Source organism: Onychomys torridus, chromosome X (assembly GCF_903995425.1).
Source record: "Onychomys torridus chromosome X, mOncTor1.1, whole genome shotgun sequence".
Lineage (NCBI taxonomy): Eukaryota > Metazoa > Chordata > Mammalia > Rodentia > Cricetidae > Onychomys > Onychomys torridus.
The window spans coordinates 92,166,442-92,288,337 of NC_050466.1; the positions used below are offsets into that span (position 1 = coordinate 92,166,442).

A 121,896-nucleotide genomic window follows, 5' to 3' on the forward strand; every position below is an offset into this window, starting at 1 on the left:
CCTTTTGCCCCCCCCCCCCCTGCATTGTGTTCCAAATTCCTCAAGTTTTCTTGAGGGTGCCTTTCAAGGCTGTGCCTTTCAGGGCTCAGCATGTGCTCCACTGCTCTGGAGCTGAAGGCAGAGCCAGTGGCTTGCTTTTCTCCGAATGATACCCCAGCTTTACAGGGTGTGACAGGGAGTCATAACCTGGCTTCCTAAATAATCATGTCCCCCTCAGACGTCTTGTTCCATGGAACTGTTTTTACTCCTGTAGTATTTTTTAATTTTCAGTGTTTGATGACATTCCTTAGCTTTGTGACTGGCGAGGAGTGTGTCTCATCTGCTTGATCTATTACGTCTTAGTCTTAGGAGTTTTTGTCATTTTTGTTCTTGTGCGTGTTAACACAGATCTCAGCTGACTAGCCACTTCACTTGATGTCCTAGAGAAGAGGGGATCAGGTCCCCTGGAACTGGAGTTACAGACAGTTGTGAGCTGTCTTGTGGGTGCTGGGAATGAACTCAGGTCCTCTGGAAGAGCAGCCATCTCTTCACCCCTAATTATCTATTTATTATTTACAATCTCTCCACTTTTCCCCCCTTTGTTACAGGGTCTTACGTAATCCAGAATAACCTTAAACCTGATCCTCCTGCCTCCACTTCCCTAATGCTTCCTGTATTATATGATGCTAAGCTTACTTTCTTTTAGCCATTCCTATGAGGAGCTTGGATACTTTTGTGTTGAAAAATTGATTTAGAAGGTAAAGTGTGAGTATTTGTCCTTTAGCTGGTGAGTCGTCAATGCTTCTGGACTGTCTAAGCAGTGAGCTAGAAAATATGTGTATATAGTAATTCTGGTTTCTGTTTAGTTATCTCACTATGTGGCTATGTGTGTTAGCTATTAAAGTAAGCATGAGTGCACAGAAGTATCTCTAATTCTAGTCTGAGATGGAGGTCGTAGCTGATTTTCAAACTTTGCTCTGACAATAGGAAAACTGGTCCCGGCATCTCTAATCACTTCTGAGTTTTACTCTCTGTGTAAAGTGGTTTTAAGGCTGCAGATGCTCCGGGGAAGCCCAGGTGTATCGACTAGCGTTAGGACTGTCCCTTCAAAGCCACCTCTAAACAATGCACATGTTTTCTTTTCTTTTGTACCATGGAATCTAGGATTTACTTGAATGAACATTTGTACGAGGAGTGAGGTATTGGGTCGTTGTTGTTGTTTTAATGTGTTCAATTGTTTCATCATCTTTTTTGTTTGTTTGTTTTTGTTTTGTTTTGTTTTTGTTTGAGACAGGATTTCTTTGTGTAGCCCTGGCTGTCCTGGAACTCACTCTGTAGACCAGGCTGGCCTCGAACTCACAGCTTGTTTCAGCATCTTTTGCTAAAAGATCACCCTTTCCCAGTTGTATGATGGTTGCATCCCTCTGCAAATAATTTCTCAAACCGTGCTTGGTGACACTTGCCTGTAAGCATAGCAGGAGGTAGAGACATGAGGATCAGAAGTTGAAGGTCATACTCACCTACCCATGGAGTATAAGACTACCTTGAAGCCAGGCGTCGGTGGCGTACGCCTTTAATCACAGCACTCAAGAAGCAGAGGCAGGTGGATCTCTGTGAGTTCTGGTCTACAGAGCAAGATCCAGGACAGGTACCAAAACTGCACAGAGAAACCGTCCCCCCCCAAAAAAAAAAACAAAAACAGACTACCTTGAGCTACATGATATCCTGTGTCAAGAGACAGGGCAGAAAGAAAGAGGAGAGAGAGAAAACAGATTATACATTTATTTTTTATTTTTTTAGCTTGTGGGATTTCTATGGCGTGTGTGAGACTGTGCGCGCGCGCGCGCACACACACACACACACACACACACACACACACACACACACACGAGGGGAATGGAGACTTTCGGGATTCTGTCTTGTCATTCACCTTGTCTGGTTTGATGTAGGACCTCCAACCAGCCGACACCTCCTATAGTCTGCCTAGTCTAGTTTGCAGAAGAGCAGATAGCTCATGGCTCCTAGTTCAAGGTCTTAGGGCCAGGCCAGGGAGATAGATGGATCAGTGGGTCAAAGCTCTTGCGGTGCAAGTCTGATAACCCGAGTTTGGTTCCTGGAACCAACAACAATAACAAAAGCTGCAGGCAGTGGCACACATCTGGAATCCCAGTGCTCCTCCAGTGAGATGGGAGGCAGAGACAGGAGGTCAGCCAGAAGCTTGCTGCTCAGTTAGGCTGGAGAAGGCAGCACAGTGGCAGAACTGACTCCTGTACCTTGTGATCCTCTGGCTTCCACATGCACTCCATGACATCATACTTCAACACTTGATGGGGGTACCTTAGCTCCCTTTCAGTCTGGGAGAATGATCCCAAGCCCCCAACCCCCAGTGAGGATACTTTCCATTACTCCATTTCCTCTCCCTTAACATTACCATCTGTGTATTTGAACAGGGCTTCTTCTTTAGTGGCACCTTGATCTGTGTCTGTTCATCAACCAGACCGGAACTTCACCCTGATAAACTTACGCCTCCAACACAACTGTTGCTACCAATAACCAAAGCTTCCTGTCTCCTTTGCCTGGTTGTATATAGGATAAAAGACACATAACTGATTCTTACCCTTTTGTTATCATAATAGGGTAATGGCAGGTGTTGGCACAGGTCTCAGTGTATCCTTTGAGAACTATCATTCCTTATCCAAGACAGACAAGAAATCCTTGATGAAGGTTCTCAAGGTCTAACAAGAATCTAGGATTGAGAGTGGAGGGTTAACGCAGAGGCTAAGAGCACTTGCTGCTTTTCCAGAGAATCTAGGTTTGGTTCCTTGCTAGACGCCAGCTTTGGTGGGGGAGTAGGGGTAAGAATTCTGGTCCCACACCAGTTCCTAGCACCCGCAACTGCCTGTAACTCTTTTTTTTTTCTTCTAGAGCTGAGGACCGAACCCAGGGCCTTGTGCTTGCTAGGCAAGCGCTCTACCACTGAGCTAAATCCCCAACCCTGTAACTCTTATTTCTGAGAGCTCTAAGGGGTCCAACACACTCTTCTGGCCTCTGCAGGCACCAGACACTCATGTGGTACATATTCATACGTGTAGGCAAAACACATTCACGTAAGATAAATATATATTTTTTTTAAAAAGTCTAATATCAGGTAGGGGTTGATTCCTTGGCAAGGGTGACTCTCCAAAACAGAAGAGGCCTAAATCACTTAAGAACAGAAAAGGGGGCTTTGACTCTTTTTTTGTTTGTTTGTTCTTTGGGTTTTTTTTTTTTTTTTTTTTTTTTTTGTTGTTTTTTTTGTTTTGTTTTGTTTTTTTTTGAGACAGGGTTTCTCTGTGTAGCTTTGCGCCTTTCCTGGAACTCACTTTGTAGCCCAGGCTGGCCTCGAACTCAGAGATCTGCCTGCCTCTGCCTCCCGAGTGCTGGGATTAAAGGCGTACGCCACCACTGCCCGGCCGGCTTTGACTCTTTGGGGGAAGGCAGTACTGCTTTTCTATAAATCATTCTGGCTGGGGCAGGCTGTAGCAACAAAGCTGACTGTATTTCAAACACTGCAAGTGGTTATCAGAATTCTGGAACAAATGGTTTCAGAAGTCACCCTGAGTGACTGTCTTATACCAGCTGTCCGATAACCATTTTGATTTTTATATCCATAGGTCCTCTTCTAGTCCCTCTGCTATCCAGACTTACCCAAAACCACCGGGTAACACATGAGCACTAGCCTCCTGACGTGTGAATTCAGACACCAGCCTCTGATTCAAAGACTGCCATCGGATAATGATGTCAGCAGCCACCTAGCCTCCACCTCCACCTCCTTTTATATAAAATTGTCCCTCCGTTCCTTTACATAGATAAAAAGGCTGAAAATATGTCACGTTAAGTGAGGAGTGTGTCCATCTCAGAAATGGGCCTTTCTGGGTAGCAAAGCCCTAAACAAAAAGAGCTGTGGGCAAGGCTACACTCAGCTTCTCTGGCACTCAGGGCCTAGAAGCTGCTGGGCACTGGTACACTGCATAAGTCATACATTCACTAGGCTTGCTGCCCTACAGAATTTTCCAGATGCTTTTTTATCCTGAGATGTGCTTAAGACTTTTCAAGCACCTGGCCCAGGCCAAACTACCAAGTTTACAGTGCCCTTTAACCCAATTTGGTAATGTCAATCAACTTGAGGCTTTCTTGGGGCACATTTCTCCCTCACTACAGGACCTTAAGACAACACCCATTGCTTTCCCTGGGTGGCCTAAAGCACTGCCACAGACCACCATACTGTGCCATTGGTTTGAATAAACCCTTTGCCTCAAAGTCGTTGCGAATCTGTGCCTTTGACCCACAGTGATGGGGTAGCCAAGCATTTGTTGAAATAAAGCAATATAGTTTACCACATCAGCTGACTCCCCCTCTCACGAAAACCTTTCTCTGCAGCATGCTCTCTGTGAACTTCAATTGCAGTTTGTGTCTTCATCCACGTCTACTGTGCTATCAACTAAGTGAATGTAATAGTTTACATTCTTTGTCATAAATAATGTTTACAGTGTCTTCACCAGGTATAAAAGCCGTCTCAAGCAACCTGTTCTTTTTCTTATAAGAAAGCAAACTCCTCATCCATTAAAGTTTTGTTCATGAGATTGCAGCAATTCTGGAATATCTCTTTAAGATTTATTTATTTATTTATTTTTCTCTGTGTGTGTGTGTGTGTGTGTGTGTGTGTGTGTGTGACATGTATGCATGTGCATGTGTGTGAGCATATGCTTGCAGAAGCTGGAAAAGGGTCTCAGGTCCCCTGGACCTGGAGTTACAGGCTGTGGAGCTGCCATGTGGTCGCCGGGAAGCAAACCTGTGCCTTCTGTTAGAGCTGCTGGTGCGCTTACCTGCTGAGCCAACTCTCTACTTGCAATAATTCAGCAACATCTTTACACTCCTTTCTTAACTCCACTTTTGATACTTTTACTACATCTGAGGTTACTTCCTCTACTAAAATCTTGACTCCACTGAGGCTGGAATCAACTTTTTCCAAACTCCTGTTAATTTTGTTTGTTTTTTTTTACTGTTTTTCTTTTTTTTCCCCCCAGTATCAGAGATTTATTAGGAGGGGGGAGGGGAGAGGGGGGACAAAAGAACCAGGCCTGGGGAGAAGCACATGCAGAGAGGAGAGAGAGAGAGAGAGAGAGAGAGAGAGAGAGAGAGAGAGAGCGAGCGCGAGCGAGCAGAGAAGAGATAGTGGGGGAGGGGGGAACAGACTAGACAGGAGTGATTTTTTTCTATGCAAAAGTGAATGGAACACTCTATACAAGTGCTCTGTCGCTACATCACTGCCCTAAAGCCCCAGCGTTGCTATTTCAGCCACCTCTCCCATGGATCACAATGAAGTGTAACACACACTGCCATTGTTTGTAATTCAGTGGCAAAGTGTTTTACCAGCATGAATGAGGTCTTAGGTTCAATCCCCAGTAGTGGCAAAAAGAAGAAAAAAGAGAGATGTAATTCATAATTAAACTTGATAGTAAAATTTCTCCTTCATTGAAGCATGGGCCGAGAGATGGATACTGTGTTATGAGGTGGCATGAAAATACCAATCTCGTTGCACATCAATCTCATAGCTTTTGGGTGATCAGACACAGCCTCGGAAAGTCAGGTTTATGTGGCAGGCACCTTTCCCCACTGAGCCATCTCACCGGTTCCTGTATAGACCTTTTAACCTTGTCTTTCTGAACTCCTTTGTTTTTATTACTGGTCTTCATGATAATATTGTTTTCTCTAAAATATGTTTTATCGGCCAAAAGGACCAGAGCAGAAGGGCACTTGAAGAATAAATTGAGGATTGTTAATAGCTAAATTCAGGCTGTACAATTGAGAAATAAGAGTTGCAGTAATTTTTTGTTTGTTTTAAGAGACAAGGTTTCTCGCTTCAGCGCTGGTTGTCTTGGAACTCTGTAGACCAGGCTGGCCTGGAACTCAGAGGTCTACTGGCCTCTGCCTCCTGAGTGCTGGGATCAAAGGCTTGCACCACTATGCCTGGCTGCAGTAATTTTTTAATACTAACGTCCTTGAATATACATTGAAATATATGTTTAAAATAAAAAGTTTCATGATAACATATACCACAAACAATTCAGAAGAAACCTAACTTGCTTTGCATATAAACAACAAAGCCTTAGTAATTATGGTCTTAAAGAGTTAACAGGAAAAACAGGCAAAAGACATGACTAGCTAAAAATTAGTACAGAAAAAGGATAGGAAGGGAAGGCAAGATATAGTAGTGCAGCATCTCATCTCTTGGACTGAGATAAAATTCAGCACGGAAGGGAGGCAGTGACAGGAAAAGGCACTTTCGTGTGGTGCTAATGGAGTGGTGAATCACCGCTTTGGCTTCCTGCAGGCAGCCCTCCCCCCCAAACTCCCCTTTGTGCTTGTTTGGCTACATTTCTTGCCAGGGCTTCCCTGTAGTAGCTTTGATTTCTTGGTTTTTGGTGCCCAAGAAATTTCTTCTCTACTCTTTGATGCTTCTCCTCTGTTTTTCGTGTGTTCTTGTTTGTACAGTATTTCTCTTTGAGTGGGTTTGCTTAAGCTCACCATAATGACTAATTCGAAATATTAAGGAAATAAGCCAACTTTATCACATATAAAACAAACTCATTCATGAAATTAGCATCCATTAGCTCTTTTCCTTGTTGTTGCTGCTGCTGCTGCTGTAGCTGCTGCTGTTGTTTTCTGAGAGGAAGCTGGCCTCAAATTTGCATTCCCACTGTAGAGGAGGATGACCTGGAACTTTTAATCCTCTTGACTTCCAAGTGCTGAGATGACAGGCATAAATCCCTACAGCCTGGCAAACTGTCATTTACTATTCACATTACTTCATATATAGTAACTGAAAGGACCAAGCATAACAGGCTGCTCAGTGTTCTCTCAGAGATCAGGCCTCAATTTCAGTTTCCTGAAACTTGAGCAAGCAGTTTCTGGGAGGGCCATGAACAAAAGACATGGTCCTGGCAGTCGCTCCCTGTCTGCACGTACTCTGACCGCTCAAGGTTCAGCCAGGTGTTTACTGACAGCCCAGACCACTGAGCCAGCCCCCACAGGCAGTACATGCTAGGCCAGCCAGCCCCCATGGCAGCTCAAGAACAAAGCCTGGGACTTGTCCCGGACAGCCCCCAAAATGATAAATGTGACCCCCAACCAAAAAATTCAAAGGTTACATAACCTCACCCAATTAAAAGGGAACAGAGATAAAAATAAACCAACCCCAGTATCACCCAAGCCAACCCCCCAACTGCTCTGAAGGGCTTGCAGTTTTAGCCTTTAAATAGCTAGCCACACAAAGAAAGAGCACCTCCTCCCTGCCTCACTGTATTGGGCATAGGAATGGGTTCCCTGTCTAGACTTGTAAACTTAAACAATAAACCTTGATGTTGCATTCTGGACATCCACAGTCTTTGGTGGTCTCTTTGGGGTCATGATCTGGGCATAACAATAACAACATAATAAATATATTATTATACCTCCCTATTCATGAAGTCTTTGAAACTAACTTTTTAAATTAGCAAACAAAGCAATGGGTTTCATTTGCGGGGGGGGGGGGGCTGTTTGAGACAGGGGTCTCTCTACATAACCTTGGCTGTCCTGGATCTTGCTTTGTAGACCAGGCTGGCTTCAAAAATCACAAAGATCCAGCCAGCCTCTGCCTCCTGAGTGCTGGGATTAAATGTGTGTGCCTAGCTTAATAGTGCTATTTTTAACCTTTTCAGAACTCTGACTTCCATAGTGGTTGTACCAGTCATACTTGACATCAACAGTGGATAAAGGTTTTTCTTCCTCCACATCCTTGTTGACTTCATTTATTTGTTTAATAAAAGTCACACTCACTGGGGTGACCCTGAATATCAAGATCGTTCTAATTTGCATTTCCCAGATGGTTTAGGATGATGGACACATTTTCAAATATTGACCATTTGCATTTGTGTGTGTGTGTTTGGTTCACTTACAGGCTGGATGATTTGTGGGAATTTCAGGGGGTTAGTTTTTAAAGGTTTTTTTTTGTTTTGTTTTTTTGTTTTTTGTTTTGTTGTTTTTTTTTTTTTGTTGTTGTTGTTTTTGTTTTGTTTTTTCGAGACAGGGTTTCTCTGTAGCTTTGGAGCCTGTCCTGGAACTTGCTTTGTAGACCAGGCTGGCCTCGAACTCACAAAGATCCGCCTGCCTCTGCCTCCTGTGTGCTGGGATTAAAGGTGTGCGCCACCACCGCCCAGCTCAGTTTTTGAAGTTCTTTATGAAGAACTTGTTGATCCCTCGTTGATGTTAATTCTCTGTCTAATGGACAGTTGGAAAAGGCTTTTGTGTTAACCCCATTTTGGGGACTGTTCCATCGTGCTCATGCCAGTATTTTTTAAATGTTTTAGATATTATTCTTTGTTATTTTTAAATTTATTATTAATGGGTGTGTCTGGGTGCGGGTATGCATGTATTGCTATGGCATGTGTATGGAGTCAGAGGACAACTTTGTGGAGTCAGTTCTCTCCTCTTAGCTTTATGAGTTCAAGGGTGGCATGTACCTTCTTTTCCTGCAGGGCCATCTCTCTAACCCCTCATATTGTTCTTACTATAACATCATGGGCCTTCAAAAACATTGATTTCACCCATTACAAACTGCAGAGAAAGGCCATATGTAATGGAGTAGGGATGTCATTGTAATGATGGAAGAGTTCTCTCTGCTTTTCCGTGACTGTGCTTGTTACATGTGGTAACACGCAATGTCAATGTGGCTTGGGTACTGTTCTTCATTTATTGGAAATATAATTCCCTGCAGAAACCCGGGTGATGTGTGCAAGCTGGCTATATTGTCTTTGTCTCATACTAATAATTTTCTAGCACACCATGTAAAAGTGGAAATAATCAAGGTAAAAGGAAACAGTCAGAATATAGGAGAGTGAATATAGGAAAGTAGTAGTGGGTAAATAATCAGAAGAAAACAATGGGAAACTGTGTGAAGATTAGTAGGGATTGGGGATTTAGCTCAGTGGTAGAATGCTTGCTAGCCAGGCTGTGGGTTCTGTCCTCAGGTCCAGGGTGGGGGGCAGGGATGGCAACAAAATAACAAGAAGATTAGTAAAGGAAACTCACTACAAAATGGGGCCCACTGCCTGGGGGTGATTCCACTTTTTTGGATAAAACAAAGAACAGAACTTATCGTAAATGGAACAAACACTGAACTGAATGGAACAATTGTTCCAACATTTTATGTGATTTATGTGAAGACAACAACTCTAGTTACCCATTATTAATTAAAACAAATAATTTGCCAAATAGGAAGATGAGGGCACAGAATAAAAGATTATAACATGTTGGTACACAGAAGTTAAGTCCACATTCTGATACAAAGGAGAACAGAACCATAGAGGCATGTATTAACAAAGTTTTCACATGAATATTTCAAAGACAAAACTTAAAATGACTACAGTGATTTATGAAGGTGCATATAAGAGATTCAAACTGTTACTTCAAAATTTCAATATCAGAAGAGGGAATGGGGTAATATGTGGAAAAGTTCCTATCAAAATTAAGCTTTTTAGCATCTTAAAATAGAGTATTGCAACTTTAAGTTGTTTTAAGGATACTTCATGGAACTCACCAACACAAGCTAAAGTAAGTAATCAAAAACAAAAAGGAGACAAACACGGTGGTTGGAAGAAAGGGAGAAGGAAGGCGGTCAAAATATTGACACCAATCTTCAAATTATACAACAAAAGAGAAGAAAGAGCCAGGCATAATGGTGCCTGCCTATAATCCCATCACTTGGGAGGTAGAGACCAGAGAACCACAGCAAGTTCAACGCCAGCCTGGTAGATATGGTGAGCTCCAGACTAGCCAGAGCTACATAGTGAGACCCTATCTCAAAAAACAAGAGAAAGAAAGAAAGGAGGAGGGAGGGGAACAGAGAGAAAGAGAGGAGGGGAGGGGAGGGGAGGAGAGGCAAGGGGAGAAGAGCAGAGGAGAGGGGAGGCGAGGAGAGGGGAGGGGAGGAGAGGGGAGGGGAGGGGAGGAGAGAGGAGGGGAGGGGAGGAGAGGGAAGGGAAGGAGAGGAGAGAGGAGGGGAGGAAAGGGGAGGGGAGGAGAGTGGAGAGGAGGAGAGGAGAGGGGAGTGGAGGAGAGCAGAGGAGAGGGGAGTGGAGGAGAGCAGAGGAGAGGGGAGGAGAGGAGAGGGGAGGCGAGGAGAGGGGAGAAGAGGGGAGGAGAGGAGAGGGGAGTGGAGGAGAGGAGGGGAGGAGAGGAGAGGCAAGGGGAGGAGAGGGGAGGGGAGGAGAGGGGAGGGGAGGAGAGGGGAGGGGAGGAGAGGAGACGCGAGGGGAGAAGAGCAGAGGAGAGGGGAGGCGAGGAGAGGTGAGGAGAGGGGAGGAGAGGAGAGGGGAGGGGAGGGGAGGAGAGGGAAGGGAAGGAGAGGAGAGGGGAGGAGAGGAGAGGGGAGGAGAGAGGAGGAGAGGAGAGGGGAGGAGAGGGGAGGGGAGGAGAGGTGAGGGAAGGAGAGGAGGAGAGGAGAGGGGAGGGGAGAAGAGCAGAGGAGAGGCGAGGGGAGGGGAGGAGAGGACAGGGGAGGGGAGGATAGTGGAGAGGAGGAGAGGAGAGGAGAGGGGAGGGGAGGAGAGGGGAGGGGAGGGGAGGAGAGCAGAGGAGAGGGGAGGCAAGGGGAGAAGAGGAGAGGGGAGGAGAGGAGAGGGGAGGCGAGGAGAGGGGAGAAGAGGAGAGGAGAGGGGAGGGGAGGAGAGCAGAGGAGGGGAGGGGAGGAGAGGCAAGGGGAGGAGAGGGGAGAAGAGAGGAGAGCAGAGGGGAGGAGAGGAGAGGGGAGGGGAGGAGAGGAGGGGAGGGGAGGAGAGGCAAGGGGAGGAGAGGGGAGAAGAGGAGAGGGGATGGGAGGGGAGGAGAGGGGAGGGAAGGAGAGGAGAGGGGAGAAGAGGAGAGGGGAGGAGAGGGGAGGAGAGGAGAGTCCAGGGGAGGGGAGAGCAGGAGAGGGGAGGGGAGGGGAGGAGAGCAAAGGAGAGGGGAGGGGAGGGGAGGAGAGGAGAGGAGAGGAGAGGGGAAGGGAGGAGAGCAGAGGAGAGGGGATGGGAGGGGAGGAGAGGGGAGGGGAGGAGAGGAGAGGGGAGGAGAGGAGGAGAATGTAATCCTTCCAAAAATCATTCTATGTTAAGCAACATTACTGTTACCTTACTGTTACTTTTTCTGGAGGTATGGAAACAAACATCTATTTACCCCAGTCAGGGCAACAACAGCCCATCTGAAACAAACAAAAAAAAAGGATTCCATTTGAGTTCAGTTTAGTGAACCACTGAGTTTACAAAGCTAATTTACAGGAGCATTGATGAGGGGTTGTTTACAGGAGTGTAGTGACTCTGAAGCATCTCTATTACCGAAAAGTCCCATCCCAACATATATGATAACCTATTGAAAGCTGCATGGATAGAGGTCCCCATTCAGCCCAACTTCTATAGCACTGGAAACCACGGGCAGCTGGCAGGATTCCAAGCAGTTTAGGGCATGATGCTGGAGAGAAGTGAACGCAGAGGTTCAATGACTCCCCCCCACTCCTTCAATGAAGGAATGCCTCCTTGTTGATAATCACAGCTGCTCTGATTCAGGAAGGCGATGGCCACATCATGGTGGAGGACAGTGTGGTCCCCAACAGGTATCCAAACCAACAACCCTGCAAGCTAACATCCTTATTGAACACAACAGTCCTCAGTGAAATATAGTAGCCGTATCCAACAACATTAACAAGGCTATTTATTCAGCACAGTTAAGTAAGAGTGATCTCAGAGATGCAATGATGCTTCAACATAAAGTAGTTAGTGACCATTATGAAGGGCAAAATTTTCCATGAGTAGAAGGATAAGCTCTCCTAACAAACAGGTATAGAATGATTGCACAACATATTAAAGGCCACATCTAACAATCCTACAGCTGACACTAATTAATAGTGACTGGGGGGAGCTTTCTAAGGTCTGGAAGTAGACAAACACTCCAACTTCCACCACATTTATTCAGCAGAAATACTAACCAGAGCAGTTAGGCAAGGAAAAGTAATGACTGGCACCCAACTGGAAGACAGGATGTGTTGTTACTACTGCTTGCAGAGGACATAACATTACCTGGCAAACCCCAAAGACTCCACTTAGAAACTATTAGAACTCACAAATTCAGCCAAGCTGCATGATACAGAATCTGCACAAAATGTCATTTGTGGGAAGTCTTTGCTGCTGTCTGTGGTGGCTTCCGCTGACCACGTTGGCTGCAGCCTGGCCTGCAGGCACTGCAGATGGATCCTGTGCTGTCCTTGCTCAACACTTTCACCATCCTCAGCCTGCTGGTGGCTGGCTGCAGTCAGACATTTGATTTGGTGGAGGAGGGATGGCTCCTAGTCAGATGGCTGCCAGAGTCCCGTGGACTCTTTTGCAGATGCATCAACCTGGCCACCAGTTTCGTCCTCTCTTTCTCTGTCCACTGTGGCCCCCAAATGATTGTTTTCCTGAGAGTGATTGGAGGCCACCTGGCTCTGGTGGCTGCTGTGCTCCAGATCATCTCCTTGATCATCTCCACTGTGAAGGACGCACAGACCTTCAGCTTTTTTTCCTATTTTGGTAAGAGGTTATTAATGCCATTAAAGGACAGGGCAGCATGGCAGGGGCTCTCCGGAATGATAAAGCCCACGTGGCAGAGGGTCCCCTCTTATCATTTTAGAGGAAAGGAGAAGTCCTATACCACGTGACTGATGGACATACTTGCTGTCTCATCCTGGCTGGCAGTGGAGAAGGGAGCCTGTTAGCCTGGGGCCTATAAGGTGAATCAGATATGAGGGTGGAGAGAGCAAGAATCCAGAAAAACAAGTTGGAAGAATGTTGCAAAATAGCATGGCCCTGGCTAACATTCCTGACTTTGGTTTCTCTCAGATAGGTGTTGGAATACCATAGGATGGTTCATTTTCAAACGTTTATCAAAAAAAAAGTTCATCAAGCTTTACATCCAGCTACAAATGAGCAGAAAACACTAGTCCTTGCTAGAACTAGCTATTCCCTATCCCCAAACTCTGCTAAACTACACACACCACCACCACCTAGAAATGGAGAGAATTAAATTACTCAGAGCCAAACTTGCTTACAAGGTTATGCATCTTATAAGCTTTCAAATAAACAAGATGTAAAATGGAGAGATGAACCCATGCACAGCTTGTTTTGTTTTGTTTTGTTTTGTTTCTTTTTGAGACAGGGTTTCTCTGTGTAGCTTTGATGCCTGTCCTGGATCTCACTCTGTAGACCAGGTTGGCCTCGAACTCAGAGTTCTGCCTGGCTCTGCCTCCTGAGTGCTGGGATTAAAGGTGTGTGCCACCACCACCCAGCCATGCATAGCTTTTTGGTTTTTTTTTGAGCTGAGGATTGAACCCAGGGCCTTGCCCTTGCTAGGCAAGGGCTCTACCACTGAGCTAAATCCACAACCCCCCCCCTTTTTTTTTGAGCTGAGGATCGAACCCAGGGTCTTAAATCCCCAACTCCCCATCCTCCCCCTTTTTTTTGGAAACATAGAGACATAGCTTTTTTTTGTTGAGGAAAAAAATAAATGCAATATGGGGAAAGATAGTACCTAGATGAAGTGTAAAGAATGTGCCCTCCAGAGGATAGGTCATGTGTGGGGTGTATAAATTTCTCAGTGCACTCAGTCAGCCCGCCTGCCATTCCAGATTGATGCAAAGTCATAAACTGCTTGATTTTCACTGCTCTGAGTCTCCAACACTCTTCTCTCTCTCTCTCTCTCTCTCTCTCTCTCTCTCTCTTTGTTTTTTGTTTTTGTTTTTTCGAGACAGGGTTTCTCTGTGTAGTTTTGGTGCCTGTCCTGGATCTCACTCTGTAGACCAGGCTGGCCTCGAACTCACAGAGATCGACTGGCTCTGCCTCCCGAGTGCTGGGGTTAAAGGCGTGCGCCAGCACCGCCCGGCTCCCTTATTTTATATTAGTTCTTTTCTACAACATATTTTGATCATATTCACCCCCTAGGCCCACTCCTTTTAGATTGTTCCTCCGATCCTACCCACTCAACTTCGTTCTTGTAAAACCCTCCAGTACTGTTATTATAAAATGAGTACCTTTAATTCTCACAACAGGTGATGGGATGGGCACTCTTTTCTCTAGGCAAAAGTGGCATCTTCATCAATGGGACCTTGTGTGTGTGTGTGTGTGTGTGTGTGTGTGTGTGTGTGTGTGTGTGTATGGGGGAGGGTTTCAAGACAAGGTTACACTGTGTAGCCCTGGCTGTCCTGGAACTCACTCTGTAGACCAGGCTGGCCTTGAACTCAGAGATCTGCCTGCCTCGGCCCCGTGGGGGTTGGGGGTGGGGCGGGGAACAACTGTGTGACACCACTACCTGACCAGTCTCAGAAATTTTGAGGAGGAAGATTCTGTGGGAGAGAGGTCCTTCCTCAATAGCCTCCAAGCCTGCTAACATCTAGCTAGCTAGCTAATATTTTCCCCTTAAGAGTTGAGACTCTAAAGTTATTTAGAATATCAAGTCAATCTAGCTGCTTCCAGCTGACAGTGGGATTGTAAAGGGGTTTAGGGTCTCCACTCCTGCTGACTTCAAGGCATTGGAGGATGATCGAGGAAACCAGATGGATGGAACTGGATTGTTGTAGGACCATCTGAGTGTGAGACAACTATAAATAAGAAGAGATAAAGCAGGGCGGTGAGCAGGGCGGTGAGCCGGGCGGTGGTGGGTGGTGCACGCCTTTAATCCCAGCACTCTGGAGGCAGAGCTAGGCGGATCTCCGTGAGTTCGAGGCCAGCCTGGTCTCCAAAGAGAGTTCCAGGTAATCCCAGCACTTGGGAGGCAGAGGCAGGTGGATCTCTGTGAGTTCGAGGCCAGCCTGGGCTGTAGACTGAGCCAGGACAGGCGCAAGCTACACAGAGAAATCCTGTCTCAGAAGAAAAAAAAAAAAAAAAAAAAAGCCGGGCGGCGGTGGTGCACACCTTTAGTCTACAGAGAGAGATCCGGTACAGGCACTAAAAACCCTGCCTCGAAAACAAAGAAGAAAAGAAAAAGTAAAAATGCTTCTTAAATAGTGTTATAATTTCATATTCTGAATGCTTTGTGGCGTTAAAAAGACTTATTTTTGTTTGCTAGTTGTGATATGCTATTACTTCCTTACATAAAATCTACATTTATATTGCATTTAAAAAATATGAACATGAGTTTTAATAACGTACCCAAATATGTTATTTAAAGGAAGAGACTGGTTTCCTAAATATGTATCAGTTGTGAACATTTCTGGGTAGTATTCTGAACAATTGCTATTTTGCAAATTTCGTGTTGACTCGCTAGGACTTGCAGGAAAGTATTCTAACATCGTCAAAGCAAGTTGCAGCAGTAAGTAGTAAGTCCCTGGTGAGATGCTAATGTCAGTTTTCCTTTTAACTTTGCCTAGAAAGTGAGGACGTGGGAAGCTGATCTTTGCCCCCCTCCGTGTATTTTGTATTTCTATGGACTAGGTGAGAATCCCTACTGAGGGATGTGCTGAAGCTCTTCAGGAAGCTGGTAGTAGACTGCTTACTGTGAAAAACCATCCATTTTGCGAGGGGCTTAAACTCTTTAAACTCCGGAAGCAAACAGCTAACTCAATTGTCCTTTTCACTGGGGGGCTGGGAGCTGCTGAACTCTGAAAACACAGGCATACTTTGTTTTCTTTTGATTTAGCTTGTACTTTCCAAATACTTACTTGTTTTGAGTTGACTACTTGTCAGCGCTCTGCACCAGCCAGGCAAGCCTCACCTGGTGGCACTCTATTTCTGTCACTGGGTTAACTTCTTTTCTTTGCATCTGTGCCTCAATTCTCATGGTATTGAAAACGTTCTCCTGTCTGCCTAGATGCTCGAAGTTCAGTTATTTTTGAAGTTACATTGTGATAGTTTTTCAGTACCTCCAACTCTGTGTATGAAGTTAATAAATGGATATGTGGCTGATTGAAGTGTTGATCAGCGAGTCCCACATCTGCCCGTTTTTCGGGCTTACCTATTTGTTCCCTGATACACAGCAATATTAAAGGAGGCTAATTTGTAGCCTTCCAGCAGCCCCTGTGTTCAAGTGAAAAGAAGAGACATGTATCTTTAAACTAAAAGCAAGAAGTGATTAGGATTAGTGGGGAAGCCATGTCAAAATCTGTGATAGGAGGCTCTCTATGAATTCGAGGACAGCCTGGTCTCCAAAGTGAGTTCCAGGACAGCCAGGGCTACACAGAGAAACCCTGTCTCAAAAAAGAAAAAAAAAATCTGAGATAGGGGATGGAGGGATGGCTCAGCTAATAAAGTGCTTGCCAGGCAAGCTTGAGAACCCGAGTTGCTGGGCGGTGGTGGCGCACACCTTTAATCCCAGCCCTCGGGAGGCAGACGCAGGTGGATCTCTGTGAGTTCGAGGCCAGCATGGTCTACAAACAGAGGAGACTGCTGTCTGGAATTTCTTCCTCAGATGAGACCCCACTCCCCGCTCCAGCTTGCTCAACCTCCATTACATGCCATGCTGTCTATAGACAAGACCATGCAATAGCTTCTCCCTACCTTATCCTTGTTTGTCAAGTCCCTGTTGGGTCACCCAGTTCGTTGTGACAAACTTTTCCTGGGGGGAATGCAACACACACTTACCTACTTAACCCAGAAACGGTACACAAGACAGAGCAAAGTAAGACTGTACCAAAGCCCAACTTGGGGAACCAGTTCTGAGCTTTAATTGGGGTTTCTGACAGGAGTATGGGTGAGTGGCTAGTTATATGGGTGAGTGGTTAGTTACCGGTACTAACCAAACCTGCAAGAGCTCATCTAGCCTCTAGACAGCTGGGCTAGTCAGTCTCCTCCAACAGTTGTTTACTGCTTCTGTGAAGCTGGGGAGTAGCCTTTAGGAAATTGCTACAAAACATAGGAGCAAGTGGGAGTGCGGTCCGGATAATGCACGTGTGATTGTAAATAATCTTCATGTCTTTCAATCGGACACAGAACACCCTTAAGGGCTGCGCATTTACTTGTAGCGCGGCCCATTTAAGCATACATTGTTGGATAACCAGAATGCTGGCCTTTTGTGCTGGCTGTCACCACAAAGGCCACGGAGCAGAGACAGGAACTGACTCTTCAAGATGTGCTTTACACAAAGCGCCCGCCCGCAGTCTGAGAAGGTCAATCTTAAAAACAAAGGTTCAAAACAAAAGGGCTCACCTCCTCATCTCTCCAGAGCACATGCTACAGGAAGGAGGCTGGTAGGGAAAGAGGGAAATCAGTCATTCCAGAGCCATTAACATATCCATGCAGATTCCTTCCTATAATCTAAAGTACCATGCACCCTTACAATATAGAATGTAAAGTGTCCCCATCAATCCCTCCTGGCTACTATCATTTATGTTGGCTTTGCTTCCTTTAACACTTCTCTATACTTCCTTGTCTGCCCCCAAATAAGCCCCAAACTACCTCGAAACAATTTTCCTCCCTACTTTATGGTACTGTGTAATGGATGCAACCCTCCACAAGTGGCACATACCTTTAGTCTCAGGAATTCAAGGCTAGCTTCAGCTACATAATGAGCTCAAGGCTAGCCCAGGCTATATGACACCCTCTGAGGAAACCCCCCCCAAAAAAAACAAAAAAACAAAAAAAAAACAAAAACAAAAAGTGTAGCCTTTATCGAAAATGATCCATGCCAGAAAATTGGTGACAACCACGCTAATTAAGCCAAATAAGAATATGAGTCCTGAGGCTGAAGAGGCGGCTCATCAGTTAAGAGCACTGACTGCTCTTCCAGAGGATGCAGGTTCAATTCCTACCACCAACATGGTGACTCACAACTGTCTGTGACTCCAGTTCCAGGAGACCCTTACCTTTACACAGGCATACACACAGACAAAACATCAGTGCATATATATGTATGTATATATACATACATATACATACATATATATGCATATACATATATATAATCTCCATCCTTTAATAGTAACCAGACCAAGACTAAGCTAACACCTCCAAAATGTTTCTTGGTGCCAAAGCTTAGGTGTACAGTGTTTTTAAAGACAAAACCCACAATTACATCAGTGTTCGGGTGGAGGGGGTGGGGTTGGAGTAACCTTGTAACCTCTGTCCTTTTGCAGAACTTAGCAGTATTTTTTAGACACAATATTTTTTATTCAAAATTCCTCTAGTTATATTGGTTTTATCTCACATAAGCATTAATTATTTTGGTTAATACATCTGGACCATGGTCAGAGTCCCAAAATGCTGCCAGGGGGAATGTGGCTGTGCCGTGGTGGGGGTAGAGTGCTGTTTAAGCAGACATAAAATGGAGTCAGGATAAGATGGCATCACCTTAGTCACTTCATATCATCATTCAGGCGATAAATCTACAGATGACTGCCATTGAAAAAGCAATTCAGGGTGCTTGGTAGTGGTCCAATGTTTTAATCCCAGCACTCAGGAGGCAGATGCAGGCTGATCTCTGTGAGTTCAGTTCAAGGCCAGCTTGGTCTGTAGAGCAAGTTCCAGGATAGTCAAGGCTACACAGAGAAACCCTGGTTTTTTGTTTGTTTGTTTGTTTTTTGTTTGTTTTTAATTTTAAGCAAGGGCAAGCAGCTCAAACCCACTTAGTGGGTGGCCTTTAATGCACCAAGGAGACAAAGGCAGGCAGATCTCTCTCCCTCATTGGTCCTGACCACCTTCAGTTAGCAAATTGTAAGGGATCCATTTCCTTGGAGGAGGAGGAGAGCAAGGAACAGTTCCTCCTTAAGGAACCAGTTCCTGTTTTCCATTTTGGCCCAACTACCCCTGACCCTCCTCCACCCAGAACCCACATTAAAAAAAAAAAAGTCAAGCTGTGTTTGCACACACCTTTAATCCCATCACTTGGGAGGCAGAGGCAGGTGGATCTCTGAGTTCAAGGCCAGCCTGGTCTACAGAGCAAGTTCCAGGACAACCAGAGCTACACAGAGAAACCTCATCTCAAAAAACCACAACAAAACCAAAACAAACAAACAAAAAAACCCCGAACAAACAAACAACAACAACAACAAAACAAAATAAAAAAACCCTACAACAACAAAAATGTACGTTTGCATTCCCAGCACCCCAGAAGTTGGAGATAAGCAGGTAGCCAGCCAAACAACGTAAGCAATGAGCACTAGGACAATGAGAGACCCCTAGCTCACAAAACAAGGGAACATTAGCCTATAGTCAAGGCCTGGAACTGGCTTATTATTATGTGGTGATACATCGGTTGCTGCTTCCATAAGTGGTGGGGTTTGTATTACTAGATTGAAGGCATGGAGCCTCACCTTTTGCCTGATCTGAATTAAATTGCAGGTTGTTTGATTTGGTTCTTCAAATTAAAACAAACCAGTGAAAGTATCCAAACCGGCTTTGAATCCAAGTATGTGATTTTTTGAAAATTTAGTTCTATTTAATGGATGCATGAATATAATTTAACATGTACTAGTATTAAAATGCTGTGTACCTGTAATGATTTAACGTTCCCGTTTGTCTTCTCTCATGGCTTGCTTACAGAATGGTAAGTAATCTGGAAGAGGACTATGTTCCCTACATGTGGTATTTACTTAGTAATTAAAGTCCAGAATTCTTTATTTTCATTTTTGTTTTTTGTTTTTTTGTTTTTGTTTTTTCTTGTTTTTTTTTGAGACAGGGTTTTTCTTTGTAGCTTTGTGCCTTTCCTGGAACTCACTTGTTAGCCAGGCTGGCCTCGAACTCACAAAGATCCGCCTGCCTCTGCCTCCCGAGTGCTGGGATTAAAGGCATGCGCCACTACCGCCTGGCTTTAATCTGTTTTTTTTTTTTTTTAAATATATATATATATAAAATGTACATTTGGGTTTTGCCTGCATGTATGTCTGTGTAAGGATGTCAGATTCCCTGGAACTGGAGTTACAGACAATTGTGAGCTGCCATGTGGGTGCTGGGCATTGAACCTGGGTCCTTTGGAAGAGTGGCCAGTGCCCTTAGCTGCTAAGCCATGTCTCCAGCCCCCAGAATTCCCTTTTTGCCCTTGGACATGAGGCCACCAGGATTTTTTTCTTTTGCTATTATTTCCTTTTGGTTCATAGGTACTGTTAAGTTGTTTGTGTGGCTCCCATCCTCCACACTCCTGACTTTTACCCTCAAAGTTGCAGGTTTTCCACTGTGGCCTGTGAGGACTTTTATCTCCCTAGTGAAGGAGACACTCCTAATTTGCCAGGCTGAAAATTGCAGCCTCATGTACCGCCTCACCAAGTTAGTGGGTGGTCAGAATGTGAGTCCCTCTCTCGCAATCTGCCAGTCCTTATACCTGCCCAGTATCTACCTGCGAGCTCTTCACTGGAACTTCCCCTTCCCCTTCTGTCTCTCTCGAACAAACCATTGGAGCACAGACCGACCCTTGAGACTAGACTCAATTTGACTGGACTAGCAGCTCTGTTTCAAAATGACCAATAGTACCACGTGGACACCCTCATTGCGATAGGAACACTGGAAATCCTTGGGTTCTGGGAAGAATTCAGACCTTTTCAGACCCCTCCAGTTTAGCTGGAGAGTGGATAAGATTTGACCACACAGCACAGCAGCAACTCAGACACATGAGCAAACTCCAGAACCTTCCCATCTGGTCTCAGCCAGGAGGGAGGACCAGTTGTAAGCCAAAATGAGTCTGAGCATATCTTGTGCCTCTCAAACCAGAGGCATACACCTCCATGATAGGACAAGGATTTATTTTCCTCTAACTTGAACCTGAAATGTCTCCTTGGAGCCTGGCTTTGATGGAGCTGCAGAATTTGTGGCTGTGGAAGATACCCTTATGACCCTTTTTTTTGGCGGGGGGAGGGGTTTCGAGACAGGGTTTCTCTGTGTAGCTTTGGAGCCTGTCCTGGATCTCACTCTGTAGCCAGGCTGGCCTCGAACTCACAGAGATCCACCTGGCTCTGCCTCCGAAGTGCTAGGATTAAAGGTGCACCACCAATGCCTGGTGGTTTTTTGTTTTTTGTTTTTTTGTTTTTTTGTTTTTTTGGTTTTGTTTGTTTGTTTGTTTGTTTTGTTTTTTTGGTTTTTTTGTTTTTTTGTTTTTTTTTGTTTTTTGTTTTTTGAGATAGGGTTTCCCTGTGTAGCTTTGGATCTTGTTCTGTTCTGGAACTGACTCTGCAGCCCAGCTGACCTTGAACTGACAGAGATCCGCTGGGACTGAAGGTGTGCACCCTTATGACTCTTGACTGACTTGGCTTCACTTTATTTTTCCCAGGATTGCCATTACCTACAAAGGCTTTTACAGAACTTTTCTCTGTAGTGTGCCAGTCCACCATGAGCCGGAGGAGGCAGTACAAAAACAAACACAGAGACACATGCATCAAGAACCAGAATCAGTTTGTATTACTTCAAATTTAAGAGAAAAGCCAGCAACCGCAGGCCAAGGGCACTGGCCTCTATGATACACACTCACCTGCTCAAGCAGTGGGCAGGGAAAAAGACAAAACAACTAGAATAGAGAAAAACCCAAAGAGCAAAAACAACTAGGGCAGCATCGGTGCCAACACTCTGTGGGGCCATGCTGTAACTAAGAGGTCCTTCGCGCAGCCTGTCTGTACAGGGGATGCCAGCTATGGGGGTCTTCTCGTGAGCCAAGTGCTTGTGAGCTGCCCCACAGAGAGGTAGACATCAGGGTGTTGTACAAATCTGGATGCATCACACTGAAAACCTGGAAGGAGCCAGAAGTAGAAAATGTGTCCAACCTTTCCTAGTCCAATTTGTATTAAAATGGAAACTACAGCAACATGCAATTATAATCATCCACTACAATTCACTAGCTAGTACCTCAACACCAATTGTAAATGCAATTTACAATTAGTCAGATTTCTGTTATTAGAGTAAATAACTGATATATATATATATATATAAAATCAACTTAAAAAGAGAATACGTTCATTTGGCTCACAGTTTGCATAGGTCCAATCCGCTGGTTGCTTGTTCCAGTTGATTTGGGACTCTGGTCAGGTAGCACAGCATGAAAGGGAGTGGTCAACTCATGGTCAAAAGAAGAGAACAGGGGTATCACCATCGACTCTCAGGCTCACACTGCTAGTGCTGTAGTCCCCACTCCTACCCTTCTCAAGATTTTCAACATCTCCCAATAATGCAGACTCCTTATGTAGCTGAAGGAGACTTTGAACTCCCAATCTTCTCCTCTCCTTTCCCAAGTTCTAACATTACAGGCATGTGCCCCCATGCCCAGCAAGTTCACAAGTTCTTTACAATTAACATTCTTTGTCCAATGTTTAAAGTTTCCAATACAGATTTTAAAATGTTTCTTCCATGAAACAGAGCCTATAAGGTATCATTTAGAAAGCACCAGGACATGAATTTTTTGCCAAGAAAAAAAAAAAGTGTTTAAAATTGAAGTCTCTACATTAAAAGTGAGCTTATAAACAATCTTATTTTCTTTCTTTCTTTCTTTTTTGTTTTTTTGTTTTTCAAGACAGGGTTTCTCTGTGTAGCTTTGCGCCTTTCCTGGAATTCACTCTGTAGCACAGGCTGGCCTCAAACTCACAGAGATCAGCCTGCCTCTGCCTCCCGAGTGCTGGGATTAAAGGCGTATGCCACCATCGCCTGGCTCAATCTTATTTTCTTAATCCCAGTGACAAAATAATAGGAAAACAGACAGTAAACATTAAATCAGTAAAAGTGCCATGCTGAACCGGGCTGTGGTGGCGCACGTCTTTAGTCCCAGCACTCAGGAGGCAGAGGCAGGTGCATCTCTGTAAGTTCGAGGCCAGCCTGGTCTGCAGAGTGAGATCCAGGACAGGCACCAAAACGACACAGAGAAACCCTGTCTCGAAAAACAAAACAACATCAACAAAAACCAAACAACAACAAAGAAGTATCATGCTGAAGACACAATAAGTAAGTACTCTACAAACGTCCCAAGTTAACCTGAACTTCTCTATCAGTAACAGTAATCATTCTATGAGGATCTTGCATGATGTCACCACACTAGTAGCACAGAGAACAACTGTGGTGTGTGTGTGTATAACATATATATTTAATTTAATATATATTTAATAATTTATATATGTATAAATCCCGAAGAACACCTCTTATTTTAAGGCATGTTAAGCGTTCTTACTAGGCTGGGCGGTGGTGGTGCACGCCTTTAATCCCAGCACTTGGGAGGCAGAGGCAGGTGGATCTCTGTGAGTTCGAGGCCAGCCTGGGCTACAGAGTGAGTTCCAGGACAGCCAGGACTACACAGAGAAACCCTGTCTAGAAAAACCAAAAAAAAAAAAAAAAAAAAAAAAAAAGAGTTCTTATACTGAAGTCTAATGGCTTCAGTCATACATCCTACTGGAGACAGTTTCTTCCCATAATATAGTAATTCTTACCTCTTAGAATTGAATAACATCTCTTCAGGATTTGATGTCAGTTACAAAAACAGGTAACTTCAAAATATGATGACAACATACAAAAGTAGCAAAAAAAAATGTAGTCTTCGTGAGTTTATGCTGCAATTTGTGGACGACTAGCCTCGAACCTAAGGTAGGTGGTTTTCCAAAACATCTACCACTGGAAGCCATTGCAGACAGGAGACTCTCAACCAAATTGAAAGAGAACAGGCTCAACCAAAAAGAAAACTGTCAACAACTTATCTCAAAGATGAGATGCAACGTTTAACTTCACAGTTCTTGGAATCCCAAGGAATTTAAAAAGTCAATGTCTTGTAGCCCACTGTCCCAAGCTGTACCTATAAATGCTAGGATGCCAGGTGCAGGACACAGGTATGTCAGAAACAGTACAAATTCTAATGATTCCATGTTTTCTAGAACTCCAGTAAGATGCAGTTCTGCAGAGGTCTTCTTACTTTCTGTCCCTTCATACTACCCCTAGCAAGTCACTTGCAGAGGAGAAAGTACAATATTGTAATAAAGGATTAGCAAACCATCCTGCATCCCAGCATCCCCTACTACTGTACACTGGACTTCTTGTAGAGTTTGAAAGTCCTTCAGCAACTGACCACTGCAAGTGATATCTACCCGATAAGCTTTAGCAAGGCCCATTTTTCTTTTGAGAAATTTTTCTATATGTCCAGTGGTGGCATTTGTTAAGACTCGAATAAACTTTATTTTCAGTGGTTTAAAATGCTCAGTGTCTGCATTAGTGCCCATAAACTCTAGCATTAAAGAAATACTAGGTTCATGTGAACTAAATAGACTATTCCACAAGTTCCTCAGTGTTCCCTTAGATTGAAGGGCCTGGCTGTGGAACACCATCAGGTTTTGGTATTGCTGGACAATTTTCTTTATAAAATTCTTGCCTTTGCTTTTTTTCTTTTTCCTCTAAACCTGCCACTAATTTGTACACTATGTTTTGCAATTGTGGATCAGACCTCAGGTGATTATGAGGTTTGGCCTCGTGCACTACAATGTTGCATTTTGGACACCTATAACTATGTTCAAAATGTTTTATGATGCAGCTTTTACAGAAGGTATGAAGACATTCTGTAATGGTTGTTGCATCTATTAAATAACCTTTGCAAACAGAACAGGAGATGTGCGGATTCAGCTCCGAGAGAGGAATGAGACGCTCCTCCCGATTGTCCCCTTCCCACTCCAGGTTACGAAACCTGGATCCTGAACGGTATTGAGTCCTTGTCTTGCTCTGGGCAGACCGGCCCTGCCTGGCAACTGAATGCACTGTGGCAATGGCAGCAGGCGAGGCCTGAACTGGCGGTGACAAGGCCGTTGCTCCTTCCACTCTGACAGCATCCAGGCTGCCCTCTGGAACCACTAGGTCACCTTCCATGGCTGATTGGGCAGAGCACAAATCTGTGGAGGAGAGACAAACGAGGAAGCAAAACCACACGGGCAGGCGAGACCTAGACGAGGTGAGACCAAGACGCGAGGCTGAGATGCGAGGTGACAAGACCGAGACAAAAGTGAGACCAAGACGAGACGACCTAGACCGAGACGAGGCAAGCTGATGTTGACACGAGGCTAGACCGAGAGGCGGTGAGACTAAGAGGCGGTGAGACCCGAGAGGAGGAAAACTGACCTTGACGCGAGGCTAGACCGTGGGGCCAGATGAGACCTCCAGGCGAAGAGCGTGAGACTCGATGATTCTGGAGGCTGAGCACAAAGCCATGTAAAACAGAGCAGAGTGGCAACAGGAGGGCGACGATGTCCGGTCCGCTAGACCGGAAGGGCAGAAAGCAAGCAAGCTGAACACGGAGACTAACCTGCAAGCCACTAGGCAAAGGAAGGAAAAGAAGCCAAGCACGGAGTGGGCGAGGCAATGTAGGGAGCCAATGAGAAAGGTCTGCAGGGTAGGGAAAATGTTGCCTAAGCCAATCACAAGTTGCAATGCTCAGGACCCTCAGCTTTCAAAAGGCTTCTTGATTCACATAGGGGAGGAGTATGTGTCTATGGGGCAGGCGGGCGAGTGGGGGAAAGGGTGGGACGGGACGGACACGGGACACGGACAGGGAGGAGTGAAGGGATGGGAAGCTGTGGATCGGATGTATTGTATGAGAGAAGAATAAATAAAAAAATAAAATAAGGCTGGGCGGTGGTGGCGCACGCCTTTAATCCCAGCACTCGGGAGGCAGAGGCCAGCCTGGGCTACAGAGTGAGTTCCAGGAAAGGCACACAGCTACAGAGAAACCCTGTCTTGAAAAACCAAAAAATAAAATAAAATACCACTAAAATCGCATTTCAGCTTGAGGTTCTGTTTGCCTCAATTTACGTGCACAAGGCGAAACTGAATCTCATGTGATATTGCATTAGGAATAATAATAATTTCCGGGCTGGAGAGATGGCTCAGTGGTTAAGAGCACTGGATATGCTTCCAGAGGACCCGGGTTAAATTCCAGCACCCATACAACAGCTCAAAACTATTACTCCAGTTCCAGGACCTTAACACCAACATACATTTAAAAACTAGATAAATCTAAAAAGTAGATAAATCTTGCTGGGTGATGTGGCGCTCACCTTTTTAAAAGATTTTTTAAATTTTTTATTAAAGATTTATTTGTTTGTTTGTTTGTTTATTATGTATACATAAGACGGTGCCAGATCTCATTACAGATGGTTGTGAACCACTATGTGGTTGCTGGGAATTGAACTCAGGGCCTCTGTAAGAGCAGTCGGTATTCTTCACCTCTGAGACATCTCTCCAGCTCTAGGTGTTTTGTTTGTTTCTTTGTTTGTTTTTTGTTTTGTTTTGTTTTGTTTTTGGTTTTGTTTTTGTTTTTTTTTGTTTTTGGTTTTGGTTTTTTTTTTTTGGTTTTTGGTTTTTTGATACAGGATTTCTTTGTGTAGCTTTGCGCCTTTCCTGGATGTTGCTCTGTAGACCAGGCCGGCCTCGAAATTCATCAAAGATCCGCCTGCCTCTGCCTTCTGAGTGCTAGGCTTAAAGGCGTGCGCCACCACCGCCTGGCAGTTTTTTGTTTGTGTTTTGTTTTTTTTTTTTTTTTTTTTTTTTAAAACAAGGTTTCTCTGTGTAGTATAGTTTTGGTGCCTGTCTTGGAACTCACTCTGTAACCCAGGCTGGCCAGGCATGTGCCATCACTGCCCCAGTGCTCACCTTTAATCATAGCATTTGGGAGGCAGAGGCAGGTAGATCTTCGTGAGTTCAAGGCGGAGGCAGGCCTGGTCACAATGTGAGTTCCAGGACAGCCAGAGCTGTTACATAGAGAGACCCTATCTTGAACATCCCCTCAAAAAAACAAAATAAATAAATAAATCTTTAAAACAAGCAAAAAAGAAAGAAAGAAAGAAAGATTTCTGTTTGAACATTGAACACCAAATATGTGCTCATCTGGTGAATCACATTTATCCAATCACATTTATTTTTGTTAGGAAGTATGATATTCCTGTTTTGAAACTTGTAAATTTACTTATTTTGAAGAATGATATATTAGCACAGTATGGAAATCTAATTGCTATTTGAGGACCTCCTACATAAGCCTTTTCTTTTCTTTCTTTCTTTCTTTTTTTTTTTTGGTTTTTCGAGACAAGTTTTCCAGTGTAGCTTTGTACCTTTCCTAGATCTTGCTCTGTAGACCAGGCTGGCCTCGAACTCACAGAGATTGGCCTGGCTCTGCCTCCTGAGTGCTGGGATTAGAGGAGTGTGCCACCACTGCCCGTCTTAAGTTTATTTTTTCATATCATGGAAAATAAGGACCCTGCCTCACTCTTTTGTCGGTGCACATGCAACTTAGCCAAAAACCTTCGTGTTTGAAAAGAGTATTCTTTTCCCATTAATTTGTCGTGGCACTCTAGTTAAAAAAAAAAAAAATCACCTGACCACTCATATGAGGGTTTATTTCTGGGTTGTTCATGCTAGCTATACTAACTACTTTTAGTGGTTCCCACTGTATCAAGTTGAGTGTACAATTGCTGAACATTTCAGTTTAATTTTTCCTTCTTTGTGTAATTACACCTAGACCAAATACAGAATATATAAGAGCAAAGAGGTACTGTGCACTGGCTACAGCTGATCAGAGGTTTTCCTTCACCTTACTCAGAAACCAGAGCTTCACCAACTTCTTGCTCAAATCACACTACAAATACCCACTCTCAGCCTGGCCGTGGTGGCACATGCATTTAATCCTAGCACTGTGAGGAGTGGGAGTGGGCAGAGGCAGGCCGAACTCTGTGAGTTCAAGGCCAGCCTGGTCCACAGAGTGAGTTCCAGGACAGCCAGAACTGTTACACAGTGAAACTCTGTCTTGGGAAAAACAAAAACAACTATCTCTTCCCCCCCCCACCCCTCTCTCTCTCTGTGTGTGTGTGTGTGTGTGTGTGTGTGTGTGTGTGTGTGTGTGTGTGTGTGTGTGTTTGTGTTTCCACACTGCAGGTGGAGGTGGATTCCAGGACATTCTACAAATTAGGGGGGGCTCTGGGACTGAACTGCATCCCAGCCCTCATTTCTTTACTAAATCTAATATTTAATTTCTTGATGCATATACTTAAGCACTGTTTTCTGTCAAAAGTTTCTGGCTTTCCGTGTGAAAAGGTCCTGCCGACATTTCTAAAGAGCAAACCTCAAAACCTTCATGTGGCACTTCCTCAAGGACAAGAATCATCGCCATCTGACCAGCATTCCTTGATACTGTCTTCTGTCTCTAACTTGTCCCTTGTGCCCTCTTGCTGTCAAATTTGATGGAAATTGCTGAGGGCGATCCTTCATGCACCCAGAGTATACAGCTTGACCTCAGATAATAGTGATCCCAACTTGTAGACATTCTCCACATTGTCCTGTAGATACACAGGGTCGGGCCCATCCACATTGGCTGGCCTCTAGTCATCAGGGCAGCTGTTTGGCCATCCCTCCAAGCTCCTTTCAGTGTCTGCAGAAAGTTGCTAAGGAGTGGGGTACATCTCTGTCACAGCTTCAAGATGGACAGACCTGGCACCCACCAGGGCATCCAAGTTCCTGTCACCCACAAGGGATGAACTTTGCCAGGTGCTTCTGCTGTGCTGCACAGAGGACAGGACTTCCCTCCTGTGCCATTGCCTCTGTGTGAGCTGTCTGGGGACAGCCTAGTCCAGGGAGGAGCTTCTCTCAGTGTTTGGCTCCTGTGTGTTTCTGTGGCTCCTCAGAAGCTAGAGCACTGCTGGTCTATGCTGCTCTGAAACAGGCTTCACCCTGTAGCTCAGGCTGAACTTGGACTGGACATCCTCTTACCTCAGGTGCCAGAGTACCTGGATTACAGGCATCCCACTATGCTGAATTCTAGCTCTGGGTGTGGGGAACTGTCTTTTCTTGTTTGTTTTCTGTTTTTTGTTTGTTTGTTTTTTGTTTTTTGTTTTTTTTGAGACAGGGTTTCTCTGTGAAGCTTTGCGCCTTTTCTGGATCTTGCTCTGTACACCAGGCTGGCCTGGAACTCACAAAGATCCACCTGCCTCTGCCTCCGGAGTGCTGGGATTAAAGGCCTGCACCACCGCCACCAGGCTGAACTGAACTGTGGTTTTTTAGCAAGGTCTCAAACGCCTTTTGTACTTTTCATCCATGGGCTCTGGAAAGCCCCGGGTGTGCACCTCGGTGTAGTTGGAACTGCTTGTGCCTTTGCTCAAGTTCCACTTCCTGCTCCTTCCTACCCTGGTGGCTGTGCCTGTGAGGAGCTGGTGAAAGCTTTCATCAGCTCTTCCTTGTGGAGGCTTCCCCTTTAAGGGAGGCAGGAAGCTGTTGTGCTGAGTGCTGCAGTGGCTGGGTGCTGCAGTGGCTGGCTGCAGGGTCTCCTAACAGCCCTTAGGGCCTGGTTCGCCTGCCTGAGTTGTGCTCCAGCACTAGGCAGCAGGGGTTGGAGTGTCAGTGCACAGGCCGGTAGGCCCACGGCCCTCCCCTCCCCCACCCCTGCCCCACTTTTCTTTTTCTCCCCTCTGGGCAGGGATTTGGCAAAGGCCTCATTATGCCTGCTACTGGCCCCGCCACCTGGCCAGAGTGCCAAGAGTCTACAATTTTTTTTCTTTTCAGGTACTGCAAACATGCCTAACTTTTGAAAAGCCACATGGTGACTCACAACCATCTGTAAAGAGATCTGGTGCCCTGTTCTGTATATGTAATAAATAAATAAATAAATCTTAAAAAAAAAAAAAAAAAAAAAAAGCCCATCTTGCGCTTCCCCGGACCACATCCACACAGTGATATAATCAAGATTATTGGATTGGTGCAGTGTTCTGAAGTCAGGAACTGCAGGCTAGGACATCTGCTGGATGGAAACGCTGCATCCCACTAGGTGGGGTGGGGGGAGGGGCTGTCAGCCCAGAAACCCAGGTGTGGAAGCTGGACAATCAGGAGATGAAGGACAGTGGGGCTACCTAGGGAGGTAGAGGCCAGCCTGAGCTGCACCAGACCCTCTTGTCAACCAGAAGAAACACCACAAAGAAAATGCTGAGTTTTCTTGCACTGTCTGGTCTATGCACAGCGTTTTGGAAATGGCGTTTTTGGAAAGTGAAAGGATGCTCTTTGGTACCCATTCTCCTTCATCTTTCTCTCAGTTAGAGGAGAAGCTGTGAGCCAGGCTTCTTCCTTTCTTAGTTGGCCGCCCTGCTGAAGCAGGTGCTATTCCTATGCCGAGGGGTAGACACTGAAATCTGAGACAAGCAGCTTTTGTATCCAGAGCCTCTCTCTGAGGCAGCTGCAAGCGTTTGTGTGAGTGCCACACACACTCCTTTGCACATTTCAGTTTGTAATTCCGGGCCTGGTGCAGCTAAATGCATGTGCAACTGAATGACCTAAGTCCTTCCCTACTGCAACCTCTTCCTGTCTGCATGCCAGTGGCTCATTTTCTAACGTCATACTCATAAAATACCTGTGACTGTGATGTTTGCACTTAAACACGAGTGCCACAGCGGCACTTACTAAGTGTAAGCCCTCTGGTAGAGGCTACTGTCAGTACCCAGAGAGGAGATGACCTGTCATTTTAAAGCAGAATGTTGTTTATTATTTGCAACAATTTGTTATATCACCAATACTGTTTAGTGGTGTGTTTACATGCTTGTGTTCATATTATTTGTGAACAAAAATTCCTGAAATGAAACTGTGTCTTGCTATGAACAAAAAACTCCTGGTAGGGGGTTCTGTGTCTTCCGAGAATGATGGACCAACTGGACTTTCAGTACTGTGGAAAGAGTGGAATTTTGTAGCTTCAGAGGCAAATTACTTTATCGTGGCTGGTTTTAGCCTTCTAGAACATTCCTTGCCCTACTTTGTGTCTGAACTAACATCTTGTGGTAATAAATAAAAACATATAGAAACTATTAATTTAGCAGGACATTGCTTCTGGCAATCCAAGACTGCCACCAGATAGTATCTATGAATAGCTCCCTGTCTCATTCTGCTTGCCTCCCGGAAACACTCAGCAGTGTATTTTAAACTTGCCTTGGTGTATGACCTTCTTTGTTCTGTATAACTATAAACCTGTCAGAAACTGGTTCCACTTCAGAAAATGGGATTTGGGCCGGTCGGTGGTGGTGCACCACTTTAATCCCAGCCCTTGGGAAGCAGAGGCAGGAGGATCTCTGTGAGTTTGAGGCCAGCCTGGTCTACAGTGCGAGATCCAGGACAGGCACCAAAACTACACAGAGAAACCCTGTCATAAAAAAACGAACAAATAAAAAAAATCCTATTTCTTTTAAGATGGGAGCATCAAAGGGTTAAATAATCCTCTTTAATTCTATTTTAGTAAAGGTTGCTGTTACTATGATGAAATACCATGACCAAAACAACTTGGAGAGCAAAGGGTTTATTTGGCTTACACTTTCATATCACTGTTCATCATTGAAGGAAGCCAAGACAATAATTCAAGCAGGGCAGGAACCTGGAGGCTGGAGCTGATGCAGAGGCCATGGAGGAGTGCTGCTTACTGGCTTGCTCCATGTGGATTGCTCAGCCTCCTTTTTTTAATAGAACCCTAGTCTATAAGTCCAGAACCCCCATCTCCATCAATCTCCAATTAAGAAAATTCCCTACAGGCTTACCTACAGCCCAGTCTTATGGAGATCTTTTCTCCTTTGAGACTTCCTCCTCTCTGATGACTCTAGTGTGTGATTTAAGGGATGCATTAGCACCCTCAGCTTGAGTTATATCTTTTAACTTAATTTGTTTTTAGAGACAGGTTTTCTCTATGTAACAATCTTGGATATCCTAGAACTCACTCTGTAGACCAGGATGGTTTCGAACTCAGAAATCTGCCTCCCTCTGCCACCTGAATGCTGGGACTAAAGGCATGCACCACCACTCCCTGACCTTAACTTTTTTTTTTTTTTTAACTTAAATTTTTGTTTTGTTTTGTTTTTTTTGAGACAGGGTTTCTCTGTTGCTTTGAAGCCTGTCCTGGATCTCACTCTGTAGACCAGGCTGGCCTTGAACTAAGAGATCCGCCTGCCTCTGCCTCCCAAGTGCTGGGATTACAGGTGTGTGCTGCTGCCACCACCACCCGGCGTAACTTAATTTTTTCTTTTCTTTTCTTTCTTTCTTTCTTTTTTTTTTTTTTTTTTTTTTTTTTTTTTTTTTTTTTTTTTTTTTTTGTGGAGCTGAGGATCAAACCCAGGGCCTTGCGCTTGCTAGGCAAGCGCTCTACCACTGAACTAAATCCCCAACCCTTTACTTAAAATTTTAAGACATCTTCTTACTACGTTTCCCAGACTTCCTTTGCTTTGGTCTGTAGCCCAGGGAGGCCTTGAAGTAACTGTAGCTGGGGTTACAGTGTGTCCCACTAGGTCCAACTAAGACCTCAACTCTTAAAACTCCTAGGGAAGAGCTTAATATGGGTCCTTGACAAGGATTAGGGTTCGTGCATTGGAAGGGTGGCAGTTGTCTTGCTTTTGTACAGCCAACAAAATCGAAATCAAATTCCAAATTGACAGAAAATATTACTAGAATATATGTCATAAGAAGTTAATATCCAGAATATCTAATGAAGTCATACAGCTAAGTCCAAAACAGAACTAAACAAGCAGTTTAATTAAAACCTTAGTAAAGGGGCTGAGCAGACACTTCTCAAGAAATGACAGGTGTGTGGAAAGGTTCTCAGCAGCACTAATCATGAGAGAATGGCCAAATGAATTCAGAGTTAGATATTAGCATTAAGGAAATGGGTGTGGAGTCTAAAGAAAATGACCGCATCATCCAAAGTACTTCAGCAAAGCCAAACATTTTATTTCTGCTGAAGGGTCCACAGTTCCTCCAAGTCCTACAGGAGAGCGCACCCAGTGGGGCTCCATCCTGGTCTTTATTACTAGGGAAAAGGGAGTCACATTCTCATGTGATTAGTTAATACAGAGAAACACTATTTCAAAGGAGAAATAACTTGAGCACATTTTGTTTGTTTTCCAGACAGGCTCTCACTGTGTAGCTCTGACTATCTTTGAACTCATTATGTAGACCAGGCTAGCCTCAAACTCCCAGAGATCCACCTGCTTCTGCCTCCCAAACACTGGGATTAAAGGTTTGAGCCACTATATCTGGTTTTTAAGCACATATTTTATTTCAAGAAATGTTTTAAATGGAATTTTCTCTTACTTAACCTTTGATAATAAATTTCCCCTTCTTTTACAGTACATTTTTGCTCGTCTTCACACTGAATTAACATTGCCTGACTTGCCAATTCTGAGGTCTTCATCAGGAACCTTCTTTTGACATGATGGCAACATTTTGTCAACTATAGCATTTTTACATAGTCTTTGGACTAACAACTCTTGTATGTCTGGGGTCACAGGACACCCAACTGTATTCCTAGGACAACAGGACTGAAGTCATTACCCCCTTTCACTTTCTAAGCCACTGTTCCCCAAGACTAGAAAAACGGTCATTTGTTCATGAACTTTCATTGAGGGATAGAAACCCAAAGACCGCTCAGCACAAGCAAAGTCCTAATTGATAGTCTGTATTAAGTCAGCGAGTCTGTAGTTATATTAGCTATCACCTCCCCCGTATCTGTCTTCCTCAGTCCAAAGGTCCAGGCGTGAGGGTAGTGGGGGTTGGACCGTGACCCTGTATTCATACCAAACACAGGTTTTGGAAGGAGGTAGGGGCTCAGGGCCAATGAAACCTTCATTTTACTGGGTCTATTGTCTGGAGACAGTTTGGTGTCATCATCTTTGACCCTAGTTTTCTTGACCTGGGTCTAGTGGATCCATGATGCAATGCCAGCTACCTTCATGGCCATGGGAGTGGAGAGAATCACCATGTAAGGGTCCTTTTAAAGTTGGTTTCAGGGCCCCTTCAGCTACCCTTTGAAACCAACTTTAAAAGGACCCAGGGACTAAGATTTAGAAGACATGCCGGGTGGTGGTGGCGCATGCCTTTAATCCCAGCACTTGGGAGGCAGAGCCAGGTAGATCTCTGTGAGTTCGAGGCCAGCCTGGGCTACCAAGTGAGTTCCAGGAAAAGGCACAAAGCTACACAGAGAAACCTGTCTCGAAAAACCAAAAAAAAAAAAAAGGTTTAGAAGTCAGGTTTCCCCAGGTCATCTCATCCTGGAAAAGGATGAACATGCATGCATGTCATCCCTAAGGTGTCGGATATCCATCTGAGCAAGAGCTTCTGATCTCCCTGCCACACACAGTAACAACAGTACCTATTTATTGTGCTGACAGAATATTTGATCCATTCCAGCCAGTTTCAACCCCTATTATCTGTCTTAAATCTTTTTTTTTTTTTTTTTTTTTTTTTTGGTTTTTCGAGTCAGGGTTTCTCTGTGTAGCTTTGTGCCTTTCCTGGATCTCACTCTGTAGACCAGAATGGCCTTGAACTCACAAAGATCCACCTGCCTCTGCCTTCCGAGTGCTGGGATTAAGGGTGTGCACAACAACTGCCCGGCTTTCTTTCTTTCTTTCTTCCTTTTTCTTTTAGTCACATTTCTCTCTGTGTAGCTCTGGCTGTCCTGGAACTCTCTGTCTGTAGACTGGCCTCAAACTCAGAGTAGTCTGCCTGCCTCTGCCTCTTGAGTGTTGTGATTAAAGGTGTAAACCACCACTGCCCGGCTTAAGTCTTTAATTTTAACTACTTTTTTGAGTCATCTTTAGGAATTGCTGCTTGAGTTTGGGTAACTGAACTTACAGAAAAATGTCCCCAGAGTCTGTCTATTTCCTAGATAAAACTCACATACACGTAGGCCATATATTCCAGTGGTGAATGATCGATGGTCTGAGTCTTTGCTTTTTTTTAAAGGGTTACACAGACGGTTCTTGAAGTTTCCTGCAACATTGCCCTTGACTATTCAGATTTTGTCTTGGCATTTTCTTAGGGATTTGCCCTGAGCCTTGGGATCTCTCAGTGGGACCTTCCCTTCACAGTATAGAATGTCCTACTATATATCATCACAATCATGACCGATGGGAAAAAAATTCTGGACACATACATTTGTCTATCCAAGAAAGTTCTCTAAGTTTCCATAGAGTAAGAAAGTCTACTCTCCAACCTGGACTTTAACTGATTATCTTTCTATCTATCTATCTATCTATCTATCTATCTATCTATCTATCTATTTATTTATGTATTTATTTATGTTTTGTTTTTCAAGGCAGGGTTTCTCTGTGTAGTTTCGGTGCCTGTCCTAGAGCTTGCTCTGTAGACCAGGCTGGACTCAAACTCACAGAGAACCACCTGCCTCTGCCTCCCGAGTGTTGAGATTAAAGGTATGCAACACTGCCACCCGGTTTAATTATTTTATTTTTTAAGTCTGAGCTAGGGAAAAACTTTCATTCCAGCACAAGAGTCAATGAGCTTGAAGTGAAAGAACAATCCCTGAACACAAGAAGTAGTGAAGAAAGCTTATGCAGAGCTTCAAATTTCCCTGGGCTAGCCTGGTAACTATGGTTGGAGATGATGGAGATTGGCTTCCCCTGCTTTAGCTAGGGCACAGCTGAATGTGCAGCCCCAAAAGTAGCCAGAAAAATCATTTCTTTTCCCAACAAATCCATGCTCAAATCTTCTCTAACTTTCTTGCTATGTACAGCCTACTGTTTTTTCATTTTTTTTTTATGTGTAATACAGTTTATGTGTACGGGTGCCGATTGTGCTCATATGTCTGTGCACCACATTTGCACAGTGCCCACTGAGGTCAGATCCTCTGAAACTGGAATTAGAGACAGCTGTAAGTTGTCATGTGGGTGCTGGGAATTAAGCCTGGTTAGCTATTAGTTATAACTATAGTTTAGCATCCTTTGTCTTTCCCAAAAAACCACTTCCATTCCTATTATCAGCTCTATTATTATTATTTTTATTATTATCCTAGTTTACTTCACTAGAGAGACATCACCCTAGCCAGGTATAGAGTTGGGCCCCCAAAACTGATCCAATTGATCTGCCATCCCGTACCAGTGAACCTTCCAACAGAGGCATCAGTTCCTTTTTGTTCAAGGATTATTTTCCCATTACTGGAGCTTGTGTGCCAGAGGCCTATCTGAAAGATTTGTCCTTAGTACTCTCCGGTCTTTTATCTCTCCCTTTGCTGGAAGAGGAAGCCCATTTGCCCATCTCTATCTTAGGTTCATGATGTCTTGATCAGAGGTTCAGCCTTCTTCCTCCCTTTTCCAGTCATGAAAACTGTCAGGAAACTTCACAGTGGCCTTTCTTGGCTAGTGGTGGGTCACCGAAAATTCCTGACTAGGTAGCTCCAGGACAGAGTCCATGTAGACAACCTTATGCCATATGAAGGTGTGCTCCAGATCAGCACCACCATAGATCCCACATGGAGGTTTCTTGCACTCTGTCTGAACTGCTCTCTCCATCTCTGGCCAGGTCCTATCTGAGAAGCTTGGATTGAGAGTCTGCAGGCACTTTGATAACTGAGCACATTTTTGAATAGTCAAGAAACCTTTAAGATGTCCTGAACACCAAAGCAATTCTAAGATTTCCATTTTATTTTATTTTTACTTCAGGGTTGGTGTTCCCCAAAACTCATCATTAATCCTAATGGATCATGTAGAATGTTAGAGGGAGAGTCTTCAAATCTTAGTCCTTTCTGGAGTTACTCCACAACACCCACCCCCACCCCCACACTGGAGGCTTAGTCACAAAAGTACCATAGCAGTACTGGCCATGTTGAGCTGGCTGGTTGAGCTTGCACTGGGCTCTGGGTTCATTTTTTGCTGCTTTACTTTTGATTTGGGGTTTCCATTGACTTTGGGGCTAGAGAGTGTCTCCACATCCAGGGCCCTACCAACAAGGCGGTGGTATGCACCACCCAGGATGAGAAACTGTCCTCAGGATCCTTGGTCTCAGAGAGAGTATACATTAGGCACCAAGTTGTAAGACATGGGTGTGAGGTTTCAAGAAAATGACTGACCACACTATCCAAGTTATTTTGGTTAGGTTTTTATTTATAAGGGCAAGGAGGTCCTGTGCCTCATGTTCTTCTACAATTTCTAGGGAGAAATGAAACCCGAGCACATATTTTGATTTCAGGAAGTGCTGACCCTGAGTGAATTCGAATTTCTGCCAAGCAGCTTCTTTATTAATACAAAACAAAACAACGCCCTGCAAAAAACGGTAATGGAGTTTTGCTTTACTTTCACTCTTTCGTAGAAAAGACAACACATTTCTTTTACATTCCCCACAGCCTCACGCCTGTACAAAAAGAAAGATAACATATATTTGAAAGGTCAAGGAATTAAGAGGATCCTGGTACACTGAGTAGAAATGTAATTTGGTATATAACACAGTATAGGAAGGTGCTGAAAAAAATTACAAATGAATTCACCACATGACCCAGCAGTCCTTTCGATTTGCACTCAAAGGAAATGAAACCAGAACCCTGAGGAGATACCAGCTGCATGTCCAAAGGAAGAAAAGAAGAATTCTGAACTTTAATTACTGAGCAAACACCACATGTAGGGAGCACATTGCTCCTCTAGATTACTTACCATTCTGTAAGCAAACCACTAGAGACGACAAACGGGAAGCTAAAATCAAATTATAGACATGTATCATTTTAATGCTAATACATGATAAACAGTGATCATGTATCCATCATATTGATGCAGGGTTTTGAGATCAATGAGGTCTTTTTACAGCCCGCTTAGGCATAACACAAGGATCTGAGATGCCAGACGCTCACATTCATCAAAGATTGTCCTGAAACACTGGCTCTGAGCTCACTGTTGTACCAACGCAATTAATAAAGTGGACTTTTGTGGAAGTGTGCAAAATGGCAAGCAGTATTTATTTATTTTTGTTTGTTTGGTTTTGTTTTTTGGAGTCAGGGTTCTCTGTGAAGCCCTGGCTGTCCTGGAACTTGCTTTGTAGCCCAGGCTGGCCTCAAATTCTCTGATCACCAGCATCTGCCCCCTGAGTGCTGGGATTAAAGGTGTGTGCCACCACGGTTGGTGCAAGTAGGGTTTATTAAGAATTATAGGAATGTGAGAAATTGAGTTAAAGTGAGTGGAATTCTCTAGAATTGCTAGGGATTACCAAAGGATAGAAACTGGACAAAGATTAAGGTCATCCCTATTGAGACTGGTTAACTCTCTGGACTGTCATGGGCTGAGCCAATAGGATCCACATGCCTGTCCCCCTGGTTCAATCAGAGAGACATCCAGTCATTCGATGTTTGTGTTCTGCTCACCCAGCTAAGAGTGTTGAAGAGCCCTGACCCCAGCCCTCTCTGACTTTAGCTTAGTTGTTAGTCACTTGGCCAGCATCACGACCTTGTGACTTTACGGGTGTCTTGCTGTGTATTATGCCAAGTCCTCTGGCCGCCTTAGTTGTCCTTGACTGTCTACTGTGTTTTACTGCCTGTTGTTGCTAACTTGACCTCGCAGGTGTCTTGAGCGCTGTTAATTAAACTTCCTTTGTTCTCACTTTCACCGATGCCCAAAAGCAACTGCATTGTTCTTGGTTATCTCTTTGTCTACAGGATGGACTGGGCTCTCTTTCCTGAAATGGTGCTGGTGGGGTCCTTAGAAGCCATCTTTACTTACAGCTTAGTCTGTTATAATCTGGTCTTGCTTCTTTGAGCGTCTCTTGTCAGGCCTGCTGGGCTGTCTCCTACCCAGCTGTAAATGTCTTAGTCTCCTCTTGGTGCTTCTGGATTCACTGTTTTAATCCTTACATTGCCTGTTAACCTTACTATCCATTCTCACTGGAGTATACAGAATAACTTGTACTTTTCACCATGGGCATTTTTCCTTACTGCCTACCATGAGCTAACTCCTACCTCAACATGTAACTTCATTTTTAGAAAATTACATAATTGCATGCAACTGGAAATTCATATTTTGCATGCTAAACTATATAGGAAAGAATTTGTGAAACTTCAAGTTTTTTTTTTAAAAAAAAGGTAACAATTAAGTTTTCTGAATGTACAACATACATGAGATATAGCTTAATGTGAGTAATTGCTCAACTGTACCTGGGCAGACATTCATCAGGTTACCCCTACTGGGGTCCCGTTATGGTTATACATTACTTTCCACACATTTAATCTTTGTGTTGCCTTGAATCTTAAAGAACAGGCTCCCTACCTTGCTCTGTTCAGTGCCTCTCTTACAGCTTTCCAGTTGTAGTGTGCTACACCTCTGAAGGGACAAAACACACTTTCTGCAGACCATCGATGAGGTATGGTCAACAACTTCCATGGTCTCTGTCTCTCCATATATGCACACCTTAAAAAAAAAAAAAGCCAGATCTTTCTACGGAGCCCTCATTGACCAGAAAATCACTACGTAGCCAAAGATGGCCTTGAATTTTCCATAATCCTTCTGTCTTTGTCTCCTGAGTATTAGGATTACAAGCATGAGCTACCATGCCTGCCTCTAGATGGTGTTTACCTTTCTCTAGACTCACAGGTATGGCACTATGATAATGACACCCTTTCAAGGGGATTCCCCTCTCCAACTAAGTATAGAGAAGGAATGCCCCTGGAGACTGCTGGAGAGGTTCGCCAGCTACAGAAATGGAAATGCCGGTCCAGTGCCCCCAGCTCTGCAGAGCGCTCAGCGAACTCACAAACAATGAGCCCGCTTTGTTCTGGTGGGTCTGCTTGAAACAAGGGTGCAAGTTCTTAGGGCACTTTCCAGAGGGGGGTGGCTGACTGAAAACAAAGAGAGGGGCTACCACTCAAAAGGAGTCAGCTGGAATCCCAGGAATGTGGCGGGTAAACATCCAAGGAGAGAGGAGAAAAACAGTTAATTCACTGAGAACATGAGTCAAAATGGAGGCAGTGTCATCCTGCTTTGGGGGGAGTACCTCTGAAGGCTCTGGCCCTACTTAGAAGCACAGCCAGGAAAGTAAACTTGTGACCTTAAACAGGTGAAGAATCAAAGAAACAGCTTCAGCTTAAAGCAGTTACTAGTGGATGAGTAAAGAAAGAGAGCTTTGGACCTTAAGTACTGAGTAAACACTAGTCTAGCAAACACTTATTAATTTATCACTAAGCCACTACATAAAAAACAGAGGGCACAGCTTTGTTTTGTTCTTCTTTTACACCATGCTGGGAGTTGAGAATGCTAGGAAAGAGAGGCCTCTTTGACTTGACTTCATTCCCAGTCCTGACTGGGTTTTGTGTCTTCACAATGTACATTATAATTTGAATGACAACTGTGAAACTGTTCCAGCTGAAAAAGTCACAGGATTAATCACATCTCAGCTCAAGTTATAGTTGTCCTGCATACCCTTCAAATAGATAACTATTTTGATCCCTCTCAACTTTAAGTGGTAATGAAGTAGAATATATAGAAAAGGGGATGCTTGAAATGCTGACCTTTAGCTCTTTGCTTGACTAAAGTTATAACATTAATGCAGTAAAATGTTTATGTGGCACATAAATGTTCTCACATGAACAATGAAAGTTGGCACAAGTCTTTGGCATTTACAAAGTAGCTCAATAAAATGATACTCCAGGCCAGGCATGTGGCTCACACCTTTAATCCCAACATTTGGGAGACCTGCAGCAGATCACTGTGAGTTTGAGGCCTGTCTGGTCTACACAGCAAGTTTCAGGCCAGCCAGGGATCCATAGTAAGACAATGTCTAAAAAAAGAAAGAAAGGGCAAGAATTGTTGAGACCAAGATTGGAAAAAGCACAGGGTCAAATAGCCAAACTAATAGAAACACATGAACTATGAACCAATAGCTGAGGAGCCCCCAGCTGGATCAGGCCCTCTGGATAAGTGAGACAATTGAATAGCTTGAACTGTTTGGGAGGCACCCAGGCAGTGGGACCACAACCTGTCCTTAGTGTATGAGCTGGCTGTTTGGAACCTTGGGCTTACACAGGGACACTTTGCTCAGCCTGGAAGGAGAGGACTGGACCTGCCTGTACTGAATCCACCAGATTGTGCTGAATCCCCAGGGGAGTCTTGGCCCTGGAGGAGATGGGAATGGGGGGTGGGGATGGGGGGAAGGGGGGGAGGACAGGGAAATTAAATTATAAAATAAAATAAAGAAGGGATAATGCAGTTAAAGTAGGGTTTGCAAGGATTAAAGTTATTACATAAAACTTAAGTGTTAAAGGGATGATTGTCTCACTGCTTCCACTTTGAAAGACCAATGTATCTATTTCCAACCTGAAGTCCATCCGTACATTTCCCTACAGATGTAAAATGAAGGACACCTCTATTACAGCCTTACGGCTGTGTACTGGCTGTTGGGAAGGGTGTCCTTGATAGATGGGCCCATAGCCTTAAGATGGTAGTACTATTAACTAATAATACTATTAACTTACCAGTTCCTGGGCTAGAGAGTTGGCTCAATGGTTAAGAGCATTTGTTGTTCTTGGAAAGGACCTGGGTTGGATTCTCAGCATCCGCATGGAGGCTCCCCACCTCTCGGGTACCAAGCTTGCATGTGGTATATATTTGCAGGCAAAATACTCATACACAGAAAATAATAAAATAAAAAATATATTTAAAAACTTACCAATTCCATTCAGATATAACCAATAAGTCTTATAACTCTCACAAATGTGTGCAATCAGTTTTGTTCAGTGCTTATTTCAACAGCCTTTCAGGTTACTTCCATGTCCAAAGGTATATACATACCTTTTCGACATACCCATTTAGTAAGTACAAACAGCTTTGCATAATATGGTGTGTGTGTGTGTGTGTGTGTGTGTGTGTGTGTGTGTGTGTGTGTGGTGTGTAATCACATGCAGTAGGTTTACATTTTGGTGAATGCAAAGCCAAAATAAGCGCAGCCAAGGCACAAACGAGTGGGTAAATATTCGTTACCTCCATGCAGTAGGCAAAGAGAGCAAGGGAGTCATTTCCAAAGTGATGCTTTCCATGGACAAGAAAAGCATGCAGATTCAATTCAGGGGGCTATACATAGTCATAGAAAGGTGGGCCAATTCCTAAGCATGCTCAGTTTGGTTGGGAGTACATTACAGACCTTCCTCAGTTTAAGATTACAATTTTCAAAGGAAAAGACAGTAGACATTTTTGCTGTTTAGTCTCAGAGCGTACATATTCCACGGAAGAACGGAAACGTCCATGGCCATGCTCAGCTTACACCATAAGATTTTAGCTGAAAATAACAGGAAGGATATTTTGAAGGGACATTAACACATTGACCTGAAGGTGCCTGCTTTGCTTAGTTACTAACATATGGACAAGTTTGTGTGGGTGCCTTCCTCAATTAGCCTCCACCTTGGCTTTTTGAGTTAGGGTCTCTCACTGAACCTGGACTTAAGGAGTCAGCTAGGCTGGCTGTTGAGCTCCAGGAATCCTCCTGTCTCCACCTTCATACCCTAGTGCTGGGATTACAGATTGCTCTCTCAGCCTCCCTTATGTGGTGCTGGGGATTCAAGTTCAGATTTTCACTATGTGTGGAAGACACTTTTTACTGAATCTCATCTTCCTAGGACTCACATATAAGATTTTGATGACATCTACCCTTCTTCAGAAACCCAGGTAGTTATGACATTAGATTAAGGATGTCTTCAGTGGAATTTGACACACTAAATACTTAGTTGTGTTCCTCTAAATTGAAACAGTCTGTCCTAGAGGGAAGACACTGGTTTACAAAACAGAGGAAGCTCAGAAATTAGAAGCCTCATCCCGAAAATTATAAAAGCAGAAAACAACTGCTGCTCTCATCTCCTCGTGCTCTGAAGTAACCCCCAGAAATTTATTGGCACACCAAGCCAGACTTGGATGTGTTGTTTCTTTGGTCTGTTGTTGGTGCGCCATCTGGGAAGCACAGATGTGTGTTCATATCTTCTCAGGAAAAGTTACAACAAATTAGAAGTCCAATATGTTTTAGAACTTTGAGTCTCAGTGGCGATTTATCCCCTCACACATCGCATGTGTGTGGGTTCTTCAACCTGAGCTGTAGTGTTTTCAGGAAGCCAGGATAAATGGCTGCCACTTTCCCTTCCTGTTTTCCAAACACGGTAAGTCTCCCATTTGGCTAGAGCTACAATAACAAATCACCACAGAATAAGGGCTTTTATCTATTTATTTTGGCTTTTCAAGACAAGGCTTCTCTGTGTAGCACCTCCAGCTGTCCTGAACTTCCATTGTAGACCAGGCTGGCCTCGAACTCACAGAGATCCACCTCCCTCTGTCTCCTGAGTGCTGGGATAAGAGGCATATGCTGCTACTGTCAGGCTGGGCTTTTATCTTTTACTGTTGTTGTTTATTTTGTGCAAATATTTTCCCTCTCTCTTACTTTCTTGTTTTCTGAGGCAGGGTCTCATGTATCCCAGGCTGTCCTTGAACTGCCTATGTGTGCAGCCAAGAATGAGTATGAACTTCTGGTTCTCCTGCTTCCCCGCTTTCTCAATGCTGCAATTATAGGCACACATGACCACATCCAGTTTATGCATGGCTAGTGATGGAACCCAGGGCTTTGTGCCTGCTAGCACTGTACCAACTGGGCTATGTGCCCAGTCCTAAGATGCAGTGTTTCTATTTCATTCCAGGTGTAGAGGTGACAGAAAACCTACCTAGGCTGGAGAAAGAGTTTCAGACAGAAGTCCTGCTGCTGATGGTAAGTACAGGAGAGGTGTGTTGGTTAACAGGCGGCCATGCCTATGGAGGAGAGAGAGGAGAGAGAGAGAGAGACCAAGACCATGCAGAGGAGGGAGTATGGAAGGAGAGAGAGTGCAGGGGGGGGAGGGGCACGGAAGGACGGACGCACGGAGGGCCCGCCCGCCCGCTTTTCAGGCTGGGACTGTGTAGCAGGCTGGTGACTTAATTAAGGACAGAATCCTTTACAGGGTGCCCAGTGAGGTCTGGGGCTTCATGGTGGTGCAACAGGCTGTGTGGACAGCCTAGATGACCAGAGCCAGCAGGAGACCAAAGGCCAGCAAAGATTGGCATTTCTAGCTGGCAGCCAGAGATCAAAGAACTCATCCCCCCCCCCCCCCCCCACACACACACACAACTGCTTTCTGCAATCCAAAACCGGAAGACAGAAGACGTGAAAGCCCACCTTTGGACTCCCTTCTCTCCTTCCCTTCCCCTCCCCCACTTCCTTCTGTTGGAACACAGAGGAGAGAGAGAGGGAGAGGGGACTAGCACCAGCCTGGATTGAAAACCTTCGCTGCTTGGTTCACTTCCCCAGCTGACAGACAGCCATTCTTGGGATCAGACCTTAGTCGACACTTCTTTTGCCTGAACTCATACAGCAGCTTTGCCATCAGCCCAGGTGCGATCTGCCAGCCGGCCTTTGCCAGCGCCGGACTCCTAGTTATGCCCTTCTGAGGTCTTTAGACTCAGACTCATCCAGAGGCTGGGAGCTCCTAAGGCCTGCTGGAGTCATGCTGCAGGGCCCTGCCTTGGCTTTCCACTGCTCCTGTTCTGAAAGACTCAGCTCCTGCCTCAAGCAGAGACCCACTGTTAGAATAAAGCTTGAACAAACTGCTCCGGTCCCGGACCAAGGCCCTATAGCGAAACTCTAGTCCTTGCCTTTCCACGTCACTGCCACTGCCAAACTCAGTGTCCCATTATGAGGCCAGTCCTGAGAGCCTGGGCCAAGGCAGTTTCTAAAGATAAAATGGACGGGAAAACTTCCGGCTTCTACTTAGCTCCAGTAGCCAGCAGTTGCTCTCTCCAAACCTCCTAGAGGAGCTCCAGGTATCCCTTCCCCTTCTGAAGACACCCCCTTCCCCACTGTGTCCAACCATAGCTGTTTGAATTAAACAGTCCCTTCTGCTGAGGTCAGATGGGTCTCTGTTTCTGTTTCCTGTATCTTACGCTGCCTCAGAAATGTACTACCCACCATTTCTGCCACTCATCTGGACTCATTCTCCAGAGGACTGCTCTCAGACTCCGACAGTTGCTGGCATCCTGCAGTTACTGAGAGTTCGAGGGGTTCTGCTTTCCCATCTGAATAGTTACTCTGGAGTGCCAAATACAAGTCCTTCTCATCATTGTTTCTTAGCCCTTCCTTCTCAGCACCCCAATCACGTAGGGAAGCAAGACAAGAACCCTACAGGAAGACTTGACCATCTCATTAGGAGATACGATGCCTCAAAACCACTGGATCCCTGATGCTCCATCATGCTTGAGGATGAGCTACTGAGGTGATTAGGCCTGGCAACTAGGCAGCCCATGGAGGTTGGTCAAGTGATAGCTTCCCCTCCCCCACTCCCACCCCCCGCCTGATGTATACTGATGTTTTATATGCATGTATGTCTGTGCACCGCACACATACAGTGTCAGTAGAGGCCAGAAGAGAAGGCATTTGATCCCCTATAATAGGAGCTGCAAATGTTTTTTAGCGGCCATGGGTGTGCTGAGACTTGAACCCAGGTCCTCTGGAGGAACAGCCAGTGCTCTCAACTACTGAGCCATCTCTCCAACCCTGATAGCCATTTTCTTGGTGAATTTTCCTTAATCTAAGAAGTAACTTTCCAAGAAGTCATAAAGATGGGGGTCTGTGTGAGACAGAACTCTAGGCTCCACAATTCAAAAAAGATGTGATCCAGCTCTTCTTCAAGGGTTTCATGCATGGCACCCAGAATTTTGCTGCATCCACCTTCAACCAGCTTCTGTACACTGTGGAATAGGGCACGCCACTGCAGGGGTTTCACACCTTCAAAAGATGCTCATTGCCTTCATGCCCTTCTTAGCCACCTCACAAAGAGTGGCTCCTTCTCCATTAGAGTCATGCTGTTGAAGATGAAGGCTGTTGGGGGCCCACAGCTGCCAGTTGCCAGGAGACTGGTGACAGCCTCCACTTCAGTGGAAGGAACTGCTGAGTGTGGGAGCTCCTGGCCGGCCAGCAAAGGGCTGACCACACACACAAAACTGCTGTTGGCTGGTGCAGGACACCGATGATCATGAAGATGGGTCAGGAAGTTTCAAAGGCAAACTAGTGTGGAGAAAAGAGAAGAACTCCCCGATTATTTTCTTTGTTTTTGGTTTATTTTCGAGACAGGGTTCCTTTCTCAACTGTCCTGACTGTCCTGGAACTTGTTCTGTAGACCGGGCTAGCTTCAGAACTCATAGAGATCCTCTTGCCTCCTGCATGCTGGGTTCAAAGATGTGCGCCACCATCTCCTGGCTGCTCCTTTATTGTTTAAACCCCAACACTACTGAAGCTAGAGACAGCTCTGCAAGACCATCATGCATACGTCCAAGTAACATTTCTTTTCTCACAGTTCTGGGGGCAGTCACCTGAGGCCAAAGCATCAGAACGTTTGGTTCCTTCTGTGCCGCACAAGGAAAGGACGTCTTCAGACTTACAAATGACTGTCTTCTCCCTGTCTTCCTGTTGTGCTTCAAAACTCTTACAGTCTCCGCCATTACTCTATTCCCAATCCTCTTCCATGCGTTTGTGCATTTTAGAAGTAGCACCTTACTTTGATCCAGCCATCAGGAAGGCAACAAATCACAGTTCAGCCCCACACAGGAAGCAAAGAGAAGCAGGAAACAGGGCTAGACTATGAAACCTCAAAGCCCTCCTCAAGTGATTTATTTCCTCTCAAAGGATTCTGCCTCCTGAAGGTTCCATAACCTTCTGCTATAATCTTGCATGGCCCCAAGGATTGACCTGACTTGGGGGCAGCCAGGGAATAAAGACAGACAAATGGACACACAGACAAGCTGGGGTTAAGTGGACTGGGTTCTCTGATTGAGAAATCAAAATAGCCCGGAAGCACAGCATGTTTATTATATAGAATACAACAGGGAGGTGGATTATTGCATGCTGATTAACAAGGAGGTAGGTAGGGTTTGTGGAATACAGTTGGATCAAGGAGAGAGGTTTAGCTAGTCTCAGAAGGCACAGTCTACTATTCTTCAGGCCATAAATATCCATGGGGGAGAAAGTTACGGTGCTTATTTTATGCACACACTATCATCAACATTTGCACTCAGACTGTTAAGGAAGACTTTATCATCCCTCTGAACTTCATAGGGATGAGGAGGGGGCTTTGTCACTCAGTGGGGCTGAGGCTATGATCCCTGACATGGCGGTGCACACCTCAAGGACACATATTAACTCAGGGCTTCCAACGATCTCCACGACCTCCCACACAGCACCACCAATTGGAGACTGAATGCTGGAACACACGGGCCTATGGGGGATGTTTCATATTCAAATCCCAACAGCTTCCATGTAAGTTCAAAACTTAGAAGGGCAAATTCTATTTGATTTTAGGGCTCAAATGTACTCTTTGTTTGGGACCAATGAGATGGCTCAGTAGGTAATGGGATTTGCCACCTGCTACCAAGCCTGATGACTTAAATTCAATCCCCAGGAACTACATGGTAGAAAGAGAGAACAGATTCACACAAGTTGTCCTCTGAATGCCACATGTGCTTTCTTCCCTATATACACACAAAATAAAGTAATGTAATAAAATAAAATAAAACTTTTGTTTAATCCTCTGTCTCCTGAACCCACCCAAGTGTTGGCCAAGCCATCTCATTTCTGGGAATCAGCTCTGAGAAGTTGAATGCTGGGCACCAAGAATTAGATACCTGGCTAACTAGAATTTGGGGGAGAGGCCCCGTCCTCTTGATCAGACAAGTAGACATTTGGGAAGCAGAGGCAGGAGGATTGCTGCAAGTTCAAGACCAGCTTGGCTTAGAGAGTGAGCTCTAGATCAGCCAAAGCTTCATAGCGGAACCCTGTCTCAGACAAAGATGGAAGGTAGAGGGATATGAATCTTCAAGGTGCTTTGGATGAGGGCTTGGATGGAAATTCGAGACATGTTACTGGAGAGCTGGAGCACGGCGATTCTTGTGATAGGTTGCACAGGTGGCTATCTTCCACTGGGTTCTTGTCCGTCCTTCCTCCAAGAATGGAGTGAGAAGACAACAGGGAATAAAAACAGAAGGATGGAAGGTAATCAGCTGTCCATTCAGGATTAACAATCTTTACAGGGGTAAGACAACTCAAGACAACTGAAGCTGCCCTTCAACTCCTCGTTGTCACGTCTCCACTTCCGGAGTACTAGGAATACAAATGAGAGCCAACACATAGCTTTGTCCCGATTTTAACGCCTGAATTATATTCCATCTTATAAAAGTAACACCAATATTTCGTTTTCTCCAAGGGAGCGTTACTAAGAACTCATTGATAATGTATTTAGAAAATGCAGCCTATGAGTTCAGTGCCTGCACACTGAGACATGACCTCTCTCTCTAGAGATCTCTGTCTCCAGGATTTTTATTGAGATAAGAAAACTAAGGAGTTTAATAACTCCAAGGGTATAGCACACACACTGCAGTAGTCAACACCGGGTGCTGTCTGCCAACACCAGGTTTCCTGTAGTGTCTGGATGCCCTGAGCATCCCAGGGAAGTAGGGGGATTGGCATGAAGTGCACACAGGTACGCGGACAGCAGATGGGAGAGTACAATGGAGCTTCAGAGGTTGCTACATGGCACAGTGGTTCAGAACAGAAAGTGCTTCACATCTACAGGACAGGAAATGGCTTAATCCCCCTCAACCCTTGAGAAACAGAGGGGTAACAGTTGGTGAATGGTGCCCTGGATTGTTGGGACCAAAGCCCCACCAAAGCCAATAATTTTTTAAGGGCCAATGAGACGGCTCAGCGGGTTAAGGTACTTGTCATGTTTGATCTCTGGAACCCACATAAAGACAGAAGAGGAGAACAGATTCCCTCAATTTGTCCTATTATTACCATGCTTAAAACATGGCTGGTAGGGGTTGGGGATTTAGCTCAGTGGTAGAGCTCTTGCCTAGCAAGCGCAAGGCCCTGGGTTCGGTCCTCAGCTCCAGCAAAAAACCAAAAACCAAAAACCAAAAAAAACATGGCTTGCATGTGTTATTCTTAGTTATTCCCCAGTGTTATTCTTAGTTGTAAATCTAACAAAGTCAGAGCCTCTTGCAGCCTTGACAGAATAGCTACAGTGCTCCTGGGGGGCCAGCTCTGGAACCTGAGGAGTACTGAAGGAAACCTACAATTTTCCTTGAGCCTTTTTCTGCATTCCACTCTCTCTGCTGAGACACTCTCTGCTGGGCAACACGGGATCCATGCCTGTGAGCCCAGCACTTGGGAGGTGGAGGAAAGAAGATTAGGGAGTTCAAAGCCATCCTCAGCTACACTGTGATTCTAGGCCAACCTGGGCTACAGGAGAAAAATACAAGGAGATGGATGAAACAAAAAAACAAACAAACCCCAAAAGGGCCTGACAACCTGAGTTCCATGGAAGGAGAGAACCAACTCCACATATGAGCCATGACATTGTGCTCGCGCGCACACACACACACACACACACACACACACACACACACACACACTGTAGCTTGCAGGTCTTGCACTGGATAATCACCTTTATTTTACTGTTCAATGCAATCATGTGCATATATTTGCACATGAATTGGGAGGAAAAAGACTTCCTTTCTTCTACAGTCTGTCCTGTTTAGGGGTGGATGTCCGGCACTAGAAAACACTGGCATGCAGACAGGAAGAGGTTGCAGTAGGGAAGGACTTAGGTCATTCAGTTGCACATGCATTTAGCTGCACCAGGCCCGGAATTACAAACTGAAATGTGCAAAGGAGTGTGTGTGGCACTCACACAAACGCTTGCAGCTGCCTCAGAGAGAGGCTCTGGATACAAAAGCTGCTTGTCTCAGATTTCAGTGTCTACCCCTCGGCATAGGAATAGCACCTGCTTCAGCAGGGCGGCCAACTAAGAAAGGAAGAAGCCTGGCTCACAGCTTCTCCTCTAACTGAGAGAAAGATGAAGGAGAATGGGTACCAAAGAGCATCCTTTCACTTTCCAAAAACGCCATTTCCAAAACGCTGTGCATAGACCAGACAGTGCAAGAAAACTCAGCATTTTCTTTGTGGTGTTTCTTCTGGTTGACAAGAGGGTCTGGTGCAGCTCAGGCTGGCCTCTACCTCCCTAGGTAGCCCCACTGTCCTTCATCTCCTGATTGTCCAGCTTCCACACCTGGGTTTCTGGGCTGACAGCCCCTCCCCCCAACCCACCTACTGGGATGCAGCCTTTCCATCCAGCAGATGTACCTGAAAAGAAGAAAAAAATTGTAGACTCGGCTTGGCACTCTGGCCAGGTGGCAGGGCCAGTAGCAGCCATAACGAGGCCTTTGCCAAATCCCTGCCCAGAGGGGAGAAAAAGAAAAGTGGGGCAGGGGTGGGGGAGGGGCGGGCCGTGGGCCTACCGGCCTGTGCACTGACACTCCAACCCCTGCTGCCTAGTGCTGGAGCACAGCTCAGGCAGGCAAACCAGGCACTCAGGCAGGTGAACCAGGCCCTAAGGGCTGTTAGGAGACCCTGCAGCCAGCCACTGCAGCACCCAGCCACTGCAGCACTCAGCACAACAGCTTCCTGCCTCCCTTAAAGGGGAAGCCTCCACAAGGAAGAGCTGATGAAAGCTTTCACCAGCTCCTCACAGGCACAGCCACCAGGGTAGGAAGGAGCAGGAAGTGGAACTTGAGCAAAGGCACAAGAAGTTCCAACTACACCGAGGTGCACACCCGGGGCTTTCCAGAGCCCATGGATGAAAAGTACAAAAGGCGTTTGAGACCTTGCTAAAAAACCACAGTTCAGTTCAGCCTGGTGGCGGTGGTGCAGGCCTTTAATCCCAGCACTCCGGAGGCAGAGGCAGGTGGATCTTTGTGAGTTCCAGGCCAGCCTGGTGTACAGAGCAAGATCCAGAAAAGGTGCAAAGCTTCACAGAGAAACCCTGTCTCAAAAAAAACAAAAAACAAACAAACAAACAAACAAAACCCCCCAGAAACAAACAAGAAAAGACAGTTCCCCACACCCAGAGCTAGAATTCAGCATAGTGGGATGCCTGTAATCCAGGTACTCGGGCACCTGAGGTAAGAGGATGTCCAGTCCAAGTTCAGCCTGAGCTACAGGGTGAAGCCTGTTTCAGAGCAGCATAGACCAGCAGTGCTCTAGCTTCTGAGGAGCCACAGAAACACACAGGAGCCAAACACTGAGAGAAGCTCCTCCCTGGACTAGGCTGTCCCCAGACAGCTCACACAGAGGCAATGGCACAGGAGGGAAGTCCTGTCCTCTGTGCAGCACAGCAGAAGCACCTGGCAAAGTTCATCCCTTGTGGGTGACAGGAACTTGGATGCCCTGGTGGGTGCCAGGTCTGTCCATCTTGAAGCTGTGACAGAGATGTACCCCACTCCTTAGCAACTTTCTGCAGACACTGAAAGGAGCTTGGAGGGATGGCCAAACAGCTGCCCTGATGACTAGAGGCCAGCCAATGTGGATGGGCCCGACCCTGTGTATCTACAGGACAATGTGGAGAATGTCTACAAGTTGGGATCACTATTATCTGAGGTCAAGCTGTATACTCTGGGTGCATGAAGGATCGCCCTCAGCAATTTCCATCAAATTTGACAGCAAGAGGGCACAAGGGACAAGTTAGAGACAGAAGACAGTATCAAGGATTGCTGGTCAGATGGCGATGATTCTTGTCCTTGAGGAAGTGCCACATGAAGGTTTTGAGGTTTGCTCTTTAGAAATGTCGGCAGGACCTTTTCACACGGAAAGCCAGAAACTTTTGACAGAAAACAGTGCTTAAGTATATGCATCAAGAAATTAAATATTAGATTTAGTAAAGAAATGAGGGCTGGGATGCAGTTCAGTCCCAGAGCCCTCCTAACTTGTAGAATGTCCTGGAATCCACCTCCACCTGCAGTGTGGAAACACAAACACACACACACTGGAAAGATAGGAGAGAGGGTATTTGGGGGGGGGTTCAAGACAGGGTTTCTCTGTGCAACAGCACCGGTTGTCCTGGAACTCACTGTGTCGACCAGGCTGGCCTCGAGTTCGCAGAGATCTGCCAGCTTCTGCCTCCCCACTGTTTGCATTAAATGTGTGTGCCACCACCACCCGGCTGAGAGTGGGTATTTGTAGTGTGATTTGAGGAAACTTGATGAAGCTCTGGTTTCTGAGGAAGAAGGAAAACATGCCATTAGGTGTAGGCAATGCTACATGCTGGGAGGACTTAGTCTGCCATTTCTTTTCCAAGTCCCGCAATAAGGACTTGCTCTATGAGCAAATGGCTGTTGGAGCCTCTCACTACTCTCTCCACCTCAGCTCTGGATCTCCCTGTACCCCATGAAAGCTGAAAAGAAGAGCTGAATGGTAGCAGTACAAGAAGTGGAAACCATAGTGAAGGAGGCAATGGTCCATAGATTTACAAAAGAAAAAGATGCTCTTGCCGGTTACTATAAACAGCGCTTGGCAGGGAGACTTTGCTCAAATGCAAAGCCAGAATGTGCATTTCCGTTCACACCAACACTGGAAGCGATGTTTGGGGACAGGCCCATCTCAACCTTGCTATGGGTGAATAAAGGGGACTTCCAAAGTCAAACGGGGTATCTTTATGGTATGTACCAGGTGGCCTGGTACTCAAAATGAGATATCGGCCTATTCAATGGGCAATACCCAAGTGTAAAGTGCCAACAGCGATCTCAACTACGTCATTTTTGTTTGTTTGTTTGTTTTTGTATTTTGGAGACAGGGTTTCGCTGTGTAGCTTTGCACCTTTCTTGGAACTCACTTGGTAGCCCAGGCTGGCCTCGAACTCACAGAGATCCATCTGCCTCTGCCTCTCGAGTTCTGGGATTAAAGGCGTGTGCCACCACCGCCCGGCGTCATTTTTTACAGTACATTTAAAAAGATGAGTGCCCACTTGCAGTCCCAGCACTTGGGAGGCAGATACAAGATGATTGGGACAAGGTTCAAGCCAGCCCTGCTACATACCCTGTCTCAAAATACCGGAAAACGAAACAGTTGTACCAAAAAGGCAGATGGACTTGCAAATGGCTTGTTAGTGCAGAGGAATCAGCTCTCTTTGTGGAAACACTGCAGGCTGCCACTTTCCAGGTGACAGCAGTGACACTGCTTCAGAGAAAGAGAAAAATACACATTTGTCATCTTTGAAGGACAGCTCGGTAGAGTGCACCAGAGCCAGGCAGGCCTGTAGGAACCACAGCCCTGCAGATTCCGGGAAAGCATGCTGGTCAGAGGATCACTGCACATTCCAAGTACAGTCAAGGCTGAAACTGCTGCCGGCAAAGCAGGCGAGGCCACTAACACAGGGCCAAAGGCCGCAGAAGGAAGATGGGGACTGAGAAGCTGAGTGAGCAGCAATGGAATCCAGAAAAGAAGGCACTGCATTGAGTCTGCCAGGGACCTGACTCAGGAGGTGAAGCCAGGATTCTTCCCAGGTCCAGCTGTTAAGAGAAACATTTCTGAGATGGCTCAGAGGTTAAAAGCACTGGCTTGGGGTTGGGGATTTAGCTCAGTGGTAGAGCACCTGCCTAGGAAGCACAAGGCCCTGGGTTTGGTCCTCAGCTCCAAAAAATAAAAACAAAAAACAAACAAACAAACAAACAACAACAACAAAGAGCCCTGGCTGTTCTTCTGGAGTACCCTGATTCAATTCCCAGCACCTACATGAGAGCTCACAATTGTGTGTAACTTCAGTTCCAGGGGATCTGACACTCTCACACAGACATATACAAAAACATCAACGCACATTAAAAAAAACATGAAATCATCAAAAAAATTATCCAGGCAGTGGTGTCCTACACATTTAATTCCAGCACTTGGGAGGCAGAGGCAGGTGGGTCTCTGTGAGTTCGAGGCCAGCCTGGTGTACAAACCGAGATACAGGGCAGGCACCAAAACTACACAGAGAAACCCTGTCTCCATAAAACCAAAAAAAAAAAAAAAAAGAAACAAAAGTTCATGATATTGAAGACACTTTTAAGTCAGATATGGAAGTACATATCTGGGAAGCCAGCACTCACGTGAAAGGAAGGGGTATGGCTATGCTATAGTGTGTAGGGAGACCCTGTCACAAAATTGAAAGTTTACTAAGTTCAAAGCATGACTACAGATCTCAATTATGACCCTGATATTAGAGAAAAAGGCTGGTATTCCCAGCTGAGGTAAAAGCCTCCATTCCATTTTTTGAGCTTTCTACACAGTGCAAGGTTTGAGTGTGGCTGTTCAACCAGCTTTGGAATGAAATTCATTGCATTGTGTGTATCCTGAGGTTCTACATCCAGGAATTTCCCAGAGAAGGTGTCCGGACTAGTGAGGGTTAGGTGTCCTCCCAGGCAGGGAGGCTCAAGGTGACCACAGAAGTTCTGCTGGGCAGATTGAGAAATCCTTTGGAGCTAAAGCACCCTTGTGGGTGACAGCACACCCTTGATATAACAGCTCTGGGAATCTAAAGCACTCACACAGTGGCAATTCACTACCCACAGGGACACCTTGCTAGAGTGTCTGAGTGAGAAATGGAGAGAGTTGGCAGGCATGGAGAAGGAGACATGAGGGGCAGGCTCCATTCTGTATCATTCTCGGTCAAGGTGGGAGAAGAGAGATTTGTGGTCTGCGTTTTCAGGAGCAAGGCAGAGCTGACAGGGTTGACAGTGAGGGGAACAGACTGCTTGGGTTCTGGCCTCACCCTCTGGTGCCGAGCTCAATGCTCTGCTTCCTGTACTAGGCTAGGCCCTGGTTTAATGGTGGCCACACAAACAGGTGCACAAACCAGGGTCCCCAGGCAGGGCAGCTCAAGGGGGCCACAGCAGCTCTGGTGGCACAGCAGGGAAACCTTTGACAAGAATCTGTCCCCATGGCTGACAACATGTCACCCTGATCATCTTCTTTTATATCTGTACTATAAGACATAGCTGGATGGGTAATTCCTGGGGGAGCTCACCAACCTAAGACAGAACACCTATGTGGCCTGGACAGGTGTCTCCATGACGGGTAATGTGACCTGCTGATGTCCCACGCAACCTAAGTCAGAAGCTCATTTTTTAGTAAAAGGGGGGGGGGACCTGTAGGGTCCTGGCCCCCGTTTTGGGTAAATGTTGCCTTGCTTGCTGACCTTGACCTTGATATCCTCCCTATGCTAATTCCCTGCGAGATTCCACCCTCCTGAATGCTTACAGGAAGCTCCTTGTCTGTGTATCCAGCATATTGGGCGTTAACATCTTAGAGGCAAGATTGTAAAACATCAGAAGCTGGGTTGGGGATTTAGCTCAGTGGTAGAGCACTTCCTAGCAAGCACAAGGCCCGAGGTTTGATCCTCAGCTCCCCCACCCCCAAAAAAAATATCAGAAGCGAACTTCTGCCCTCCAGGGTTCTCCCATTGTGCTGTAAGCCTGTATTTAAGACCTCCTCCCTGCTTCAATAAACGGCATTCAGCATTCAAAAAAAAAAAAAAGAAGAGGGGGTCATGATCATAATGGGGAAACCCACAGAGACAGTTGACCAGTGCTATTTGGGACTCACTGACTCTGGACTGACAGCTCCAGAAACTGAATGGGACCGACCTAGACGCTGAATGTGGGTGACAGTTGTGTGGCTTGATCTGGACCAGGACTTATCCCAGGTGCATGAACTGGTTTTTTGGAATCCATTCCCTGTGGCGGGATACCTTGCTCAGCCTTGATACAATGGGGAGGGGCTAGGCTCTCCTTCAACTTGGTATGCCAGACTTTGTTGACTACCTTACCACTCTGAGGGGTGGATGGGGATAGAGTGGGAGGGAGGTGAGGAGGCGGGAGAAGGGGAGGGAGGGGGAACTGGGGTTGGTATGTAAAATGAAAAAATTTTAATAATAATTAAAAAAACTTGCACCACCACCACCCAACACACACACACACACAGACATAGCTGAAGGGGACTAGCTCTTAACCTGCTTCTAGCACCAGCTAGAATTAACAGACTAGAGCCAGGCGTGGTGGCATATAGTTTTAGTTCCAGCACTTGGGAGGCAGGAGCAGGAACATCTCTCTGTTAGAGGCCAGCCTGAACTACACAGCAAGCTCCAGGAAAGCCCGACTAAATAGAGAAAACCCATCTGTTTTTTTTTTTTTTTTTTTCCTAGATAAGGTCTGTCTCTGTAGCAGCTCTGGCTGTCCTGGAACTCACTCTGTAGACCAGGCTAGCCTCGAACTCATGAGATTTGCCTGCCTCTGTCTCCTGAGTGCTGGGAATAAAGATGTGTCCCACCGTCACCTGGCTGGCAGAGAAACCTGGTCTAAAAAAGCCAAAAAGAGGAAGAAAAGAAGGAAGGAAGGGAAGGAGGGAGGGAGGGAGGGAGGGAGGAAGGAAGGAAGGAAGGAAGGCCCTAGCTATAATCCATAGCCCTTCCACACCTGGAGTTGGGGGGTACAACATTAAAGAAAAGAACCTGGGCCGGGTGGCGGTGGCGCACGCCTTTAATCCCAGCACTCTGGAGGTAGAGGCAGGCGTATCTCTGTGAGTTTGGGGCCAGCCTGGTCTACAGAGCGAGATCCAGGAAAGCCACCAAAACTACACAGAGAAACCCTGTCTCAACCCCCCCCCCAAAAAAAAAAGAACGTGACTCTTGGGGTCATTTAAATCACTCATGAGCCTGACCTATCTAACCACATCTCTCTGTGTCTCATCTGTCCTGGATCTCACTCTGTAGAACAGGCTGGCCTCGAACTCACAAAGATCTGCCTGGCTCTGCCTCCTGAGTGCTGGGATTAAGAGCTGTGCTCTTCCTTTATCAAACACATTAAACATGGTGGGAAGAGATAAGGAATCTTCGTCTAGAACTTTTTTTTAAACCAGAGTTTTCCAGGGGAAGAAGTTACTTTATCGACCCCACAGAGACCTACAGTAGCATACATAATCACAAATTTCTGTTATTGACATGATTCTTCCAACATTTAGAGAGGATAATGTCAGGTCCCAACCCCCCAGGATGGCAATCTGGGCTCAGCTCAGGCTGGACTCTGACCTTGTAAACACTCAGCATTCCTTAGAAACCTTGTTAAGTGGGTTTCTGAGGAATGTTTGCCCGGAAAAGCCATTCCCTTCTTATCTGCTCCTACAGCTCCCCAACCTCCGGAACCGAGTTCTCTATTAACTCCAACAAACCTCCAACAGTTCAGAGCCCCACACTAGGTCCAGGCTGTTCCAGCTAAAACGCCCTCCTCCCACTGCAACATAGGCTGTTCTAATTGGCAGGACTCTCCCATTTTTTCCCTGGTCTTCTCTGTTCTCATAGCCATGGCAGTTGCCAGCCTGCCTATCTCCCAGCCTTTCCTCTCTGCTCCTCTCAGTCCCTGCAAGATATCCATGGCAGACATCTCAGATGCCTTTGGTTATTTTAGCTACAATAAATTCATTCCCTCTAACCATGGAGTAGCCTTGTTGGTTTCTTTACTGCCCCTTGCAGATGACTGTTTCCTTCAATGTTGCTTTCAACCTTGCTGCTTCCAGCAAATGCTGTTACATACACACACACACACACACACACACACACACACAATTGTGCGCACACAGATTGGGATGTAAGCTCTTAGCTACTGCTCCAGTGCCATGCCGGTCATGCTTTCTACCATGATGAGCATGAACTAACCTTGTAAAAAAGGCTTTGTTTACATGTCTCCACCAACAGCCACATCTGCTTTAGTAACATATTCAGACTCTAGATGATGGCCCAGATGTATAACCAAAACAACTGACGTGTTTTTCCAAAGCAAATGCTACAAGGTTCCCTTGACCTGCAACTGATGATGACATCATTGTGGGGTTTGTGGATTTTGCCTTTATAAACATTGTAACCATGAACTTCAGTGCCAAGTGTTCTGCGTGGCAAGAGCCTGCTCTTGGTTGCCAGCAAATAAAGAGCTCTAATTAGGTCTTACTTTGTGGTGGCCTGTAACTTTCTTGCCTGGACTATGGCATAAGAATTGTAAGTTTCCAGGATGCTATGACTTCTCCAGTCCATCTGAACCAAATTCTTTCTTTGTGTCTGTTTTTATTCATTCCCTTGCAGCCGCAAGCACATTTCAGTCCCTGCAGAGACTTGACAGAGTTAAGTGCAGAGCACTTGCCTAGCAGGAATGAGACCCTGGATATTATACTTAGCACTGCAAAAGGAAAATTGACAAACTTCAAAGACAAAGCCTGCCTATCCCATCTCAGAAGGCAGCTATATATCCTATTTCCCCATTTTCCACCCCCAAGGGCATAAGACGAACTCAAAGTAGCCCATACTAATTCTTAAAGGTCAAGGACAAGACAGAATTTTGAAATTAGCAATAGCAAAGCACATCAGTCTTCTCAGAAGACATTTGGAGTCCTGAAGAAAGTAAGATATCTACAAAATGCTGAAAGAAAATCTGGAAAAGCAGGAAGATTAAAACTGGGAAAACTGCTCTTAAAAAAAGTCATCATGGCAACTGAGAAAAAGGTGACACTCTTTGGTGGCCAATGGAAAGGCAGTTAGTGGCAATGCCTCGCTACCTGCTGGTTATCAGGAAGCCCCCGATAGGGGACACATGTTCACTATGGCCTACTGCGTCCTCTTAGGTATCTGTGCGTGTACAGCATTAAAGAACTTGATGGGTGTGGCGGCACATGCCTTCAATCCTAGCACTTGGGAAGCACAGGGAGTTCAAGGCCAGCATGGTCTACAGAGAAATCTGTCTCAAAACAACAACAAAAAACAAATTGCGACCTCCAAGTTGGAGCATGACAAGGACACACTAATTGTTGATGATATCAGGGAGCATGTTAGTAAACTTTCCTCTACACTGCAACCAAATAATTGACAAGGAGCAACATCAGAGAAGTCATGAAGACAGGGGTATAAGATGGCTGATCACATCGTGCCCAACGTTAGGAAGCAGAGAGATGAACTCTGGCTCTCAGCATACTTTCTCCTTGTTACTGCAACTCAGACTTTCAACTCATGCAAAATGAACATTCCATCCCCAGTTAAATGGCTTTGGAATCAGCCTCAAAGACAGGCGCTGAGGTTTATCTGCTATCTAGTGAAGCTGACAATCAAGAAAAGCCATCGCAAGGAACAAAATGCTCTCTTTTGAACAGATATCATATATATATATAATGCTCCTGGCCAGCCGGGCGGTAGTGGCACACGCCTTTAATCCCAGTACTTGGGAGGCAGAGGCAGAGGCAGGCAGATCTCTGTGAGTTCGAGGCCAGCATGGTCTACAGAGTGAGATCCAGGAAAGGCACAAAGCTACAGAGAAACCCTGTCTCGAAAAACAAAAACAAAACAAAACAAAACAAATGCTCCTGGCACTCTGGACCATGGACTAGAATTAACAGAGTGATTTTACCCAAGTGGAAAATGTAGCCAAAAGGAGCACAATATGTTTGGACTCGGTTGAAATGCAGAAAATAGGACCTAAAGTGACAGATAGTAGCTCCTAAAAGATTGATCCAAATTATGAATTTCAAGGAAGTCCTGACAGAACAATGCTAGTGCAGAACATTCCACCACTAGAAGCATACACACTTTATAAAGCTCATACAGAAGATGCCATAGGACGGATTACATGCAAGGCCACAGTTTCAACAAAGTTAGGAAGAATGAAATACCTTAAAATAATGCCTCAGACCTTAAAATGAGAAACTGTAACAGGGAGAAGTTTGGAAAATTTACAAATACATGCAAATGACACAATCATTGTCAGTGGGTCACAGCAGAAATCAAATGTAAGTTCAAACTATCTGGAGACGAACGAAAATGTAAACACAACATATCACAGCCTCTGAAATGGAAGAAATAAAATTATAAAAGGGAAAGTCACAGAAATAAACACTACAAAAAAGAGAGCTGAGCCAGGCAGTGGTGGTGCATGCCTTTAATCCCAGCACTTGGGATGCAGAGCCAGGTGGATCTCTGTGAGTTCGAGGGCAACCTGGTCTACAGAGCGAGATTCAGGACAGGCTCCAAAGCTATACAGTGAAACCCTGTCTCAAAAAACAAACAAACAAACAAACAAAAACAAAACCAACAAAAGAGAGGGTGTGTGTGAAATAAACTGTACACCCCATGGAATTAGAAACAAACTAAGACTAACTTTAGTAGAAGGCAAGAAATAATTAAAGTGAGAGAATAAATAAATAAATGAAATCGACTATTTTCCTGATGAACAGCAAGACTGTTTTCTCACCTAGGAATGAAAATTGTGGTTCATGGGAGATTAAACATTAACACATATTCAAGGCTCTAATGGCTATAAACTTGAGAATGCCTCTGAACTGCCTGCTTTCAGCCTCTGAGTGCAGGGGTTACAAAAGATGCCTGGTTTATGTGGTTCTGGGCATCCAGGCCAGGGCTTCCTGCATGCTAGGTAACAACTCCATCAACTAAGCTCCATCCCCAGCCCAGTCTTGTACATTTCACTTCATTATTTTTCTACATGCTATGACAGTAAAGATCAACCCATATATTTACTGATAATTATTCTCCCGTCTTTAGTTATCAGCTTTGATTAAAAATAAAAAGAACCAAAGCCAACTGTGCACATGCCTTTAATCTCAGCACTTGGGAGGCAGAGGCAGGCAGTTTTCTGTGAGTTCAAGGCCAGCCTAGTGCACAGAGCAAGTTCCAGGACAACCAGAGCTATACAGAGAAACCCTGTCTCAACACCCCTGTAAAGAACCAATGATATGATTTCCATAATAATCCTACTTTAAATAGGAAAATATGTATAGATTATGCACAAACTGATGGGAAAGGTACGCCATACAAGCAGTAGTCAACAGAAGAGTGATGTGGATATATTAGGGAGACAGATGTAACAAAGTGGAAAACTGGGGCTGGAGAGATGGCTCGGTAGTTAAGAACACTGAATATTCTTCCAGAGGACCCAGGTTCTTTCTCAGTACCCTCATGGCAATTCACAACTGTCTGTAACTTCAGTTCCAGGGAACCCAACACCCATGGCAAAACACCAATGTATATAAAATTAAAAAAAAAAGGAAAACTGTCGAAGAGAAGGACATTACATAATGAGTGAATGGTCACTTCAATATGACAACAATTTCAAATGGATGTACACTGAAAAATACCTCTGAAATACATGAAAAAATTGATCGAAGTGAAAGGTATTCTTTGAAATTTGAATAGTACACAGTAACTGATACCAGAAGTAGGAAGAGGTTGGCAAGATACATGATGCTCTTGTAAAAGGACTTCCCATGTGAGCCCGACAACCCGAGTTCGATCTCTAATTTGGTGGAAGGAGGGAACTGAGTTTGGAAAGTTGTCCTTTCACTTGCACACACACACACACAAACACTGTGGTGCCTGCACACCCTCATTCTCTCTCTCTCTCTCTCTCTCTCTCTCTCTCTCTCTCTCTCTCTCACACACACACACACACACACACACACACACACACACTATAAGTGCATACATATAAATACCGAAACATTGAATTACAAAGAATGATTCTAGGGGCTGGAGAGATGGCTCAGCTGTGAAGAGCACTGGCTGCTCTTGCAGAGGACCCAAGTTTGATTCCCAGCACCCACACAGTGGCCACACATGGAACTCCTGTTCTAGCGGATCTTCTTACTTCCACAGGGTCCAGGCACATATGTGATGAACAGACATATAAGCAAGAGAAAACTTTCATCTACCTAAATAAATATATAAAATTCAAAAAAAGAATGATTATAAAAGCAGAAAAAGTTGTGTAAGGCTATAGAAAACACAAACACTGCTATCAAAGGAGAGAATGCATATTGGTTTCAGTAGTGTATGAAATAGTCAATAAGCCAAACCACCTTTTTCCTCATAAATAAATAGCAGAAGCCAGGCGAGGGTGGATCATGCCTTTAATCCCAGCAAAGGACAAGCAGATCTCTAAACCAAAAAACCCAAAAGAACCAAGCGGGGTGGGGAGGGGAGAAGTCAATAGCAGATACACAGAAAGTCTATAATGGGCAGTTAGAAAATAATACACATTTTTTTTGGTGTTTTGTTTTTGTTTTTGAAGACAGGGTTTCTCTGTGTAGCTTTGTGCCTTTCCTGGAATTCATTCTGTAGCCCAGGCTGGCCTTGAACTCACAGAGATCCGCCTGGCTCTGCCTCCAGAGTGCTGGGATTAAAGGTGTGCGCCATCACCGACCGGCTAATAATATACTATTAAACATCACATGAGAGAAGCATTAAATCTCTGGAGCAATTAGAAAATATCTTCAACTGAATGAAAATGACAATGTAAGATATAAGCATGTATGGAATAGCTATGCCACTGCTTAGGAAACAATTCTAACTTCAAATAGTTACAATGGAAAATTAAAACATTTTCCAAAGAATTTAGGATTGTACCTTAGAACTTTTTTTTTTTTTTTTTTTTTTTTTTTCTGACAGGGTTTCTCTGTGGAGTTTTGGTGCTTGTCCTGGAACTCACTTGGTAGTCCAGGCTGGTCTTGAACTCACAGAGATCCACCTTGCTCTGCCTCCCAAGTGCTGGGATTAAAGGCATGCGCCACCACCACCCGGCATACCTTAGAACTTTTAAAAAAGTGGCAATGATATCTGAGGGGGAAAAGATACTTGCCCAAGACTAAGAACCTGTGCTGGATCTCTAGAACTCAATCAAGAGGCTAAGGCGGAAGGGCTGCCATGAATTCCAGACCAGCCTGGGACACACAGTGAAAACCCACTAAAAAGACACAAAAAAACAAAAAACAAAAACCACCACCAACAAAAACCAAGAGCCTCAAAAGAATATTTAAGTATTGGCGTGTGGTGCTGTATGCCTTTAACTGGAGTCATTGGGAGACAAAAAACAGATCTCTAAGGAGTTAGAGGCTAAATTAGTCTACTTAGCAAGTTCTAGGCCAACCAGGAGAGATCCCATGTCAAAAAAAAAATTATATAAGAAAAAGACAAAATTAAAGAATGAAAGCCCAAACAAAGGAACAAAATGACATTAAAAATAACACCAGGAAGTGGAGCTGTATCTGATTTGTTGGCTAGCATGAGTGAAGTCATGGGCCTGCTCCCCAGCACTGAATAAACTCGTGATGGTGACACCTTCCAGTAATCCTAGCATCAGGGAGGTTGAGGCAGTAGGGCCAGAAGTTCAAGGCTCACCTGGAGTACATGAAATACTGTCCAAAGAATATATGCATATGTACATGTGCTCCCAAGAATGTACTGATATGTGTGTGTAGGTGGGGTGCTGGTGGTGGTTGGTTTGTAGATATTTTAAGCAAGAAGGTGTGTGAAGCACAAATTAAGAAGAAGAGAAAACTTTGGCCTACAGTTTGTTCTATAAATGCTTACAATGTAACGAACTTGGAACAAACTGGATTTCATGCTGGGGAGGCTGTTGTCTCTTTGCTTATTTGTTTTTTGGTTTCTCAAGACAGGATTACTCAGTGAAACAGCTCTAGCTATCTTCACTACACATAACTTCACTTTCACTAACTAATGAATTAATTTATTAATTCTAGCAATACGGAGGTAGAGGAACTGGATAATGGTATCAGTTTGGCAGCCCGAATACTCTGTAAAACTATGGTCAATTGCCGGCTGGTAAAGGTGCAAAAGCTGTTCAATAGAAAAGAAAGACTTGTCAATAAATGGCATAACTACATAGGCGTATTTTTGTACTTCAACTGTGTCTCTTTATAATAATTATTTATTAGATAGGCGGTGGTGGGGGACACCTTTAATCCCAGCACTCAAGGGGCACAGGCAGGCAGATCTCTGTGAGTTCAAGGCCAGCCTGGTCTACACAGTGAGTTCTAGGACACAGCTGTTACAGAGTATTGAGAGTGCAGCTCAGTGGTAGACCACACGTTTAGCATGTATTTGGCCTACGGTTTGATATCCCCCAGGGAAAAAAATAAAAACAATACATATATACAACATGAAATATAAACTTCCCTCATGAAACTATTCCTAAAGGTTAAGATATATAACATACCAGACAATAATCTATGATTCAAAAACACTGATAAGTAAACATCAAAACTGAAAACACAAACCTGGTACCTCTGGCATTCAGCCTCCACAGGTCTGGTACTCTTGTGCATACACATAAAGATAATTAAAATGAATATTAAAAAATCTTCTTCTTACACATCTTTGTTCACATGTTCAACAACTAGCTAATGCAACTCAAATTGTCCTCCTACACAATGAGCTCACTACTCAGTAATAAGGAATTGCTCTAATGATGCATGTCACAGCAATGGTGCATCTAATTACATGTAGGAAGTCAAAGCAGTCTCAATTCTATGCATTGCAGGGCTCTGCTTATTTGACCTTCTAGAAACCAGAACTTCAGCTATGTATGTAGAATAAATCAGTTGTTCTCACATTTAGAGTTAAAAAGAGATTGAATAAAAAAGACCCCCCCACTGCTGGGTATCACTGCATGTATTTGTAATTCTACTGCACAATTCAAGGCCAGTAAGGACAACACAGATCGTCTGCATAAAACAACAAACCCCAATGCCTAAAGTGACAGAAACTTCTGCATGAACTAAAGATATATGTCTACATATTTATCTACATCTGGTGTTATAGATACTAGCACCAGAGTAACTTTTGTGGAGGCTATAAATTAAAAATTTCAAGACACATTACTATTGAAAGTAGTAGAACCTTACAAAAAGAGGTTATATGCTAATTGTTTAAAAAATATTCACATTTATTCACTATTGGTAGTACTGTTGTTTATACAACCGTATTGCGAGTAACTCAAAAGCACCTTTATGATGGCCCAAGAAGTCTTCAAATGAAAGAATTCATTAGTAGAAATTTATTTTCCAAGACATGTTACATGGTATAAAGAAAAAAATGGGCAAGGTCCAAAAGGACAGTAATATGGTAGAAACTAAATAAATGCAATAAAGTACATATTCTATGGAGGCTTTACATTGTATTTATCAAAGAACATGACATAGAAATATATTTAAAGTCTGATTTAGTCAAGTTGTTTTTTCAATGATCTACATTCAAAAGGCCACATTATTGCCGACTGGGTGCTGGCTTTCTTGCTCCTTCAGGTACTGGACCCACTAAGGTGGCAACATCATGAGAGCATCAAACCTTTCAGTGAGCTGATAATGGGGAGAATCCTCAAACCCAGATGGGTGGTTGTTGGGCACGCCTTTAATCACAGCACTGGGCGGGGAGGGGCGGCAAGAAGCAGGCTGATCTCTGTGAGTTCGAGGCCAACCTGGTCAACACAGCAACTTCCAGGTAAGGCGCAAAGCTACACACAAAACCCTGTGTCAAAGAACGGAACAAAAAAATCCTCAAACTCATGGAAAATAATGTGAAACTGGGAGTTTACAACCTCCAAACCTCTAATATAAAAAGAAGATTTTATAATCATTCTCCAAAGCAGCAGTTCCTAACATTTTGGATCTCCCATCATGCATTTCAGACCGACACGTATCAGGTGCCAGATTGACAGTTTACGGCTACGGCAGCTCGGAGGATGGATGGGACACTGTCTCCTGGATATGGTCCCTCCAGTCTACATTGCCACTCAGCTCTTCAGTCCGTCTTGTGCTATTTCTGCTCCTTGAGCCTTTTAACATCTACCAGATAGAATTGAAAGCATGTCGTCGGCCAACCCGGTAAATAGAAATCTCCATAAAAGCAGTGACATTCAAAGTGATGAGATACTGAAAAGCTAAGGGTATATGAAGGCACATTGTGTGCTCCGCAGAAGACAGAGAGCTCATTCACTACATTTCCTTCACTCTTTGTATCTGGGGGGGAAACAATCAGTTGCCTTCTAATTTCATTCACAATTATCAGAGATCCCAAGTTGTGATTTGCACCAGGCATATTGCAACATTCCTCGACATCCTCTTTGGGCAACATGAGTTCCATTCCCAACATTCACTGAATGTTGATCCACAACGCAGTTTTTAACGGATCCATTTCTAGACAGATTCCTGAAACACATCAGGGTGGGGGAAGAGAATAAAAATTCTGTTAGGCAAGACACAGGTAAGACATAAAGCTTGACTTAAATGTGTCCTGGGAATTCACTTTAGTCAATATTTACCCCAAACAAATTCTAGTAGCTGAAGATGAAGCGGAATGAGAGGGTCTACTGTGGTTGTTTATCCTTGGGTGTAGCATGATGGGTGCTGTCTAGAGTATAGCAGCGACAGCTCTCAGGAGGGAATGAAAAAACAACCCTTCTGTATTCTGGTCGGCACTACCAGCTGTTGGGAAACCTTGTTGGTTTTTTCATTCTCCCCTAGTCTATCACGGGTCTTGTTTCAGGACAGCCAGGGACACAGAGAGAAACCCTGGGGCCTAAAGACTGCACGTTGAGAATGAAAGAAAGAGAATCAGGGCTACACAGCAAAGTCAGCTAACTCTCATGTACCCTGATCTGATTGATGAACTATGCACTTGTAAACTCACTCCAGGGCATACTGGGGATGGAACCTTACATGTCTGATGTTTGCTAGGCAAATGCTTACCACTGTCCTACGTCCTCAGCACTCAACATCCAGTTTGTGCCATGGACTACCCGGACAGATCTTGTTTCAAATAAAGAGAAAAAAAACATGCATGTTCCTCATAATAATGGTTCTTAGGATCTACTCTGGATCTCAAATACTTGCAAGACCATTTAATCCACTTCTGTGGAAGTCTTTTCTTCCTATCTGCCCTATCCTCAACCAAGGAAACCAAGTGGTAATTGTGACAACAGCTGTTGATTCTTTTCTGTAGTTACTGGAGGCCCTAGTCAATTGTACGCTCTAGCGTTACCATGTCCTACCAAGATGCAGGTTTTACCCAGCAGGGTGGTTTGAAAGAGCACTGTCCCACTAGGTTTATGTATTTGAACACTTGGTCCTCAGTTGGTGGCACCTCTGGGAAATGTTATGGGACCTCTGAGCGGTGGAATGTCTCCAGAGGGATGCTACTAGGGGCAAGATGAAGGTTTTCTAGTTTGCCTCACTTCCTGCTTTGGTTCCAACTCCTGATCCTGAAGCCATGTTCCCCTGCTTGTTGCTGTGTAATCCCTGCCATGCCAATGGTGGAATATATCCTTCCGGATCTAAAAGCAAAAACTAAAGCTGTTGCTCCTCAGTTTGCTTTTGGGCATAACATTTTTGCTCAAAGCCGAAGAAAAGTAACTAACACACCCTCTTACTGTCGTATGTATCACCCAGGCCTTCATTCTCCCACAGTAAAAGGGTGAATATATGACTCACTGTAGGGAGCTGAAAGGGTTCATTAACGTGTATTCTCTTTGTCACATACGTTAACAGAAAGATTTCTCAAGGGATAATAGAAATTAAATAAACATTAAAAGAGGAAATATAAGTTTAGTAGTTGGTAGCCAGAACCGTGGAAGCCTACCTATGAATGTAGTTAAGGGGCTGCAAAGCAGGGGGAAACCCTAGAATGACTGTGGCTTAAAATAAGTTTTGGTTTTACTCAATCACTGGGTGAACTTCAGTGAAACATTTCACTATCAGGATAAGAATTTGTACAGTATCAAGCTGGTGAGAAGAAACATGAAAAGAAAAGGGCTTTGCTTTTATATTGGGGACAAAAAATAAATGTAGTTAAGGGGAGAGCTGGGCAAAGATGAAAAGGACAAACTGAATACCAACCATAACAGCGGACCCCATATTGCAAGGATGAAGCTTTTTACTCAATGCTCACTGTGGTCCACCTAGGGAGTAATTGGCGGCAGTTATAGTAACAACAGGAGCCACACAACACCTAAAAGCAGGCAATTCCAAAACACAGGCAAATAAACGGAATGTTTCATAGAAAACACATGATCAAATATGACATTATGGCATTTGGGCTTCTATTCTTCCTTTTTTCCCCACAGCATAGATTAGAACTTGCTATAGAATCCTCTATGTAAAACACAATTGAGACACACATGATCAGTCGATTGGAAATTGTCCACAAGATAAAGTACATTCACTATCATTACACTACACAGAACAGTCCCCATTCCAAGACTGAGAAGACAGGATGAAGCTTCAGAAGAATGCTGAAGAGACCTTGGATGCTGTAGGCAACTGGCAGGAACAAGCTGAGCCCAGGGAGATCACAGAGCAGGCGCCCAATTAATGTCTGTTGATGATTCATTTTTTCATTCAACAAACATTTAATGAGGCCTACAATGTGCACTGGTTTAGGCACTGCAAAGATGAATAAGGCACCATCCTTGCCCTTAAGGACTTAGTTTGACAGACGAGAGCCATGGCCACGGACAATGATAATGCAACCTGCGAAGTGCTATAATACACTTAGCAGGTTGTATTATATCCATCCGAGTAGGATTTCTTCAGAGGAGCACCACTCCAGGTTGCTGGCTGGATCCATGAAGTCCTGAGCACCAAACTGTGCAGTTGTTTCTGTCTCTCATGCGTTGAGTGTCCCAAGAACTAACAAAGTTTTAATTAGAGTGCCTGTGATATGCTGTACATATATCTTCATGGAAACCCTGGAAATTAAGCATGGCATGGTTTAACCAATGTTCGGCATGTTGGGTATAGGCATTAAATAACATAGCTATAAAACAGTTATAAACAGTTTCAGTTCTGCTGGGACCATTTCCAAAGCAGCCTTTTCTGTGGTTATAAAAATGTCTTTATTCAGGTGTAATGCAAGTCTTCAACAGTTTTTAACTTGGAACAAAGAGCAAAAGCAATAGATTACTAATCAGGATGTGGTTGGAAAAACCATCTAGTTTTCTACATGGACTAGCAGGAAAAAAAATCTAACGTGATTTTACTCGAGAATCTCTGAAAAGAATTTTCCTCCCCGTTAAGATCACTGACAATTCAACAGATGTAGTGGTTCTTATCTCTCTTCTTTAATCCCTGTCATATGAAACACCATTATTAGCAGTAACTGTAACTGACACATCTTTCAGTATATTATTACTGGCCTTTTCTATAGACTTGAACAAATAACTCAATAACCTCTTATATTCTAAGCAATCTTAACTTCTATGAAAAAAAACAAAACAAAACAAAACAAAACAAAAAAAACTAAACCAGTAACTATGGAAGCAATCTAAGAACAGGCTAGCTAATGCCAAGGCCCAAACCCTAGGTTCACTGTTTTCCTGCATAGCTCTGGGCTTCCTTTCTCAAATCTGCCCTTGAAGTACTCCAAGTTAGTGATTAACATAGGTGTTCTTTAAAAAAAAAAAGCCATCTACTATTTCTCCTGTTCATAAATCCATTACCTGAATCCTAAAAATTAATAGTACAGGTCTGAAGTAGAAATCAGGTTTATTGGTTTCTTTGTTTGAGATGGGGTCTTGTCATAAAACCCAGACTGGCCTCAAAGTCAAGATCATCTTCCCATGTAAGCAATGCTGGGTTAATATGCATGACAACATGCCAGGCTTTCTGTTGCCTTGAGAAGAGACAGTCAACACTGGCTATTTTCAATCATTGTATATATTTGTGTTTTGAAAAATAAAGCAATAAACATTTTTAAGTCTCCACCGAAGCAATGGGTCCAATAAATAACACAGACTAGGTATTTCTTTAAAATCCTTCACATTTTATGTAGAAGGAAAACGGAGTGAAATCTGGAGAACCTGCAGTGACAGTAGAGCAGATGGGATGAGAATGCTACCAGCTCTGTTGTTATTTCAGCCTCTCACTGAGAAGCAGCACTGGCTGTCCGGCTGTTGCCAAGCCGGTAACGTATTCTATGGGAAGTAAGTAAACATCCATGGACGGGCAAGAAAGAGAAGTGAGAAGACTAGGGTGCACACTGAAACATTTATGAAGTTTTCTTTTAGTTTCTCTTGCTTCTCTCCTCTAGTTATCCAGTAAGTTGCTTCTAGCTGACCCTTTCATATATACTACAAGAACTTTTTGCCTTTAACTGTTCGGCACTAACACTAGAATCCTCATAAGCCTCCATGGCTGGAAATTCTCATAGTACAAATCAAAGCCAAGGGACTGAGCTAAACAACATTTATGGCCTAATGTCACGAATTATTTTCTAATTCAGCAGTCCATGTCCATGCTTTTCACTGAAAGTACTCTCTGTTAAGATCCATCTCACAGTCCCTTGAGATATTACATCCCAAACCTCTCAGTGACGAACCAGTCAACCTTTGAGATTTAATGATAGACATTGGGTTACCTGGACTTCTGGCATCTTTAGTCTTAGAAGAATGATTTTCCTCTGAACCACATGGCACTTTGGACATCTTTTCCCTAAAGAGTATATATATCAAATGTCTTGAATTCTCTATGTCCACGCTGATCTCTCTCACTGGATTGATAACTGACAGAGGGCAGGAACTGTGACAAATTTAGTATCCTGGCTGTTCAGGACACTAAAGCAGGATTGTTGAATGGGGGTGCAAAAAAATACTAATAAATCAGTTGAACTGTAGGGAAACACACTGAGCTCAACATTACAAAGAAGTCTGAGAGGGGGGTTTGGGAGGAGGGAGGAGAAAGACGGAGGCATACAGACAGAAGGAGAAAGACTCTTAAAAAAGCACCTCCCCACCAAATGACGTTACTTGTAAATGAAAAAAGTTTGTTGTCAATATTTTACCCATTTGAAATAGAAGCCTTTCTATCCTCAAAGAAATTGACATCTTTTCATAAATCAAATAGTCATCTCTCTGAGCTTAACAGTAACTCCTGTACTTCTAGATAATGTCTCAAGCCTGATTCTCATCCATACTGAATGAAATAAACACATGCAATGTAACCTATTCTCTGGTAGTCCTCTTGTCAATCAATTAACCTTTAGTTCAAGAGCGGAAAAAAACCCTTAAGGGTTGAACCCAAGGCCACTAAGGATGGCAGAATGCAAATTTCCTCCACAATCTGCTACTTAAAACATTAAATCTCCATTTGAACTGTCAGAACCATCAATTAATGTCTGGCAAAAATGATATTTCAATCAAATTTATAGTATATAAAGGGAAAGTATCTCCCATGAGATTCTCCCATCATACCAATCAAGTATGTATAGAAAATATTTGATTGTTTTTTCATAGACAGCTTGTAGATTGAATTGAATAATCTCCCCCAATTTTTTCAACGCTATGTCCTGGGTAACACACATGCTAGGAAAGTCCTCTATCACAGTAACACCCTCCAAAAAGGTATTATCCCAGATACAGAGTTTCTGAGCTGATTTTCAACCTATATATAAATTAGGTACACTACTACTTGCAATTTCACCAAATTCTTATACTTAAAACTAAAGTTGCTGGGCGGTGGTGGAGCATGCCTTTAATCCAGCATTCGGGAGGCAGAGCCAGGCAGATCTCTGTGTGTTCAAGGCCAGCCTGGGCTACCAAGTGAGTTCCAGGAAAGGCACAACAATCACAGATAAACCCTCTCTCGAAAAACAAACAAACAAACAAAAAAACTCCAAAACACAAAAAACCTAAAGTTTTGCCATTATTTAGTCACCTCAGAACCTTGTGCCAGTGCTCAAAAATAGGGACGTGTCAAACAAGGACACAACAAAATGAGCCCTTCAAAGAAGTTAAGAGAGTAAAATTGATTTTCACTATTAGCGGTGTGCAAGTCCAACCTGTGCCTAGCATATGTAAGGTCCTGGCCTCCAATACGATCAGTGAAAACAAGACACTCTAGATATACGAAAGCACTGCACCATATAATATATTCACAGCTCAAAGAAGCTAAAATGGGGAATCTTCAACATTGCCACAAATTGTTGAAAGTTAAAGTGAAGAATAAATAATACTACTGGTAAGATTTAAGTATTGTACGCAACCATGAGGTATCTTACAAGAACTACAGTCAGTCAGCAGCAAATTTAATGGAAGTCCCAAAAGGAGAGTGTACATGCGGAAGAAAAACTACATAATGGTCAAACATTCAGTTTGATAAAAACAAAACAAAACAAAACAAAACAACTGAACAAAGAATGACAAAAATTTAAATTATCCAGGATAACAGGCCTACATGAAAAATGAGAACATACAGCATTCCTTCCTAGGTAAACAAAAGGAAGAGGAATTCAATATCAGCAAATTATCTCAAAAGGACTAAAGAAAGCCCTCCAGGACAGGGGGCAGAAATTCCAATGCCAATGAAAACAGTCTCATCGTCAAGTTGACCTACAACTACTTAATGGAATAAAAAGAAAGCCATGTTAATGTACCTCACATATACAGATGTAATTTATATAGTACAAAACTTGGAAAGGAAATGGAGGCACCGTGAACTTTACTACTAAACAGAAAACCATTATTTAAAGGTAAAAGATTAATTGTAATTCTAGAACAATCAGAAGAAAGGGTGGGGAGAGCCAAAACATTACTATGAGAAACAGCATTTGGCTCACCATAGCTATTTAGCAAACAAGGAGAGTGAAGAATGGGGGAGACTAAGTTGTTCCTTATGAATCAGCACATCAAATATTGAATAGAGAGAACAAGGCTTGTGAAAAATGGTATGTGACAGACAGGGTGGTGTCAACATACTCCTCTAAACGTAGCACTTGGGAGGTAGTCAGGTGTATCCCTGGGAGTTCAAGGCCGGTCAGGACTACATGCTAAGATTCTGTATCAAAAACAAACAAACAAAGAAAGAAAAAGTAGGAAGTGCTGTAAAAGACTGTTGACTGTATCAAAGTGCTCTATAGTCATACTTGTAAAACAAAAAAACCACAACAGATAAGGAAAGAATAAATAAATCTCTCTCTCTCTCTCTCACACACACACACACACACACACACACACACACACACACACACACGGCTCAAAATAAATAACAATTTGAAAGCATTTATTTCTATCAGGATATTTAAGACTTCCAATTAAGCAACTAGACAACACTCTAAAATAGGAGTAATAAGAAGTATTGCAAGTGCCAGTCACCAGAAAAACTAAAAAATCAGTCCCTATGATGGCACTTGCTTGTAGTCCCAGCACTGCGGAAGCTGGAATTGGAGCATCGAAGTTCAACACCAGCTTGGACATTATATATATTACACTGGTAAATTGTCAAGTGTTGTTTGAGATCAGAAAGGCTAAGGAAGGGAAGAGAGCTTGTGATTCCCCTTCGACCATGCTTCAGAAACAAGCATGTTTGTTTTCAAGTGTTTAGTTGCTTACACTTGAGTTTCCAAGTGTTTACTTGTTTACACTTGAAGAAAGGTAGGTGGTCAGCAGCCAGACTCAGAGGAAGCAGGATGGGCACTACAGAGATTTCAGCCATACTCTAAAGTAAACAAAGTTAAGAGAAGTGAGGAACTGAGCCCCGGGACAGCTTAATTCAAGTTATGAGAGCTAGTTGGAATAAAGCCTGAGCTAAAGGATAGCTTTCATGATTAACTAAAGTCATTATGCCCTGCATAACAGCTAGTATGGTTTATCCCGTAGAGGGGTCAACATTGGAAAGAGGCTAATCAAGGAAAGAATCCACTGAGAACAACTGATGTGAGTTTCAAGCTTCTTTGTATGAATAACTCATCTGATAATGTTTTATCTTAGCTATAATATCAGTGTTTGTTCTTTTACTTGAAACATTTACTTAAGAGGATTTATTGCTCTGTCCAGCATTCCTTCAATTGGGAACTCCAACTGGCTGCTTTAGAGACTTCTATTGGAATTTGGTTGCTTGTTTGTTTTTGGTGTTTTCCAGATAGGCTGTCCTGGAACTCCCTCTGTAGATCAGGCAAAACTTGAGATACTCCTGCCTTGACCTCCTGAGTGCTGGATTAAAGGTGTGCACCACCACAGCCCAACTTCTGTTGAATATTTTTGAGTAGCAAATTTGGAGGTATGTTTTTCAAAAGTCTTACAAACAAATGAGAAAAACGTAGTAGTATATTAACCCTGGTTAATATACATAGCTTGTGGACCAAGCGGACAATATAGTGTTCAGCAATACATCAGAAAATCTTACAATACCACCTTTATGAATACACAGAAATGACGAACAAAATGTTATCTTGGGTGTGTGCATGTGTGCGCACAGGTACATGTGTTCATGCATGCTTGTGAGGCCAGGTTTCATCACTCTAGAGCCCATAAAACTTGGTAAGATGCTGCGCTCACCAGCAGGAAGCAGCCAGACAGTGATACTCCATTTCCTTTGTTTATAAAGATGGAATAAAACACCCACCCACACACAAAACCAAGGCCCTAACCCTAAAATCAAAGTTCTACTAAGCCAGGTATTTGGGGGTTTCCCTTACCACAGACATCTGGTGGTTAATAAAAGAGACAACAGACTCTGCATTGTCAAAAATGGCCTGTCTAAGGAAAACCCATTCTGTCCCTACAAGACCCTATCCCCCTTCACTGTCCTTAGTTGGATACAAAACAAAACAAGCAAAAACAACTTGAAGTCAGATGGTGTTGGTACAAACCTTTGATTCCAACACTTGGGAGGCAGAGCAGAGAGATCTTTCTGAGTTCGAGGCCAGCCTGGTCTACAGAGTGACTTTCAGGCCAACCAGGGCTACATAGAGAAACCCTGTCCCGAAAAACAAAACAAACAATCAAAACCAGTTTAAAGCGTATAATCAGCATTCTCTTGAACTTTGGTCACAGAATTGTCAGAAATCCAGATTCCATGTCTCTGGCATTAAATAAAGCCTCCTGTAGCTATGAAGCTTGTTAAAATCTCAACTTTTATTCTTCCCATTAACTGAATTCTTACTAGAATTATTGAACAGAAGTTTTGGTATTTGCACCCCTTATAGCAAACTACTCTAATACCATTACTAAGAATCTACTGATAGTATGAGTCATCATATACTTAGACCACCTTAAACAATAAATTGGCAAAATATAACCCAGTTTATCAGCATAATGTTGAAAGCACAGAAGAAAATTCCTAGTTGATTACAGCAAAGGATTTTAGTGCTATTACTAATGCATAGTTCATCATTTTCAAATTATACAATGGCCTTGAGTTTGACCAGTGGGTAAACTGATGGTTTCCGAAGGGCAGGGATACTGCATACCAGGCAGAATTGTATCTTAAGTTTGTTAGATAACACGTACTTAGGAGATAGGCAGTGACCGCTAAGAATCCCAAAAACTTCAAGGACTGCTTTGCATTGTGATAACATGACCCACTTTTGTTTACATGACCTTAGTCAAATTCCACATGTGACTGCTTAATGGGTATAATTGCAGGCACTCCCCAGCAAAACACCTTCAGGGTAGGATCTATGTAAGACACCTAGAAGAGAGTACAACAAAAACTATGTCCTTTTAAATTGTGAGATTTAGTTCAAGGTAAAGAACAAATGAAGGAAACAAACCTGTAATTTCCAATCGAAAAATAGGTTATGTCTCACATGGGGCATTTCAACATTACTGAGGCACCTAAGTAGAGAAACAAATACAGAAATGATACCCACACTTGACAATACATAGGAAAAGGTAATTCTTTTGAAACTGCCATAAAGCGTGCCCTGCTCCGTTCAAGGCTCCTCCAATAGGACAGACACCCTACAGGGACATATTCTGAAGCCCTAAGCTGGCTAATTTGCTAGTAACAAGATCTGTAGTACAACATGCTGCTCCCAAATTAACTTTCCTAGCTGTTGAATTGGAGTAAGAAAATCCAACTACAGATTTGTGGTAACAACATCCTCAAAAACAAATAAAAAATACCCTCTGCCCCCTGATTCTCTTCTTGGTACCTAAATGATTCTGGGGGTAAGTCGAACAACATGTATTGCTTCATTATCTCTATTTCCATGGCAACAATAACTCATTGAATAAACTCCCTAGTTACCCGTAGTCCTTGGTGTTCTCTTGTACACCCGCCCCTTCCAAAACCTACCACTTTTTTAGGTACCCTAGGTGCTGGAATCTGATTTTAAAAATCAAGAAGGCGGCAATTCACCTGCTTCAGCCACTTGAAAGCAGAGGTAACATGAATTACCATTACACCCAGTCACGCTATATTTTTTAAATTATTACTATTTAAACTTGAGTATGTGACATGTGAGTGCATGTAGAGGAATGGACAATGTGGAAGAATCTTCCATCATAACATTGTTACTTTTCAAGATTAAAGTACAACATATTCTTTTCCTGAATGCTTTTTAATGTGACGATACTGGAATTTGAGGAAGTACAATGGATATATTCAGGTGATAAAAAATAGGCACCGCTAAGCACCTCATCTCAAAGGTCATAACTGAATATTGTGTGATAAATACAATTCATTTCAGTCATTTTACATGACAGGGATCAAAAGTTTACCTTCCTTGGGGTTATCACAAACTTTTCTGACATGGGTTAGAAAAGCAGAGGACACTGCTACATTCAGGCTCATTCCTCCTCCTGATGACAAGAGTATTCTTTAGCTTCTTCACTATAAATCTTTCATCAACATTCTTAATGTCAATGCCCACAAGCTGTGTTCTGAAAAAAACCATCGATTTATCATGTTATCTTGTCTACACCTAACGATATAGGTTTTCTTGGTTCACCTTATTTCAAGTGCATGCACAAACCTTGTCCTTCAGACTATAGACTACTCCTCTAATTTAAAAGCAGGGTATAGCAAGTCTCCCAGGAAAAAACAATGTCATGTGAATGAACAACTCCCAGTTCTTACATGGCAGAGACCAGTGAAACGTACAGCCATGCAAAAGAGCCCTTCTGGAGTTTGTGAACAAGGGAAACTTGAAATTTCACCAGCACACAAAAATGACTAACGGTTAACTTACTTAGATCCCCTGAGGACCAAATAAGGTGTTAGTTAACTTTTTAAAAGAATATCCTAGCCGGGCGGTGGTGGCGCACGCCTGTAATCCCAGCACTTGGGAGGCACAGGCAGGTGGATCTCTGTGTGTTCGAGGCCAGCATGGTCTACAGAGCTAGTCCAGGACAGGCTCCAAAGCTACAGAGAAACCCTGACTCGAAAAAACAAACAAAAAAAATCCTTAATTGTGAAGAGAAAACTAGTGCTTAACGTCAACTTGCTAACCCATAAGTGCTGGCTAACTATACTCTCAACAACTCTCGAAAGGCCAGTAAGCTAGTGAAGGACTGGTACTAACTAGTAGTTGCTGAAGAGTACATTCTTCTTAGATTGTTAGCTCTTTGAAGTACTATGCAGCATTTTTCTCCTTTGAAAAATATATCAGATTGATGTTCTTTCCCACTTATCCCAAGGTCAAGCCCCCGACACCTACCCATCTCTTGTACCCATAAACTTCGGTACAGAATTCCCGAATATTAGTTTACTATTCCTCCTAGGATTTCCACCTTGCTCTGTAATAGATGAGACGCCAAGCTATTAATCAAGTTAAAACTAATACTGTTTGCTTTAGTTTTAAGTCAGGTCACAGAAAGGAGCCTGATTATGGCACCCATAGTTGACATGCTCATACCTAAAAAAAAAAAAAAAAAAAAAAAAAAAAAAAAATCAATGGGTGCTAATCAATGAACCCTCTTTAGAGCAGACACTCTACATAAGGATCTGTGTCCCTTTTCAAGCTGCTTACCCTCGTGTTAAGACAGTGCTAGTTAGCAATGGCCAAAAAGATGTAGCTTCCTAAGACGGAACAGGCTGCCCTCTGTGTAAGTCAAGCAGGTCCTTTGTGTGAGCACTTAAGAAAGCTCCCAGATTGTGCTCAAGTTTTGGTTTCAGAGTAACCATGTAAGAAGCCTCATATTTGGAATGGCTTAGGGGTCAGGGTAAATCCTAGTGACTTTCGGGACTGCAATTCTGTAATATAATTCCTCATGTTGTGGTGACCCCAACCATAAAATGACCTTCATTACTACTTCATAAACCTAAGTTTGCTGATAGGAATCATAATGCAAATATGTTTTCTGATGGTCTTAGGTGACCCATAAAGGGTTCTTGACCCAAATATTGAGAATGACTGCCACAGAGAAAGAGAAAAAGCTAAAATGTTAAAAGGAAATTGAAGAGCCAGAGGATCGGACCCAGAAAAACAATGTAGGGGTGGCTTCATTGGTGGCCGCAAAGAACCTTTGTCTTGGTAGTTTTACAATGGATCAAAAGGCAATCCTGAAAAAGAAATGCTGGGCGGTGATCTAGCCAAAGAGCCAGAGGCCAGTTTTTCTTACTCATGTGGGCTGCAGCTGCAACACTCGCTGGGCTGAGCTGCTGAGCTCTTAAGTAGGGGATCACATTTTTAAGTAAGTAAACTTGCCTGGTAAGATTATTCAGTGGGTAATATGTGTGCTGCGGAAGTTTGATCCCCATGATCCATATGCTGAGAGAACAGACAACCACCTATTTATCCTCTAACCCCCATGTAACATGGTCACGCAAAAAAGGAAACATGATTTTTAAAATTCTTAAGTAGACATACTGTTCTCCAGAAATGCTTGGCTTCCAAGAGAAAGGAGTTCTCTATTAGATTAGGCTAAGGTTCAGAAACAGCATCTCCTGTTCCCAAATGGTACTCTTTGACTGAATTCAGCACATCACTAGTTTGATGACTTTCAAATAAAACCTAATGAAAATAATAGCAGTCATTGTACAGTAACACTAAAAGCCTATTTAAGGAAGGCTATTCTTCCCCAGCTAAAAGAACAGCATGCATTTACCTCGAGGTGCAGCATTCCATTCTCTCTCCCATACAAACTAATCCAGTTGAGCAGAGTCAAATACTTGGTCAAGGAAAATCCAGCCAGAAAGGCGTGTTCTCCTTGAGCCATGCTAAAATGATAATAGTACTAATTATGCGTTCACAGAGAAAGTAAACTTATCCTTCCCAGAGTTCCTACCAGCAATGCTGTCATATTAAATATGGAGATTAGAGTGCGGTGGTGGGGCGCGCCTTTAATCCCAGAACTCAGGAGGCAGAGGCAGGCAGATCTCTGTGTGTTCGAGGCCATCCTGGCCTACAGAGTGAGTTCCAGGACAGGCACAAAGCTACACAGAGAAACCCTGTCTGGGGGGGAAGTGGGGAGAAAGGACTGACCGTAGAGGCTTTTCTCTAAATCCAGCAAGCAATCTGGAATTTAGAGGGTTAGGTTCTGCCAGCCTATGGGGAAAGAGTTGGGAATAAGGAAATGTGGTGTCCTTTAGTCTCAATATAATAGAATGAGGACCATTTTGTTGGGCAATCAAAAAGTCTCTACCCTGGCATTTAAAGCTACTAAAAACAATGCATAGGCCCATGGCAGCTTAGTCAATGAGCAATGTTTGAGGCTTTTGGAGGTCTCTGGGTTCTCGGTTACTCCAAACTCTCCCATATACTTAAGAGCAACCACAGTATGTTCAATGTATAAGTGGCTAAGCTCCAATAAAACATCTTAATTGCCAGACATTGAAATGTGAATTTCTAATTCATGAAATAATATTTTGGCTTTTTTCAAGAAATAGAAATGCAAATATTAGTCTTTACACATAGATTATACAAAATAAATGAACAAATGAGGTAAACCAGCCATTCGAACTCAGAGACTCAGAACTGGCCAACTGGGGACTGGAGAGATGGATCAGTGGTTAAGAGCACTGGGTATTCAACGCAAATAAAAAAATATGAAAATAATAAAAAAAAACAAAGAACTGGATGACTGAAAAGATGGTCATGTGCCTTTTACTTAAAAAAAAAAAATTTGGGTTGGGGATTTAGCTCAGTGGTAGAGCACTTGCCTAGCAAGCGCAAGGCCCTGGGTTCAATCCTCAGCTCCAGAAAATTTTTTTTTATTTGAATGTGTGTCTCTGCTCATTTATTTACTCATTTGTTTGTTAACCAATACATGTAATATCTTTAATATACTGATTCTATTTAATGAAATACCATAAATTGCTTTTTGGTAACAAGGACTTAGAATTTCTTTTGCTACAGGAATGGATCTTGTCCTTACCTTGGTCCAGAGGTCACTAAAACAAGGACATAACCTTGAAATATCTGCCTTTAGTTTCTGTTTTCTTCCTTTTTGATTAGATGGCTGATGTTAATGATCCATGACTATCTAAAATCTGGAGATGCCTAACCTATCTTATCTTGAAGACTCAAAGCACAAAGATAAGACTGAGGAATTTCATTGTCAGCTTTTACAATGCCCTGTGTCAGACCCCTGAAAGGTGCCTGAAAGTCTGTCTCAGGTCTTTATCCTAAGAGCCCGATTGATTACCCCATGACATCATCTTCAGCAGGAACTCAAAGAATGAATCAACAGTCCCTTACCACATAAGCCCGTGATAACTTTACTTACAAAAGAATATTCTCGAAGATCTGAAGTAAATACACCAGCTAAAATATTCTTACTAAATTTTAAACTTGAAAGTTTAAACTTTGATTGATCTTAAATTCTCATTGTAATCCTTTGTGACATGTAGTTTCAAAAGCCAAGAGATAAATGTGGACCTTGTAATTATGTCTAACCTCAACTCTCAAGAAACCTTGAGATTATGTATTGTATTTCCCGAGCAGCCCATGAGCTTAAGTACTTAATATGCTTGCTAACTTTGCTTCACTGTGCTCACTCTGAAACTCAAGCACCCAGGTTTACCTTCCTAACATTCTCTAAGTAGAAAGGGACCTCCTCAGGCTGCAGGGTTTTCTCACTCCTGCCAAATAGAAGGACACTTTTAGCTGCCACATTGGGGAGCCAACTATTAACATTCAGAGGAATGCAGCCAGAGACATATGTATTATATATATATATATGCTGCAATGGGGCATAGCCCCTAGAAACATAATTGAAATACACCATCAGCCTTCACCTCAAATATTAATTAGGACTTGGGTACATAATGAAGTAAAGTTAGACATGAAGTGATGTGGAAAGCTCAGCAAAATGCAGCTGAAACAGATTAGGAGCAGTATCACAAAGCTTTAATACCAAGGCAACTTACAAATCTACCTGAGCAATGGACTTACAAATGAGAAAACTTTTTCAGTGAAGTTCTCGATGAGACCTAGTTAAATTCTTGAGAAACACCATATACTTAAAATGACTTAAGTGAGCTAGCCTTGGCACCACAGCCTTCAAAAAGAAACAGGAGGATTGTGTTCCAGGCCAGCTTGAGCTACACAGTAATAGCCTGTCTCTATAATTATTAAGAAGAATTTGGAGCCGGGCAGCAGTGGTGCATCCCAGCACTCGGGAGGCGGAGCCAAGGCAGATCTCTGTGAGTTCGGGGGCCAGCCTAGTCTCCAAAGGGAGTTCCAGGAAAGGTGCAAAGCCACAGAGAAACCCTGTCTCAAAAAACCAAACCAAAAAAAAAAAATTCCAACAACAATTTGTGAGAGAGCTGATTAGGTAGAGCCATAATTCTTGCTGCTGCTCAGATGGCTGAGGCAGAAACATTTCAAGGTCAAGGCTAGCCTGGGCAACTTAAAAGAGGGTTTAAGGCCATGGCTCACAGAGCACTTACCTACATTTTTAATCCCCAGTAGGCACAGATGTATGTAGAAAAGTCAGTAATAGAATGATTGCCTAGCATACACTTGGTAGAAGGTCCTGGGTTCTTATTTTAGAACCACAGGAAGAAAAAAAAAAAACAAAAACAAAATAAAAAACCTAGGGGGGCAGTGAGATGACTGAGCAGGTAAAGGGACCTGCCACCGCACATGACAACGTGAGCTCAGTCCCCAACATGTACCTGGTGGAGAGAGCAGACTCTGCATGTTGTCCTCTGATCTCAAGGAGCCAAATCAACATCTCACATGGACACGTTCCTCCCCTCACCGTCTCCCTCTGTCCCTTCTAATAAACAAAGTCAAGCAGTAACATCTGAAGAGATGGCTCAGTGGACAAAGCACTTTTGGTTGAAACTTAAGAACCCAGTTTAGGATTGCCAGCACAAGCTGAATGTTGGAAAGTGTGGGCATCATAGCTCCCTTGTAATCCGAGTACTTGTGAGGTGGAAACAGGGATTGCCCAGAACAAGCTGTCTACCTAGAGTAGTCAAACTGGAGGCTACTGGGTTCACTGAGCCCCTGCTTCAATTATAAGGTGGCGAGTATCTGAGGAAGACAACTGATATCAATAGACACACCAACACTCATGGGAACACACACACACACACACACACACACACACTGCAGAAAAATTTAAAAGTCTTCAATAGCTGGGTAAGTTACATGAAAAAGGAAAACAGCTTACCATACAGTACGCTAAACAATAAATGTCCTGTTTAAACGCACTCCTATAACTTGGCCTCACTGGGAAAAGCCCATATGATGAATCTTTCCTTGCTTGCTCCTGGCCTCCCATTCCCACATTGTGCTGGATCAAACCCAGGGCTTCAGAGACTGGGCAAATCCACTAGCTGATGCACAATTTCTTGCTGTAGAAATTTACAGCTACTTTCTGCTATTTCAGAAGAACCTTAGAAAACAAAAACTCTTAGCTCTTGCCAGGGATGATGGCAAATGTCTGTAATTCTAGCACCTGGGAGGCAAAGGAAGGAGGGTCAGGAGTTCAGAGGCATTTTGATGACAGTAAATTCAAGACCAGTGTGGGCTGCATGAGAACCCCTCTCAACTTTGATTTTCAGGGAAAATGTCGTAATGTTTTTATTGTCATTATGCATATGTGGGGGTGGGGTGGGGATAGATGGGCATGTGTATGTGAGTACAGGGAGCTATGGATGCCAGAGGCATTAAATCCTCTGGAATTGAGTTATAGTCAGTTGTGAGCCACTTGATATGGATGCTGGGAACCAAACTATCCAGGTCCTCTGCAAGAACAGTCTGTGCTCTTAACCATGAAACCACCTCTGCAGCCCCAAAATGTTAATTTTTAAATGATCAGTTGACTTTACAGCAATATTGTATTGCTAAGAAGACATGTCTATAGGCAATGCTAGTTTGTTCATGGCATTTCCTTCAGTATCTAGTCAGTAAATTAACCCACAGTAGGGAGAACAATTACATTAAATGCTAGTTTGTTCATGGCATTTCCTTCAGTAGGGAGAACAATTACATTAAATGAAAGATACACAGACACACAGCTAGGACAAACAAAACATTTACAATAATGTTTATTCTTAGGACCAGATGGGGGCTACTGTTTTCTTGTTTTTATGCACGTATAATGACCTTTTGTTTCCTGGATTATTTCATTCCAACTTACTCAAATACACTCAAAACTGTGCTCCAGTAGTTCTGCCCTCTGTCCAAAGGAAACTACCAGACTTCCAGCTGAATTTCACAGGAATTGTTCTACATCCCCTTATTTCATAACATAAGAAAACAGTAACATGAAAACGATACAATTACAAAGAAGCAGAGGCTGTGAGATCATTAAAGCAGCTATAAACATACTCTCTTGTCCTGAGAACACTGAAAGCAAAAATACTTTGAAACTACTCATATTTCCTTGTACAGCCAGAAATTCTGGGACTCTTGGATCGACCTTACCAGACATTTAGCAGTAGCCAAGTGCTAGCCTAGCCTTTCCCTTTAGATGTGTTTTGCACATTAAGTTGGTCAGGGTCTCAAACACTCCCATCCTCTAAGAATCACTTGTCTCTTGGCATCCATTAATCATTACAATAAATTAAAGAATGGCAAAGGAAAAACAACACATAAACCAGCTTTTCAAGGAAAAAGAAGACAGTGAATATCAGGAACCATCTCACACATGTACCCCATCTGGATCCTGCAGCCATTTGCAACTGAAACCCCTGAAACAGAGGATGGGAGAAGTCAGTTGTTAACTGTACACTAGAAAACGTAAGAACCAAGCAGAATAAAAGTAGAGGCATCATCATATAAACCAAGCTAAACTAGAACTGGACAGGTCTAGCAATTTGGGTTCTCAGTTATTGAAACTGGGCTATTGAAAGGAATCAGTCAACAGAGTTGACGACAAAAGATGCGTTACAAGCCAGCACGCAACACAAAGATGAGGCCATGAGGGCCTAAGCTAGAGACAGCATAAGGAAGCCAATCAAGAGAAAGAAGAGGAAAGCTAGAGAACTAGAGAAAGACAGACGTGCAGGTACCTAGTAGGAGGCATAAAACACAAACAGTAAGCAGAGAGACAGGGTAGCTCAGCTAGCTACATGAACGGCAAAGCCTGCACGAACATGTACTCCTGATGCTCAGTTCCCTAGACGGTGTCTGAACCAACTGTCATCCCTAAGTGGCATTACCATATTCAGGTGCCCTTACACATGTAACTGCATATTATCCCAGTCACCAGTCCCTTTCTACAGCAGGACTGCCAGAGACTGGTCATTAGGTGAGCTCAGCAGAGCAGTTATACTGTGGAAGAAATAGTAAGAAGGACAATAGAGCTCACAATGGCTCAAGTCTGCAAATCCCAGCACTCAGGAGGTAGAGGCAGGTGGATTCTCCTGAGCTCCCGACCAGCCTGGGCGATGGAGTAAAACCTTATCTCCAAAAAATAAAGCAAAACTAAGTGGGATAGCCTCCCAGTGGGTACATGGTTTCATGAATTAGTTAGGAACTTTTAGAAAATCCTTTTTTTTTTTTTTTTGACAATATTGGAAGTCTTAGCCACTAAGGTGTGTGTAGTGGCACACAACTATAATCTCAGTCCCCAGAATGCACAGGCAGAAAATGATTGAGAGTTGAAGGCCAGCAAGAATTATGGAGTGATTTCAGTGATGGACAGGCCCCAGAACAACGAAAGAAAACAAAGATGGAAAGCAAACAAGAAAAGGAAGAAAAATGATAAAAGATAAAGGAAAGAAAGTGTCTCCAAAACATTCCTATCTTTCTTTTTGGTTGGCCCATCCCAGAGTATTGCATTGAGCCAGGTCTTTCACAGACACTGGGCAAATGCTCTACCAGTTGCGCTACAAAGTTCATCACAGTGGAAATTTAGACTCATTTTCTGATAGTCCTAAAGAACATTAAAAACAAAACAAAACAAAACAAAAACAAACAAACAAAAAAAAACAACCCGGGGCCTAGAGAGATGGCTCAGTGGTTACGAACAAAGACTGCTCCTCCAGAGGTCCTTCCAGAGCCACATGGTGGCTCACAACCATCTGCAATTAGATCTGGCGCCCTCTTCTGGCCTACAAGAACAATGCAGGCAGAACACTATACACAATAAATAAATCTTAAAAGAAAAAAAAATCCTAGATTTTGTAGATTTTTGCCATGGAGTGAAGAGAAAGGAGAACCCGGATATGGAAACTTGGTGAGCATGTGACAGCAGTAGCCTCCTAGAGATGACCACTCAAAGAGTTTATAGTCAAATGAAAGTCTTTATTGCAGTTGGCTGGGGCAATACCCAAGTATTTGGGCACCTAGTAAAAGCCCTGAGTGTCGAGAGGACTTAGTTTTTGAAAGCAAAATCCATGTCCTGGCATGTCAGTTGGTAGCTACAGGGTGTAGTTCAAGGAGCAGGCAGTTTAAAAAAGTCATTAAAATAAGCTGTTACCTGGAGGGGGTCCTGCACAGGCAGGAAGTCACTAAGATAATTATTACCTGGAGGGAGTCCTGCAGAGGCAGTGAGTCACTAAGAGAAGTCATTACTGGCAGGGGGTCCTGCAGAGGCAGGGAGTCATTAAGATAAGCCATTACCAGGAAGGGGTCCTGCAGTCACTAAGATAAACCATTATCTGGAGGGGGTCCTGCATATGCAGGCAGGCACTAAGATAAGCCACCACCTGGAAGGTTCTGGCGAAAGGCAGGCAGTCACTTAGGATAAGCCATTACCTGGAGGGGTGTGGCAAAAGGCAGGCAGGCAGTCACTAGGATAAATCATTACCTGGAGGGGTCCGGCAAAAGGCAGGCAGTTTACAGTCACTAAGATAAGCAGTTACCTGGAGGGGTTCCTGCACAAACAAACAGTTTAACAGAAGGTAAGATAAGTTAGCAAGGACATCCTGACCTTGGGTTTCTAGAATAGAGTTCGGTAGTTTTCCATGAGTTTCCATCACAGAAATCAAATTCTCTAAAACCTGGATGGCCTCAGCAGGAATACAAGATGGAGGAACAACATTTAAAACAAAGCAAAATAAAAACAATAACATCTTAGGTCCACTAGAAAGTGAATCTTTGAGCGATGTTAAAATTGCTGCAACAAAAACTTTTAAATTCAATTCAGAATTCAACCAACAATATCACTCCTACCCATGCCCAAAGGAAACTTGAAAAAAAAACCATCAAATAAGCCCGGCTAAGGAACCATTCTTGTAGCTAACTATGTATATACACTAAACCCACAACGGCTGAGACAAGCCCACACACCCCCTCCCAAAAAAAGGGATCAGATTCAAGGACATTAGGACATGTACCCATAAGCTGGCCAACAGCCCAAGACTTTTCATACCACAAAAATTTCCTCTAACAAGGACAAGGTGACAAAATTCTATATAACTTAAAGTTGCAAAAAACAAAGCCTTGCAATGTAGCTCAATGGTAGAACACTTGTCTAGTATGTGCGAGACCCTAGGTTTAATCTTCAGCACCACTGAATAAATAAACAAACACAAGTTAGGTATGGCGGTATACTTGTATCTCATGTTTGGGAGGCCTCGACTACCATAGTAACTTTGATGCCAGCATGTGTTACAGGATGCTATGTCTCAAAAACAAAATACACAAAAAGAAAGAAACAAAAGCCAGCTAATGGAGTAAGTGCATATATAAAAGAAAACACTACAATCCATTGAAGAGTCATGAAACAGTTAAGATCAAGTTATGAACCAATAGGAATGACTCAAGAGCTAGAAATAAGCAAAAACGATTCATCTACAGTAGGGGAAAAAGGAGGAGGAACTGAGTTAGCAGAAGGGGGAAAGCAAGAAAATGCAAGGAGAATAGGGTTGCAGAGCTATCTGTGAGACGGTCAAGGTGAAAAACAGTCAGATATGATACCACTCCAAGCTAGGTTGCCTTTCAGGTTTTAAAGCAATTCAATAATACTGGTTATACTTCCATTAACTGGACTGTTTTAGGATGAAGCAATTTTGATTTATACACACATATAACAAACAACAGTAGAAAATGGCCGAGACCTGACAAATAGGAATCGCCATGGCCACAGTCTCAGGAAACATCACAAGCCTTGAGGAATCAGTTTGAAAAACTGAAGACACTGGAGAGGGATGACAGCTGAAGCACAGCCTCTACAGAGCAAAAGGTACAAGGGGGCCATGCCCATAGATCACAAAAAAAGCTCCAGTGAGGAGTGAAGGAAAAGCCTCCACATGGAGATAACATGTTAAGGAGACAGTATGACGACACCTGTCGGCAGCAGAGGCAAGGTGACATGCACAGAGAACCAGAGACAAGCTGAAAGCCATGATACTACATCAGAGACCAGTTTCAGAAACTTAAGCCTGTTCCTACAGTGACATATGGAGTGAGAGGAATATCCTTTCAAATGGTGATAGGTAATTTTGATTTTTAATCACACCTGGGAAGATGGAACCTTAATTGAGGAACTGTCTCCATTAGACTGGCCTGTGGCCATATCTGAGGGAATTTTCTTGATTGCGAGTGATGCAGAGGGCCCCAGCCAATTAGTCCTGCCACTTCTAGGCAGGTGAGCCTCGGCTGAACAATAAAGACAGCAGAGCAATGCAGGGGAACAAGCATTCCTCCATGGTCTTTTAATTTCCTACCTCGGCTTTAGTCTATGGCAATGTAGATAAATGCTTTCCTTCTCCAAGTTTTTGGTCGCTGTTTTATCACTCTCAGAGTAAGCAAACTATGGCAAAAGGAATGCAGCTACTTGGAATTATACTGAAGTAATGCAATCAATCACTTTTACAGCACAGTACATGATCCTAATGACACCGGAAGTCCCGAGGTTAGATGGCTAAGACCTGTGTTCTCTGAAACAAAAAACCTGTGATATGGAAACAGGTAGGCCATCAGTAGCCAAAAACTGGAGGGAGAAACTGAAGATATAAACTCATCCCATTAGAGTACAGTAACATCTCTAATTATGGTGGGGTCTTGAGAATCACTGCAGGTTTCGAAATCATCCCGAGCTAGCCAGTGAGTTCTAGGTCTGGGCTAAAGAGCCAGAGCCTCAGTAAAGAAAACAAACAATTAAAACAAATGAGCAAACAACAAAAAAACCTCCAACATTTTATAAAGTTGGGGCTGGAGAGATGGCTCAGCAGTTAAAAGCATTTTCTGTTCTTACAAAGGACCCAGGTTCTGTAATTACAGTTTTAGGTGCCTAACACCCCTTTTCTGACCTCTGTGGGCACTGCACACATGCGATACACTTACATTCGTGCAGGCAAAACACTCAGAGAAAAGAAATGAATCTTAAAAAAGTTATAGCAGAGAATCAGAGCCATGAACATTGGGCGCATAAATACAGGTTATAAGAGCAAACTGTAATAAAACAGCTGTTGGTAAACTGCAGCCTCCACCCAAATAAAGCTCACTCACTTTGTATAAAATAGTTGTGTTTGAACACAAATGCACTCAGGTGTTTATGCATTGCCTATATTTGTTTTTGTGCTACAACAGCAAAACCCATCAAGCTCATCAAAATGAAGCTATCATACCTAATATGAAAACTTTGCAAATTCCCATGAGAGCATAGGCCAGTGATAGTAAAGCTGAGCAGATAATCAAAAGAAAGAGGAGCTGGGAGAATAGTATATTATGTTAGAAGCAGAACACTGGGGAGATTCTGGAACTCAGTACTACTGAGGTCCTCACCAATACCCTTACTGCACCTCCCAACCCTGAAGATGCTAGACATTAAGATAACTAATTATGGAGGGCGGGGCACAGGGTGGAGAGGTAGCCCAGAAGGAAAGAGCACTGTCAGGTCTTTAAGAGGTTTGAGTCACTTTATAGCACCCTTATCGGAGGCTCACAACCATCTGTAGCTCCCCCAGTTCCAAGGAATCCAACACCCTCTTCTGGCCTGCAAAGTACCAGGCACCCCTGAGGTGTGCACACATATATGTAGGAACACAACTAATACAAATAAATTTTTTTAAAAATGAAAATTACGCTGGGCAGTCGTATCACACGCCTTTAATCCCAGCACTCAGGAGGCAGAGGCAGGTGGATCTCTATAAGTTTGAGGCCAGCCTGGTCTACGGAGCGAGATCCAGGACAGGCACCTAAACCACAGAGAAACCCTGTCTAGAAAAACAAAAAACAAAACAAAAATTGCAAAAATAAATGGATTATAAACTACAGGAAATTATACTTATGTTTATCTTATGAAAGGTAAGTGGAAACTAGACATATTATTTATTAGTGGCATATGCCTGTAATCCTAGTAGCTGGAAGGAAAAGGCAGGGGGATTATGAATTTGAGGTTGGACTGGACTAAGTAGCAAAACATTGCCTCAAATAAAAAAGAAAAACAATCGGCCGGGCGGCGGCAGCAGCGGTGGTGCACTCCTTTAATCCCAGCACTCGGGAGGCAGACACAGGCAGATCTCAGGTTCGAGGCCATCCTGGTCTACAGTGAGTTCCAGGAAAAGCACAAAGCTACACAAAGAAACCCTGTCTCGAAAAACAAATAAAACAACAACAAAAAAAAACCACCAAAAAACAAAAAAAACAAAAAAAAAAAAGAAAAAAAGCAAACAAAAAATGTAAATACACAGGTAAGAATTCGCAAAGAAAAGGATACTAGGGCTAGCTGCATAAATATTTGTAACATTTGTAAAATATCTGAAATATGAGATAATAAGTCTCAATATGGGACCAAGCCTTAATCCCAGCCCTTAAGTAACTAAGATGAGATACTTGCCATGAGTCTGTTGCCAGCACGGAATACACAGTGAAATCCAAGGCACCCTAGGCTATGATACCTTGTCTCAGAAACATCAAATCAAAGCAAACAATTGTCTCCAGAGCTGATCATTTCCATCCCATGTCTTAAACCCCAACAAAAAGTCAAATTCACAAAAACAAATCAAACAGAGTTCCAACTCAGTGTAAGAAACACAAATAACTAGCCAGGCAGTGGTTGAATAGGCCTCAGGAGGCAGAGGTTGGTGAATCTCTGAGTACGAAGCCAGCCTGGTCTACAGAGCAAGTTCCAGGGCAGCCTGGGCTACACAGAGAAACTCTTGTCGTGAAAAACCAAACCAAAACAAACAAAAAAGAAACTCTAATTGCCTAACATGCTTGATACCATGAATTGCTAAAGAAGTTAAGGAGGGCCAAGGAGATAGATAGCTCAGTGGGAAAAGGTACTACAGATGGAAAAAGACGGATTTAGTGGGACCTGTCTGTCAAGTCAGCACTCCAAAAGGACAGACAGTAAAATTTCGTGAAGCTCCCTAGCGAACTAGCCTGGAGTGCACAGCAGTAAAAAAAATGAAGACAAGTAACCAGCAGAAACCAGAGAAACTGCCTTAGTTAAGACCAAAGGAGAAAAGCAACTCTTGAATGTTGTCCTCTGCTCTCTGCACACACTGCATACAAGTGAGCGTCTGCACTCATTCACAAATACAAACAATACAGAAAATAATTCAGAAAATAAATGGAGGCTGGGCCTGGTGGCACATGCCTTCATCCTGAGTATTTGGGAGGCAGAGGCAGGTAAATCTCTGAGTTCAAGGCCAGCTTGGTCTACAGAGCTACTTCTAGGGCAGCAAGGGCTACAAAGAAATCCTGTCTTCGAAAAACAAAAATTGTCGTAAAAAAAGGAACAAAACTCAAAGAGCCAAGAAACACTACGCCTGTTTTATTTCATTAGCAATCAAAGAAATTATCTTTCACAAAGAGTAAAAAAAAAATTTTTTTTTCTTGTTTGTGGTATTTTGGAGAACAGAATTACGTAACATAGGACATGCTGGACTCCATCTTCCAGTGATGTTCCAGCCTTAGTCTTCCAACTGCTAGCATTATAGGCATGAACCACTACATTTATTTTGTAATAGGTGAATTAAAAAAAAAAAAAACACTTAATATGCTTTACTAGAATAAATGTGCAATGTGGAAAAAATGGCTATTCTCATATTCATTAGAGGGACTGTACACTTCATCCAATCTTAGGAGATAAGCAGAATATTGAATAACTGACCCACAAGGATGCTAACTGTAGTTCTCTCTATGTAAATACAATTAAGAGAGCACTTTGGGCTGGGGGCCTAGCTTGTAACAGCCCTGGATTCTATCTCCAGAAAAGGAGGAAAGGAGAACAGTGACTGAGATAAGTCGAAACAGCAAATGTAAATTAATGTCCTCTATTCAGACAGTGGCTAGATACTGTGCGTCAGTTTTAAAATGATGTCATTAAAGCATATTTAATGTCATGGTGTTATGTTTGAGATCTCCTTAGTTTGAAAAATCAGGCAAAACCATGTCAGGAATGATTCCACCAAATGACAAAAGACTTTCAACCTTCCCCACCCAAAATTGGAATCTGGAAATAAAACACTAATGAATTAAAAAAAAAAAAAAGAATAAAATTAAAAATAGCAAATTTAACAGACTGAATTTAGATGCCTTGGGAAGTAGAGAGTTTCCCCAGAAATGTAAGGCTAGCTCAGTCTTAGAAAAGCTATTGAATACAATACCACAAAAAAGCCACAGGGAAAAGGGCAGGTTTTTTCCCTCCCCTACTCCCTTTTTTTTTTTTTTTGGTGAGATGAGTCTTAACTATGCAGCCCTGCCTGGCTCCGCCTCCCAAGTGGTAGCATTACAGGTGTGAGCCACTGCACCAGCAAAAGGTTTCTTCCATGGTCAACAAGCACTTACCTAATGGAGTGAGATACCTGTTCCTTTGTGCACGTCTCTGTCTGAGATATTCACGGACGCATTACTCCTCAGAATCCTGAAAGTCAAATATAAGGATTGACATAGTAAATCACCCAAAGCATAGTTCCTAACTTAACTAGGACGGTGTTATAATCAAAGAAAAAAAAATCACCAAGGTAAAATGTCCCCACAGGCTCATGTGTTTGAAAACTTGGTCCCCAGCCAAAGTCGACTTGGTTTTTTCGAGAAGTAGGTTAGTGGAAGCAGACCTTTGAGGCTAGTAGCCCAGACATTCTACTTCCCAGATTCTCTGCATCAAGATGGAAGAAATAGTACCTGAAGTTGCCAAAGCAGTAGAGGAAGCATCAACCCCTCCCAACTATGTTGGACTGTGTTTTCTGAAACTGTGAGCCAAACAAATCCTTACATGGGCTGGCGAGACGCCCCATTGGGGAAAAGTACTGACTTTCCCATCCTTGGGACTCTTATGATAAAAGTAGAAAACCAACTTACCAAAGTTCACATGTGCAGCATGGAATGTGCATGCTCACATACAAAATAAATACATTAAAAAAACCCATAAAATCCTTCTTCCCTCAAACCGTTTTTGTGAGGTAATATTGTCAAATAAGGCATGCCGAGGTGGAATTATCGATCAGTGGTTGAGCACTTATCTAGCACATTCAAGGCCCTAGGGTTAATTTCTAGCATGCAAGAAAAATACTCATTTATAAAGTTGTATCAGTGATTAATCAGGGAAAAAAATCTCACCAAAACTATTACCCTGGTTTTGAGGTGTGTTGGACTAATTTTGAGCCATCTCTCTCTAACACAGACAGTCCTTCACCGTTTTCTTTTTTATAGAAGACTGACATGGGCTTTAAGAAAATAAATGAAGCCACAGAGCCAAAATGATCGGAGTACATATAAAATAGCACGAACCTCTTGCCTGGTCACTTAAAAAGTTCAGATTGCCCAATCTACCTGTACATAGACTAAATTTGGAGTGATACCAAGATCAGCATGTCCCCTGATCAAGAACATACAAAGTCTAAACATGTTTCGTATTAATAAAAATAACTAAGTGGAGATGGCTTAGCAAGCACACAGTAAGGTCCTGGAAGCCATCACCAGTACCACATAAACTGGGAATGGTGGCATGCTGTGGATATCGCTCTATGTAAATAAAGTTCTGATTGGCCAGTGGCTAGGCAGGAAGTATAGGCGGGACAAGAGAGAAGAGAATTCTGGGAAGTAGAAGGCTGGGGAGAGACACCGCCAGCCGCCGCCATGAAAAGCAACATGTAAAGACACTGGTAAGCCACAAGCCATGTGGCAAAGTATAGACTAACAAAATGGGTTAATTTAAGATAGAAGAAGTAGATAACAAGAAGCCTGCCACAGCCATACAGTTTCTAAACAATGTAAGTTTCTGTGTGTTTACTTGGTTGGGTCTGAGCGACTGTGGGACTGGCGGGTAAGAGAGATTTGTCCTGACTGTGGGCCAGGCAGGAAAACTCTAACTACAGTGGCACATGCCTGGAATCCAGAACTCACTTAGTGGAAGCAGGATGAACCAAAGTTCAAAACCATATTCTACTAAACAGTTGAGATCAAGGACAGGACAAATGTAACCTAGCACTAGGGAGGTTAAAGAGATGGAGGATGAGGGTATTCAAAGTCATTTTAGGTTAAGTAGGGCATTTGACAACAGTGTGGGCTACTGAGCCTGTCTCAAAAACAGAAAAGGAACATAGAGCATTTACCTAGCATGAACGGGGCTGTGGAGTCAATCCCTAGTACCAAGGGAAACAAAAAGAAAATCTCATCTTTATAACAAGATTAAGTAATTAGGTTCAAGGATGGAGAAATGGCTGAAATGGCTTAGCAGTTAAGACCACTTGCTGGTCCAGAGGACCAATTAGTCTCACTGCACCCACATGGCAGCTAACAACTATATGTAACTCTAGTTCAGGAGATCCAAGGCTTTGTCAGGCACTATATCCATGTGATACACAGATACTACATGCAAGCAAACACCCATACACATAAACCAATGTATTCCAAAAGAAAAAAGAAAAAGAAAAGAGAGCAGAGGAAAATTCACAAAGCCTCACTCAACCCTAGATGAACTTCAGTCAAGTAAGGGGATGCTGAGTGTAGAAGTAAACGTCTTCCCCATGGACACACTGATTTGTTGTATAACACCAAATGCTCACTCAGTCCGGAAAATATACATGAGCAGCTTGTGTTTAGGAACACACCCACACATACCCACACCCATCCCAATTAAAGAAAGAGCCATGAATTGGAAAGTGCGAGGAGGAGGGATATTTGATAAGACCTAAGGGGACAAAGGGAAGGAGGAAACGCTAAAATTATAATATATACTCAAAGGAAAAGAAAGCAGAAAATGGACTGTGGTGGTCCATGCCTAGCCATTACTTATGCACTGAGAGCACAAGGCAGGAATATCTGCAATTTACAAACAAGCTTGGCTACATAATAAGATCCTGCCACAAAGCAAAACAAGTAATAAAACATGGGAGCTTGGACATGACTCATTGGTTATGGGCTCTGGCTCCTCTTCCAAAGGATCAGGGTTTGATTCACAGCCCCCACAGCCATCTGTAACTCCAATTCCTAAGGATCGGATACAATCTTCTGTCCTCAGTGTGCACCATGCATGCATGTGTGCAGACACTCATACACATAAATAAATCTTAGAAAATAACAAAAAGCTGGGCAATATGGAGCATGCCTGTAATTCTTGAACGGGAAAGAGGCCTGGCAGAGGATGAGTCAAGGCCAGCCTAAACAGTAAGACATTGTCTTTAAAAAAATAAAACTTAAGGTTGGGGATTTAGCTCAGTGGTAGAGCCACTTGCCTAGCAAGCACGAGGCCCTGGGTTCAATCCTCAGCTAAAAACAAAAAAACAAAACAAAACAAAACAAAACAAAAACCCTTAAAAATAAATAAATAAATAAAAATAGAGCCTGGCATAGTAACTAATGTCATTAATCCCAGCACTTGTTAGGCAAAGGCAGGTGGATCTCTGTGAGTTTGAGGCCAGCCTGGGCTACAGAGTGAGATCCAGGAAAGGTGCAAAGCCACACAAAGAAACCCTGAGTTCTGGGACAGCCAGGGCTATACAGCAAAACTGTCTCAAAATACCTCCCACAAACACACACAAAATAGACTGCCTCAAATATCCAAAATGGGGGGTTGGAGAGATCGCTCAGTGGTTAATTGCACTGACAGATCTTCCAGAGGTCCTGAGTTCAATCCCCAGCAACCACATGGTGGCTCGCAACCATCTGTAATGAGATCTGGTGCCCTCTTCTTGCCTGCAGTCATACATGCTGTATACATAATAAATAAATAAATCTTTAAAAAAAATTCAAAATGGGGCTGGGGAAGGTCAGCTAAAAAGCACTTACTAGGCAAACCTGAGAACTAGAGTCTGAATCCCCAGGACCCAAGTTGACTGTGTAACTGTGTACATCTATAATCCCATTCCCCATAGGAGGAGACAGAAGCTGAAGGGCCAGCTACATATGGTGGTAAGTAACAAAGAAATCCAGTTTCAGACGAGGTAGAAGGCAAAGATGTCACTCTAGATTTACCTCTGATTTCTGTGTCCACATAGACACATATACACGCACACAAAACATTATAGTGAGGAAAACTCAGTTCTGGAGACAGGGTGAAAGGATTTTACAAAATACTGTCAGGAGGCTGAGATAGGGTAGAGCAGCAGCTACCTGCCAGTGTGGTCAGCACTGAAACCCTGTTCCTAACACACAACCAAAACAACACACAAACGAACGCTGAAAAGACAGATAGCTAACTTTTTTTTTGGTTTTTGAGACATGGTTTCTCTGTGTAGTTTTGGTACCTGTCCTGGATCTTGCTTTGCAGACCAGGCTGGCCTTGAACTCACAGAGACCCACCTGGCACTGCATTGCGAGTGCTGGGATTAAAGGCGTGCGCCACCACTGCTTGGCTGCTAACTTTTTTAAGAATGCAAAAAATAGCCAGGGGGCTGTGTGGCGTGCACCTTTGATCCCAGCACTTGGTAGGCATAGACAGGTGGATCTCAGTGTGTTCAAAGCCAGCATGCTCTACAAATCGAGCTCCAGGATAGCCAAGGCTGTTACACAGAGAAACCCTGTCTCAAAAAAACCAAACCAAAACCACCACCTCCCCCTCACAATCCAAAAATTGTCATGCAGTCTTGGAAATTCTACTGCCATGAGTTTGGCTATCTTAAACCAATGAGGTTTCACAAGGTCTTTTTATGACTTATTTCTCTATAGGAACCCCTTTCTTCTGGACTCCACCATACATACATGTGGTATGGACATACTTGCAGGCCAAACACCCATACACATAAAATAATTTTAAAAAAAATTTAAAGAAAATGAGAGGGCTGTGTGGTATAGTGGTGAAGAATTCACATGGCCATACATTTTACCTTCAGCATTCTGGGAGTAATGAATTGGGCTCAGAACTATGGCCTAGCATGGGTGTGAAGACCTAGGTATAGTCTCCAGAACAACAGGGGAAAAACTGGCTGTGGGTGTAAGCTCAGAGACAGAGCACGATGCTTAACATGAGGCCCTGTGTTGAATAATCAGCATTGGAGGTGGGTGATGGCAATGTGAATTATGCTTTTAAGTCCTAATTCTACCATTAATTAGAAAGCTGACTGTGGTTAGTAACCTTACAATCTCTATGACAAAATACCAGAGACAAACAACTTAGAAGGAGGAAACATTCATTGTGACTCACAGTTTCAAAAGTTTCAGTTCATGGCCAACTGGCCCTCCACCCTTCAGCCTATGGCAAAGAAGATAGATCGTGAAAAAAGCACAAGGCAGAATGCAGCCCATGATGGAAATAGAAAGGGGTCATGGCCACAATCTCTCCTTCAAGGCCACAACCTCAGCTTCCTAGCATAAAACCCATCTCCAAAGAAATCCTGTTTGAGCCTTGAGCAAATGAACCGTTGTTGAACACATAAAAATCCAATAATGAGGGGCTAAAGAGACAGCTCACAAGTTAAAGAGTACTGGCTGTTCTTCCAAAGGTCCTGAGTTCAATTCCCAGCACCAACATGGTACTTCAAAAACCATCTGTAAAGAAATTCAGTGCCCTTCTGAGCTGCAGGTTTACATGCAGGCACAACACTGTATGCATAATAAATAAATCTTTTTTTTTTTTTTAATAAAAATCCAGGGCTGGAGAGATGGCTCAGAGGTTAAGAGCACCGACTGTTCTTCCAGGTCCTGAGTTCAATTCCCAGCAACCACATGGTGGCTCTCACAACCATCTGTAATGAAAACCTGTGCCCTTCTGAGCTGCAGGGATGCATGCAGGCACAACACTGTATGCCTAATGAATACATTTTTTTAAAAAATCCAATCATAAACTGGGCATAGTGGCACAACCCTTCAATTTTAGCACTAGAGAGGTAGAGAGGCAGGCAGATATCTTTTGAGTTCAAGGCCAAACTGTTCTACATAATGAGTTCCAAGACAGTCAGGGTTAGGTAGAGACATCCTGTCTCAAAAAACAAAGAAACCTCTTCTGGTTTTTGTTAAAAATTCAAAAGAGAACTTCCATGTTTAAGCCTTATACTAGATGCTCAATAAGTGGTATCAAGCAATAAAAACTCAGTTATCACATATTACATGTGCATGTACATACATGTTATAAGAATTTCTAAAATTTTTGTAAGAGCCGGGTAAGGTTGTGTGTGAAGGTGAATACCTTTAATATCAGCACATAGCAAGTTCCAGGCCAGCCAGGGCTACATAGTGCAACACTGCCTCAAAAACAAAAACAAAAAACAAAAACAAACAAGAAACCCCTAGGTTACCACTTTTGTAAACTTATAAATAACTGACTTTTAAAAGTCCTCCATGAAGGCTGGAGAGATAGATGGCTCAGAGGTTAAGAGCATCGACTGCTCTTCCAGACGACCTGGGTTCAATTCCCAGCACCCACATGGTGGCTCACAATCATCTGTAATGAGATCTGGCGCCCTCTCCTGTATACATAATAAATAAATAAATCCTTAAAAAACAAAACAAGGGGTTGGGGATTTAGCTCAGTGGTAGAGCGCTTGCCTAGCAAGCACAAGGCCCTGAGTTCGATCCTCTGCTCCAAAAAAAAAAAAAAAAAAAAAAAAAGAAAGAAAGAAAGAAAGAAACGGCATTCCTGGAGCTCCAGGAGTCCAATCGGGGAGAGAGAGGAGGGATTATATGCTGAAGAGATAGAGACCATGATTGGAAAAAGCACAGGGACAAATAGCCAAACTAGTGGAAATACATGAACTGTGATCCAATAGCTGAGGAGCCCCCAACTGGACCAGGCCCTCTGGATAAGTGGATAAGTGAGACAGTCGATTAGCTTGAACTATTTAGGAGGGCCCCCTACAGTGGGACTGGGACCTGTCCTCGGTGAATGAACTAGCTTTTTGAAACTTAGGGCCCATGCTGATACTCTTTGCTCAGCCTTGGTGCAGGGAGGAGGGGACTGGACCTGCCTCAACTGAATCTATCAGGCTGGGCTGAATCGCCAAGGGAGACCTTGTCTTGGAGGAGGAGGAAATGGGAGGGGGTGGTCTGGGAAGGCTGGGGGATGGGAGGAGGGAGGACAGGGCAATCTGTGGCTGATGTGTAAAATTAAATTATAAAATAAAAATATTTACATAAAAAAGAAATGTCACTCCTACATAAAATGCATAAATAAATACAAATTAGAAAAAAGTGGCATATCTGTCAGGTGGTGGCACAGGCCTTTAATCCCAGCACTTGGGAGGCAGAGGCAGGCAGATCTCTGTGAGGTCGAGGCTAGCCTTGTCTACATTGTGACTTCCAGGAAAGGCTCCAAAGCGACACCCTGTCTCAACCCCCTCAAAAAGAAATGGCATTTTTAAAAGTTTCCCTAACCAAAAGTGAGGTCAAATTCAGCCTTTATTTCCCTCCTTACCTTATGTACTGTCTTACCTTTATCACTGATGAGAGTCCCCTCCTCTTCTCTTTTGAGGTCATTCACAGATAGCATGTGGCAAACTTTACAACATTTTTTCAAAGGTATCTTCCTCAGAGCCAGAGATATAGTTCAGTGGTAGAGCAATGGTTTTGTATGTCTAAGATCCTGGGTTTGAGTCCCAGCAACCACTTAAAAAAACAAAAAAGGCATTCATAATCAGTCCAAAAGAGGAGCAACAAAAAGGTTGTCTGTCAGTGTCTATGATTTTCCCACACTCAGCTGGATCAGCCATCATTTTGTAAAGAAGCAATGGCAGGTGTTAACAGTGGCAGAGATGGGAGGGTGAATACGTGTAAGCCCAGCACTCAGGTGGGCTGGGGTAGCAAGGGATTGCCAACTTTGAGGCCATGCTGAACTAAAGTTCCAGGTTAACCTGGGCTACGGGACCCTGTCAAATCTTTAAAAAGAAACAAAAAACAGTGAGAAGAGAGGAAAACACGAGGTACTGGATGGTTTAACTCAGTCATGTTGTTGGTGTGACCGTTTTGCTTTGTTCAGGATCTTGCTATGTAGTCTATGGTGGTCATCTTCCTACCTCAACCTGCCTGGGATTACAGCCATTCTACTTGGCTAACTTCATTCAATGTTATTTTTCATATCATCAAGGAGAAAATCCTGCTAGGTGATAGTGGCATATACCTTTAATCCCAGCACTCGGGAGACAGAAGCAAGTGGATCTCTGCGAGTTTGAGGCCAGCCTTGGCTACAGAGGGAGTTCCAGGAGAGCCAACGTTACACAGAGAAAGTGTCTTGAAAAAACAAAATAAAAAAAGAAATAAAATAAAGTGGAAACCCCAAAAAAACATTAATGATACACTATATATTTAGTATTTAGCCATTATCCTACCTCACAAAAAGGAAAGTCCCCTAAGGGCAGGGTACGGTTACCAACTAGAGTAATCTCAGGAAGTACTTACTATCTATTGAAGAAGGCTGCAATGCCACACGGTGACCACCTTCCTTCTGTTACCAAATGAGAAACCTCATCAAACGTGCCAACAACTTACCAAGGCTTTCCAACTGCCTCCCAAAGGTGTCCATGGAAATGGATATCCTGGTGTGCCGGTGAATCTTGAGTAGGACAGTCTATGGGGCAGGTCTTAAAAGTTTATCTTCACCAGTGACAAAATTCTGGCTTCCCAGCACCTGCACGTTCAACAAGCATCCCAAGTGATTTGATATATAATCATATTTTGTCTTTGTTTTTTTTTTCCTCAGACAGGGTTTCTCTGTGTGGTTTAGGTGCCTGTCCTGGATCTTGCTCTGTAGAGCAGGCTGGTCTGGAACTCAGAGATCCACCTACCTCTGCCTCCCAAGTGCTGAGATTTAAGGCCTGTACTACCACTGCCCGGCATATAATCATATTTTATATCATGGTAATTATCATCATCAGGAAAGTATGATCTTAGAGACTGTAATAGCCTGATGGCTCATGCTCTTACCAGGGATAAGGAGGCTGAGGCAGAAGGACTGCCATGTCTTAGACCTTCCTGGGGTATATGTCCAGTTCATGACCAGCCGAGCCTCCATGACCCACCAAATCCCAAAGTAATCATGATTTTTTCTTATTATTGGTTTTTCGAGACAGGGTTTCTCTGTGTAGCTTTGTGCCTTTCCTGGAACTCGCTTTGGAGACCAGGCTGGCCTCGAACTCACAAAGATTCGCCTGCCTCTGCCTCCCGAGTGCTGGGATTAAAGGTGTGCGCCACAACAGCCCGGCCATAATGATTTTGAAAATGCTAAAAAAAATCTTTCAGTGAGCACTCAAATTTATTTATTCATTTATTTGTTTATTTATTTTTGGTTTTTTGAGATAGCGTTTTTCCGTGTTGACTTTGGCGCCTTTCCTGGAACTCACTCTGTAGCACAGGCTGGCTTTTAACTCACAGAGATCCTCCTGGCTCTGTCTCCCGAGTGCTGGGATTAAAGGCATGCACCACCATTGCCCGGCTCAAATTTTTCTGTAGACAGATTTGAATTCAAATCTGCTACCGTAACTAAAATCTTGGAAAATTTCCAATTTTACCATCTATAAAAAATGGAAGTGAAAAAAAAAAAAAAGGTTAGGATCTTTACTGTAGATTTAATATTTTAATGTATTTTTCCATAATGGGTAAATGTGAAGTAACTGTCTGGTGCCTAGTAAGACCATCTTCCCTGTCCCTTTTCTTTAGCTAAGCAAGCCCCGTGGAGACACTGAATCACTTACCCAGATTTTACCATGATTTCAAAGCTACATTCTTTAATAACCTCACTGGATCAAAGGGCTCAATGTATCTCATCACAAGCAGCATACAGCATCATCGGGAGATAGGAACAAGAAACAAGTTCAGACAGAATAGTCAAGGTTGAAATCCAACTTTACTTTGATTTTCCTTCCTTGGGCCTCTACATAGTCATACCACAGATTTCATTTTTCCCTTCCTCTGCCCCTCTCTCCATGGTCTCCAGAGGAAACCTTAGTTTCCTCTCTGGCACAACAAATAAATAATTAAATAAATTTAATGTTTATAACTGAAACCAGTATTTTTGTACTCTTACCAGTTTGTATAATATTTCAGGGTGCAGCCTTAAATTTATACAAATCCAGGGGCCCGGGAGAGACACTACCAATGGCATGGGAATGAATCCAGTTGCTCGGAGCTCTTTAGTTCAGTTTGTTTATTCCTCAGTCACCATCATTCAGTCACTAGTTCAACTCTCTCAGATTTCTGTATTTCCTTAGTTCCTTTCTTCTTGTTCTCAATTCTTAATTCCTTCTAATCTTTAATTCCTCAATCCTTCAATCCCCAATTCCTAGTTCCCTCAACTCTTCAATCCTTCCATTCTTTATTCATTCAACTCTTCATTCCCTCAACTCTCTGTTCCCTCCATTACTAATTCTCTCCCATCTTCAATCCCTTCATTCTTCATCCTTCAGTCCTTATCTCCCATCCTTCTCTGTCTCCCTTCTCCAAGGACTGGTCTATATATCTTATCCCAAACAGTAGCACCTTATGTTTTGTATACAGCACAAGATGGTAGGGGTCCCTGCTAGAGGCTTCCGGGCAATTTTATTTGCAACCCAAGAGGGGAGAGATAGGAGTGGAGTCACTTAGCAGTTGGGATAAATCAGAAAAGGAATTTAGGTCCTAGAAATATATCCTTACTGTGGTGAGGTGAAGGCATTACAAATCTATCAACTACAGACTTACAGGTGATCGGGTAGGGAAGGTCTGTAGGTCACTAAAAGTTAAAACTGTCACTTTTTCCTCTGTGGCCATTTTCCTGACAAGGCAGGGTGGGGTAAGAGTACTGCTAGCTAGTCAATCTGCATTATAGCTTGAAACACCTGCTGAAAGGAAACTCCCTTTGCTCCAAGAGGTTCTGTCGGGCAGTGGAAGGGGGAGGCTTGATTTGCACAAGAAACAAAGCTTGTTCGTCTAGTGGGCAGACATTTGGCCTGTGAGACAGGTTATCTCAGAAGGGACATTTTATCTTAGTTTGGGGTTTTTCTGGGTCTAACAGACGGCCTGGTAGCTGTCTGTTCCTTGCTTGTCTTTTAAGGCTTTGTTTGGGGTTGACTCTCTTAGGAAGTAGCTCAACAAGGGTATTTTCAAATGGCAGATACCCAAAACAAATGCTAAACAGGGGGCCTGGAGCTCAGAGGCAGAAGGTTCTGTCTAAGTGACTGTCCAGGTGCTTTGAAATGGAGACTCACACACATACACACTTTAGAATTATGAGCACAAGGAATTCATAGCAAGACACAACTTAATATTAAGCCTCAAAACACCAATAGACCTTGCTGATTGGCTTTCTCACTCCAATGACCCTTGGCCTCATCAAGGTATAGCTTACAATATACAGCTGGGCTTCTATTTCATATTCTTGTGGCTTGCCACATTACCATACCCATTTTTGCTTTAAAAAATTATTTTTATTTTATATGCATTGGCGTCTTCTATGCATATACGTCTCTGTGAGGGTATTGAATCCCCCAGAGCTGGAGTTACAGACAGTTGTGAGACACCATGTGGGTGCTAGGAATTGAACCTGGGTCCTTTGGAAAAGTAGTCAGTGTTCTTAACCACTGAGCCATCTCTCCAGGCCCTCATTTTTGTTTTTTAAAAAAATCTATCTCTTGACACTTAGTGCATGTATATAATATGTTTTGATCACACTATCCCATTGCCTTCTCATCCCCCTTCTATGTTCCCCAAACTCCTTCCCAGAAAAGCCTCTTCTTTCATACTTGTTTTCTTAATGTGTAAAAAATTAACTTTGGATAGGCAAGGTTGTAAGGATTCTGTCCTTAATTACGTCACCAGCCTGTGATGGCGTCCCAGCCTAAAAAGCGGGCAGGCCCTCTATGCGTTCCTTTTTCTCCTCTCCTCCTTTTTCTCTTCTCGGCTCTCTCTCCTTCCCTTCTCTTCTCTCCGCACGGTATCTGTTTCTCTGTCTCTCTCTGTCTCTCTGTCTGTCTGTCTCTCCCTCCCTCCCTCCCTCCCTCAATAAAGCTCTTGAAAGGTAACCATGGCTCGGGACTTTCCTCCAGCACTCTCCTCTGTTGGCATGTCTGCTGCGGGGTGGCGGCCAGCAGCACAGGCCTGTAATCCCAGCATTCTGGAGACAAGGCAGGAGACCAGCATGAGCTACAAAGAAAGACTGTCGGGGGGAAAAAAAAAACAAAACAAAACCCTAAAGGGTAGAGGATTGAAATCAGGGGTAGACTGCTTGCCAAGCATGCATAAGATCAAATTTGACTCCTGGAACTCTGAAAGACAAAATAAGAAGTTAAATTAGGTAGAGGTATCACGTAACTATAGTAAATTGTCAAATATATGTGAACTCTAACTCAGACCTTAATTTAATTCCAATCTTTCCTCGGAGGCTTCATTAGCCCTATCTTTAAATGGGAGACAAATGTGACTCCTTGGCTAGCTCTCTATTCATGGAAGTCTATGGCCCTACATTCCATATCCCCGACCAAAATAACCCAATACAACCTAGGATGCTATCCCCAGCATGGAGCTAAAGGGGCTGAAAAAGCTCCAGGACAGCCTTAGCAACTCCATCTCAAAAGAACATAAGCAGAGACCCTAAAAGGTAACCAACCCTTCACTAGTTATCATCAGGTGACAGTACGTGATTCACAAAACTCTTGGTTCTGAAGAAAAAAAAGCACCTCTGTTCCTAATTCCATCCTCTTGCCGGTTATGGAGTAGTGACAAACAGCAGCTGCTCAGGTTGACAAAAGTGGCTAGTCTCCCTGGGCGGTGGTGGTGCACGCCTTTAATCCCAGTACTCGGGAGGATCTCTGTGAGTTCGAGGCTAGCCTGGGCTACAGAGTGAGTTCCAGGACAGGCTCCAAAGCTTCACAGAGAAACCCAGTCTAAAAAAACAAAAACAAAAACAAAAACAAAAACAAAAACCAACAACAAAAAGGCTAGTCTCCTAGTCTCCAAGACTCCTCACTGATGGAATACCTGGGAGGAAAGATGTCAAAGGAAAAGCCAAAGACCATAGTTCTAAGGAGCTGTCCTACTGCTTCTTACGTTTACAGTTCCCAGTGCTGACCATAAAAAGGAACGCAAAAATCTAGCAATTCAGCAATGACTCACAACCTAGGCTGTTAACCTGTCATTAGCACCAGCTAAAACTGCTAGGTTTCTTGTGTCTTCATGAGACCAAAACATCCTCAACGTAAACCTCAGGAAGGCCAAGAAGCAGATTCCTAGGGCTCAAGTTGAACAGTGTCCCCCACCACCTACCAACAGCCAAACACCACCAGTGCTCTAGTCTACCAGTGGCCAGGAAACCTGACTGAAAGCTCTCCCGATAGGTGCAGAAAGTCTGGTGCCCAGCTGAACTGGTGTGGGGGGGCATATACCTTAAGAGTTTGAGCTCCCCCTTTATTAGGGAAACTAAAGCTGCTATTTACTAGATCAAGATCTGTGCAGCCATGAGCAGCTGCTGCCACTCCCCATTATTATAATGTGGAGAAGGAATGTGGACATGACCTAACAGGGAAATAAACGTTAAATATAACCTGGAGTCTGTAAAATGCCTGCACTTGCCGAGTTGGCAGTTCCCTTCTCTGGAAACAAACAAACAAACAAAAAAAGAGCTTATTTCCACAGCTTTCTTCTGCCATGCTCCAGGCCAGCTCTTTTCTAAACGAAGTTCCCCAGCTTCTAAGTCCTGCAAGAATCTTTTTTACACTCCACTTCTGTTAAGATTGCTCCACTGAAGAGTCAGATGCAAAAACCCTAAAATCTTACAACAAACTCTGCTTTAGGGAACAGGTTTATGTACCTAAATCCACCCAAGACCAGCCCTGAGTTAAGATACCTACCACTGCCAACCAATAATAAAACCTCATCTCAGTGGCAGCAGAGTACTCAGTGTTGAGTACCAAGCTAAATGCGTATAAGGCCTTTGTAATGTAAGAAAAAAAGACCCACAATTCTATTAAGGACAAAAAACAAAGCCATCCAGAATTCTAAAGTATAACATGTGAGCTTTGTTTGTCCTAACTACTTTCATGGATAACTACACACAGGACCTCTGATTTTATAAAAGTTAAATCAACAATATTTACTCTTCTAAAGTCATTTTCTTAAATTACTATATGTAATGGAAGTCAAATATTCATCTATGAGTCATTTTCTTCGTTTAGAGACAGGGTTTCAGGTAACCCAAGCTAGCCTTAAACCCTATGTAGCATAGATGACTTCAGACTCCTGATATGCTGCCTCCACGTCCCAGGTGCTAGGATTACAGGCATGAGTCACCATCATCATCAGCTTACTATTACCCTCTTCTTATTGATTTTGTTATATCCCTTTTCCCAGTGAGAAATCATTCCACACACTTAAAGATTAATAATGGAGGGCTGGAGAGATGGCTCAGAGGTTAAGAGCCCTGGCTGTTCTTCCAGAGGTCCTGAGTTCCATTCCCAGCAACCACATGGTGGCTCACAACCATCTGTAATGAGATCTGGCGCCCTCTTCTGTATACATATTAAATAAATAAATCTTAAAAAAAATAAAAAAAAGATTAATAATGGAAAAACCTCTTTAATAGCGCTCATCTAACTCTGGCTAACGTTCAGAGGGCCCCCCCTTGATTTTACTAACTTATATACACCTTAGGCTTAAGCATTCTACATCCTCTGTCATCCTTAAAACCTCTTTTATTTAGGTCCTGGCCCCAGGTTACACTTTGAACAATAAATATAAACAGAGACTAGAGATTCCGCCTGGCCACTTGGGCAATGAAAGATTTACACAGCAAAGACAGTGCCAGGATTATTTCTTTCTATCTTTTCTGTCGTGGTGGTGGTGGTGCTGGGAGCAGTGTTCTTTCGAGACAAGGTTCAGGCTGGCCTTGAACTCAGAGATTCCCCTACCTCTCTGCCTCCTGAGTGCTGGGACATACTGTGTATTTTTTTCTTTCTTTTTCTTTTTCAGAATTATTTCTTTTTTCTTTCTTTTGTTTTTAACACAGGGTTTCTCTGTGTAGCTTTGTGCCTTTCTTGGAACTCGCTTTGGAGATCTGGCTGCCTCTGCCTCCCGAGTGCTGGGATTAAAGGCGTGCGCCGGCGCCGGGCTCAGAATTCTTTCTTTTTTTTGTTGTTGTTGTTTTGAGATAGGGTTTCTTAAATACACCAATGTTTTCTTTCAAGTAGTTGTTGCCCAGGGTGATCTTCCCATCTAGTAGAATTCAGCTTTCCCCCAGAGAGAACCTGGGGCTTTATGGAAAGGCATGATTTCAGGCTGGTTGTGATCCTGCACTGCCCCCTTGAGCTGCCATTTAGAGGCAAGTTCTTTGGGAATGGCCAAAAACTAGTTTAAGTCAGGATTGTCTCCTTTGTTATGGTGATTGGCCTTAAAAGGTGGACAACCTGGTGAAATAAGCATTTACACCCTAGGATCCTAAACTTCTGCTGCTCTCTAACAGGCTTGTCTAACTACTTTTCTTTTAGAGGCAATGCTCCCTCGGCTAATTCTACTTTGTGTGAATGAGTTACTTTACTAAAAGGAATTCAATTTTAGCTAATTCTAATAAGCAAATCTATTAGTAAATCCTTTATAACAATTTTATTACTTTGAGTTTTTTCAACATTGATTTATTTTTGAGATAGGTTCTCATTAATGTAGTCTTTGCTAGCCTAGAACTTGCTGCATAGATCAGACTGGCCTTGAACTTCTAGAGATTGGTCTCTGCCTTCCAAGTGCTAGGAATATTTCTAATTTTAGTGGCTTTTTTTTTTAACCACGTACAAGTACACAAAAAATTATTTAACAGAATTCCTATTCAATGAATAGGTTTTTCCATTATTTACTGCTATCAAAACTGTGAGCACGCCCATTCTTAAACTTCTTTTTATATATCCCTAAGTACATGCTTGGGAATATATACATGTAGCAATGAACATAAACCTTTATTATAAGAGAAATAAAAAGATGACTATGACATTGTTTCTGCCCTTCCATTTAATTTAAGGTGACACTCACAGAGGTCACCAGAGTTCAAGTTCTGGATTGTGCACTTTTTTTCGTCTTTGTTTCGTTTTGTTTTGAAGACAAGGTTTCTCTGCTTTGTCCCACCAATGGGAACTGTTCGCCTGAACTCAGAGACCTGCCTGCCTCTGGCGACCTGGGAGGATGCTGTGTGTGGCAGCCACGGCCACCTGCTGGCTTTGAACTCTTTTTTTAATGGATCAAAGGAAAACTAGCAGCGGGGTGAGCTGAAAATCCTAGCACTAGAATTTCAAATGCTAATTACACCTTCATTGGTATTTTATTTTAGACTTTTATCCAGTAGGATGTATTTAGGCAGCCATTTGCCCCAGAGGCAGAAACAGGATTAAGCTTGTCTTCTACAAGGTACTGGGCTTGGTTTAACACCTTTCCTTTCTCATAATATTTTTAGTGAACAATGAATGAGCAGAAGCCATTCTTTCAAAAGCAAAATGGTTGCTTATCTAAGTACTCTAATCCTTTCTGGGAGAATCTGCACTTTGTAGTTAGGCTATACTAATCAATAGTCATCTCAGTTTAGAAGATACAGGTTAAGAATTAAAAGAAGTTGTTTTTTTGCACCCTGATAAATCAGATACAAAGAGATTAAAACAAAGTTTTTGAGATTGAATTTCTCCATGTAACAGTCCTGGTTGTCCTGGAACTTACTTTATATACCACGTTGGCCTTGAACTCAGAGACGACCCCCCCCCCCCCCCCCCCCCCCCCCCCCCCGCCTCAGCCTCCTGAGTGCTGGGATTAAAGGTGAACGCCTCCTGGCACAGAAAGATTTTTTAAAAGCCAACAATCAGGAATGAATAAGCACAACAATAAAATTTTCATTATAAATCTAGGAATTGGGCCTTCTATGTGGGTACTTGAACCCATTTATAATGGTAGAAGAAACCCAGCAGGTAGTTTGAAGAAAACTGTTAGGCCCATCCGCATTTTACTTCCAGAATGAGCTCATCACGATATAAGCCTAAACAATGTTCCTCCATATTGGTTTTCTTTTGGTGCAAGGAATGACTGATTGAGTAAGCCCTTGCAGCCAACACTGGTCCAGATCTTCAATCTCAACCCCCATTATGGTGGGGTTTTGTTGCCACCTCCACTTGCCATGGACCCCAACTGCTCCTGTGCCACAGATGAATCCAGTTCTGGCACAAGCTCCTGCAAGATCTGCTATTTTAAGTGCACCCAAGAGTGCTTCTACAAAGAAGTTTTGTAAAAGTGCAGCTGCTGCTCCTGAAGAGGAGACATCTCTGCAACCAGGTATGGAGAATGTATATAGACTTGTGTTTGTTTATTTGTTTTTGCTTTTACAACCTGACTCAATCTCCACATCTCTTTCTATAAAGCATGTAACTGACAATAAACGTGTTGACTTGATTTAAAAAGAAATTAGGGCTGGGCGGTGGTGGCACATGACTATAATCCCGGCACTGGGGAGGCAAAGGCAGGTGGATCTCTGTGAGTTCGAGGCCAGCCTGGGCTAACAAGTGAGTTCCAGGAAAGGAGCAAAGCTACACAGAGAAACCCTGGATCGAAAAACAAAAAAAGAAATTAGGGGCTAGAGATGGCTCTGGCAGTTACGAGCACTGGCTGTTCTTCTTCGCACCCAAATGCTGGTTCACAACCTACTGTAGCTCCAGTTCCAGGGGACCCAGTATGTTCTTCCGGTATTGTAGGGCACTACAGGAACACAGCACACACATGCCTGTAGGCAAAACACCCATACTCATGAAAATACAAGTTCAAAAACAAAATTAGCACAATTAATTGCCAGGCCAAGTGGCTCATGCCTGCAATCCCAGCACTTTGGAGGCTGAGACAGGGGGATCTGGAGTTGAGGCCAGACTGGCCTACATCAGACCCTATCTCAAAAAAGTAAACTCTTATTTCTTTTAAAATGAGGGGGGAGTGATTATGTAGCATTGAATAAGAACAACGAAACAGGAATGGTGGTACAAACCTGTAATCCCAGCACTTGAGCAGAGACATGGGGTAAGTGCAGTCATCCTCAGGTTCAAAGTCAGACAGCTAGGGTTCTAAGGAAGCAGATCTAAACAAAACAAAGCAAAAGCTTTAATGCCACCTCCTAACAGGAGATAGTTGTAATTCATTGGGACACCACACTTAGCTAGAATGTCTAGCTTGTACAAGGGCCTACTTTCTATCTCCTGGCATTGCTGAAACAAACAAACCAACCATAGCAACCAAAGTCTAAATATTTGCCTCAGCCTACTTTTCTGCCTTATTCCAAAGTCCTTCCTTTCTTCATTTTCAGTGCAAATTCATGGTGTGGGGGTGGGGGTGGGGTAGGGGGGGGAGGCAAGTGGAAAAGCATTTAGGCTTGCCATGTCCACATGCTTCAAGTCATTATGAAGGATATTTTTAAAGAGGAAGCAGGCCATCCTCTTGCAGTGCACTCAATAAACTATTCTTCCTGGAAGAAAACAAAAGAAAAACGGATGTCTAGAGTTAGTACTCAAAAGCAGATCCTGGAGGAAAATTAGTAACTATAAGACTCTGAGATCTTACAATCTCCTAGCATATCTGAGACAAACAAAGATTGTGCAAAAGCAACACAGAGCTTCCTTTTTCTTCCTTTTTGGGGTGTGTGTGTGTGTGTGTGGGTATTATGTATGTATTCCAGGCTGGCTTCAAACTCATAGTGACCCTCCCGCCTCAATTTTCAAATGCTGTGATGACCATATGCTGCTGAATGAGTTTCTAAAATGCTAAATGGGTCCCTAGTAAATGAAGGGGGTGAATGTAAAGGCTTTGCCAAAGTATCTGGATACAAAAAACACTCATTTTCCAACAGAAAGTATTTGCAAAAATGGGCATCGCAGGGGCTACATGGTTTTATACTATTTAAAGGTGACTCCAGTACTGGTGGTGGTGGTGATGGGGTGTGTGTGTGTGGGGGGGGGGTTGAAAGAGGTATGAAACAAGGAGAAGGAGCTTTTGGCAAACACTGGGCCGTTAGAATGAGGCTGATCTAACAACTAGAACCCAGGACTCACCAAGGAAGCAAATGTCACCAGTACCTACAGCAGAAACATATGGAAACACCAAGGCCTGAAATCCAAACACACACACACACAAAAACATTGTTTCTTGAAAATCCCTGAGAAAATAGATAACTAGAAAAAAAAAAGTGTCTGACCATTTTGAAGAAACGGTTGACAGTCAGGAACCTATAGAGATCACACAAATGTTTGTTGGTGACTAATTCATTTATTCATCCAGTAAACAATAGTAAGGCCTCCTAATATGCCAGAATGAGCTTTGAAAATGAAATTTCCCCTGCCCTCGTGGATCCTACAGTTTAGAACATAGGAAAACAGGTATGTGCACAGACAGAACACAGTCTGTTAAGTGCTGAAAGACTTATCACGTTGTACTATAATGGCTGATGTAAAATTTCTTCCAAGGAGGTGTTTCTCCAGGCTGTTGGGTATTGTAACAACTGGAGAGGGGAAAAAACCAGTTGCACAAATCAAGGGTTAAGTACTTTTAAAAATTGTTTGGCCATTTCATATAATTCCACATTTTCCTTAATTCCTGATCCTAGTTAAATTGGAGGAGCAGATGCTGGCATGGGGTGGAATGCTTAAGAAAGACACAGAGCTCCAGAAAACAATGTTTCCAACCACCTTCTGTAAAGCACAATCTCCCCTTCCCCGCACTGCCTTTTAGATTTCAGTCCTTGAATCCCCCACATACAGCCTTATTTCATACTATCTAAGGCTAGAAAAAATTAAAAACAAGGTTACAACTAACTAGGTTAAAATCAGTGTAACTAAGTAGTTGAAAGCAATTATGCTCACTTGGCTCCTATAAACCCCACATCCACAACCTACTCTGATTAAAAAAAAAAAAAAGTTCCATTTGCCAGGCCTATATAATCCAGGAGTCTGGGGCATTACGATCCCCACAAATAGGTAAGCCTGCATTGCATAGGGAGCACCAGACAAGCGCGAGCCACATTAGTGAGACTGCTTCAAAAATAAGTAAAAATAAATATAAAAATAAGTAAATAAGCAAAAGCAAGACTTAGCAGTGCCACCCACAATCCCAGCACTGGGGAAGTGGAGGCAGGAGGATTAAACTTTCAACGGTCATCTTACACTACATGAGTCTATTTCCCATCACACCAAGAAAGAAAAAAGACTTTAATAGTGAATATGGAATATTAATGTTAGACCACTATATTTAATAAACCTTAAATAAGCATATGGACAGGAGTAACCGGTTTCAGGAATCAAAAAACACTCGCCACCTTTCCCATAAAGTCTGAGAACACCTGATTCACCTGTACATTAAAAACCAGAATGAGCCAGGCAGTGGTGGCGCACCCCTTTAATCCCAGCATTCAGTTGATAGAGACAGGTGGATTTCTGTGAGTTCGAAACCAGCCTGGTCTACAGAGTGAGTTCCAGGACAGGCTCCAAAACTACAGAGAGAAATCCTGTCTCCAAAAACAAACAAACAAAAACCACCAGAATGAAACATTTTCACTCCCTTTTTCAAAACCGGGCAACAGTGAGAGTCTCTTTGCGGACAGATTACCACTGTAAAAACAAAACAAAACAAAAAAAACCCCGGAAATCCCACCATTTGACAGAGGCATAGCAGCGAGTGCTGCAGGGAGTGCCTCAGCTCCGGGTGGCCCCCCTCCAAGTCCCCGTCTCACTGCGCACGTCACTTCCGTTTCTGCCACCCGCGCTCCGCGAGCGGTGCGCGGGAAAAGAGGCTTCCTTTGGAGAAGGGGGGGTGAGGGGGGGAGGCTCAGCCCGCGCACGACCTGAGACTACATTTCCCGAGGGGCTATGTTGGCAGCGGCCATAGACACGATGTCACCCGGAAATAGATCCTGGATCTTCCACTCGAGCGAGGGAAGAGGTCTGGAGTCGACAAGATGGTCGAGCATCCCACTAGAGATCTTTAGGGGAAACCAGAGTTTCCTAGCACAACAACTTTCCGGCTTTAAGAACCAGAATCACGAGAACAGCATTTAGGAGGAGGCAGATCTAGCGCTCACGTCTTTCTCGCCTACGTAGCGAGTTGGAACTCAGCCAAGGTTCCAGCAGGCCCAGCCGCGTAACCCCATAATGGGGGGGGGGGGGGACGCGGGGGACGGGCAATGCCGGAGAACAAAGAGCTTACACGTGGTCAGTGCTAACCTTCAGAATTCCATTTTTGGGGAAGGGACTTTAAACCTGAAATACCCAGAATAACCATCGGCAGCTTCTTAAATGTATTTCATGACCAAATTGTGTATTTTTATGTAGACAAGTTGGGAAAAATGTGCATTTTGCAAGATAAGCGCTGCCCACCCAGTACGGCTCGCGCACAGTTCTGCAAGGCTTTTTAAAATATGCTCCTAATCCAGAGGATCCATCAGCAAATGATGCAGTATCATTTAGACTTTTGCACAACTTTTAAAGCAGTGGCTTTCTGCTTTTTATTAATTTCCCCTGTCGTGGTTTAAGAATAAAACATTGTCAATCAAGTTAATTTCAGGGTTCACTTCAGGAATGATGGGTTTTCTGCTTCGGGATTTTTGTTTTGAGGGAAATGGTATTCTTCTCTTTATGGTGCTCTAGCTGCATGTTTTAAAAGCAAATAGTCGGTTCTTTACAATAGTCTCTTCTAGCCACGTCTAAGTTTTTAGACACTGTCGACAAGCAAACTGACTGAACCAAAACCAGAATATAAACACCACAGACAGCCCTTACTACCAAGTGTAGAGTCCTCCTCTCAAAAAACAACAAAAACCTGCTGATTTTTTGATTTATCTGGAACAGAAAATCTTACGCTGTAGTAAAATTATCGTTATTCTGAAACAAACCAAAAAAGAAGAGTCCATTGGTTCAGATGGTTTTACAAAGATAAGATGAATTTTTTTCTGTGTCTGGTAATGCATTTTTGTTGTTTTATGAGACAAGGTTTTTCCATGTAGCCAACTCATAGCAATCCTCTTGCCTCATTCTCCCAAATGCTGGGGTTATAAAAATCTGAGTATGGGCAGTGGTGCACACGCCTTTTATCCCAGTGCTTGGGGGGCAGAGGCCAGCCTGGTATACAGAGCTAGTTCCAGGTCAGCTAGGGCTGTTACACAGAGAAACTCTGTCTCCCAAAACAAAACAAAAATCTGAGTAATAGAACACTAATGGGCAATCAACAGTAAAGTTAAAATTTCAACAGATAATTAAGATATAAAATATTACAAGAATAAAAATAAAACTGGAAACAAAGAATTTTGAGCCAACAAATTATTAAGTTTAAGAAAAAAAATCTGCAGCAAACTCTGGTTGCCAAAGCCCTGGACCATATCATAAATTAAGCAAAAATAAGGGTGTGTCCAGCCTGCTGCAGTCGGCCATTTCATGCCCTCTGCAGAACAAAAAAAAATATACTATACAAGGAGAGCCACTCCCGGAGGTTCCAAATCATCGAGTTACTTTTTGTCTCCCATTCTTGTAATACTGTGCACTGAGGTAAAAACAGTAAACAGTCTCCTTTCTTAATGCTTTGGTTAAGATTTACGATTTCAGACAAAAATTGAAATAATTCCCTTAAATGTGTCCCTTCGATAAAACGTGGAGAAATACCCAGGCTCGACCATTCTGACCGGCTATAAAACCTTAGACAATTAATCTGTGTTCCTCAAAGTTCTCATCTGTAATAAAATGAGTAATACCATTTTATTCCATAGGATTGTGGAGGTTATGAAATAAGTAAACCCTTTAGACTGGTATCTTGTGCTTGTAAGTACTATAGATCTGTCCATATTACTAGAGAAACAGGCCCAGAGAACGAAACAGGAACAGCAAAAGATCATTGACAGGATTAATAGAAAAGACATCTCATTTTCAAATTCTCTACCCTTTCCTATCTCTAAAAGCTAAATTATTAGTCTTAGCAATGAACTGTAGATTTTGAGTAGTAATTCTCAGAGGCAAAACAGTTCAGCAGCCAAACAAAACGAAACAACCAACCTCCAATTTCCCAGCTTAATGTCAGGCCAAACCATGCATAAATTCTACAGAAAAAGGGGGGTGGGGGAGAAAAGGGCGTAATCCTGGGAATCCTTCATATTACCACTGCCTTCACTTTTAGTGTCTACGTGTCAATAAGTTTAGAGGCCATTCGCCCAGATTTTAGGTTTCGATCAATGTAATAAGCATTTACAAACAGCTAAACCCTCTCGCCTATATTTTGTAGGGGAGAAAAGTCCTAGCGTTTCAGGCACACATACAAGAGTAGCGTACTTCACTGTAGTCACTGCGTTCGGCTACTCTGGTGGGTGAGTTAAATGAGAGCCAAGATCGGCCAGGATCATTCAGAAGTCTTTCGAATAGGCTTTGTCTGAATGTGGGTAGACAGTAAGCACAGCATGCTGCGGCGACAACCTTTTACAGCCTATCTTGTCTATATTTTAAAATTCCCATTATCAGACTGATCACGGAGAGACGTAAGATTCTGGAATGATTTTCAGTGAGTTTGGCCGCAGTCTTCAACTCAGATCGAGCCCTTCAACAACTAGAAATGTAGATTTGCCTCTCTACAAGTCCTCCTAGCCTAAGATGGCGATTTGGATGAAGGACAACTTACCGAACCCCTCGCTATTTCGCAACCATAATTACCAGAACATTCGCGCCTCCCGCCCTCCCAGCCACGCCATTGGCAACACGCAAGCGCACTTCTCCATCACTAGTGTTGAACGCAACCAGTCCCCGGGCTCTCACTTACGCATGCGCACTTTGATTGCCGCGCAGACGCCTTTGCTTGCAATGAGCATGCGTGGTTTCAGCTTCTTGCCTCTCCACCCCACCCTCACCCAACGGGCCACGATCTCCCGTGCCAGTGGAGCCCCTCCCCTTATGTCAGGCTTTCTCAAGAGTACTTGAGCGCCACCACATGGTGGTGACTCCTCATTTGGGATCTTAAAGTACAAGCAAAGCGCGCTTGTCTTTACTAGCCGCCCCTCCCGTCGTTTTTTTTTTTTTCTCGTGTGTGTGTGTGTGTGTGTGTGTGTGTGTGTGTGTGTGTGTGTGTACATGCGCGCGCGCGTGTGTGTGTGTGTGTGTGTGTGTGTGTGTCTAAATTCAATGCCGGGTGCATCTGCACGTGTTTCTCGCCAAAGTTGTCCCCGGGTGACTAAAGTACACGCAAAGCGCGCCTGTCTTTACTAGCCTCCCCCCTTGTGGTGTGGGGTGGTGTGTGTGTGTGTGTGTGTGTGTGTGTGTGTGTAGATATAAATTCAATGCCGGGTACATCTGCACGTGTTTCTCGCCAAAGTTGTCCCCGGGTGACTAAAGGGTATTATTAGCAACATTACCTAACAGTGTTAACTGTGATAGACATATGGAGCAAAAAAGGCGTCGTAGGTGATAAAGCATATCCCAAATCTAGATGCAATCCGCCAGCATCCTGAGGGAGAGGCTACCGGGTCCACAAATTCCCCTGATGTAGTAAAAACCCTCCAACCTGAACAAAGGCAAGGAAACTTCTTATGCTAAACCACTGAATCAGAGCCGAGCGTGGCATTTTACGCCCGTAATCCCAGTTTTAGCCGGAGGGTGGTCGCGAGTTCGAAGCCCCCATCCGTCAGTTTCAATAAGCACACACTCGGGGTGGGGGGACGACGACAAAAAAACAAAAACAAAACAGATAAAGTCTCATCCTTTTGATACACTCGCAATAAATGAAGAACTCGAAAGTTTTTTGTTTTGTTTTCAATAGGGATGTCAAGGAAAGGAGTGATGCTCAGGTGCCTCAAACCTACATAGAGGAGAGTCAAAAATCACTCTTTCATAAGTAAATGCTCGACATCCTTTTGGAGGGCTGGGGCTCTATTGGCCTCCAGTTTTCCCTCCCGTCAAAGGGGAGAACGCACAAATTAAGGATTTTCCTGACCCACGTTCCCTCTGCCGCCCTCCATGTTATATTTTTGCCCTTCGTCGTTCCTTTACCTCTTGCTGAAGCGAGTGTCGTTGCAAAAATTCTTACTGCTAGCAGTGCCGAGGGTGTGGAGGGAGCGGCGGGACACAGAGACGTGCCTGGGTGGCAGCAGTCTTGAATTAACGGCAATGAACACCAGGTAGGAAACCTGCCATACACGCAGCTTCGGCGCTGATGCCAGAAGCCCACAGCCTCTCCAGGAGCGCTGCAGTGCGCTCTGACGCATGCGCTCCTCTCCACCCCCCCCCCCTACCCCCTTGCCTCCGAGCGCCCCTTTACAACTTACAACAGCCCACCGAGCCTTCACTGCTTGCTCAGTACCCAGGTCCCTAGCCCACCCTGCTTTCCCCACCTCTCTGCTCACAGTGGCGCCTACCACCCATCCCTTCCTCAGCTCATTCTTCTGTCGTCAATATCTCCCCCATCGTTCCTAACTTACCATCCTTATTCTCAAGTTTCACAACTTATTATTTCCTTCCTGACCTACCCTCCATTTCTTGGCCTTCTCTGCGACTCTGGAGCTCAGCAAAACCCCTGAGTATTTCCTGTTGTGCCTAATATTTTTACTATTTTGGAAAAAACAAAAACAAAAACAACAAAACCCCCAAAACTGACCATGATGCTGAGTGCCTGTAATTCCAACATTTAAGAGAAGTAGGTAGGAAGATGAAAAGTTCAACCTCACCTACATAGTAGATTCTAGGCCAGTCTGGCCACAAAAGTTCCTGGAGAGAAAAACAAACAAACAAAAGCCCCCACCCCTCCAAAAAAAGGGGAAATATATGTATATAGATTTAGATGTGGGCCCAAATTACAGAAACTGGGATAAATCTTTTCCTGATACCTGGAACCAGGGCTCTTGGGGCAGGCTCTTGTGGGGAGTCTTAGTTTTTAAGGGTCTCTTTAAGAGACCCCCCTTTTTCTTATTCATTCCTAGATTTTTTTTTTAATAGAGCTGAGGATCAAACCCAGGGCCTTGCGCTTGCTAGGCAAGTGCTCTACCACTGAGCTAAATCCCCAACCCCTCATTCCTAGACCTTGAGAGACTAGAAAAGGTGTAATCTGACCGGCGCCTGTCTATCCAGTACTTCCTTACAGTATGCATTTTCACGGAGAGTACCAGAAGCATACAAGTAAACATGAGAGAGGAGGTGGAGGAGAAGAAAAACAGTTGCATGCTGATACCTGAAACAGCATGAGCTGAATGGAAGTAGAAAGCAGGGCCATAAAATATATTGCGTCACCTAGTGGACAGATACGTAACACGCATAAGCACCTCCATGTTTTTAGCTCTAGTCAGTCTTTTCAGTAAGACATTCCAACTTTGACAATTCCCTCCCTCCTTTCTGAAGAACTTTTTCTCTGAGGGGGAGAAAAGTGTGATGAAAAAGCTTCCCCCCCCCCCCTTTGGCCAAATTTAAGCAATAGAAGAGGCCTTTAAGCTAAGTGTACCTGGAGTCCACTGTGATAGTGTTAGATAACTTCTCAGAACAAAAGTTGTAGAGCCGGGCGGTGGTGGCGAACGCCTTTAATCCCAGCTCTCGGGTGGCAGGCGAATCTCTGTGAGTTCGAGGCCAGCCTGGGCTACCAAGTGAGTTCTAGGAAAGGCGAAAAGGTACACAGAGAAACCTGTCTCGAAAAACAAAAACAAAACAACAACAGCAAAAACAAAAAGTTGTACTCATACAGAATTAAGACAGACTGTAGTTACAAAGCTCGACCTAATACTTTTCTGTAAAACTATCTTAGTTCTGTCTGAAGATTAGATTTAAGAGCATTCTTCTAGATTACCATTAGGGTAAACAATTTTTTATTTATTTTTATTTAATGTTCATTGATGTTTTGCCTGCGTGTACGACTATGCAAGGGTGTCAGAAGCCCTGGAATTGGAGTTACACACAAATGTGGATGCTGGGTATTGAACCTGGGTCTTCTTGAAGAGCAGTCAATGCTCTTAACCTCTGAGCCAACTCTCTAGCCCTGAAACAACATATTTTTACATCTGACAAATTGTTAGCACAATTAGAAATATTAAAAATCATTAACGTTCCAAGATATTTCTTTCCTATAATTTAATTTGTCTGAGATTTTTAATTATAAGGGGTATCAAGAATTGTATTTTAGGGCTGAGGATGTATCTCAGTTGCTAGAGTATTTGTCTAGCCTAGACAAAGCCCTGGCTTCAGATGCAACACTATTTAAACCTGTATTGTGGCACACATCTGTAACGCTGGGATTAAAGGCTGGGCCACCAGCGCCCAACCCTTACATTTGTCTTTTTCTCAACAAAAAACATGGATAGGTTCATCTCTGCTTTACACCCTAGTTATTTTAAACTTTCTCAGTTGTGAGGCCTTGCAGGCAAGCTTGGCTGTTAGTAATTTCCATTCTAATCACTTAGTTGGGGAGGGGGTGCTAGACCAGCAGAAATGGGGGGAGGGTAGCTGATTTAGCAGGCTCCAACCCCTAGGAGCCTAGCCTTTCCTCTTTGTCTAGTTTTTTGACCTAAACTGACTGACTTAGAGTGTTATTTTGAAAATGAACCATTAGCTATTATTTCTTACACATACATGCGTGCATCCATACATCTATACATACATAAAATAAAGAAAACCAAGAGGGGAGAGTGGCATGGACTTGAAGTCTGGGGCAGAAAGATCATTTGAAACTAGCCCTAGCCACACAATCTAGTAAAACTCCATTAAAAGAAAGGAGAGACCATAAGGGATATAGCCCAGTTGTAGAGTGCTTTCGTAATATGTATAAGAGCCAGAGTTAGACCTCCAGCATCATACACCCACATTAAAAGTAAAGGTGAGTGTGGTATTACATGCCTGTAATCCCAGCACTGAGAGGCAGCGTCAGGAGGATAAAGTTGAAGACCATCTTCAGCTATATGAGACCCTTCAAAAAAACAAGATAAATTCCATGTTTCAATGTATTTATAAACATTTTGTTTTGATTGGGATCAGATCCATAGCCTAAGCAAATACAGTTGGCTATACAGGTCAGCTGTACAGCCAACTCATTTTAATAACATTTATTTTCCAAGCAAAAACATTGTTTTTATATTGAATGCTTCAATTTTGATCTTTAATAAACATAAATAATGCTTTTATGTTAAAAGTGAAGATTACAAGTCAGGAATGGCAGGACACTTGTGTGATCCTAGTACTTTGGAGGTAGAGGCAGGTAGAACAGAAGTTACTTCAAGGCAAGCTGGGCTACTTGAACCCTGCCTCCCATTACCACAAAAATGGAAAGTTAAGTTTGCAGTAATAAAATGTCTTAAACTGTGAGCAAATTTCACTGTAGAATTTTTTTGTTTTTTTTGAGCTGAGGATCGAACACAGGGCCTTGTATTTGGCAAGCGCTCTACCACTGAGCTAAATCCCCAACCCCTACACTGTAGATTTTTAATCCCAGCACTCACTCAGGAGGGAGAGGCAGGTGGATCTCTGTGAGTTTGAGACCAGCTTGGTCTACAGAGTTAGTTTCAGGACAGCCAGGGCTGTTTCACAGAGAAACTCTGTCTCAGAAAACCAACAAATAAACAAACAAACAAATAAATAAATGCATCAATGCATCAATAAATACATAAATGAATGAATGAATGAATAAATCATCTATCTATCTATCTATCTATCTATCTATCTATCTATCTATCTATCTAATTTGTTGTTTCCCCGTATTGGAGATGGAATGTAAGCTCTGTACATGCTAGGCAGGTACTATATCACTGAGCTATATTGCCAGCCCTTGTGGACCTATTATTTATTTTTTTTTTTCATTTTTTCTTTTAGCTCAGTGGTAGAGTGCTTGACTAGCAAGTGCAAGGCCCTGGGTTCGATCCTCAGCTCAAAAAAAAAAAAAAAAAGAAATTTTCTACTCACTCCACATACCACCCACAGATTCTCCCCTCCTCCCTCCTCCCACTCCCCATCCCTCCCTCCCAAGCCACCCCACATCCCCACATCCCCCTAACCCAGGTCTCCCATGGGGAGTCAGCAGAGCCCAGCACACTGAGCCTAGGCAGGTCCAAGCCCCTTCCCACTGCACCAAGGCTGTGCAAGGTGTCATACCACAGGCACCGGATTCCAGAATCCTGCCCATGCACCAGGGCCAGATCCTGATTCCCCCTGCCTGGGTGCCCCCAAACAGTTCGAACCAAACAACTGTCTTCCGTATCCAGAGGGCCTAGTCCAGTCCCATGGGGGCTCCATAGCCACCAGTCCACAGTTCATGGGCTTCCACTAGTGTGGACCTATTTATTTTTATAAGCATATTTTATTTAAAAACAAACACTAGTTATCAAAGCTGGATATGGAATACACCAGTAAACCCGGTACTCGGGAGGCTAAGGCAAGAGAGTTCCTGAAAGTTTGAGGCCAGTTTGTTGTAAATAATGAGTTCCAGGTAATCCATGACTACACAGCAAGACACTGCCTCATAATAATTAATTAAAATAACATAGAAACTATAGAAAGGGCTTTCTTTTTGATCTAGTAAGTAATTAAATTTTCTTGTTACGTACCCCAGGTTGGTGTAGAACTCACAATGTTGTGCAAGCCTCCGAGCCTGGGATTATAGGGTTGTGCCACCATATTTAGAGAGTCTAATTGAATTATGAAATATTCTACTGGTCAGAATTCCTGAACATAAGGGGATTCAAAGTCAAAACCAACAAAAAATAGACTCGTGTAGTGAGTGGTACATATCTATAGTCCCAGCACTCATGAGGCCCAGGCAAAAGGATCTTGAGTTCTTCAAGACCAAGCTGGAATAGGTGGTAAACTAAAACTAAACCAAACTAAACGCACTTGCGTGTGCGCGTCAAAAAGCCTGTGACACCAGGCCACTGAGGCCGTGTGCAAAGCTCATGCAACGTCACAGAAGCCAGCTAGGAAAAACCGCCATTTGTATCTAAGCCATCCTAGTGGGGTAGCCTCGGGGATCCGTGGCAGCGGTGTGTGGGCCTGCTCACTGGAAGATCTCACCGTACCCATGAGCAGTAAAAGTTGCTTCAAGTGTGGACGCTCTGGCCACTGGGCCCGGGAGTGTCCTAAAGGAGGAACTCGAGGGCGAACACCAAGAAGTCGTGGCCGAGGTCCTCAATGCAGCTCCGCCAGCCAGTCTGACATCTGTTATCGCTGTGGTGAAACTGGTCATTATGCCAAGGACTGTGATCTCCAGGACACTTGCTACAACTGCGGGAAAAGAGGCCACATCGCTAAAGACTGTACCCAGCCTAAACGAGAGAGGGAGCAGTGCTGTTACATCTGCAGTAGACCTGGTCATCTGGCTCGTGATTGCGACCGGCAGGAAGAGCAGAAATGCTACACGTGCGGCGAATTTGGACACATCCAGAAAGACTGCACCCAAGTTAAGTGCTACCGATGTGGTGAGAATGGCCACATGGCGGTGAACTGCGGCAAGACGAGCGAAGTTAGCTGCTACCGCTGTGGCGAATCGGGACATCTAGCCAGGGAATGCCCCATTGAGGCTACCGCCTAGTACTTAGTACTTTTAAGCCCCTCTTCTTTACTATTTAGTTATGCTGTTTGTAAAATTTCCTTACTAATCAAAAGAGTGATAGATAGAAGCTACTCCTAAGACGCCATAATTACCATCTGAAGGCAGGAAAAGACTTGGGGGGGGGGAACCATCAAAAACATCATCAATGTGCTGTTTGGTTGTCACGTTGAAATTCAGAGAGGGCAGGTATTTTGAATGGGAGGCAGCTGGTGGACTCTTTGAACATGTTTCGTTTTGACACATTTCATTAGGAATTGATAGTGAAAACATCAGGATAAGTTTGAATTTACTAACAAATAATATGTATGTGTGTCAAATAAAGGTAAACATCCATGACGCAGAAGAAAGCCAACTAAAAGACAAGAAGAAAAACTGTGCTTACTTGGAGGTGGGGGCAAGAACATCTTGATGAAGTAGCATTTCCTCAGAGATCATTACAGAAAATAAAGCTGTTTCTGAAAATTTCTATAACTTTGACAAGCTTTTACATTTAATTTTATTATATTGATAGCATTGGATAATCGATCTTTGTCAGCTTTTTGGTTGTTT

The 121,896-nt window shown here is 43.4% G+C and overlaps 2 protein-coding genes and 1 long non-coding RNA gene across 7 annotated transcripts; 1 reads left to right on the plus strand and 2 right to left on the minus strand.

Annotated features, from left to right (window-relative positions):
- Window positions 1-23,881: 23,881 nt before the first annotated feature.
- LOC118574738 (polycomb group RING finger protein 6-like) lies at window positions 23,882-24,800 on the minus strand. The gene is made up of 2 exons (XM_036175643.1): window positions 24,385-24,800; window positions 23,882-24,185 (listed from the first exon to the last, which is right to left on the minus strand). Exons 1-2 carry the CDS (start codon window positions 24,798-24,800, stop codon window positions 23,882-23,884), a joined length of 720 nt encoding a protein of 239 aa, XP_036031536.1.
- Window positions 24,801-64,877: 40,077 nt separating this feature from the next.
- Window positions 64,878-116,019, minus strand: LOC118574565. Of its 5 annotated transcripts, XR_004943740.1 has the most exons (9): window positions 115,824-116,019; window positions 108,809-108,898; window positions 99,334-99,472; window positions 98,281-98,454; window positions 91,264-91,339; window positions 75,899-76,060; window positions 74,947-75,010; window positions 67,299-67,360; window positions 64,878-65,612 (listed from the first exon to the last, which is right to left on the minus strand). It is a non-coding gene; the product is annotated as an uncharacterized LOC118574565 (long non-coding RNA). The 5 variants fall into 5 exon arrangements; XR_004943739.1 differs by lacking the exon at window positions 75,899-76,060; XR_004943741.1 differs by lacking the exons at window positions 67,299-67,360; window positions 75,899-76,060.
- Window positions 116,020-120,816: 4,797 nt separating this feature from the next.
- Zcchc13 (zinc finger CCHC-type containing 13) lies at window positions 120,817-121,326 on the plus strand. Its single transcript, XM_036173989.1, has one exon. The coding sequence runs from the start codon at window positions 120,817-120,819 to the stop codon at window positions 121,324-121,326; it is 510 nt and encodes a 169-aa protein (XP_036029882.1).
- The last annotated feature ends 570 nt before the right edge of the window (window positions 121,327-121,896 follow it).

What these genes read in the sequence shown, in the direction of transcription:
- LOC118574738 (XM_036175643.1), bottom strand. Translation starts at nt 24,800, where the DNA reads ATGGAAGGTGACCTAGTGGTTCCAGAGGGCAGCCTGGATGCTGTCAGA. An exon ending in AAACCTCATAATCACCTGAG is followed by an intron (nt 24,186 to 24,384) that starts GTCTGATCCACA and finishes ACATGAACCTAG; the next exon opens with TATTTCTTTAATGCTAGAGT.
- Zcchc13 (XM_036173989.1), top strand. Translation starts at nt 120,817, where the DNA reads ATGAGCAGTAAAAGTTGCTTCAAGTGTGGACGCTCTGGCCACTGGGCC.